Raw genomic sequence first — 139,236 nt, forward strand, 5'->3', positions numbered from 1 at the left:
TCACTTACACCTTAATAGGTAGTAGACAAAACCTATACAAATGGAGACTGTAAGAAAAGAGGAAGGGATGAAGGGAGAGCTGGGGAGGGGGCAAGTCATCACAAACAAGCCTGCCTGAATTCATCCTTCTGCCCCTGACCACCAAGTTGAAGCCAAGGTTCCTCCTACCTTTTCCTGAATGTACAGGTACGCTAGAGAGGCCTAACGCTCCATGCTTTTGGTCATTTTGTAAGCTAAAGAAAGAGATGAGAAGCAAACTTCCTCATCTGGGTGGAGTATCGACGTCATCTGGGACAACTGAAAGATGCCTGAAGCCTGGGAACGGCCTCTGTTTTTGTTTTCAAGGAAAGAAGAGCCCCAGTTAAAAGTGACTGCCCCCACCTGGGCATCCTCCTCTGGCCTTTCTATAAAACTCACTGTATTGAGAAGAATGGCGGATGCAGAGGAAATATTTGTGGAATTGCCTCCAGAAACCACATCCCTCGTCCTAACCCTCAGTGGAGCCACTCCCTTGAGTGGAGGATGGGATCTTCTCCCACTGGTCCGGTATTCTTCATTGCCTGACAGGTGAGTTCGGCATGAGGCTTGAGAACACTCAACTTGTGGCTTGGTCTAGGAGGTCCCAGCCTTAGGCTCTGAGGAGAATTTCCACAAGAGAGGATACAGAGATTCCAGAAGAAACTCAGGTTAGTCAAACACTATCAATTTACTGAGACGTACGGATGACTGGAAAGCCCCAAGGAGAGAGATTTCATTTCAAAGAAACAGATGGGATGATCACTTGGTCCCATGATACAAATAGGTCTAAGAACAGCAGGCTGAATGGCTCTGTGGCCAGACGGACTGGGAGAGGATAGAGTTGAAGAACAGTACATTCTGATTGAGAGAGTGCTGGCTGGGAGTTGGGAGACCGGGTCCAGTTCCTGTGGAGAACACACCACATGGCTGTGTTGGTCACTACCTGCCCTTGTAGTTTTAATGGTTAGTGTCTATCAGTGTATTTCAAAATTTTTCTTTCTACAGTCATGAATATTTTCCTTAAGTAAAATTTGGACACATGCCAAATATTTAAAACAGATGCACAGCTCTGATTAAATGGTGTGGGGTGGAGGTTTGATCTCTTTCTTTTCTTTCCCTTCTAGGCAGTTCCACAATTTGAAAACCATGAGACATGAAGAAACTCGATTGACAAACAGCTGGTCTACCAGAGCCATCCTGCAGACCATGGGGCACTTGCTGTTTTATCTGGTCTGGGTCTTTTATCTCCATCAGGATGTGGGTTGTTTTTCCCCACAGGGATTTGCTGTGGATCGTTTCCTCCTCTGTGACATTTTGGGCACCATGCTTCACATCTATTTGTAGTAGAAAAGGTGAGGTGGGTGCACTCATACTGGCTTTCATTAGTCATCTGGTCTCTCCTTGCTTGGGAATTTGAAGTCTCAGTGATGACTGTCACGCCAGCAAAGGCTTTCACTCTCCAGTGTGAATACCTGGAGGTGAGGTCATTCAGGCCATATCAGGGGCTGGCTACGACTGAAACACATACTAATAGTCAACGTTGTAATTGTACAGTCAAGCACTAACACGGCAGATTTTCTGGATTGTCGAAATGATATAGAACTTTTCTATACACAAAACAGTGAATCATACTGTAGCCAGAGAAAATTATACTTCTGGAAATTCAGTGGAAACTTGAAAACGTAATCATAATAGGGTATCAGTCTAATGGGGTTTTTAGTTGTTCTGGGGGTCATGCCACCTAAAATCTTGAAATGGTTCATAATGTATTTGGAAGATTTCATCCACTTCTGAGAGTTTTTTTGCATTTCTATAAGAAAGACATTTCCTTTGAGCTACTGGAACTGCTCCTGGGCTGCCCTCTCTTCTCCAACCCGAGGTTCAGGTGGCTTTCCCCTGGGGCACCCACCATTTCCCAGACAAACTCAGACCACCATTATCAAGGTTACCAGACCTCACTTCTGTGATGTTGCTATAGTTATGACAAATCACCAGTGGCTAGCTTCTCCTGACTCTGATGCTCTGCCCCAGGACACAGGCACCAGGCCTCTGGGGGACCGGAAGTCTGCCTGAGCTATGGGGTCAGGAGAGAAGTTCCCGGTGGGGTTTCTGTCCATGAGCTTGCCATGGTTTTGTGACTTTCCAGACAAGTCGGTAGGGCTTCCAAGACACAGAGGTGGAAAGTGGAGAAAGAAAGTGGGAGGAGTTGTGTTCTTTTACTCTAGTTTTTGGTGTGCAAAGTGCTTTCTTGCCAAAGCTCTGCTGCTGAGGTTTACTTATCGGGGGAGGGTGCTGAGCTGTGAGAAGTGGTGGAACTGGCTTCTGGGATGATCATGAAGGGAATTGTCCTCTGGAGGTGAGCATGGTGAGGTCTGTAGAAACGTTTCCGGCAGGGCCGCTGGAGGCAGAGAGCTGCCTTGGAAGTGCTGACTGGCAGGGAGAGGCTTAGAGGAGAGATGGGTCTGCCCTGGGAGTTTCCTGGGGACTGAGTCCTGACCTGGGCGGTGCTCTGGGGCTCTAAGTAAATGTCACAGAGAGGAAGGGCTGGATGAGGGCTCTTCCACAGCTCTCTCCTCCCCCCTCCATCGTCAAGTATTCTTTCCACCTGCCAATGCAAACATTTAACAATGAGACTGTTTTCCCCCAGAACATACAAGCAAGAGAGAATTCCTATGGGTAGGTGGTAGCAAATATAGGAAAAATGACTGAGTAATTTCAAAGATGTGTTATTGATTAAAATTTTGTTGATAAGTGACCTACACTGAATGTTAGGCAAATGACTTTCTGGCAAGAAATAGCTATAAAAGAATGATCAAATTTACCAAAGCATTTCTGCATATCAGTTGCTTTGCTATGTGTTCAGTGATTATTCAAGATTATGGAAACTGCAAAAATTCAGGTGGGAAATGTCACACTGCGAGGAGTAATTACCATTTTGATGAACATAGAAGAACTTCCCAGCTGATTCTTTACAGTTACCTTGAGGTGCTAAAAGCACGGTGTTAAACTATGTGACTTCAGAAATCTATTATTTGAATATAATATTGATGTATCAGTCATAAGCTAATCTTTAGTATAAATTCAAGTTATTTTAGCCAACATATCGTATTGTATAATTTTAGAGTAACGAAACCGGAAGGAGACCCTCATCACATTGAAAATGAGAACATTGGTCTATAGTACAGTCAGGGCTGGTATGGGTAAAGGTTTCAGAAACTCTGGCTGTCCAAAGACACTTGGGTTGCTCCCATCTCTTGGCCATTGTGAATAGCGCAGCTTTGATATGGGTGTTTTGTTAGATATTTTTAAGAAAGTAAACCTTTTCTTTTCTTTCTTCTAGTACTTATATTTTTTGATTTTTTTACATTTAGGTCTTTGATTCCATCTGAGTGTTATTTTGGATTATGATGAGAAGTGTGGACCCAACTTTATCTTTCTTCCCCAATGATTCTCTATTTTGTTTCAATGTCGTCTATTAAAAGTTCATTGTTTCCCAGTGATTTGAGAATCGTTTACCATATATTAAATTGGGCCTTGTATGGAATTTCAATTCTCTCTTTGATCTGCCTGTCCTACCCACGCCAATGGCACACAGTTTTGGGGCACACTTTAATACCTAAAGGAGAGTCTCTGGTAGGGTGGAGAATGAGGAGCCTTGCTCTGGGGAGAGAGAGGTCCTTCCATCACTCCCCAGAGCGGGTGGAGGGGAGACGGAGGAATGGATGGCTTGGAGGAGAGAAGAAGCTCACCCTGACTCCCAGGATGGTGGGCATGGGGATTCACTTGTCCTGGGGAAGAGACCCCACTTTCCTGGAGGAGCTCACACTCAGTCCTGGCACACATTTGCTGGGTACTGAATCATGTTTAATGAACAAATGAGAAATCGGTTATTTCCACTCTAGATGTGGATGTTTATTAAGGCTCTGGGAACCTCCCTGGATCTGGGCTCTGCCCCAGAGAAGGGGAGTCAGTGACAGGGCGTGTCACTCCAGCCCCCACTCTTTGAAGCGTCTCATCGTTCTCCGTATCCAGGGCAGGAAGCTGGAAATCCTGGTGAAGACTGCTGGAGGAGTCCCAATCCTCTTTCCGTAGGAGACGATGCCCTGGGCCACGTTGTTACACACAAGGGGGCCCCCGGAGTCCCCCTGTGGGCAACCAGAGGAAGGGACACTAAGCCGGGCCTCCATTCTCCAGGCCTCCCCGCTCCTGCGGCCCTAAGGCCCGCCCTCAGAGAAGACAGGGGTGGGTGGGCTCCTTCCACTGCTGGCTCTGTGTGAGATGGGAGGGGGAGGGGGAGCAGAAGTCGAGCTTCTGGATTTTTCCATCACTGGGCTTCAGCCCTGGCTATGGTTATTCTCCAGAACAACCCAGGTCAAGGTACCTTCACCGGCCCCAGGAAAACACTGCACGTGTATGTCCTGTGTCTGGTGCACCTGCTATTCCCCCAGAGACCGGATTGATGGGGAAAAGTCCCCCACCTCACTCTGGTCTGGGCCCCAGACTGAGGCCATGGGGATGTAGTCTGTCCCCACTGCCCAGCCTGCCCACGTCCCTTTGTCTCGGACAGTGTCGGCAGATGCCCGTGGTCTTACCAGGAAGGCGGATTTCCGCTCTCTTGGGTCGCCCACACAAATCTGTGTTCGGTCAGTGTAGAACGTGAAGAGTCTACTGCACTCCTCACCCCTCTGCACTCTGATCCATACATCCTGGAGAGTGTCTGTTCTCCTGTCCAGGCCGACAAGGCCCCAGCCGGCCACGGTGCACAGGGTCCCAGGACTCAGCCTGTTCTGGGTCTGAGGCAGAGCCACCGGCCTCACAGCTCGATTACGTCTGACTCTGCTCCTCAGCTGGCAGGAAGCACGCAGGCACTCAGGGACTGTCGATGCCGTGCTCACCCCACGCCCACCACCACCCTGGGAGTCTGCTCGGCTTCGCCCTCCCTGGTCCCCCAAGCTGGGAGGGAGCAGCCCGGGTGAAGGACCAGAGGGTCGGTACCTGCAGTAACATGATGTCATTCTGGTGGTTCTGCGGATTGTACCTGGGGTTGGGGATGGCTCTGAGCACCGGTATGCGCTGCTGAGTCCTTTCCAACCTACTGACGTTGTGGGCCCCCAGGATGACACTTATTTGGCTGCAAAGGAAAGGGAGCCCAGAGGTCGGTCTGAGCTGCAGGAACTGCAGTCCCCGATGCAGGTCACGTGACAGCCCAGGGTGGTGAGACCTCAGCCAAGGGAACGTGGGGACAGGAGGGCTCTGGGACTGGGCTCTATGCCCTTGGCCTCCACAGCCTTGAGCTGGGGGTGGTGGGAAACCCAGGGACCTTATATTTGGCCTCCCCTACAATTAAAAAGGAGCTTGAATTCATATTTTGAGCCCTAATGTGTGCCTTCCATCTCCCCATCTTGCTCTTTTTGATCAGGTCCTGCTTTCTACCCCATTTACACTGGCCTGCTCCCTGCCCCCCAAGCCCTACCTGCTCTTTTTTCACCCCTTTATTGCTAGAACCCTGCTTTCAATGGCTCCTCTCAGGAAGTCTTCTGGAACTGCTTTGCTGGTGCCCAGAAGCCCCTTAGTGCCTCACCTTCCCAAACAGTGAGCTGCTGTCATCACAAAGTCTTCTCGCACCAGGAACCCCCCACAAGTTTTCGGACGTGGAGTTCGGATCTGAACATATGCCATGTAAGGGTGGGAATGGGGCCTGGCCTCTTGGCCTCCGATGATCTGCCCTGGAAGGAAGCATTAGGCACTTATCTCTGCACTGACAGGTGTGTGGGCTTCGGCTTGGTGGCTCCAGAAAGGTTAGAAGATGGCGAGGCAGGAGAGGTGCTGCAGGGGCCGGAGAAGCTGGTGGTTCATGAGAATTGGGTCTGCAGGGCACCAGCCTTGGGGGGAGGCTCCAGGATTCTGCAGGAAACGCTGCTGGCTCCCCATCCCGGCCTCAGCTCCCTCCCACCTCCCCACAAGGCAAGGCCAGCTGCAGCCTCCCATAATGAGGAAGGTTCCTCTGCTGCAGGGTCGGCAAATCCGGAGCCCTCTGCGCAGCCTCTCCCTGCAGTTCCGTGGTACTTTCTTCCTCAGGGAGCCTCCCAGATCCCTGTGAGTCCAGCTCACGGTCAGCTCATGAATTTAGGGCTCTAAAGATGAGCTGGCGGGCCTGCTATTGCTGTATCTTTATCTCCGAGGCTCTGCCACAGGAGCTGCAGACTGAGTTCAGAGAGCATGTTTATATAGCAAGTAGTACGTGCCAGGACAACTCCAAGAGTTTTATGTACACTAAGTCATTTAACTCTCACATCAACTCTCTGAGGTAGGCCTGATATAATGCCTGTTTTATAGATGATGAAGCTGAGGAACTTTGAACTCATACTAGCTGCCCAATGATACAGGGTTAGGAAGTGCCTGAGTGGTCTGGCTCCAGAGTCTATGGGCTGGGGTCGGCCTCTGAGGATGGGGACGGTCACTCACCTGCCCTAGCCCTGGGCGGCAGGAGAAGGACCACCAGGAGCAGGAGTGGCTGCATCTTCCTGGGAAGTCTGCCCAGTCAGTTGCTGCTGGTGCTTCCTCCTGCCAGACTTTGAGCCCCTGAAAGAGGAAGGAAGGGTGCGGGTGGGGGCTTGAGAATTCGCATTCCCATTCTCCTGCTGCTGTGATAGGTTTCATCACCCAAGGCTGCCCAAGAGGCTTGCCCACCAACTGCCAGTGATCTGGGGGAAGATAGTAACCCAAGCCTTCAGCACAATATCCCGCACAGCTGCTGAGTCAGTGCTGGCCGTGGAAATGGGAACCCAGGGCAACAGGGATGGGGACTGGGTCACTGTGTCCCAGAACCTCAAACCCACCTAATTCAATAATCCCTACAAGCATCAAAGCTGGGAGCTGTCTATTTCCTCCTTCCTCTCCCTCAGGGACTGGAGCCTGCATGTCTTCACCCTTTGGTCTTAGCCCCCTGTTGAGACCCTTGCTGCTCCCACTTCTTTCTAGAAGTTGTCATGCAGATTGAGTAGCTCTCTCTCCTGAGTGTGTGGAGGAGAGGACACTGTCAGGGAAAGAAAAGGGAAGAATGAGGCTCTGCCACTGACCATTACACTCTCAGGTCACTTGAGCCCCAGCAAACTCTCAGTGAAATCTTGACACTGTGGACGACTTCTGTTTTCCTGCTTCCTACTCAAGGCGAAGGCCTTTATGTTCCAGAAGGTTCTCTGCACGCAGAAAAGGCCTAGTGACTTGATTTTGTTGCCAGCCATCAGACCCTGGTGGAAAAACATCTCAGATCCTATTCATCCATGGTATAAGAGACCCATCAACCTAATCCCGTCTCTGCCCCAGGGGTGATAGCTCCTAAGAAGGAGTTATGTCACTGCTGTGCTCCCTGTAACACATGAAGAAGTAGACCAGGCATTCATCATTGAGAGAAAGGCACGGCAGAGTCCTGCAGAGCAACACAGGGGGCTGTGAGATGCTCTCAACAATACTTAGAAGATTCTCTGTTGGCACAGAAAGCACTACAATATAGTAAAATTTTTGCAAAAGTATCAGAATTGAAAGCTAATACAATTCTCAGTCTTCTATGGATTATTATAAGCCCACATGAAAATCTTATAAAAGTTAAGGATCCTCTCCCTATATATAAATATACACAGGTTATAGCTTATTTTCGGAGCTGCCAAGAACTTAATCCTTCCTCTAATGCACGGTTTATGATTGCAACCTCATGAAATTTCTTCATGCATCTGAAAGGTAATATGCAGAAAACGGGAAAAGAAACGAAAATAGTATAACAGCTTTATTAGTGCCTTAGCATCTGGGTAATTTTAATTTATTGTTAATTAAAGATTTTCAACACTTTATTTTATTTTAAAAACTTTAATGTAACTTTTTTAAAAAGTAAAGGATAAAGAGTAGCATGCGAAGAAATGGAAGTCAAATATATATGCTCCCAATGATCTGAATAGAGATGTGGATAGGGGATTTCATTAACAGTGACTAGGATTTCATGCCGATCTTCCCACCAAAAACAACCGAAAGAAACCTGTTTAAAATGGCTAAAAACCTTAAAAGCCTTGAAGAAATGCCAATGTAGGAGTGAATACCAGGCCAAAACTGAAGGAATAATGGGTGTCCAGTTAGACAGTTACTATTGTTCTGTGGAAATTTGCTGAACCCACAAAATTCGAACTTCTGTTTTAATGAGCATATAAAGTGAGAGGTATAGAAATCAAAGAGGGAGGAGATATGGGGATATATGTATATGTATAGCTGATTCACTTTGTTATAAAGCAGAAACTAACACTCCATTGTAAAGCAATTATACTCCAATAAAGATGTTAAAAAAATAAAAAATAAATAAATTTTTAAAAATAAAATAAATTAAAAAGAAATTAAAAAAAAAAACAAATCAAAGACCAAGACCCACACAAGCAGGTCTAGTCAAACCCTCCTCACAATAAGCTGGGAACTGAAAAGTTTACACACTCAAAGTAACAAAGAAGAGTTAATGGGCAAGTGCTTGCATGTAATTTCATGAAAGATGGGAATAGTACTGGACTTTCATGGACTCTCATACCTTGAACTTCGATTAATGTTGTTATGGACTGTTTGCCAAAGTAGCTGGCAAAATCAAATGCAAATGTAGAGGAAATTCACTTAATTCCAGTGTTTGAATTACACCTGAATATTGTTTTTCAAGTACAATGACAAGCATATAGTCAAATATAAACAGATCAACAAGCAAGCAAAGATATAAGACACCATGACTAATATACAATAGATGATAAGAGAAAAAATACTTTAATTATTGGGATAATACTATTAGTAAAATAAAATATAGATTGCAAAAAAAATTATGCTGAAATAAAAACAAGCTTTAAAAGCACTCCCGTGTTATTTCATAATTCTAGTTATTACTTTAAAACGTATATCTCAGAAATAACTAAATTTCCTTGTCAATTGCATTATTATGAACTTTCATCAAATCTCTAACCGTGGTCATTTTTAAGTGTTTTGTCATTTACAGACAGTTCTGTGTGTACTCTGATGCTTTTGCAAATATGTTCCTATAAAAGGGTTTCATCTTCAAGGAATTCATGGAAAAGACTCTGACAAGTACAGGTTTCTGGTAACTGACTATACTGCTGAACTGAATGAATAAGCATTTTCAGAACTCTAATGGAAAACTGATGAATTCATAAAAGTGCTAATAAAAGATCAAGATGAAAAAAAAAACTAAGTATGTGGGACTGAGTGAACTGATGAGGATGATTATAATTTTTGTGACTTTCTGTTTGAATAAAAAAAAAAATCCCACAAGGACTCAGAGGCAAAAAATATACAAATCAATTTTTACTGCAAAGTAAAGGAGCTGTTACAGTGGAGGATTACTGGACTGAATGTCAATATTATGACATAGTGTGTTTCGTGTTTGGTAATTGCAATCATTGTTGCTTTTGTTGTGGTCATCCATTTACAATGCTTGGTGTCAGTTTATTTATCTCTTGTAAAAATAAAATACAGTGTGTGTGTGTGGAAAAAAAAAAAAAAAAAGCACTCCCGGGAACATTAACCTTAAAAAAATGACATCTGAAAAAGAGCTAAATACAACTTCTAAAAGTGAGAAATATGAAAACACCAAAATTAAAGTCACAGTGAATAAAGTTAATAACAGATTAGACAAAGATGAAAATAGAATTACTAACCTGAAATGGCTCTGAAAAATTGTCAAGAATAGAGCACAGACAGGCATAAAGATAAAAATATAGAAAATAGTAGAATTAGAAGGTTGAAACATATGTTGAATTAAAGTTCTAGAAGAAGAGAGATGGGGGGGAAAAGTAATGTATAATGAGATAGTGCTTCAGATTTTGTTAAAACTGATGACAAAAATGCAGTTAGAGGTTAAAAAAATACAAATAAATCTCAAGCAGAATACAGAAAAGAAATCTATACCTAGAAATCAATATTATATAGAAATAGCAGAAATCTTAAGGACAAGTAGAGTAAGATAGATTACACACTTTCAAATGAATGGCAGAGCAAAGGCAGAATTTTCAACAGCAGCAGTGAGTGGATGCTACTCAGGAAGAAATGTCTTCATAGTCATTTGAGAAGATTTTAAAGCACATCTTATAAATTGATTAGTAATGTTACAGAATTTATGAATAGCTGATGAAAAAAACGAACACATATAGAACATCTTACCCAACAAAGGCAGATTACACACTTTACAAGCACATATAGATGTTGACCATAGATTAGGCCATAGATTAGGTCTCAAAAATGTTTAAAGGATTAAAATGATACATCATTTTTCATAGACCACAATGAGTTTTAAGTTAGAATTTCATAACAAGAATATGAGCAGAAAATCCTTATATTTTTAAAACTAATGAAATAGACTGCTAAATACAGAGGATCCTTGAACAACAGGTATTTGAAATGGACAGGTCCACTTACACATGGCTTTTTCTCAGTAGTAAACACCAGAGTACTACACTACCCATAGTTGGTAGCAAAACCACAGAACAGAGGACCAACTATAAGTTATACTTGGATTTTCCACTAGGTGAAGGGCCGATGCCCCTAAACTCCCACGCTGTTCAAGGGCCAAATGAATCATGAGTAAAAACGTAATGGAAACAAAAAATGCGTTCAAAATGATTAATAATGATGAAAATAATTTATAGTAAAATTTGTTGGGTATATGTGAGTAAAGATGAAACTTGACTAACACTATACCTCAAATTAATTAATTTAAAGGTAAAAACTTAAAACTTTGGATATAGGAGAATTTCTTTATACACTTAACATTGGGAAAACAATTTTATACAAAATATACAAAGCACTAACCATCAATAATAATGCAAAAATTGATCTACATTAAATGTTTGTTTTGTATATATGAATAAAGATGAAATTCTGGTTAAACAGGACACTTTTTGAATTTTTGAATTTTATTTTATTTATTTTTTTATACAGCAGGTTCTTATTAGTTATCCATTTTATACATATTAGGGTATATATGTCAATCCCAATCTCCCCATTCATCACACCACCACCCCCCGCCGCTTTCCCCCCTTGGTGTCCATACATTTGTTCTCTACATCTGTGTCTCAATTTCTGTCCTGCAAACCGGTCATCTGTACCATTTTTCTAGGTTCCACATATATGTGTTAATATATCATATTTGTTTTTCTCTTCTGACTTACTTCACTCTGTATGACAGTATCTAGATTCATCCATGTCTCTGCAAATGACCCAATTTCATTCCTTTTTATGGCTGAGTCATATGCCATTGTATATATGTACCACAACTTCTTTATTCATTCGTCTGTCGATGGGCATTTAGGTTGCTTCTGTGACCTGGCTATTGTAAATAGTGCTGCAATGAACATTGGGGTGCATGTGTCTTTTTGAATTATGGTTTTCTCTGGGTATATGCCCAGTAGTGGGATTGCTGGGTCATATGGTAATTCTATTTTTAGTTTTTTAAGGAACCTCCATACAGTTCTCCATAGTGGCTGTATCAATTTACATTCCCAACAACAGTGCAAGAGGGTTCCCTTTTGGGGCTTCCCTGGTGGCGCAGTGGTTAAGAATCTGCCTGCCAATGCAGGGGACACGGGTTCGAGCCCTGGTCTGGGAAGATCCCACATGCCACGGAGCAACTAAGCCCGTGAGCCACAACTACTGAGCCTGTGCGTCTGGAGCCTGTGCTCCACAACGGGAGAGGCCGCGACAGTGAGAGGCCTGCGCACCGCGATGAAGAGGGGCCCCCGCTCGCTGCAACTGGAGAAAGCCCTTGCACAGAAACGAAGACCCAACACAGCCAAAAATAAATATAAAATTAAATTAAATTTAAAAAAAAAAAAAAAGAGGGTTCCCTTTTCTCCACACCCTCTCCAGCATTTGTTGTTTGTAGATTTTCTGATGATAGCCATTCTGACTGGTATGAGGTGATACCTTATTGTAATTTTGATTTGCATTTCCCCAATAATTAGTGATGTTGAGCAGCTTTTCATGTGCTTCTTGGCCATCTGTATGTCTTCTTTGGAGAAATGTCTATTTAGGTCTTCTGCCCATTTTTGGATTAGGTTGTTTGTTTTTTTTAATATTGAGCTGCATGATCTGTTTATATATTTTGGAGATTGATCCTTTGTCCGTTGATTCGTTTGCAAATATTTTCTCCCATTCTGAGGGTTGTCTTTTCATCTTGTTTGTAGTTTCCTTTGCTTTGCAAAAGCTTTTAAGTTTCATTAGGTCCCTTTTGTTTATTTTTGTTTCTATTTCCATTACTCTAGGAGGTGGATCAAAAAAGATCTTGCTGGGGCTTCCCTGGTGGCGCAGTGGTTGAGAGTCTGCCTGCTAATGCGGGGGACGTGGGTTCGGGCCCTGGTCCGGGAGGATCCCACATGCCACGGAGCGACTGGGCCCGTGAGCCACAGTTGCTGAGCCTGCGCGTCTGGAGCCTGTGCTCCGCGGCGGGAGAGGCCGCAATAGTGAGAGGCCCGCTCACCGTGGTGGGGGGTGGCCCCCGCTTGCCGCAACTGGAGAAAGCCCTTGCGCAGAGATGAGGACCCAACACAGCCAAAAATAAAAAAAAAAAAAAAAAAAAAAAAGATCTTGCTGTGATTTATGTCAGTGTTCTTAACAAAAAAAAGAACCAGTGTTCTTCCTATGTTTTTCTCTAAGAGTTTTATAGTGTCCAGTCTTATGTTTAGGTCTCTAATCCATTTTGAGTTTATTTTTGTATATGGTGTTAGGGAGTGTTCAAATTTCATTCTTTTACATGTAGCTGTCCAGTTTTCCCAGCACCACTTATTGAAGAGACTGGCTTTTCTCCATTGTATATCCTTGCCTCCTTTGTAATAGATTAGTTGACCATAGGTGCATGGGTTTATCTCTGGGCTTTCTATCCTGTTCCATTGATCTATGTTTCTGTTTTTGTGCCAGTACCATATTGTCTTGATTACTGTAGATTTGTAGTATAGTTTGAAGTCAGGGAGTCTGATTCCTCCAGCTCCGTTTTTTTCCCTCAAGACTGCTTTGGCTATTGGGTGTCTTTTATGTCTCCATACAAATTTTAAGATTTTTGTTCTAGTTCTGTAAAAAAATGCCATTGATAATTTGATAGGAATTGCATTAAATCTGTAGATTGCTTTGGGTAGTATAGTCATTTTCACAATATTGATTCTTTCAAACCAAGAACATGGTATATCTCTCCATCTGTTTGTATTATCTTTAATTTCTTTCATCAGTGTCCTATAATTTTCTGCATACAGGTCTTTTGTCTCCTTAGGTAGGTTTATTCCTAGGTATTTTATTCCTTTTGTTGCAGTGGTAAGTGAGAGTGTTTCCATAATATCTCTTTCAGATTTTTCATCATTAGTGTATAGAAATGCAAGAGATTTCTGTGCATTAATTTTGTATCTTGCAACTTACCAAATTCACTGATTAGCTCTAGTAGTTTTCTGGAGGCAACTTTAGGATTCTCTATGTATAGTATCATGTGATCTACAAACAATGACAGTTTTACTTGTTGTTTTCCAATTTGTATTCCTTTTATTTCTTTTTCTTCTCTGATTGCCATGGCTAGGACTTCCAAAACTATGTTGAATAATAGTGGTGAGAGTGGATATCCTTGTCTCATTCCTGATCTTAGAGGAAATGCTTTCAGTTTTTCACCATTGAGAATGATGTTTGCTGTGGGTTTGTTGTATATGGCCTTTATTATGTTGAGGTAGGTTCCCTCTATGCCCACTTTCTGGAGAGTTTTTATCATAAAAGGGTGTTGAATTGTGTCAAAAGCTTTTTCTGCATCTATTGAGATGATCATATGGTTTTTATCCTTCAATTTGTTAACGTGGTGTATCACATTGATTGATTTGCGTATATTGAAGAATCCTTGCATCCCTGGGATAAATCCCACTTGATCATGGTGTATGATCCTTTTAATGTGTTGTTGGATTCAGTTTGCTAGTACTTTGTTGAGGATTTTTACATCTATATTCATCAGTGATATTGGTCTGTAATTTTCTTTTTTTGTAGTATCTCTGTCTGGTTTTGGTATCAGGGTGATGGTGGCCTCATAGAATGAGTTTGGGAGTGTTTCTTCCTCTGCAATTTTTTGGAAGAGTTTGGGAAGGATGGGTATTAGCTCTTCTGTAAATATTTGATAGAATTCACCTGTGAAGCCATCTGGTCCTGGGCTTTTCTTTGTTGGAAGATTTTTAATCACAGTGTCAATTTCATTTACTTGTGATTGGTCTGTTCATATTGTCTATGTTTTCCTGGTTCAGTCCTGGAAGGTTATACCTGTCTAAGGATTTGTCCACTTCTTCCAGGTTGTCACTTTTATTGGCATAACATTACTTGTAATAGTCTCTTAGGATGCTTTGTATTTCTGCGGTGTCTGTTGTAACTTCTCCTTTTTCGTTTCTAATTTTGTTGATTTGAGTCCTCTCCCTCTTTTTCTTGATGAGTCTGGCTAATGCTTTATCAATTTTGTTTATCTTCTCAAAGAACCAGCTTTTAGTTTTATTGATCTTTGCTAGTGTTTTCTTTGTTTCTATTTCATTTATTTCTGCTCTGATTTTTATGATTTCTTTCCTTCTGCTAACTTTGGGTTTTGTTTGTTCTTCTTTCTCTAGTTCCTTTAGGTGTAAGGTTACATTGTTCATTTGAGATTTTTCTTGTTTCTTGAGGTAGGCTTGTATCACTGTAAACTTCCCTCTTAGAACTGCTTTTGCTGCATGCCATAGGTTTGGGATTGTCGTGTTTTCATTGTCATTTGTCTCTAGGTATTTGTTGATTTCCTCTTTGATTTCTTCAGTGATCTCTTGGTTACTTAGTAACGTATTGTTTAGCCTCCATGTGTTTCTGCTTGTTACTTTTTTTTTTCCCTGTAATTGATTTCTAATCTTGAAGCGTTGTGGTCAGAAAAGATGCTTGATATGATTTCAATTTTTTTTAATTTACTGAAACTTGATTTGTGACCCAAGATATGATCTATCCCGGAGAATGTTCTGTGCGCACTTGAGAAGAAAGTGTAATCTGCTGTTTTTGGATGGAATGTCCTATAAATATCAATTAAATTTATCTGGTCTATTGTGTCATTTAAAGCTTGTGTTTCCTTATGAATTTTCTGTTTGGATGATCTGTCCATTGGTGTCAGTGAGGTGTTAAAGTCCCCCACTATTATTGCATTACTGTCGATTTCCTCTTTTATAGCTGTTAGCAGTTGCCTTATGTATTGAGGTGCTCCTATGTTGCATGCATATATATTTATAATTGTTATATCTTCTTCTTCTTGGATTGATCCCTTGAACATTATGTAGTGTCTTTCGTTGTCTCTTGTAACATTCTTTATTTTAAAATCTATTTTATCTGATATGAGTATTGCTACTCTAGCTTTCTTTTTTTTTTATTAATTTATTTATTTATTTATTTTTGGCTGTGTTGGGTCTTTGTTTCTGTGCGAGGGCTTTCTCTAATTGCGGCAAGCGGGGGCCACTCTTCATCGCGGTGCGAGGGCCTCTCACTGTCGCGGTCTCTCTTGTTGCAGAGTACAGGCTCCAGACACGCAGGCTGAGTAGTTGTGGCTCACGGGCCTAGTTGCTCCGCGGCATGTGGGATCTTCCCAGACCAGGGCTCGAACCTGTGTCCCCTGCATTGCCAGGCAGATTCTCAACCACTGCGCCACCAGGGAAGCCTCCCAGCTTTCTTTTGATTTCCATTTGGAGTATCTTTTTCCATCCCCTCCCTTTCAGTCTGTATGCGTCCCTGAGTCTGAAGTGGGTCTCTTGTACACAGCATATATATGGGTCTTGTTTTTGCATCCATTCAATGAGCCTGTGTCTTTTGGTTGGAGCATTTAATCCATTCACGTTTAAGGTAATTATCGATATGTATGTTCCTATTACCATTTTCTTAATTGTTTTGGGTTTGTTTTTGTAGGTCCTTTTCTTCTCTTGTGTTTCCCACTTAGAGGAGTTCCTTTAGCATTTGTTGTAGAGCTGGTTTGGTGGTGCTGAATTCTCTTAGCTTTTGCTTGTCTGTAAAGCTTTTGATTTCTCCATCAAATCTGAATGAGATCCTTGCTGGGTAGAGTAATCTTGGTTGTAGGTTCTTCCCTTTCATCACTTTAAGTATATCATGCCACTCCCTTCTGGCTTGTAGAGTTTCTGCTGAGAAATCCACTGTTAACCTTATGGGAGTTCCCTTGTATGTTATTTGTCGTTTTTCCCTTGCTGCTTTCAATAATTTTTCTTTGTCTTTAATTTTTGCCACTTTGATTACTATGTGTCTTGGCGTGTTTCTCCTTGGTTTTATGCTGTATGGGACTCGCTGCTCTTCCTGGACTTGGGTGGCTATTTCATTTCCCATGTAAGGGAAATTTTCGACTATAATCTCTTCAAATATTTTCTCAGGTCCTTTCTCTCTCTCTTCTCCTTCTGGGACCCCTATAATGTGAATGTTTTTGCGTTTAACGTTGTCCTAGAGATCTCTTAGGCTGTCTTCATTTCTTTTCATTCTTTTTTCTTTATTCTGTTCCACAGCAGTGAATACCACCATTCTGTCTTCCAGGTCACTTATCCGTTCTTCTGCCTCAGTTATTCTGCTATTGATTCCTTCTAGTGTATTTTTCATTTCAGTTATTGTATTGTTCATCTCTGTTTATTTGTTCTTTAATTCTTCTAGGTCTTTGTTAAACATTTCTTTCATCTTCTCGATCTTTGCCTCCATTCTTATTCCGAGGTCCTGGATCATCTTCATTATCATTATTCTGAATTCTTTTTCTGGAAGGTTGCCTATCTCCACTTCATTTAGCTGTTTTTCTGAGGTTTTATCTTGTTTCTTCATCTGGTACATAGCCCTCTGCCTTTTCATCTTGTCTATCTTTCTGTAGATGTGGGTTTTTTTCCACAGACTGCAGGATTGTAGTTCTTCTTGCTTCTGCTGTCTGCCCTCTGGTGGATGAGGCTATCCAAGACACTACTGACATAGTGAAAAGTAAAGCCACAGGGTGGGAGAATTAAGAAAGGGTTTATATCTGGGAGATATATGTTTATATATAAATCATATCTATGTTACCTTACAGTTCACTGGGAAGCCAATAATTTTGAAGTTATACATGGAATTGACAAATCTCTAGGAAATATAACTGAAAGAAACATACTCAGGAAGTTTGAATTGTCCTATAAACATTAAATAAATTGATTCCATTTTCAAAAATATTCCAGCAAGTACAGCCCCAGGCTCACATGGCTTCACTGGAAATATGTAAAAAAAAAAAAAAAAATTCAAAGAATGGTATACAATTTCTTTTGGAGAGTAGATGCTACCCATCTCCCTTATGAGACTAGCAAAACTTCGATGCCAAACCCAGTGAAGACAATATCCACAAATCAATCAGTGTGATACACCACATAAACAAATTGAAGAATAAAAACCATATGATTGTCTCAATAGATGCACAATAAGCTTTTGACAAAATTCAACACCCATTTATGATAAAAACTCTCCAGAAAGTGTGCATAGAAGGAACGTACCTCATCATAATAAGGGCCATATATGACAAACCTACAACTAACATCATACTCAAAGGTGAAAAGCTGAAAGCATTTCCTCTAAGATCAGGAACAAGACAAGTATGTCCACCCTCACTATTTTTGTTCAACATAGTTTTGGAAGTCCTAGTTATGACAATCAGAGAAGAAAAAGAAATAAAAGGAATCCAAATTGGAAAAGAAGAAGTTAAACTGTCACTGCTTGCAGATGACATGATACTATACTTAGAGAATCCTAAGGATGTTACCAGAAAACTACTATAGCTCACCAATGAATTCTGGAAAGTTGCAGGATACAAAATTAATACACAGAAATCTCTTGCATTCATATACACTAACAACAAAAGATCAAAAAGAGAAATTAAGGAAACAATCCCATTTACCATCACATCAAAAAAAAAATAAAACACCTAAGAATAAACCTACCTAGGGAGACAAAAGACCTGTACTCAGAAAACTGTAAGATATTGATGAAAGAAATCAAAGATGACACAAACAGATAGAGAGATATACCATGTTCTTGATTTGGAAGAATCAGTATTGTGGAAATGACTATGTAGACCCAAAGCAATCTACAGATTCAACGCAATCCCTATCAAACTACCAATGGCATTTTTCACAGAATTAGAACAAAAAATTTTACAATTTGTACAGAAACACAAAAGACCCCGAATAGCTTTTTCCTGAAACTCTTGATTCATTCACATGTGTGTAAGTTTATGTTCATGTACACACACATAAATATAGTATATGCATTGGGTCGTTTTGCAAAATGTATTTCCTACTGTGGGTCATGGCCGTAAAAGTGCATGTGCTTTCTGAATGTGCAGTGTAAAGACTTTCCCCCACCCATGTCTCTGATGGGGCTTTAATGAGCTTCCCTACCTGGGAAAGACAGGATCCCTCCATCTCCCACCACAGATGAGGCACCAGGCTTGAGAGCTCATCCCTGAAGCCAAGACTCAGGAGTTCAGGACTCAACCTTGTCTCCAGCAAAACAGAGGGCATCTCTGGGGGAACCTCTGATTAGAAAGATAACCAGCTCAGAATGAGAGAAGAAAAGGTGACCATGCAGTTCCTGTGGTTACCAGCCCTGCCCTGCCTTCACTTGCTGGGAGTTATAAACCCAAGACTGGAAAATAGAAGAGGCACCTGTCCTGGACGGCCTCTCTGAGAAGATGCATCATCTTCTTCTCTCCCTGCTGCTCTTCCTCCTCTGCTCCAGAGGTGAAGCTGGTGAGTGTTGGGGTCATTCCATCTGGAAGCTGCAGCATCAAGGCTAAATAAGATTTTAGTCTGAAAGTAGCTGACTCTTAAACAGAACCCCAGATCTCTCCCCAAGAGCCCAGAGTGAAGTTTCCACTGGGGTTGTGGCCACCCATTCTCTGCAGCCTGTGGTAGTTCCCAGGAACAAGGAACCCCACTTTGATGGGGGGAAAGCCCAGAGCAGGCAGGATGAAGGGGGTGTCATCTCTTTATATAACGTGTGACACTGTGCTTAAAGTCCTGTGTTGCCTTCACCTTCTGGCCTTGTAATTTGGCCGATCTGTGAGCACTCACCGGCTATGAAGACGGTTGAGACAGGAACCTGGAGAGCTTGTCCTGCACGGTGACAGAGGAGAGTCGAGCAGGTGCAGAATGGGAGTGGGGGAAATCCGAGGTGAAACACGATGGCATGGCATCTGAGGCCGAGCTGGCTGCCGTGCCTGGAGGAAGAAGAGCAGGTACCAGAGCCACCAGAGAGGGAGGATGGGCAGATCACAGGAGGAGGATGCATTCGAAAGAAGCCTCTCCCAACTTTAACCCAGCTTGTGCATTCTCTGTGTTCAAGCCCTGGGGTTCTCTGTTCCAGGCGACATCATCGGGGGCACAGAGAGCAAGCCACACTCCCGCCCCTACATGGCCCACCTGGAAATTGTCACTCCCCAGGATACGCTGGTGGCTTGTGGTGGTTTCCTGATAAGAAGGGACTTTGTCCTGACGGCTGCTCACTGTGCAGGAAAGTGAGACAACAGGGTCCTGTTTATCTCCAAATGGGAGGTAAACAGCCAGAGGGGCAACCAGGGACACCCCCTGGAGGGCCTGAGGGGGAGCTCCTGGGTCTGGGTCTCTTCAAGGAGAGGAAAGACTTGGGCTTAAGGAAATCGGTCTCATAATTGAATAGCTCCCCTGACACTCAGTCACTGTGAGCTCAGCTCCCCTCAAAGGAAAGGCGACCCCATCCCAGCACCCCTCTTCTAAAAGTAGCTCCCTCTCCCCGACCCCAGCACATGAGATATGGACTCACTCTTCAGGGTCCCACCCAGTTCTCTGGGCCACTTCCTCTACGTGCTTTTCAGGAACACTGGCCTTCAGTTCCCAGGGGCCTGAACCCATCCTTTCCATGGGAGACAGAGAACAGCACCCACCTGAGACACCAGCACTTCCCCCTTCCCTCTGACACCTCTGGCTCCAAAGGGCTGGCCCTGATTAGGAAATGCCAATCCTGTCCCCTGGGTCCTCCATGGCCCGCTCAGTCCCCAGCAAGTCCCAAGGGTCTTGGAAATTGTCTCTGTTCCCTGGGAAAGCTCTTCCCTGAGTAAAACCTGAGCCCCTCCAATACCACAAGTGGCCCAGATAAGGGGGTCTGGGAAGAAACCATTGACCCTGGGAGAGACTCTGTCCCCTTTTCTCAGAATGGGCATATCTCAGGAGAAAATCACACTGTCACTGTTTTACCTTGTCCTTCTTCTCCCTCACAAAGGTCTATAATGGTCACCCTTGGAGCCCATAACATAAAAAAGAAAGAAGACACATGGCAGAAGCTTGAAGTCGTAAAACAGTTCCCTCACCCAAAATACAATGACTCTATTGTTCACCATGACATCATGTTACTGAAGGTGGAAATTCTTCTTCCCCTTCTCCACTTCCTGTTCTCCAGGGCTTCTCCTTCAGGTCCCATTGCCCTGACATTTCCCCAACCTGCCCCTGGACAGCGCCCCTCAACTCCCCCCTTGGAAGTGGCTGTAATGTGAAGCAACCTGCCCTGTCCCTCCCTGATTGCCTCCAGTTGCCCCCAAGCCCATTTCTAGCTCTGACAGCCCTCGTTTCCTTCACAGCTGAAGGGGAAAGCCAACCTGACCCTGGCCGTGGGGACACTCCCCCTTCCACCCCAATTCAACTTCATCCCACCCGGGAGAATGTGCCGGGTGGCTGGCTGGGGAAGAACAAATGTTCAGGAGCCGGGCTCCAACACTCTGCAAGAGGTGAAGCTGAGACTCATGGAGCCCCAGGCCTGCAGACACTTCACTACTTTTGACCACAATCTCCCACTGTGCGTGGGCAAACCCCAGAAGACAAAATCTGCATTTAAGGTGATCCTCAGACTAGGGTCTTCTCCACAATCACTGTTCAGGGTCCGGACATCTCCTGGAAGGAGATGGAGTCAGAAGAGTGTCAGCCGGTGACAAAGTTTGAGATCACAGGACTGAGGAGCTAGAAACGTCCCTGTGCTGATCATCCTGCCGCGGCCCCATGCAGTCTCTGACTATCCCTCCCAGGCTGCTACACAGGGTCATGGGGCGCCAGGAAGGAAAGCAAGAAGCAGCATCAGACAGAGACATAGAACCTCATGAGGAACCAGGGTTCCCGCCACTGATGCTATTGGGTTGGCCAAAAAGTTCGTTCGGGTTTTTCCATAAGATGCTATGGAAAAATCTGAACGAACTTTTTGGCTAACCCAATAGGTCTGACCAATTCAGAGTTGGGACCATGGGGAGGAGTGGGTGGTTCCCTGGCTCACCTTTCCCCTCTCTCTCCCTTTCCCTCTCTGTCCCACAGGGAGACTCAGGGGGCCCTCTTCTTTGCGCTGGGGTAGCCCAGGGCATTGTCTCCTATGGACAGTCGGATGCAAAGCCCCCTGTCATCTTCACCCGGATCTCCCATTACCGGCCCTGGATCAATAAGGTCCTGAAAGAGAATTAACCTGGAACCTGGGTCAGCCTGAAGGGAAATCTGGAACCGGATCCAAGCAGGTTCTCTGTGCCACTCACTCTGGATCTGCCTCTGGTTCCTGCTCAAGTCCCACCACATCCCTAAGCCTCAGGAAGGCTCCTCCAGATCACAGAATTCCCAATAATTCCCAATAAATGCCCGCTTCCAGACCTGAGCGTGTGTCTCCTCTCTCTGCTGCTCTCTCCTCCCAGCGTCAGGCATTCCATAAGCCTTGAAAGGGGTGGGTGTGTGATGTGTCTGTGAGAGAGACAGAGACGGAGAGGAAACGGTGAAGAAAAATAGGAAAGAAAGAAGAGAAAGGGATTCCCTGGAGAGGCAGGACCCGTATTTCCAACATAAAGAAGAAATTACACCAGATCCTTCCTTGCCTTCATCGTCAACTCAACACCAACTCTGATTTATCTTTAAGGATATTCAGAATCACTAAGAACATTTCGAATTGTAGGATGTTTAGAGCATCCCTGACCTCTCCACTAGATGTCAGTAGCAACAGTCTCGTCTCAACCAACTTATGAATCAAAACCATCTCCAGGCTTTGCTGTATGTCCCCTGGGGCTGTGGTTGGGGAGGGGTGAGGGAGCTGGGCAGGAATTACCCTCAGCTGAGAACCCCCAGTTTAGATGCATTTGGCACCGCGTTGGGCCCTCCTCACAGTCCCCCTCGATAGGAAAAGATCTACCATCTGTGGAGCTTTGATCTGAGAGGCAGAGAAGATCATCTGTCACTCATTTCTGCAAAACAAAAACATGGAACAGATAAGAGGAGGGACAGCATCACGAGTTCTGCACGAAACAGCCACAAACGGCTGCTCCGTAACCAGCAGGAAGATGAAGGCCTAGAGCCTGCTTGGCCTCCAACTCTTGCCAGTTGAGGGACTGGCTGGAGGAGAGAAAAAGGGCGGGACAGGGACAGACACAGCAGGAGCCTGTGGCTGATACCACTCCTCGCTTCTGAGGGCATGGTGATTCCCTTCAATTAAGTGAACTCTTCCCAGAAATTCATCTTTAATAAAGAATCAGAGATATACACAAAAGTTTATGAATAAAAATTTTAATCTCAGCATTTTCAGTAGTAGAAAAACTAGATTCCCAGCCATGGAACAAAGTTTAAATAATAAATTCATATGATTGAATATTTTGAAGTTATTAAAAATTTATTTCAAAACATTGAATCATGTAGGAAAATGCAATGTAATAGAATGCTTTTTAAAAGCAACATAAATATCTCCCTGTAGTAGAATCTCAATTTTTGTAATTATATATTGTATGTATGCATAGAAAGACAACTAGAAGAAATTAACATCAAAATAATTATGGTGGTTATTCTAGAGGCTAGGATTAATAACTATCTTTATTTCCTTTATATGCTGGCTCCAAATCCCTGGTATTCTAACTATTGCTGACTCAGTACCATACATGGACCTACCTGTGCATAAGCACATACACCCATTCATTCTCCCGTTGGTCAAGGTTTGCTCTGTGGGGGGTAAATACCCTTGCACTTCCAGATCGCATCACTCAGCCCATATCCAGGATGTGGCTAAAGAAGCTAAGCCTTCATGGGAGCCCTTGGGTCAGTGCACAGGCATGGTGGTCTCTCCTTGTCAATTAGTGCCTTGCATGGACGTTCTTTTGTCTTTAGCAAAGGTAGTGGTGGCCAGGGATTTATACCCATGGGAATGGTGTGAGCTGGGAAGTATAGCTGATTGAGCTGATCAGAGGTAGTGGATAAAATGGTCCTGACGAAGCCTTCCCTATGCCACCCAAATCCACTTGCACCTTCTTACAGTATCTGGATCTTGCCTGAGAACAAGATGCCCACCCTTCTTTCCTGAGAGGGAAGGTACCAGTTCAAACCTTCAGTTTAATAGCCAATCACAGTCTCCTAAAAAGACCTAAAGATGGTTGGCAAATCAAGCTACAGGGTCCTGTGCTACAGCTGTTCCCGGGTCTTAATTGATATTTCTCATCTCACCCCTCTACCACCCATTCTAGATTTCCCTCCCCTTTGGCCAACACTTGAGTTGGCCTGGGTTATATGTCTGCTGGGGTTACCCAGATCTCTAACCCTGAGGGGGCTGAGTCTTTAGTTGCCTTATATTTGACAGGTTTGACTAGTTGCTGTTGCCCATTTGTAATGATCACTGAGCACTAAAGTACAAGGGATGTCCCCAGCGAATCCCCTGGGTTCAAGTCATGCTCTTCCCTTCGCCCTTTGTACAGCAACAACCCTAGCTTCTCATAGGCATCACGGTCAATTACTCCAGCCAGTATAGTACCTCCTTTCTTTGCCTGCTGGTCCACTGATATGAGGAGCCCAAAATGGCCAGGTGATGGTCACAACTGCCAGTTCATGGAGCCTTTACCACCTCCCTTGGTGAAAGCATTTTCTTCCTAAAAATTCGGACTCACAGCAACGTGGCTTTTAACTTTACTCACTCCATGTAACTCCAGTGAAAGCTGCAGTAACTAAAAGAGCCATGCTTTATGGAAATGAGTGCCCTCTCTCTTTCTCCTTCTCCTTTTCTAACTTTTCGTCCACCTTCTCCTTTCCTTCCATCTCTTCCACCATCCCCACACCTACCCAAACCAGGCCAGGTCACAGATAAGCCAATATCGATTCATCAGAAGTGGCCCTAAAGGTGATCCTCAGTCCCATGGCTTCTGGCAGTCTCTATCCCTTGTACCCTCTTATCTACACCAAAATCATGTTTGTGACAAAAACCCAGAGAGCTCTCCTGAGCCCAGGGCCTTAGGACAAAGTGGGAAGCATCATGGGCCTGCAGGTCTCCGGAATCTCAGGTCTAATTAAGTCATCCACAGTAAATGAAAGGTATCAGGCCAATGAATGAGAGGCCAGTACAGGGTAGGATATCTCCAGCCCAGGAAAGGGATGCTTAGGCTTCAGCCAAACCTGGCCCTAGAGCCAACTCTGAGTGCACCTGAAATCCAGCCTGTCACTAACACCAGAGTGACCCCAAATTTCTAGAGAATTCTAGACAGAATTTTTGAAATTAAGCCAAGCCTCCCAACAAAAGCTTTTCTTAACATTCTTTGCCACATACTTGATGCTTATCACCACCTACCGCTGGAACCAGGACTGGGAAATCAGCCCAGAAGCCCTCCAGTCCCAGGATACCTGACTAGAGCCTACGGTGAATGCCGGGCCACAGTTCTGGGATCATCAAACAGACTTCACTCTAATTTATAGGAGACAGGAGGACAGGCCTTCCTGCCTGGCTCCTCCTTCTGAAGTAACTCTCCTGCCTCCATAGCCTCCCACACCTAGGCTCCCCACATTGAGGGACTGCCAACATCTCCCGCTTGCTCCTGCCTCAGAGCTTGGGAGTCCTAACTCCAAATCTAGTTAGAAATGCAATACAATGCGAATTGAAGAAAGCAGAATATTCAAAAATGTACATTCACTTTGACTGCAACAGTGTGGAATACTGTACGTTTTGGGAGAAAACTGGACAGAATTCTTCAGAAATGGAGATAATTGTGTCAGAATTATAATTAAATAAATGGCTTATCCATTCTCTTTAAAATTATTTCTATATTTTTTACAAATGACCAAAAAAATGAAAAATGCAGAGAAACAAAAGTGCTTTCTGAAACTGCTTAGATGCTCAGCGAATGATCTTATCCCTGTTACTCCCATACACAGCACAGTCCCCAGGGAGCAAGGAAACCACAGGACACAGTGCCATGATGTCCAGGAAAGAAGATGGGGGAGGGTAGACTTCCTCAGGATTGTCCAGAGGCTGTGCTGGGAGGGACCAGCTATGGGAGAACTTTAAGGATGCCCTGAAGGCAGTGTCTGGGTCTGCCCCGGGCCATGAGCCCAGAAAATAAGAAGCTCTTCTTGGACACAGAGTGTGGAAAAAGCTGTTGATGCCACACTGATCTCTTCAACCAGCTCACCCAGAAAAGACAAGATCAACCATCAGTGCCGATTTGATTAGGAGACGCAGAGAAAGTCACGGCTCCAGCTGTCAGATGCTGGGGTCTGATAAGAGGAAGGAAAACTTTACAACATCTGCAGGAGAATTAGCCCAAATATAAGAGGATTTCCCCATGCCGTGGAAAAGAACAGCCTAGGACCTGCCCAGCACAAACACTACACAATTACAGTCCAAAGCAGACAGCTTCCCTGGGTTCTACCAAAAAGGCAGGGACAGAAGTGAGGAGGCTAGGGATTTCCCTGGTGGTCCAGTGGTTAAGACTCCACGCTTCCACTGCAGGGGGCACAGGTTCAACGCCTGATCAGGGAACTAAGATCCACATGCCGCGAGGCGCAGCCAAAAAATTAATTAATTAATTAAATTTTTAAAAAAGAAGTGAGGAGGCTAAACAGTTTACCTCCACCCAGAGCTGAGCCTTCACCTAAGGCAATGGGAGCTGTCTCCCTCCCTCTCTGCCTCCCATCATTCCCCTGGTTACCTTGGCGCCCTCGCCATCCAGCCTGATATAGAGAATTGGTGGATAAACCTAAGGAAATCTCCCAGATATTAGAGCAAAAAAAAGACTGAAAAAAAACTAGAGAAATAAAAAGAAAATTGGAGCACCAGTCTAGGAAATTCAACACCTGAATGACAGAAGTTTGCATCAGCATAAAATTAAAACATTTTCAAATAGTTTACTTCCCAGCCCCCTTTCTCAGCACTGGAGGATGTGCTCCACCAACACAAGAGAATAAACCAAGAAGTGAAGAGAGATCCCAGGATGACAGCCTTTGGTGTGGGGAAAAATCAAAAGTGGGGAATGGGGCTAGTATTTTCATAACGTTCTTGCAGAACGTTAACTATCTGCGTGCAGATTTAACTATCTGCGTGCATATTTGATAATAATAAAGCACAGCAAAAGACAGGTGTCGAGTAGCTGATTTACTGGGGAATAGAGCATTCCAAACGCAGAGGGCTGGGAAGGGGTACATGTCCGCCAGATGGCACCACTGAGCAGCAGGCAAGACAGCGTGGGAGACAACCAAAGAGCTTGTATGTTGGGTGGGTGGTGATAGAAGACAGGCATTCCAGGCACTGCAAGGTTAACTGGTTCTCATTTTAGATCTGGTGGGAAGACATTTCTGTGCATCACCAGCAGAGATGCAGGTAATGATTGCTGTAGGCGGTGCTGTCAGCAGCCAATGGTCTTTGCACAGAGCTGCAAACCAAGAGCGGCTGGAAGGCTACTTTATGCCTTCCAACCTGGGAGGCATAAAGTCAACCTGGGAGGGGCGGGGGGTTGTCCCACCTTCTTCCAGGGAGGCCAGCACCACCTGGCTTGGAGAGCCAGATGTCCAAGCTCAGGGCAGAGGATGGGGAGGTGCAAGCAGGCAGGCTTTGTTTGACCTGGTCTCCTCTCCCTGCCAGGCTTCACCTCCTATGTCGTCCCAGGAGTCCCCGCCTTGCTCAACACTCAACTTACAGTGCCTTTCCTTTCCTCCTGCTTTTTTCCTTCTGCTGCTTGGCCTTTGTCTTCACAGAACCCAATTCAAGGTGAAAAACTATGATTCGGACGCCAAACCAACCCATGAGTCTCAATAAGGGCACTTGGTCATTCACTCACAGAGGAATGTGCGATTGGCCTATCTGCCTATAAGTATTGATATTATAATATCAAATTATAATATATTATTATGATTATCATCATCATATCGAGCATCATCAATGTTGTTAGTCGTCATTATTGTGGTTGTTACTGTTATTATTACTGATTGCTGTTATTGTGGTTGTTATAAAATATTGAATAAAGTTTCTCTATCCATGACAAAAAAAAAAATGTCAGCCCTAAGCCAAGGAAGAGCAGCCTCAGTGCCAGGCAGGGCTGGGCAGGCAGTCCTCAAGGTCTCTAGGTGCATTAGAATCCAGCCCAGGTCCCAAGGGAAGCATTGCACTCTCTCTGCAAGCCCAAGTCTGTGTGACCTCAACAATGCCCAGCACTTGTGGGGAGGCACAGAGGAGAGAGGCAGTAGGGCACTAGTAGGGCAATGTCGCCTACCCTGGCTGAGAGGGGATCAGACCCCTGATTTAGACAGGGCCTCTTCTCAAAAGCAGCCCAACCCTTCACATCCAGCCCAGCCTCCCGCTGGACTCAGAGCCCACTGGAAGTCCCGTCACTAGGCAGCCTCGGCTTCCTTCAGCCTGCCCTGGACTTGGGGCTAGGACTCGCCCAGCTGGCCACCTTTTGAGCAAAAATGTGCCTCTCTGCCATGGCCCTGCCCTCAATCCATAAACAAATCGTGCTGTGCACCTACAGTGTCCCAGGCACAGGGAGACGAGAGTAAATAAGACAGGTTCAGTGCCTGCCCTATCAGAGCTCACAGTCTATGAGGCTTTGCCTGATTTATGTAATAATCTCATTTTGAAAAAAATACAAGATGTGAAGTTGTGTCATTTGTATAGAATAATGCAAAGTTCACAAATATTATTTCATTTAACCCCAAAATCACAGTATGATTAGAGCTGGAACACTAAGACTTATCGCTGAAAAGTTGTATGGTTTAGTGGTTAAGCATGCCAGCTCTGGAACTGACTGCCTAGGTTCAAATCCCAGCTCTACCACTTAGTAGCTATGTGCCGACCATAGGCAAAATACTTAATGTCGGGGGAGAGAAGATGGCGGAAGAGTAAGACGCGGAGATCACCTTCCTTCCCACAGATACAGTAGAAATACATCTACACGTGGAACTGCTCCTACAAAACACCCACTGAACGCTGGCAGAAAACGTCCGACCTCCAAAAAGGCAAGAAACTCCCCCCGTACTTGGGTAGGGCAAAAGAAAAAAGAAATAACAGAGACAAAAGAATAGGGACGGCACCTGCACCAGTGGGAGGGAGCTGTGAAGGAGGAAAGATTTCCACGCACTAGGAAGCCCCTTCGCAGGCAGAGACTGCGGGTGGCAGAGGGGGGAAGCTTCGGAGCCACGGAGGAGAGCGCAGCCACAGGGGTGCGGAGGGCAAAGCGGAGAGGTTCCCGCACGGAGGAGCGGTGCCGACCAGCACTCTCCAGCCCGAGAGGCTTGTCTGCTCACCCGCCGGGGCAGGCGGGGCTGGGAGCTGAGGCTCGGCTTCGGTCGGATCGCAGGGAGAGGACTGAGGCTGGCGGTGTGAACACAGCCTGAAGGGATTAGCGCACAACAGCTGGCTGGGAGGGAGACCGGGAAAAAGTCTGCAGCTGCCGAAGAGGCAAGAGACTTTTTCTTGCCTCTTTGTTTCGCGGCGCGCAAGGAGAGGGGGTTCAGAGCTCCGCCTAAACGAACTCCAGAGAAGGGCGCGAGTCGCGGCGATCAGCGCAGACCCCACAGCAACAGGGGCGCAGAGGAAAAAACGGAGAGACTCCCGCACAGAGGCTCGGCGCCGAGCAGCACTCACCAGCCCGAGAGGCTTGTCTGCTCGCCCGCCGGGGCGGGCGGGGCTGGGAGCTGAGGCTCGGGCTTCGGTCAGATCGCAGGGAGGGGACTGGGGCTGGCGGCGTGAACACAGCCTGAGGGGGTTAGCGCACCACAGCTGGCAGGGAGGGAGACCGGGAAAAAGTCTGCAGCTGCCGAAGAGGCAAGAGACTTTTTCTTGCCTCTTTGTTTCGCTGCGCGCAAGGAGAGGGGATTCAGAGCACCGCCTAAACGAACTCCAGAGAAAGGCGCGAGCTGCGGCGATCAGCACGGACCCCAGAGACGGGCGTGAGACGCTGGGGCTGCTGCTGCCGCCTCCAAAAAGCCTGTGTGTGAGCACAGGTCACTCTCCACACCGCCCCTCCCGGGAGCCTGTGCAGCCCGCCACTGCCAGGGTCCCGTGATCCGGGGACAAGTTCCCCGGGAGAACGCACTGCCCGCCTCAGGCTGGTGCAACGCCACGCCGGCCTCGGCCGCCGCAGGCTCACCCCGCCTCCTCTGTACACCTCCCTCCCCGCGGCCTGAGTGAGCCAGAGCCCCCGAAGCAGCTGCGCCTTTAACCCCGTCCTGTCTCGGCGGGGAATAGACGCCCTCAGGCGACCTACACGCAGAGGCGGGTCCAAATCCAAAGCTGAACCCCAGGAGCTGTGCGAACAGGGAAGATAAGGGGAAATCTCTCCCAGCAGCCTCAGAAGCAGCGGATTAAAACTCCACAAACAACTTGATGTGCCTGCATCTGTTGAATACCTGAATAGACAACGAATCATCCCAAATTCAGGAGGTGGACTTTGGGAGCAGGATATATTAATTTTTCCCCTTTTCCTTTTATTTGTGAGTGTATATGTATATGCTTCTGGGTGAGATTCTGTCTGTATAGCTTTGCTTTACAATAGCTTTATTTTACTTCACTATATTATAGCCTCTTTCTTTCTTTCTTTCTATTTTTTCTCCCTTTTACTCTGAGCCGTGTGGACGAAAGGCTCTTGGTGCTCCAGCCAGGCATCAGGGCCGTGCCTCTGAGGTGGGAGAGCCAACTTCAGGACACTGGTCCACAAGAGACCTCCCAGCTCCACGTAATACCAAACGGCAAAAATCTCTCAGAGATCTCCATCTCAACATCAAGACCCAGCTTCACTCAACGACCAGCAAGCTACAGTGCTGGACACCCTATGCCAAACAACTAGCAAGACAGGAACACAGCCCCATCCATTAGCAGAGAGGCTGCCTAAAATCATAATAAGGCCACAGACACCCCAAAATACACCGCCAGACGTGGACGTGCCCACCAGAAAGACAAGATCCAACCTCATCCACCAGAGCTCAGGCACTAGTTCCCTCCACCAGGAAGCCTACACAACCCACTGAACCAACCTTAGCCACTGGGGACAGATACCAAAAACAACGGGAACTACAAACCTGCAGCCTGTGAAAAGGAGACCCCAAACACAGTAAGATAAGCAAAATGAGACGACAGAAAAACACACAGCAGATGAAGGAGCAGGGTCAGAACACACCAGACTTAACAAATGAAGAGGAAATAGGTAGTCTACCTGAAAAAGAATTCAGAATAATGATAGTAAGGATGATCCAAAATCTTGGAAATAGAATAGACAAAATGCAAGAAACATTTAACAAGGACGTAGAAGAACTAAAGAGGAACCAAGCAATGATGAAAAACACAATAAATGAAATTAAAAATACTCTAGATGGGATCAATAGCAGAATAACTGAGGCAGAAGAAAGGATAAGTGACCTGGAAGATAAAATGGTGGAAATAACTACTACAGAGCAGGATAAAGAAAAAAGAATGAAAAGAACTGAGGACAGTCTCAGAGACCTCTGGGACAACATTAAACGCACCAACATTCGAATTATAGGGGTCCCAGAAGAAGAAGAGAAAAAGAAAGGGACTGAGAAAATATTTGAAGTGATTATAGTTGAAAACTTCCCTAATATGGGAAAGGAAATAGTTAATCAATTCCTGGAGGCACAGAGAGTCCCATACAGGATAAACCCAAGGAGAAACACACCAAGACACATATTAATCAAACTGTCAAAAATTAAATATAAGGAAAACATATTAAAGGCAGCAAGGGAAAAAAAACAAATAACACACAAGGGAATCCCCATAAGGTTAACATCTGATCTTTCAGCAGAAACTCTGCAAGCCAGAAGGGAGTGGCAGGATATACTTAAAGAGATGAAGGAGAAAAACCTACAACCAAGATTACACTACCCAGCAAGGATCTCATTCAGATTCGATGGAGAAATTAAAACCTTTACAGACAAGCAAAAGCTGAGAGAGTTCAGCACCACCAAACCAGCTTTACAACAAATGCTAAAGGAACTTCTCCAGGCAAGAAAAACAAGAGAAGGAAAACACCTACAATAACAAACCCAAAACATTTAAGAAAATGGGAATAGGAACATACATATCGATAATTACCTTGAATGTAAATGGACTAAATGCTCCCACCAAAAGACACAGGCTGGCTGAATGGATACAAAAACAAGACCCATATATATGCTGTCTACAAGAGACCCACTTCAGACCTAGAGACACATATAGACTGAAAGTGAGGGAATGGAAAAAGATATTCCATGCAAATGGAAATCAAAAGAAAGCTGGAGTAGCAATTCTCATATCAGACAAAATAGACTTTAAAATAAAGACTATTACAAGAGACAAAGAAGGACACTATATAATGATCAAGGGATCGATCCAAGAGGAAGGTATAACAATTGTAAATATTTATGCACCCAACATAGGAGCACCTCAATACATAAGGCAAATACTAACAGCCATAAAAGGGGAAATCGACAGCAACACAATCATAGTAGGGGACTTTAACACCCCACTTTCACCAATGGACAGATCATCCAAAATGAAAATAAATAAGGAAACACAAGCTTTAAATGATACATTAAACAAGATGGACTTAATTGATATTTATAGGACATTCCACCCAAAAACAACAGAATACACATTTTTCTCAAGTGCTCATGGAACATTCTCCAGGATAGATCATATCTTGGGTCACAAATCAAGCCTTGGTAAATTTAAGAAAATTGAAATCGTATCAAGTATCTTTTCCGACCACAACGCTATGAGACTAGATATCAATTACAGGAAAAGATCTGTAAAAAATACAAACACATGGAGGCTACACAATACATTACTTAATAACGAAGTGATCACTGAAGAAATCAAAGGAGAAATCAAAAAATACCTAGAAACAAATGACAATGGAGATACGACGACCCAAAACCTATGGGACGCAGCAAAAGCAGTGCTAAGAGGGAAGTTTATAGCAATACAAGCCTACCTCAAGAAACAGGAAACATCTCGAATAAACAACCTAACCTTGCACCTAAAGCAATTAGAGAAAGAAGAACAAAAAAACCCCAAAGCCAGCAAAAGGAAAGAAATTATAAAGATCAGGTCAGAAATAAATGAAAAAGAAATGAAGGAAACAATAGCAAAAATCAATGAAACTAAAAGCTGGTTCTTTGAGAAGATAAACAAAATTGATAAACCATTAGCCAGACTCATCAAGAGAAAAAGGGAAAAGACTCAAATCAATAGAATTAGAAATGAAAAAGGAGAAGTAACCACTGACACTGCAGAAATACAAAAGATCATGAGAGATTACTACAAGCAACTCTATGCCAATAAAATGGACAACCTGCAAGAAATGGACAGATTCTTAGAAATGCACAAACTGCCGAGACTGAACCAGGAAGAAATAGAAAATATGAACAGACCAATCACAAGCACTGAAATTGAAACTGTGATTAAAAACCTTCCAACAAACAAAAGCCCAGGACCAGATGGCTTCACAGGTGAATTCTATCAAACATTTAGAGAAGAGCTAACACCTATCCTTCTCAAACTCTTCCAAAATATTGCAGAGGGAGGAACACTCCCAAACTCATTCTACGAGGCCACCATCACCCTGATACCAAAACCAGACAAAGATGTCACAAAGAAAGAAAACTACAGGCCAATATCACTGATGAACATAGATGCAAAAATCCTCAACAAAATACTAGCAAACAGAATCCAACAGCACATTAAAAGGATCATACACCATGATCAAGTGGGGTTTATCCCAGGAATGCAAGGATTCTTCAATATACGCAAATCAATCAATGTGATACATCATATTAACAAACTGAAGGAGAAAAACCATATGATCATCTCAATAGATGCAGAGAAAGCTTTCGACAAAATTCAACACCCATTTATGATAAAAGCCCTGCAGAAAGTAGGCATAGAGGGAACTTTCCTCAACATAATAAAGGCCATATATGACAAACCCACAGCCAACATTGTCCTCAATGGTGAAAAACTGAAACCATTTCCACTAAGATCAGGAACAAGACAAGGTTGCCCACTCTCACCACTATTATTCAACATAGTTTTGGAAGTGTTAGCCACAGCAATCAGAGAAGACAAAGAAATAAAAGGAATGCAAATCGGAAAAGAAGAAGTAAAGCTGTCACTATTTGCAGATGACATGATACTATACACAGAGAATCCTAAAGATGCTACCAGAAAACTCCTAGAGCTAATCAATGAATTTGGTAAAGTAGCAGGATACAAAATTAATGCACAGAAATCTCTTGCATTTCTATACACTAATGACGAAAAATCTGAAAGTGAAATTAAGAAAACACTCCCATTTACCATTGCAACAAAAAGAATAAAATATCTAGGAATAAACCTACCTAAGGAGACAAAAGACCTGTATGCAGAAAATTATAAGACACTGATGAAAGAAATTAAAGATGATACAAATAGATGGAGAGATATACCATGTTCCTGGATTGGAAGAATCAACATTGTGAAAATGACTCTACTACCCAAAGCAATCTACAGATTCAATGCAATCCCTATCAAACTACCACTGGCATTTTTCACAGAACTAGAACAAAAAATTTCACAATTTGTATGGAAACACAAAAGACCCCGAATAGCCAAAGCAATCTTGAGAACGAAAAATGGAGCTGGGGGAATCAGGCTCCCTGACTTCAGACTATATTACAAAGCTTCAGTAATCAAGACAGTTTGGTACTGGCACAAAAACAGAAATATAGATCAATGGAACAGGATAGAAAGCCCAGAGATAAACCCACACACATATGGTCACCTTATTTTTGATAAAGGAGGCAAGCATATACAGTGGAGAAAAGACAGCCTCTTCAATAAGTGGTGCTGGGAAAATTGGACAGGTACATGTAAAAGTATGAAATTAGAACACTCCCTGACACCATGCACAAAAATAAACTCAAAATGGATTAAAGACCTAAGTGTAAGGACAGACACTATCAAACTCTTAGAGGAAAACATAGGCAGAACACTCTATGACATACATCACAGCAAGATTCTTTTTGACCCAGCTCCCAGAGAAATGGAAATAAGAACACAAATAAACAAATGGGACCTAATGAAACTTCAAAGCTTTTGCACAGCAAAGGAAACCATAAACAAGACCAAAAGACAACCATCAGAATGGGAGAAAATATTTGCAAATGAAGCAACTGACAAAGGATTAATCTCCAAGATTTACAAGCAGCTCATGCAGCTCAATAACAAAAAAACGAACAACCCAATCCAAAAATGGGCAGAAGACCTAAATAGATATTTCTCCAAAGAAGATATACAGATGGCCTACAGACACATGAAAGAATGTTCAACATCATTAATCATTAGAGAAATGCAAATCAAAACTACAATGAGATATCATCTCACACCAGTCAGAATGGCCATCATCAAAAAATCTAGAAACAATAAATGCTGGAGAGTGTGTGGAGGAAAGGGAACACTCTTGCACTGTTGGTGGGAATGTAAATTGATACAGCCACTATGGAGAACAGTATGGAGGTTCCTTAAAAAACTACAAATAGAACTACCATACGACCCAGCAATCCCACTACTGGGCATATACCCTGAGAAAACCATAGGTCAAAAAGAGTCATGTACCAAAATGTTCATTGCAGCTCTATTTACAATAGCCAGGACATGGAAGCAACCTAAATGTCCATCGACAGACGAATGGATAAAGAAGATGTGGCACATATATACAATGGAATATTACTCAGCCATAAAAAGAAATGAAATGGAGGTATTTGTAATGAGGTGGATGGAGTTAGAGTCTGTCATACAGAGTGAAGTAAGTCAGAAAGAGAAAAACAAATACAGTATGCTAACACATATATACGGAATCTAAGGGAAAAAAAAAAAGGCCATGAAGAACCTAGTGGCAAGACGGGAATAAAGACACAGACCTACTAGAGAATGGACTTGAGGATATGGGGAGGGGGTGGGGTGAGATGTGACAGGGTAAGAGAGTGTCATGGACATATATACACTACCAAATATAAAATAGATAACTAGTGGGAAGCAGCCGCATAGCACAGGGAGATCAGCTCAGTGCTTTGTGACCACCTAGAGGGGTGGGACGGGGAGGGTGGGAGGGAGGGAGATGCAAGAGGGAAGAGAAATGGGAACATATTGTATATGTATAACTGATTCACTTTGTTATAAAGCAGAAGCTAACACACCATTGTAAGGCAATTATACTTCAATAAAGATGTTAAAAAAAAAAAATACTTAATGTCTTTATGCCTCGGTTTCTTCATGTCTGAAATACAGGTAATTATAGTTCCCATCTCATACAGCTGTTGTTAGCATTAAATGAACCAATATTCTGCTTAAAACACAGAAGAGCTCAATATAAGTTAGCTATCATTGCTATCACCTAATCCAAAGCCCTAATTGTGTAATCAGAACCCAGAAAGGTAAAAGGACTTCTACAGTCATACAAAGTTTCTGATCCTTAACCAAGGTTCTATTCTCTCTGTCACTGATCTTCTCAGGAACTAGAAAATTCACTCAAAGGAACTTAACTTACCCACCCGCCACTCTAACCAAATGCTTAAACCCTCCTACCTCATCATCATCTGACGATCACCAAGCAAGGTGGCTACTCCACTTTCTGACCATTCAGATTAGAAAGTTCTCAAACTAAAATCTGCTTTTTGCAAACATGGTTCAAAAGGATACATGCACCCCAATGTTCATTGCAGTGGTGTTTACAATAGCCAAGACATGGAAGCAATGTCCATCGACAGAGGAATGGATAAAGAAGATGTGGTGCTTATATACAATGGAATATTACTCAGCCATTAAAAAGAATGAAATAATGCCATTTGCAGCAACATGGATGGATCTAGAGATTATCATACTAAGTGAAGTAAGTCAGACAGAGAAAGACAAATATCATATGATACAGCTTATATGTGGAATCTAAAAAAAAAATGATACAAATGAAGCAAAAGGTGGGTAACAGAGCAGGGAGAAGGGTGGATCTGAAGAGGTGAGCGGAGAATAGGGCCTTTTTCCTGTCTGCACCCAATCCCTGAGAGAACCTTCCATTGAGTCCTTTGGCCTGTTCCGTCTCTCACGTCTTTGGTTGACAGTCCTAAAGCCACACCCCTTCCAGGAATCACATCACAAATAAATTACTTGCACTCAAGTCTTTGTTATCAGGGTCTGTTTCTGGGGAAACCCAAACTAAGATACCCCCCGAAATCAAGATTTATTAAATCTACTATAATTAGTACAATGTGATGTTGATGCAAAGACAATCAATTAGAGCAATGAAACAGAACGGAGTCCAGAAAAAGACACATTCATCCATGGACACTTGGTTTATGGCAAAGGAGGAAGTACAGGGCAGTGGGAAAGGACACTCATTTCAGTGCATATTGCTGGGTCAAGTGAATATCCATGGGGAAAAATGAAATTTGACCCCTATCTCACACACACACAAACATCAGTTCCAGGTGTCCCACACATTAAAAATAAAATAATAAAACTTCTAGACAATATAACAGAAGTATCTTTATCACCTTGGGGTTTAGAACGATTTCTTCAAGGCACACAAAAATCACTAACCTTAAAACAAGTTTCTCAACCTTGCACTACTGATATTTTGAACAGGATAAATTTTTGTTGTGGGGGAATGTCCCATGCATTGTAGGATGTTTAAAAGCATCCCTGGCCTCTACCCACTGATGCCAGTAGCACCACCACCACTGCCCCGGTTATGACGATGAAAAATGTCTCCAGAACATTGCCAAATGTTCCCTGGGGGGAAATGTTGCCATGTTTGGTGAGGGGGGGACAGAACACACAGTTAAAATTGAATCTCAGATTCAACAACAACAACAACAAAAATAGTGTGTGTCCCAAAAATTTCCTGGGAAATAATTAAATGTTTTCATTGTTTATCTGATATTCAGATTTAACTAGGGGTCCTGTATTTTATCTGAAATTCACCCTCAGTTGAGAATTACTGTCTTAAAGGAAAAATGATTTGATAAATTGGATTACAAGAAGGACTTCTCATCAAAAGACATCTTTAAGAGAGTGAAAAGGCAAGCCACCCAGTGGAGGAAGATACTTACAGCACATATGCCAACAAAGGGCTCACATGCAGAATTTATAGATAATGCCTGTCAATCAATAAGAAAAAAAATAAGACACCCCGAAAGAAACACTGACAGACTTGAACAGGAAATTCACAAAATAAGATATCCAGATGGCCAATAAACATATGAAAGGCACCCAACCTTATTAGTAATCAGGAAAATACAAATTAAAACTACAATGCAACTGGGACTTATCTGGTGGCACAGTGGTTAAGAATCCGCCTGCCAATGCAGGGGACACGGGTTCGAGCCCTGGTCCGGGAAGATCCCACAAGCTGTGGAGCAACTAAGCCCGTGCACCACAACTACTGAAGCCCGCCCGCCTAGAGCCCGTGCTCCACCACAAGAGAAGCCACTGCAATGAGAAGCCTGCGCACCGCAATGAAAAGTAGCCCCTGCTCACCGCAACTAGAGAAAGCCCACGCACAGCAATGAAGACCCAATGCAGCCAAAAATAAAATAAATAAAAATTAATTAAAAAAAAAAAAGTCCATGGGTTCAAGTCCCAATCTAGGTTTTGGCCAGGTTCGAGTCCCAGCACGTGGGTTCAAGTCCCAATCTGAGTTGCTTGGTTTCACTTCTATCTCCACAAACTCTGGGGTCTAAAGAGACTATGTTAAAAAAAGGGACCAGGGCTTCCCTGGTAGCGCAGTGGTTAAGAATCCGCCTGCCAAGGCAGGGGACACAGGTTTGAGCCCTGGTCCGGGAAGATCCCACATGCCGCGGAGCAACTAAGCCCGTGCGCCACAACTACTGAGCCTGCGCTCTAGAGCCCGCGCGCCTAGAGCCCGTGCTCCGCAACGAGAAGCCACCGCAATGAGAAGCCCGTGCACCGCAACGAAGACTAACCCCTGCTCACCGCAACCAGAGAAAGGCCGCGCACAGCAACAAAGACCAAATGCAGCCAAAAATAAATAAATAAATTTATAAAACGGGGGAGCAGAGGGGTTCTAGGCTCCTTTATCTGTTGGGTCTCCATGTTAGGATCTTGGTTGATTGGTTGGTTGGTCCTGTCATACTTTAATTAGAAGCTATGTGAAATGACGATGTGAATAGCATTTAGCAAATTACATCCCAGAGCCTGAGAGAAGTTGCAAAAATCTGCCCAAGCAAGATGAAGCAGGGGGCATTCACAAAGAGCTGGCATGGGGGAAGGTGCAGAGTTGCCAGCAAACCCCTCATCCTGCCCTGCCCTAGCCCACGCTGAGAGGAAGATCTCTCCCTGAGTCCTGGCTTCCTGACCCGCCCCACAGTGATGGCCTGACCACCCAGAGAGACTGTGCTCAACTCCTTTTGCTGTTTCAGGAAGCAGCTGTGGGGGAAACTGTCCCATTTCAATGAAAGAAGTCCTTGTGATTGCTACAGACTCAGGAGGGACCCTTGTCTTCCTGAAGGGCACCAGGTGCACTTGCCCCTACACCCAGATGTGCAGACAGAAATTTCTCAGGTCTCGTTGTCTGGCTCGGATTTGAACGTTTTAACTGCCAAAGTGTCAGATGGACTTTGAGATCTGTGAACGGTTTAACTTAACTAGATCAGTTGTCAAAGGAGAGGCTGAGGAGGAGGGAGAAGCTGACCCACCCATCTCCAGAACCCCAGAGTAAAAAGACTCTAAGGCATTACAAACCTGCTCTCCATAAGCCTCCCAGGGGAGGAGGAGTGGTTGCTGGGATCAGAGCGCTGTCCCTATGTATGTCCCCTCTTACAAGGGGCACAAAGCTCTGGAAGGGATTCCCACCTCACTTCCATGAGGATACTGATGGACCTCCACCCTCCTGAATCTGTGGTCGAAAGGCATCTGATTTAGCAGACTCTCCTCCCCCTCTCCCCACAGCTCCCCACCCCCGCACTGTCCCAGGTATTGTCTCCTGTCAACCAGGTCTCCAGGTTACAAAGCCTGACTGACAACGCACAAGATAGCCTCAGTCCCAAAGCACACTTTGTTTTTGGTCTCTGGAGAGTTCTTTTATTTTCTAGCTAACTCGACAACGCATTTAAGTGAAGATGTGTTCAATTCTATCCAGCATATCCATTTGTAACGGGAGTGTTTCAGGATTCATATGCCACAAAGTGTTCCACCCACATATTTTTTATATATATATTTTTTTTAATATTTATTTATTTGGCTGCGCTGGGTCTTAGTTGCGGCATGTGGGATCTTCGTTGCTGTGTGCAGTATCTTTGTTGCGGCATGTGGGATCTTTAGTAGCAGCATGCAGATTCTTTATTTGCGGCATGCTAACTCTTAGTTGCAGCATGCATGTGGGATCTAGTTCCCTAACCAGGGACCAAACCCAGGCCCCCTGCATTGGAAGCACAGAGTCTTAACCACTGGACCACCAGGGAATTCCCCCACATACTTTTAAAAGATCATTCCACTTGCAGTGTGTGGAACAGTTTGGAGAGAAAAAAACATGCAGAAGCAGAAATCTATTAAAGAGACTATTGCATAAAATAGACCAAAGAGGATAATAACTTGAAGAAGAGTCATGGTGGCAGAGATAGAAATAGATGGATCTGGGAGATATTTAGTAAGTAAAATCAAAAGGGTTTTAGATATCCAAGAAGATATATCCAGTGGGAAGTTTTTATAGGATTCAGGAGCTCTGAGGCTCTCCTATAGTTCATAGGCGATTCGGGAAGTCTTCTTTGAAAAAACTGGTAACCGAATTCACCGAGGTAGATTCTTGGGAGAAAGTGCACAATGGGAAGAAAGGAAGATCCGCAGGATCCAGCTTTGAGGAATATCAACATTGTAAGACCTTACAGGAGGTGGAGCAAGCAACACAGACTGAATAAAGCTGGGCGAAAGACCCAGAAGAGAGTGTGGCTTTCCTTGAGGCCGAGAAAAGAGCATTTCCAAAGGGAGGGAGGAGTCAGCAAGTGTCCAGTGATACAGAGGTCAAGAAAAACGACTGAAAACTAGGCATTAGTTTTGGTGACACGTGGGAAATTAGTGATATTGGCGAGAGGGGCAATGAATGATAAAGGCAAAGCCAGACGGATGTGAAGTAGAAGTAGAAAATGGACACCGCTCTTTTAAGAAGTTTGGCTATGAAGTTAAAGAGAAAGATAGGACATTAGCGGAGGAAGAAGAGCGCTGGAGAAGGGTTATTTTAAGTCGAGGGGAACTTGAGAACGTTTAAATGCCGACAGGAAGGAGCCGGAACAGGGAGAAGAAAAGGTGAAATAATAGGCCGGGTAGAAAGAAATCCATTGTACCTCTGGGCGGATTCTCTTGTACTACGTATCCACCACACTGAAGAGACAGCCAGAAGCCGGATGATTGAGCAGCTTCGAACTTTAGGTCACAGGTTTTTTCTACACTAAAACCTTCCCTCCTCCGCCTCCTCCCCTTCTTTCCCCGCCCCCTCAGTCTATTTCTCCACCCCCCGGCCTCCTTGCCAAGATCCCCGCCTCTCCTTGCAGTGAAATATACAGCCTTCACTACGAATTCTTCCGGGTCGCCAGGCAGGGCCACGCCCAGTCCTGCCCACCCCACAAGTGGAGGGCGCTTCCCGAATGACGCATGCGCAGAAAGGCTGCAGTCGTCCTAGAGGAGGTGGACTGTAAATCTTGCGCAGGCGCCTGAGGTCCTGGTCGCTATGAGGGTTCTTGTGGGTGAGGGAGGGCAGGAAGGGGGAGTGGGAGGAGGCCGGTTTATACAAAGAAAACATAGCCAGAAGTTGAGGGCTAGGAGGCCGTTTCTGAGAGAGGGCACCGTCTCGTGCACAGGCAACCTGGCCTTGGCCTCAGAGCCCGAGAAGCCGAATCTCCCTAAGCTCTGTGACCTGTGTCACCTCTGCATCGCGGGGAGGGGGCGAGGAGGAGAGAAGTCTGGCGTCAGATGGGAGGGCACCGGAAGAGGGGGCTACGTGGGGATGCAAGGCGCCCCCGGGAGGGTAAACACCTCTCATTTTCTGATCAGGTGGCGGGACGGGCTTCATTGGGACAGCCCTAACCCAGCTGCTGAAGGCCAGGGGCCACGAAGTGACTTTGGTCTCCCGAAAGCCAGGGCCCGGTCGGATCACGTGGGTATGTCCAAATTCTGGAAGCATGGGGGGTGGGGGGGCCTAGTTCGGTGGCGCAGGGCGAGGGCTCGCGGGCACTGTGTGCTTTCTCCAACAGGATGAGCTCGCTACGTCGGGCCTGCCCCGCTGCGATGCCGCCATCAACCTGGCGGGAGAGAACATCCTCAACCCTCTCCGCAGGTCAGCCGGGCCCTGAAGCTGACATCCTTCAAAGCAGAGGGAGGAGAGGGCCGACTCTGAGGAGAACCTGTGAGCTGTGGAGAATGGGACTTCCAGATTGAGAACTCAACCCATATCCCGGACTGCTCATTCCCCCACCCCCACTCCTCCACACCCACTTGCCCGTCTTCCCGCCCAGCTGGTGGACCTTACTCCCCACTCAGGATGCCCAAAGTAGACATACCTTTTCCTTCTACAGAAGAGATGGACCATTTCTCTAAGCTGCAATGCAGGGTTTTATTAGAAACGGATATGGATGGGCCCCAGGGAAGGAGAGGGAAGGAAGGGTATGTGCATGTATTTAGTGGCATTTTATTTCCCCCGTTTCTCCTGCAGGTGGAATGAAGCCTTCCAAAAAGAGGTTCTCAGCAGCCGCCTGGAGACCACCCAAATGCTGGCTAGAGCCATTGCCAAGGCCCCACAATCCCCCCAGGCCTGGGTCTTAGTCACAGGTGTAGGTATGTCCCACACCACCAACCCTTAGACTAGCCAGGGAAAGGAGGGAGCACAGTGAGGGGCAACTCAGGCCCCAGAGTGCTGGTCTTTTCCAAGCACGGGAACTACCTAGGCCCTCATTCCATGCATATTTCTCCTAACTTTTGTGTACTTTCACTGAGAAATGGGGACCTCAGAGAAAGTGAGGGGAGTGGCACTGCTCCCAGTGCCAGGGAAAGTCCCACCTACTTCCAGGTCCCTTAGTCCTTATAGCACAGTTCTTTAGGAACAGAATTCTTGATTCTTGTATTTTACCTTTGGGACCAAATAACAAATATATATATATACACACACACATTAGCCACTATTCTAAGTGATTTGCACATAATACATTTAATCCTCACGAGAAACCTATGCGGTAGGTACTATTATTCCCATTTTAAAGATGCAAAAATTCTGCACAGAGAGGTTATGTGATTTGCCTGAAGTCACAGAGTTAATAAATGGTGGAGCTGAGATTAAAACTCAAGGCAGTCTGGCACCCGTCTTTGTTCTTAGCTTCTCACTCTAGCACCTCAGCTTAGCCCCATAACGAGAAATAAGAATGACTCCAGGGCCGGAACAGGTCAGCAATGGAGAAGATCAAGGGGAAAATATCCATGGCTCTGAGTTCCCATGGGGAGATCCCAAGGGCCAAGGAGGGTGAGGCCAAGGGGAGCCTTGACTGCAAAGGGCCAGACAGGACCAAGGACACCCAGAGCAAACAAGTGCTGTTCCACCGGCAGCTTACTACCAGCCCAGCCTGACAGCCGAGTACGATGAAGACAGCCCAGGAGGAGATTTTGACTTCCTCTCCAACCTTGTAACCAAATGGGAAGCTGCAGCGAGGCTTCCTGGAGATTCTACACGCCAAGTGGTGGTGCGCTCCGGTGAGAACCAGGGGCCTGGGTATCAGACAGGGTTGGAATGTCTTCTCTGGGCTGAGAGGGTGGGGGGATAAGGGGAGCTGGGCTTACAGAGGATGCCTCCACTTCTAGCTAACATACAGGTGGGAGGGCGGGACATCCCAAAGAGAGCCACACCCCTTGCCTGCCACAAAGCAAAGTCAGCATGGGGAAAAGGTGAGGAAGGGGAAGCAGGGAGGAACAGTGGGACTGCCTGGAGGCTGAGGGGCCTTCCTGTACTGTCCTTCTTGCCTGCTCTAGGGGTTGTGCTGGGCCGTGGAGGCGGTGCCATTGGTCACATGCTGCTGCCCTTCCGCCTGGGCCTGGGGGGCCCCATCGGCTCAGGCCACCAGTTCTTCCCCTGGATTCACATCAGGGACTTGGCGGGAATCCTGGCCCACGCCCTTGAAGCAAGCCACGTGCAAGGGGTCCTGAACGGAGTGGCTCCAGCCTCCTCCACTACCAATGCTGAGTTTGCCCGGGCCTTGGGCACAGCCCTGGGCCGCCCAGCCTTCATCCCTCTCCCCAGCACTGTGGTACAAGCTGTCTTTGGGCGAGAACGTGCCATCATGCTGCTGGAGGGCCAGAAGGTGGTCCCAAGGCGGACACTGGCTGCTGGCTACCAGTATTGTTTCCCAGAGCTGGGGGCCGCCTTGAAGGAAGTCATAGGCTAGGTGGAGGAGGCTCAAGGAAGGGCCTGTTGCCTGTCCCTCAGCGAGGGCTTCCTAATGAGAAACTATGAGCTCAGGTTCTCCTCTACTTGAAACCTGAAACCATCTGGTTCTTAGGGAGTCCTCTTTCTTTCTCATTGTCCTGTTGCCTCATCTTATTTAACTGAGAGACTGTCCGCTGTTTCAAGGTTGCAGTCTCATCAAGTTGGGACCTTAACCTCTTCAACTGCTCCTAAATAAATTCCCAAGTTTGGTTTCCCTGCATGTCCTGTTCCTGGCCCATTTCTCCTTTTTGCTGTGTAGAGAATGTCCCGCGGTTTAGGCAATAAAGATAAATCATCTCACTAGCTTCAGCTCATCTCTTTGGCCTAGGTTCTGAAATTTATTTCAAGAAGTGCCATCCTAGAAGACCCTTTACTTTACACGGGGTTTTGAAAGTTATAATGTGCAACATCTCCCTTCTTGGTCCCTCCATTGCCAAAAGAGCTGGCAACAAATTTGAGGCACGAGGTTATGACAAAAGTAGAGGCAAAAAGAATGGTGATCCATTTCCAGTGGGCTCTGTGGTCACCCTGCATACTTGTTTCACGCAGTGCCATTAGGATGCCAGCAGAGGAAGGGACAAGGCCCAAGTCCAGGACAGCCTTCAGTCTGTCACTGAACAGCAGTGAATTGATAAAGCAACCACACACTGGCCCCAGTTCATCAGGCTGCAGCAGGACAAAGCTGTGCAAAGCTTTAGGACTGTCAAAAGATAAGGACTTGCCTCTCATCTGACTGGGGCCACTTCAGTCAACCAGGATCCCTAGCACAAAGGGACAGAAGATACCTCGAGCCCACTGCATACCCACGAGCATTGAAAGTGAAAGGTACAAGGAACCTATCAAAAGGTACAAACTCAATCCTTTCAGGGAAAAAGAGTCCCAAGTATTCATCAAGGAGCCTCTCCCTTTTTATCGACCCTGGTTTCTGCCACAGTTTGACCAGAAGCAGTTCCCCTAGCCCCCAATTCAGGCCATATTAACCAATCTTCTTTCTTCTGAGGGGACTATGGGTTGTCTTTGAATCACTGTTACCACCCCAACTAGCCTCTCCAACTCGCCTGCCCCCAGCCCAGCTCAGTGCAGTATAGTGGTGGATCTCACCAATGGGGAGGGGCAAAGAAACTGGGACCCTAGGACCCTCTCCATCATCATTCAGCTCCACATGCTAGTTGCTGATACAAGGATCTGGGGTGATTTCAACTCCCTGTGCCACTCAGGGAACAGAAATCAGCCTAAAAAGAGGGCCATGTCCAGGGACTTGCTGCAGGGCCCAGACAGCACAGAATCCAGGGACACCTGTCTTACTTCTTTATCTGGTTTTGGACTCTAGGAAGTTGACTGGCTCTGTACTGTTCCTGACGGAATGACTGGCCTCAAAGGTAGAAGTAACAGAAAAGCATATTTGGGGATGCACTAAAGGAAGGACTGACTAGTACTGTCCACGGATGGATGTGCTGCCTCGGAGGCAGTCAATTCCCTGGTACAGGAGGACTTCAAGCAGATACAGGACAATGACCTGTAGGAATCAAGGAGGAAAGAGAATGTCCTGAGGTGACAGCAGCTGGTCTGGTGGCCAGTCAAGTACCTTGTGACTCTGATTCTTCAATTTTCGTTTTCCAGATTGGTTCCTCTAGATACAAACTCTATAAACCCTCCCATCCGCATACACGCACACACAGAGCAGAAGTGGGTCTCGCTTTATGCAACATATATGTTCTGTAAAGAAGATGCTAGGGTCAGGTCACATGAACATTTTCCTCGCAGAACATGGCTTCATTGGTTTGGTGACTGCTCAACTCTCGAGCAAGTGCATTAACCGGGGACTGCGGACTTTCTGCTTTCTGACACGTTCGTTCAACTGTAAACAAACACCTGAATGCAACAGGAGAGCTGCCATTGATAGGAAGGAACCCTGAGAGTTTTCTGGTAATGCAAACAGTCACCCCTAATTAACCGTTTTGTAAATGTGGATTTGGGGGGGGTTGCCCAAAAGGGACGCAGCCATTATAGGGCACATTATACTGATGCAGTGTAAAAAATCTAGGGCACAGGTCCTGGGGACAGAGGACCCTCAGCTCTCTGAAAGTGAGGTTTTGGTTAGGAAGCCTGTGCAACCACAGACAGACACACCTGAGGCTTGGTCCAAGTACCTTTCCTCCAAGGAGCTTTCCTCCACGTTCTCATCTCTCCTCCCAACAGGCATTTTTACCCCTGACTTGTAGGCGGAAGTAAAGACCAAGATCAATCAAGGTCACAGGCAGGCATAGCTGAGACCAGAAGCCAACTCTCCCTCTGCCTTCTCCACCAGATCCCTGCTGCCCCACTGTGACCCAGAGCCCATAACACTAGCCTTTCCAGGGCCCAGCATTCCCTTTGATGCGCCCAGGAGCCCAGCCAGGCCTGGGACTCGTCCTGTCCTCTGGCCATCAGAGCAGCAGCCAGGAGGAGGAAAGGCTTAGCTTCCTGGCCACCTGTTCTACATTCCCCTCTCACCCACCCTTGCCTCCATCCCGAGCTCAGCGTGGAGGAGGGGCCGACAGTCCCCATCTCCGTGACCCACCCTTCCCAGCAGCCCCCATTCCCTACAGAAACCCTGCATAAGGCAAGGTTAAGAAGTTAAGGCTGAGCAGAACCTCCTGAGAGCTGGTTGAGGCCCTGACTCAAGATGAGATCAGGTCACCTTACAGACCTGTCCCCAAAGTGCCCCAGGCAAGAGCATTCCCCACACACGAATGCGCTTCCTTGGTGCTTCCCTGACACAAAGCACCAACTCAGGGTGAGACTGGGTCAGGGTCTGAGCAGCAGAGGGACCCTCACAGAATGAGCTGAGCTGGATGAGGCTGGAGCTGACGGGGTGGCAGTCACCAAGACAGGTGAGGCTCAAAAGTTGAGACTGAGCAGGGCCTCGGAGAGCTGGTTGATGTCCCGGCAGTACGGCTCCCGCTGCAGGATGAAGTCCACCTTGTGATCCTGGCCCCAAAACACCTCCAGCAGTTGGCGCCGGAGCCGCTCTGTCTCCCGCGTCTTTCGAATGCCACCACTGCCTTTTTCCTCTTCTTTTCTCCCCTGCTGCTGATCACTGTGTTCTGTGAAGCCCTTGGCAGAATGCTGAGCCTTAGAAGACCCCTGTGCCCTGGGAAGCAGCAGAGGGAACAGGAAGAGCTGATAAGCATCCTCGAGGGAGGTTAGAGCCCAGTGGGCCTCCCTGCTCTCCACTCCCAGTTAACTGCCCTGCCCAGTCTGGGCTCTGGGGAGCGACCCTGAAGTTCCAGAAACTGACCACTGAGGGGCAGTATCAACCCACTTCTGAAGGGAAGATGGCCTGTTCCTTTGGAACCTGGAAGGTGAACCTGCCACTATCTAGTTCTAGTCGAATCAATTAATCACTTTATGTCCAACAGAGGGCATGCTCAATGCAGCTGGCTATAAGTAAAAGCAACCACCTTCCAAATAACTCCATCCAACACACTGATTAGGGAAAACAGGAAACAGGAGTTTCCCTCCCAGCCAGGAGGGTCTGAGTCAGGATTCCTTGGGCCAAGCCCAAGGCAACTTGAACTACTACAGAATAAAGCTGTCCCAGATTGAGGTCATTCTTCCCCCAATTCTCCAGGCCTGCAAGGCCCCTGCAGAGCAAAAGCCAGGGCTGCCTAGGAGAGTCTGAGGCATTACCTGACCGGCTTCTTCAGGAACTCATCCAGTGTAGGGCCATTTCGCCCCAATGGGTCATCAGGCACCATGAAGAGGTTTCCCACGAAGGTGAAGGGCAGCAGGCTGGATGGGCACAGAGAACGTGTGGTCACAGAAGGGCCTCTGCCCACCTCCCGGACAGTGAAGACCAACACCATCAGAAGCTGCCCGCCACCATCCTCCGCAAAGCAACGTCAGCCCCTTCCCAGAGTCCTAACCCGGTGGCACAGCAGAGCTGGTTTTAGAGAAAGGTCTGAGTCCGTGCCCTGTGCTCAGGGGAGGGCTCCCTCACCGCTCTCTAATGATTGCCATCCACTTCTCAGACTCCTCTGCCAGGTCCCGGAACTGGTCATTGGAGACGATGATCCCATCCGTCTCTTCAGCCAGCTTCACCATGAACCTGTCACGAAAGCCACGGCAGCCATATTGGGATTCTCCAAGGTCCCAACCCCAAAGAGCGTTATCGACTCCCGGGACCCACTTCTGGTGATGGAGATCTGGCCCCCTCACCTTGATCCAGCCACCAGGTGACTGACTGCATACGGGCGCCATGGGGTAGAAAGGAAACCCATGAAAGATGAATCCATCGTGGTTCCCCAACAGCATCCCCTCAAGTCACCACCATCCTCCACTCAACACTCTGTGCCTCATTAGTGTGAGACAGAAAGATCTGGCTCTGGCTCTGTCTCCTTCCACCGTGCCCCCATGAATCAGTCACAGATCCATCATGCTCCTCCTCTGAAAGCCTTTCCACTCTGCTTCCTTCCTTTCCAGTCCCACCATTACCATCTGAGCTACTTGGACATTGCAAGCGTGGTACTACTGCATAGCCTCCTGATGAGGGGCTCCCCTGCCCCCAGCCACTTACCACCCTCCAGTCTCTCCTGAACCCCCCCAAGAACATGGTCTTCCCTCCACAAAAGTCTTCCAGACATGCCCTTTATCTACCAAATATTTCCACATGCCCAGGCCTGGCAGCCAAGGCCGTCTAGAACCCAGCTCCAAGCCACTCTTACGGCCTTATCTCGCCCCATACTCCCTAATGTACTCAGCTCCTGCCAAAGTCAATGATCAGATTACACCCTGTCCTTCAAACATGCCCCATGCTGTCCGGCTTCCATGTTTCTCAAACTATTCCCTCCATCTGGAAGGTGCTTCCCCAACCTCCCTGATGAACGGAATCACCAGGGGAACTTTAAAAAAAATAGATGCCTGGGCCCCACTCTAGTAATTCTGATTCCACAGGACTGGGGTAGGACTCATGCGGTGAGTCCTTTTTAACAGGTTTAAAACCCAGAGCTCCAACGCATCCCATGTCCTTGTCAACCAATCAACAAAAACTCTCAAAGCCTTCTCTTCCCACAAAACCCCAGCCAGAAGGGGGATCCCTTTCCTCGCCATTCTGTACTGTTTGGTTTACAGTTTCTTTGGGCTCTTTGACGTCAAGAATCAGGTCTTCCCTGATTCCCTGCATTCCTGCTTCCTTTGGCAGGCCTCGCACCTAGTACTAAGCAGGCAGTCAGTATTTGAAAGACAGTGTGGTATAGAGAGAACTAGTAATCAGGATTCGGTGTGACAGGTGTCTGGTTCTGAGTTTCTGTCTGGGAAACAAATTAAGAAGATGACATAAAAATGTATATGGTATCATATAATGTACAAAAGGTATTTTCAAGTTAAGCATATTTCAATACTATTATCACGTTACATCATACGTTGTTCCGCAGTATTCAGTAGGCCTGTGCTACGTGCCACTGTGTTTTTCACTGTAACTAGGCAAAATTCCAAATTCATATTGTGCTGTCTGCCTATCAGGACGTACACAACTGTACAGACATGTGCCTTCAAAATTTATTACAACTGACTCAACCTTCAGTTTTAACTGTGTCAGTGCTGACGTGTAAAGAAGATTCCATAGTGCAGATAACCTGTGAAATCTAGACAAAAAACAGAATAGCATCGGGAGACCGTGAACTTTTTGTAGAATACCATTTTCCTATTAGGGAGTAAGAGCTAAGTATTTGAAAAAACAAAATATATAATCACTTCAGTTTGGAAACTCGTTTTTAATTTAAAACCGAAAATCCTAGAGAATAAAGAACTTGTCACTAGTTTTTTTTAAATTGGTTAGTTAGCTTTTAAAATCCGCCCATCTCCCACGCTGTGTGCACACTGGGGAGGGAATGTGCCCCGTGTTTTTCAGTTAAACCAGCTAGCAGCTCTAAGTTCTCATTTTCCCTTTGCTACTTCATAGCCTTTGCCAAGAAAGTTAACTACTCTGACCCTCCGTCTCCATTTCTGTACAACAGAGGTAAGACCCTCTGCCACACTTGATTGGATCCATGAAAAACTAAGGAGTATCACTGCCCTCCTGCCCAGCACCTTGAGTGAGACAAACACATACCTTAGCTTCTTTTGACATTCACAAGGAGGATGAATGAATGGAAAAGGACCTTGAGACAAAGAGATTAATCCACTAAGAGACTCCACAGTCAATGACTGTGCAACCTGGGACTCAAATCCAGACCTGCAAATTCTAAGACCAGTGATCTTTCACTATCTCTTATAATACCATGTTTTGTACAGTCTTATTATGCATGGAATGCATTTCTTCATTTATCGTTATTTTGAACATTTACTCCGGTTTTTCCAGAAGGTTGAGGAATTTCTCTATGTGTTTGGACACCTAGGTTGTAAGAGGCATTTGTCAGCTATTCATGTCATTGGCTTTCCCATCTTTCCATTAAATCAGTATTTTCTAGACAGTAAGGCACTATATAAATATGAGGCATCCTTTAGTTTGATGAGTGAAAAGTGAAGGATGAGTGGACAAACAGAGCTGTCCACCATCCATCTCATCCTGCCTGCAGGGCAGGTTTACCTCCCCAATCATAGGGGCTCACGAAGGAGAAATGACCCTTGTCCCACGACTCAGGCTTACAGACAGTGTGAAGGGTCAGGAGCTTCTGTCTCTCCCTCAGTCTCCCACTTGGCTCCTTGAATGTCGAGCCTGTGACCAAGAGAGAAGCAAGTACCTGTCGTCATAGGAAGAGATCCTCTTGCCATCCAAGACCCGGGAGGGAGTGAGGGAGAGCAGGCTGAGGGAATACAGCTTGTGCAGGAAGTGACCCTCTAGAGAAACAGAGGAGCACAATGGGGTTATCCTCAAGGTGGAAGCAGGGCCCATCGCCGGACACAAAAGACCAGGCCCAACTCACCTCTGACCTTGGAGTCCCTACTGAAACGCCACTGAGGCACAAAGACAGTTATGTCGCGGTGGCCACGGTCCCAGAAGTACTGCACAGCGATGGCAATGCCCCGGCTGGAGAAGTAGTGCTGGAGGCCATGCCTGCAGTGGAAAGGGGTCAGCGTTCTGGCGCCCCCAGGGGGGCCTGGCAGCCTGGCTGTACTGCCCCCCACTTCGCACATATCCCCAAGGTGAACGCAACTGCCCATCTCGTCATCTCATCCCCCTCCCCAGGACTCTCAGCCCCACCAGGTACTCACACCATGGCCACGTTGCTGCCATCGATGACAATATGGCGCAGGTCTGGCTTGCCTGGCACATTGGCAAGGCACAGGGTGAAAGGGTCCTGGAGGGCCTCCTGGAAACGCTGCGTGCCAGTCACCAAATTACCCCCCCGGGTGCCTCGTTTCCACGGAGACCCCCGACCTCGAGCCACGACCTGCTGCTTGTCTGCCCTGTCTCCTCTGTCCCCTCGATCTCCGCAGTGCCAAGGGGGTTCAGGCGCTGGTGGGGGGCTGGGCACTCTTGGAGGTGAGGCTTCCCCATTATGGAGCCGCTGCAGGAGGGAGGCTCCCCGGGGCTGAGCTGCCTTCTGACAGGGGCCCTGGGTGCCAGGAGGCTCGCCCTGAACCCAGAACCTTCCTCTTTCCTGAGGCACCCCCTCCTTCCCCAGGGCCTTCCCTTTCAGAGGCATTGCCTGCCCTGCCTCTCCTCCTCCTGACTGTGGCCTGAAGGCCACTTGTCTCTCCCAGGCCTCTTCCCCGGGCCACTCCTTCCACCCCAAATCCATCTCCCTGGGACCACCGTGCTTTGTCCCCTCCTTCTCCATAGCACGTGTCTCTCCCCTTGACTCTTGCCACCCTGCAGGTCCTGTGTCCAGAGACTCCCTGCTGTCACTCAGGGGACTCCTGACTCCCTGGTGCTGAGCACCCAGCAGACCTGGGCTCCCCCACTCCCAGGACGGGAATGCTTGGGGCCCCTGCCCCCTGGATGCCTCTTGCACCAGGCTCAGCAGTTCTTCCTGGACAGCAAGGGGCAGCTGCAGCAGGGCCTCTGTGTGGGCATCCCCCCGGGACTGCAGCAGAGAAGAGAATTCTCTCAGCACTCCAGCACACTGAGAGGCTCCAGGGGATGGCCCCAGCCGAAAGTCCCAGCTCAGGCGCTCCACCAGCTCCTCCACTCGGCTCTGGACCATGACAAAGGCCTCGGTCAGGCCGCTGACCATCAGCGAGCCGGGCGCCCCCGGCACCAGGTGGGCTGATGTGCTCCAAGTCAGGCAATCAAGGAAGAAGCCCTGGGCTCCCAGAAAGATGCAGTGCAGTTTGGGTGGGTAGTGAATTTCATTCTGTAGCTCTGGGCTGCAGAGACCCTTCAGGTACTCCTGGGGGAAAAGGTGGGGAGGGGAGGTAGGAAAAAAAAAGAGACTGCTGGAATCCTAAGTGGCCCAATAGCTCCTTCGGGGCCGCTGCTCTCCTCTGAGCTCCAGGATGCCTGAGCAGAGCAATGGAGCCCTACAGATCCTGAAAAACGTGGTGGTTAAGAGGGGATCAAGAAACTCACTTCTTTGCCTTTCCAGTTGACAGCCTGTGGCTGAATTTCCATTTAGAACTTGCCTCAACTTAAGAAACTGTTATAATTAATTGGTTAAAAGGCTGTCTCTTCTAAACATTTATGTGTGTGTATGTGTGTTGTATATTTCCATCATAACGATCATCATTGATAACTTTTACTGAACTCACGCTTTACATCCTTTACCTAATTCACAATGAGTTCAGTGAGGTGGATACTGTTATTATTCACAGTTTATAGATAAGGAAACAAACTAGGACCACAAGGATGGTATTTGGTCGTGCCGTTCTCTAAGTCCTGACTAACTCCAAAGGAATCAGTGTGGCCTCCCACCCCACAGTGAATTCCTTGGTGGGGCCTGCTTGCCCAATCAGATTATCTCTTCTCGCCCAAAGAGTACAAACTGATTTGAACTGAGTCACTTATCTCCAAGCCCTGGCAGAATCTGGGTCATCGCAGCAGAAATGAAACCAAAACTCTTGACAAATAGAGAGTTTGGAAGTTCCTCAAAGCTCAGGGCCAGTGAGACAAGCAAAGAGTGGAGATCCTCCCCAGCCCCTCCTCTCTTCTGCCTCCTCGGGGGAGGGAGTCATTGTTTCCCCGGAAGGGTCAGGGAGAGGCGTTCACCTTGGCTCTGCTGGCGTTCTCCTTGGGGCCCTCCAGCTGCAGCCAGATGTGAGGGTTCTCAGGACAGTCCTTCGGGAGGACGCTCATCCCCACCCTGAAGATGCGCTCCACGTGGGGTTGCTGTTCCCGCACCTTGTCCTCGGCCTCCGCAGACACCGCAAAACGGTCAGGGGACGGGGAGCCAGCCCCCCAAGTAGGCATGGCTCCTTGGCCGCCCAGCCCTGGAAGGAGGGAAAGCAGCTCAGAGCCTCAATGTCCCCTCACCCCAAATTTGGTCTCCTGGCCTACACCAGCTATCAACAGGTCGCACCTAGTTACCAAACTGGTAAACAACCCAAGAGATAACCAGCACTTCAGTCCATCGTGGGGATAGGGAGGGAATGTCAGATTATCTGGACACAAGGGCCTTCTCTCCGGAGACAAGTCATGGATAAACAAGGCTGTCTCTCTGGGATGGGTGTGTGGCCTTTGGAAAATGACCACAGCCCTGAGCAGGAAGCGGGGGCGGGGCGGTGGGGGGGGGGGCAGATCCAGCTGGGTCTGGAGGCCAGAAGGAGGGGACAGGTGACGAAAGAGTCCCTCTCCTCTGGGTCTCTGCAATCTCCGGGTCCAAGACAGCCTCTTAAAGATGAATCCTCACCAGGGCTTGAACTGGGCTGTCCTCTGGGTCCCTTGTCAGCCATTTCCCAGGTTCTAGCCACTCCCACCCCTCCCCCTTCCTCCGCCGTCTGCTGCACCCCTCGGTCGCGCCACGAGCCCCACGCGGGGCCCAGGGGTCGGACCGGGCCCCGCCCATAGCCGCTGGCGGCTGCCGCCCCCCGACTGCGCTCTGCAGTGCGGCCTCTGGCTCCCGCGGCCCGGGCGCGGGGGAGAGCGCGCCTACCCGCCTCGCCGCCCGCTGCGGCCTCAGTCCCGCCGGCGCCGCTCGGTGCCCGCCGGCCCCAGCTTCGCCCGCGCCCCCGGCCCAGGGAAGAAGGGCGGGGGGCCCGAATCTGGGCGGGCCTTCCCGATTCCTCACCCAACGGGGACCTCTCTTCCCCACATCACGAACAGTTTTTTGAGTCACTTCCTGGCCGGGGGCGGAGTCAGCTGGGCCCCTCCCGGGGCTGGGCCTGCACCGAGCCCCGGCGCGCGCCCGCCCCCGCCAGCTGCAGGCGGCTCCCCGCCCGCGGCCGGAGCCTCGGCCCGGGCCCAGGCCCCAGCCGGCTCCCCGCCCCCGGCCCCGCCCACTCGCCCGCTCTTGCTCCAAGCCTGCGGGGTTACGTCTTCGCGCTCTTCTGAGTTTTCAATCGCTCCACGCAGTTGTTTCTCAGGAATGAGGAACCACTTCATGGAGAGATGGAGGTGAAGAGCGCTTTAAAGGGACTAATGCAGTCCCTTCGGATGAAGATACAGAAGACCAAGGAAAGGAAGAGACGGGCCCAGGGTCACAGGATAGTGACACTGTTGGGCCAAGCGCTTTCCACCAAAACAATTGCGGGGGAAACACAAGGACACTCCCTTTTTTCCAACGGTGGAAAAGATGCTGCTAAGAGGGCTGCTGACTTGCGAGGGATTTTGAAGAGGGGAGGAGTGAGGGGAGGAGCTGTAGGAGCTGTCTCACACATACGCACACACACACACACACACATACACATACAGGAACTCGCAGTCTCACACAGACACCCATGTTCTCTGTCGTCCCAGTTCCAGCCTTCAGTGCTCTCGGGAGGGGCTGCCCTGGGGTTCTGGCTGTAGCCCTCCTGTATGGCTGCCTCATTTCTCCTCTCCCTCCCAGAGCCCAGCTGCTGTCATTTTGTGCCCTGCCGAGGAGGCAGGAACTGCAGTGACAGCAGGAGTGAGAGGCAGGACAGAGTCGTGGGGCACAGAGAGGGATGGAGAGGGAGATGCCAAGACCAGGTGACCATGAGTCCCAGAGAGAGGGCTGAGAAGCAGGCTGAGGGGTGGTGAGAGCCTGGAGGAGAGGTGGGCAAAACCAAGGAGCAGACAGAGAAGGCTTGTGGGTCACAGAGCCACTCAGCCATGCTGGGAGCAAAGCGACACTGGCCACCAGGTCCCTCACTCAGCCCCGGGCTGACCTTGGCCCTGACACTTCTGGCCCTGAGGACCGGGTGGGCCCAGGAGGGGACAGAGCCAGTCCTCCTGGAAGGTGAGTGCCTGGTGGTCTGTGAGCCCAGCCGAGCTGCTTCAGGGGGACCAGGGGGAGCAGCCCTGGGAGAGGCGCCCCCTGGAAGAGTGGCATTTGCTGCAGTCCGAAGCCACCACCACGAGCCAGCAGGGGAGATCGGCAATGGCACCAGTGGAGCCATATACTTCGACCAGGTAATCCCTCTACCCTGCAAAAACCTGGAATCACTGTCCAAACCCACTCTGCTGCTAAGGAAACAGACCTGCTGCGGCCAGTTGCCCCCAAGCCCGCTGCCCGTCTCCCTTCCCTTCATTCCCACCACACCCTCCTTGCCCTTTCTCACCATTGCTTTTGAATCCGTGCATTCCTCCTGTTTGGTCTACTTGCCACCCCTTCCTTTCCTTACTCACTGCCCCTTCCCCCCAATCCTGGTTTCCTCGAGCCCCAGGCATCCCCAAGCCCCACTCAGTAGGGTCGCTTCTCACAGGTCCTGGTGAACGAGGGCGGTGGCTTTGACCGGGCCTCAGGCTCCTTCGTGGCCCCTGTCCGGGGCGTCTACAGCTTCCGGTTCCATGTGGTGAAGGTGTACAACCGCCAGACTGTCCAGGTGACCTGAACCCTAGGCCCTGTCCCATCCCTGGCTCAGGAGGGGAAGGGAACGGGGGAATAAGTGGAGCCCAGGGGATCCCCAGGCAGACCTCCATTGGCCTGCATCCTGGGGGGCCAGGAGCGAGGCAGGAACGGGCCCGCCTAGCAGAGACTGTGAAGGAGGCACAGAGTCCAACACCGGCCACCTCTCAGCCCTCCCAGGAGGGTGCTCTGAGCCTCAGGTTCCCAGGTTCCAGAGTGTCCCTCTGGGGCTGCAGAGATGGAAGGAAGCCCTCAGGAAAGTGGGGGTCCTGGGACAAGGACTGGGGTGAGGTGCTGACTGGGCTCCCCTCCCCAGGTGAGCCTGATGCTGAACACATGGCCTGTCATCTCGGCCTTTGCCAACGACCCAGACGTGACCCGGGAGGCAGCCACCAGCTCTGTGCTACTGCCCCTGGACCCCGGGGACCGGGTATCTCTGCGCCTGCGTCGAGGGAACCTGCTGGGTGGCTGGAAATATTCAAGCTTCTCTGGCTTCCTCATTTTCCCACTCTGAGGACTCAAGCCTTTCAAGGATGGAAATCTAGCCCCTGACTCCTGCCCTCTGCCCTCTCCTGCCCCAGAAGTAGCATCTTTAGGGCAGGAGAGAGACTCCCTCTGGCTGCCTTTATTCCACGTCCTTGCATGGGACCCTGTGCCAAACATCCAAGGTGAAGAGTAGAGCTCTGGTGTCTCGGTACCTGCCCCTCTTAACCTACCCCTCACGGTTGCCTCTCACTGCATCTCGTTCTGCCTGCAGCCCTAGGATCAGGGCAGGGTTTGGCAGGTAGGGAGGCCTGTGCTACTTTGCAGACTCTGCTCCTCCTGTCCCCCAACTCCAACCCAGCTTCCTGCTCAGTGCTATTTGGGAACAGGTGGTACAGGTGAGCCTGACAGGCCCCTACAGGGGACCAGATGGACCAGCCTCAGCATACCCAGCAGGATCCTTCCTGTGAGGAATGCCAGCATCACAGAGCTCGGCCAGCACAGTCAGAAGCTGAGCCAGCACCGTGCGGACTAGAGGAGGAGGGAGGCTCAGCCAGTAGCAGAACTGTGGGGTGGGGGGGGGCACAGAGTAGCCCAGAGCCTGTGGCTGGTGCAGCAGGAAGGGGGCATGCACCCAGCCTGAGCACAGTATACATTTTCCATGTACATTGGGGCAGCCAGCAGACGGTGAACCGGGCGTCTATTTGTGGCAGATCCCAGATGGACTCTGGCCCTCATCTCCCCACCCAAGACATGGGTGTGTATGTTTGCTTTAGCCGAGAGTGGGTATACAGAGGTTCCTTTGGCAGCTGGAGGTGGAGGTAGGTCACATGTGGGCAATTGTAGATCTCCAGGCATGGAACACATCAATGACCGTGGCCCCCTCCTAGAACTGCTCTACCTTTGTAGTCTTAAGTTCAATCACTTCACGCTCTGACCACCACCTCCTTCCTCCCAGCTCTCTCAGGGACCTTCACTGTACCTGTCCCACACTATCCCACAACCTCTCTTCTTTCTCCTGATTTGTGCTGTCTTATCCTCCTCCTTAAAATTCCTTGGATTCCATAATGCATCCTTTCAACCACTCTCCTGCCAGTATTATAAACTCTGTCTCATCTCTCTGGCCCATTGGCCCAGCATGGATGAATCTGTCAATAAAGTAATTAGAGAATGATGCTCAGTGAGACCCTACAGGATCACTAAAGAGAGAACACGACATTACAACTGGGTTCAGGGGTTACAGGATACAAGCAGGTATGCTGTAGGGAAAATAAATGTAAAACTGTATGTCAGAGTCAAATAAAAAAGGATTTGGTAGTGCCTGAGTTAAATAGGAAATACCAATGTGAATTTGTGGTTTTCAAAAGAAATAACTTTTTCAAACTTTGTCACTAAAGCGGCATAGAAACAACATCAGGAAAAAATCTGATATGCATTCTTAGCACCTGAATCTTTGCCTCAAATATTATTCACCTTTAAAAGGACTCAAGGTCCCTTGGAGAATAGCTCCATGTCATAAATAACTCTAGGCCTGGAACCTATTGATGAAGACAAAAAGCAAAGATACTTTCTTAAATGTAGGGTAGAGCTGAGAAGGCAAAGGAACCAATTTTAATAGGCTTCCACAAATTGACATTCTGTGACAATTTGATAATCAAAAGGAAAATAATATTGTTAATTGGAACAAGGTGAATTTTTAAAATCCACAACTCTGTTGTGATTTTCAAAAAGGAAAAAGTAACTATACAATGTGCAAAAATGTAGTTAATATACTGAGCGAAGAAGTATGACTATAATAGGATATTTTTAGTTAATTTAGATAAGTAGAAGAGTATAAGTATAGCAGATATTGTATCTATTCATAAGGTGCATTTATTTTTCTTTATCTGCATAAGTAGGGAGGGGTGGATCCAGAGAGCTCTCAGTAATTCCAGAAAAAGTTGGAACTGTATCAAAAATGAAAGAGACTGATTGGCACCATCTGGTCATATATTACAACTAGGAAGAAAGAAGCTCCAACAGTGTGTTACATGAACATGAATTAGGCAAACATCCAAAAGATAACTGCTCACTGCTCAAACATGATCCTTCATTTCTTGGGAAAGGGGGCCTCTATACTACACTACTAATTATAATGAGATTACAGTAACAGTAAAACCCAAAATAATAATGGCTTAAACAAGATGGCAGATTATTTCTGTCTCACATAGAAGAATCTGCAAATAAAGAGTGCAGGGTTGGATGGCAGTTTTATGATCACCACAGCCCAGTTTCCTTTCTTGCTGTTCTACGACCTTTAGCATATCACCTCCTGACCCAAGATAGCTCCTTGAGCTCCAGCCATTACTTCACCCTTACAGTCCCAGGAAGGAGGAAGGAAGGGCAAACCCATTTCCTTTTAAAGAAGCTTTCTGAGAGGTACCTCCAACAGTTCTGTTTGCATCTCATTGGCTAGAATTTAGTCATATCTAGCCACACCAGGCAAGGGAGAGAGGCTAGAAAATAGAGTCTTTATTCCAGGCAGCTATGCCCAGCTAAAAGTCAGGAGTTATATAATAAGGAAGAAGAGGAGATTGGATATTAGGGAAAACAACAATATTGGGGATATTGGGGAAGTTTGTAAAAATGCAAATGAGCTAGATAAATTTGTAAATAATGTCAGTAAAGTTATTGTATTAGTTTCCTATTGCTGTGTAATAATTACCACAAAGTAGTGTCTTAACACAACTTTGAACTATTTATTATCCACAGTTTCTGTAGGTCAGAAGTCCAGCAGAGCATGACTGGATTCTGGTTTCATTAGGTCAAAAGAAAGGTGTAGGCAGGGCTGCCTTCCTTACTGAAGTAGAAGAATCCACTCCCAAGCTCATTCAGAATTCAGTTCCTTATGGTTGTAGGACTGAGGTTCCTTGCCATCAATCTCTGGGCCAAAAACGTCAGGCCAAGTCCTTCTCACAGTTTGAACCTCTCTGACCTACCCTTCTGTCATGTCTCTGACTTTAAAAATTCTCTGATTTTAAGGGTTCTTGTGATTAGATTGGGCCCACACAGATAATCCAGGATAAGCTCTCTATTTTAAGGCACGTAACTTTAATTACATAGAAAATGTCCCTTTACTGTTAAACATAAGAGGTTTGGGCATGGACATCTCTGGGACATCTGCATATCATAGTCATTAAACTTAAAGATGACATCGTTTAAAGAAAAGTCATCCAGTTACAATACACTAATTCATGCAAAAAGTGTGGACTTGAAAAGTTCTAGTGATATATAAGATAAGCACTGGCTCAGATTTTCATCATCTTAGAAGGTAAAGTATTTCCCAGGTCCCAACCAAGAATTCATTGATTAATAATTCAAAACTTCATCTGCACTGAGATAATATTCTTCTTTTGGATATCCAAATTCAAAAATTGGTCTGAACTGAGATAGTGTCCTTCTCTTGGGTCTACAAACCCATTTTTATAATGAGTATAAGAGTAGGTGTAAAAATTTTTATAATCCTTGTAAGATGTGTGTGCTTTACCAAAATGCTTGATGCTTTTAGAGAAGCTGACATATTATACTGATGATTTGATTGAAATGTATAGGAAGATTTAAGTTTGCAATCAATGTTTAAATAATTTGATTTGTAAAATGTGTAGATTTTTACTTGGTTATATAAATAGTGTTTAAATGTTGCGACAAGTTTTGCTTAAGTAGGTTTATGAAGTAAATTAATTAAACAATAAATAAAGTACAGATGGTGGCTAGTGTTCCTCTCCAGGCACAAAAATCTCCTAGGACTCTAAGGATCCTAAGAATAGAATCCAACTGTCTGCCTTCCCTACACCCACGCCCTGGCAGCTGATTGCTACAGAGAAAAGTCCTGCTGAAGGATATGCTGTGGATCTAAGTCCATGGTCTCCAGCCACCCCTGGAGCAATTCTCCAAGCAATTCTTCTGTGGTTTCCTTTGCCAGCTTCTTTCCTCATCTTCCCTGGAATCCAACTGAAGGCTTCTGTTCTCTCCTTAAAACTTTTACTCCTCCAACTGCCCCCATTGCCAGCAGCAGATTCTTCACCTTCTACTTCACTGAGAAAGCAGGAACCCCAGGAGGAACACTTCCCACCAGCGCATCCGAAAACTCACCTTCCTCCTCATCTCTCCTTCCTGTCTGGCTCAGTAGAAGTCGTGTCCTTCTTTCTGTCAAGGCGGCTATCTTCATCCACCAGTCATGGATTCCATTTCCTGGAAACATACTCTTTTCTTTTCCTCTCCTCCCTCCTGTATGTTCAATGTCTCCCTCCCTACTCACTCCTTCTGTTGAGCAGTTAAATAGACGCAAGTCTCTTAAGTCTAAAACAAAAAATGATGGATATGGAAACAGTGGTAGATATATGGTTACCCTCAGCTTTATATGCTAGTTAGCATCACCTCTCCTCCCCTTTAGAGCCAAATATCTATGCTTACCAGTTGCTCACCCCTTAAGTCAACTGTGGCCTCTGCTGCTCCACCTAAACTGCCCTCAGCTAGTCACTCACAATTTCTGCGTCACTAATGTCACTATCATCTAGTCCTCTGTCACTCAGGCTCTCCCTAACATTTGACCCTGTTGGCCACACCCTCCTTCTAGAAGCGCTCCCGCCCGCATTTCCCTGACTGTGCATGCTCTGGGCTCTGCTTCCACCTGTCTGCTGAGGCCACTTTCTTTTTCAGCCTCCTGTACCTCTGCCCATCTCCTAAATGTCAGTTTCCCTCAAGGTTCTGCCCTAGGATTCCTTTCATCCTGACACACTCTCAAAAGCCTGAATCTCCATCCATATGCTGACAACTTCCACATTTTTTATCTCTATCCAGGACCTCCCTCCCAAATGACAGACTGCTACTTTGCCTAGCCCACCTTAAAGTCAGCCTGCTAAAATTAGAGTCTTTCCTCCCGAAATCTGTTTTCTCCCTTATTCTCTGTGTCTAAAAATAGAACGTCCCTGTTGCCCTAACCAAACACCAGCCATGATCCTCGATTCCTCCCTCTCCCATAACCCCCATAAATCAGTTCCATCCATTGTTTTCCATCCATCTGGCTACCGATATCTCAGAGTTCTACGAAAGCTTCCTAATTGGCCCCTTGGCCTCCAGTTTTGCTTCTCTGAGTCCATTCTCCACACGGGGGTTGCCAGAGTGGCAACTTCACTGCCTAAAGCCCTTTAGGGTATTGTGGGGAAGGGAGAGGGTCTAGGATTAAATCCATATTGCTTAACGTGGTTTTTTTTTTTTAGGTCCTTTGCAATCCAGCTGCTGTGACCTCCCCTGATTCATTTTTCACCATCTTACAAAATAGCACTATTTATTAGCTGAGGGAAAATGGCACCCCCTTGTGTGTTGCGGGACCCATAGCTGGTGTATTAAATTAAGGATATGCAGATTATGATCTGCTGAATGCGGAAGCACAGGCCACCACATGGGGTCCGGGGGTAGCTCCCTCGGTTCCCCATCTGGGGAAGTAAAAACTCTGTAGTCGTTTTGATTGAAGGTGTAGTACACTCGCACAAAGGAAGTAAAGTTTAAAGATTTATTACTTACAGATCCCAGAAACCAGGAGGGGGAAAAGGGAAGCAGTGAGCCAGGAGAAGGGCAGTCCTCTGTCCCAGTTCACATGTGAGCAGGATAGCAAGAACCTATTATGTGTAAGGTAGTTGGGGTGCAGGTCACTAACTTTACCCGGGCTCAACTACAAGTGGTCATTTCAAAAGGCGCCCCAGCAAAAGCAAGCGGGAATTTGGGGCAGGAGTCCTAAACTCAGGTCCTTATCTAAATGTCCAGACTCTGGATGTGAGCAGGGTCATTACACTGTAAAATGCCTAAGTGGCAACTCAAAATAGAGATTTTTCTCATTATAGCTCAGAAAACAAGGGCATGGCATTCGCGTCAAAATTTATCAGGGCCAACAGAATTGTTCTTGGACCCAACTGAGGTAAACCAGGCTCTGTTTTAGTTTGTAAATCATCTTAATCTGGACCAAACTGAAATGGAGAAATCTTAATATACAGTATACTAATGTATATTAATATCATACATTAATAAAGGATAGAGAGGTCATAGATGAGTGGGGAGAAAGTAACTCTAGCAACAAAGTGAATATACTTGCATGAGAAGCAGTGAGCATAGTGGTGAAGGTGGTGGGCACTGGAGCCTCTCACTTAGTAGCTGCATATGACCTTCGGCAAATAACTCAAACTCCCCTTGCCTCATTTTCTTCCTCTAGACAATGAAGAGAAACATGGTATATATCCCACAGCATTGGAAAGCACAGAGCAAGTATCCACTATATGTAAGTTACTGTTACCATATGAATTAGGAAACAAGTTAAAACTGGTACATGTCCCAGGGATTCTTGGACAATCTTTAAAAAGTGGGTAGGTCTTTAATCCATTTTGAGTTTATTTTTCTGTATGGTGCTAGGAAGTGTTCTAATTTCATTCTTTTACATGCAGCTGTCCAGTTTTCCCAGCACCACTTACTGAAGAGGCTGTCTTTTCTCCACTGTACACTCTTGCCTCCTTTATCAAAGATAAAGTGACCATATGTGCATGGGTTTATCTCTGGGCTTTCTATCCTGTTCCATTGATCTATATTTCTGTTTCTGTGTCAGCACCATACTGTCTTGATTACTGTAGCTTGGTAGTATAGTCTGAAGTCCGGGAGCCTGATTCCACCAGCTCCGTTTTTCTTTCTCAAGATTGCTTTGGCTATTCGGGGTCTTTTGTGTTTCCATACAAATTGTACAATTTTTTGTTCTAGTTCTGTGAAAAATGCCATTGGTAGTTTGATAGGGATTGCATTGAATCTGTAGATTGCTTTGGGTAGTATAGTCATTTTCACAATGTTGATTCTTCCAACCCAAGAACATGGTATATCTCTCCATCTGTTTGTATCACCTCTAACTTGAGGACACGGGGAGGGGGAAGGGTAAGCTGGGACGAAGTGAGAGAGTAACATGAACATATATACACTACCAAATGTAAAATAGATAGCTAGTGGGAAGCAGCTGCATAGCACAGGGAGATCAGCTCGGTGTTTTGCAATCTCCTAGAGTGGTGGGATAGGGAGGGTGGGAGGGAGACACAAGAGGGAGGGGATATGGGGATATATATATGCATATAGCTGATTCACTTTGTTATACAGCAGTAACTAACATAACACTGCAAAGCAATTGTACTCCAATAAAGATGTTAAAAAGGGCTTCCCTGGTGGCGCAGTGGTTGAGAATCTGCCTGCCAATGCAGGGGACACGGGTTCAAGCCCTGGTCTGGGAAGATCCCACATGCCGTGGAGCAACTGGGCCCGTGAGCCACAACTACTGAGCCTGCGCGTCTGGAGCCTGTGCTCCGCAACAAGAGAGGCCGCGACAGTGAGAGGCCCGTGCACCGCGATGAAGAGTGGCCCCCACTCGCCACAACTAGAGAAAGCCCTCGCACAGAAATGAAGACCCAACACAGCCATAAATAAATAAATAAATTTATTTTTTTTTTTAAAAGTGAGTAGGATTTTTGTTCTATTGTAGCCATTTACCTGTTATAATGCTGCTTTCTTTCAGGTGTGTTCACTTCTACCCAGAAACACAAGGACATCATAAACGGTCCCTAGGAAAACATGGTATAGCAAAGCTTAGGGGGTACCCATCTCACCAGATAGTTAATGTACATTTTTAAAAATTTTTTATTTGAGTACAGTTGATTTACAATATTGTGTTAGTAGTTTTTGTACTTTTTAACATGAGAATGAGATACACTGCAGGACGTTCTTTATATAATATTTTTGCTTATGTCTGGGACTGTCTGCCTACTGGTGACTTTGTAATTTCTCTGTTAGAGACTTGGGAAGCTCACCTGCCAGCGCCCCAAATGAGAAGGGGAAATCGTGATGGTATAAAGGAGAGAAGCAGTGACTAGTAGGCTGCACTGCCCATGGCGCTCAACTGTGGACACATCTTTATTCGCTCCGCTAAAAATATGTCAAATCAGACCTTGTAAATTGTTCAGCCGCGAAGAAGAGAAATCTCACCAACACAGGGCTCAGAAGCCAATGTGGATAAATTCTGAATATTGCTTAAAGTTCTCTTGAGTAGAAAGTAGAGGTTTTGCTAAGCCACCTTCCTGACCAATCTTTCACTTAGGAGTTCCGAACCTTTCACTTGCTGCCCTGTCCTAAGAGCATGTGCATTATTTTCAGTGAAGGGGGTCAGGAAGACAAGACCTCGCTGGATTGCACGCGAGTCGAGGCTTCAGACCCCTGTGCTGTGGGCTCCTATGCCGTGTTCCTTCCCTTACCACCCTGCAGTGTATTTGCTTGTTGAATTGCCTCCCTCACCTAACGGTGGGCCCCAGAGGGGCACCATGCCATTCCCATTACCTGCCATCCACTCCACACCAGACAGGGCCTGGCACACAGTAGGTGCTCTATAAATACTAAGTGACCGCATCCACGTGAGCCAGGGAGTTCTCAGGAAGGACATTTCCTTCCTGCCACTCCATCCCCCTGCCAGTGCTGAACAGACATTCCGGCAGGTGAGAAAACAGCAAGAAGCAGACACCCGAAGTCTGGAAGCTTGGCCAGGGTTAGGAAGGTTTCTGAGCCTAGGCGGCAATAACAGCAAGCACTCCAGGGGCAGGAAGAAAAGAAACGTTAGCTAGTATGTGATTGTCTTTATCGGTTCGGGCTGCTGTAACGAAAACCCCAAAGATTGGGTGGCTTAAACAACAGAAACTTAGTTCCGGAGGCTGGGCATTCAAGATCAAGGTGCCAGCAAATCAAGTGTCTGGTAAGAGCCCACTTCCTCACTTGCAGATGGCCATCTTCTCATTGTACCCTCAAGTGGTGGAGAGAGAGGCAGCCCTGGTTTCTTTCCCTTATAAGGACACTAATCTCATCTTGGGTGCTCCACCCTCATGACCTTATCTAAACCTAATTAACCCCCCAAAGCCCCACCTCCTAATACCATCCCACTAGGGGTTAGGGTTTCAACATATGAATTTGGAAGAACACAAACATGCAGTCCATCACAGTGATGAAGGCTTACTCCATACCCGGCACCACAGTAGCCTCTTTGCACGATTATTTCATAAGATCCTTGCACCATCCATAATTTAGGAATTGTTACCCTGCACCTGATAGGTGGGGAGACCAAGGCCCCAGGAAAAGGCTTCATAGGTAGCAGCCATGGAGTCAGTATTCAAACCTAGTTCTATTGTGTTTCCGATACAGCCAAGCTGGTTCAGCACTGATGCCATTCTTACACCAGCCTTCATTCATCTTCATTCCCACCCTGCCCACTTCTAAGACGTGAACGGGAAAGAGCACTAGCATGGAAGCCCTCAGCCTGGGCTCTCCTCACAGCCCTGCCATGAACCAGTAGGGGGAGAGAGGTTGAGCTCTATCACTACCTGGGCGCTGGTCTCCTCGGTAAAATAAGAGCTCAGGTCAGATGTACTTGGAAAGTTACTATCCAGACTGTCAAATCTGCAAGTCTGCCTGGGAAACATGCAGCACCCATGCCCACAAGTGCCTCCCACCCTCCTCATAATTGAGGCTAAAGCTAAAAGAAAAAAAATTTTTCTTAAATACTGGACATTAGCTCCTTTTTGATCCGTTTATTGACAAATCAAATGGGGGAAAAAAGGTCACCAAAAGGGGTATAAGGTCATACATGGGGTTAACGGGGAATGGATACAGCACTGAGGAGGGAGAATGAGGTTGAACAGACCATCAGAGGGAAGAGGAGGAGAAGGAGAGGGGCAGGTTCAGGGCGACGAGGAGGAGGGGGAAAGAGGTATCTGCTAAAAACCCCACGGCTCGCCTTTCAATTTGTCAGCTGTCACCCAATCATTCTTTCCTGGACAGAATTAACAGCTAGAAATGGTTTGAGGGCAACACCTAAGTCGTTTGTCTTCAAGATCTGGGAGATGAGGAGCTGGAGGGAAGATGGGTATAAGATTTTGAGACCTTCTCTCACTTGAACCCCATCTGTGGCGAACAGAGAATCAGGAAGCTTAATCCTGGTCCCAGCTCAGCCACCAACTATCTCTGTGACTTCGGGCAAGTCACTTCCCCTCTCTGGGCCTCTTTCCTCGGCTGTAAAACAAGCTATTTGGACTCAGTGGCAGGCTCTACTCTGGCTCTAGCAATGTCAAGCGTTTTCGCAACTGGAGCTAGGCCAGGAGACTGGCTCAGTTTTGGAGAAATAAAACCACTTAGAGGCCCAGCCAGAGTGACCCAGTGCTGGCCTCCACCTGGACCCCCCTCTGTCGGCAGCAGCAGCCATCCGGAGGGAGAGTGAAGGCACACACACCTGTGAGAAACGCGCTCTTGCAGTCAGTGATCTTCGCAGAGCGGCTCTGGGGGAGGCCGGGATTTTCTCTACCCAGAAGGCAGGGTCCAGGGCACTAGGGTGGGGGTCTGGGGAATCCAAACAGAGCAGTCGTACACTATGCAGGGTCTGGGGATGCAGGGTACAGTGGCAGCGGGAGGAGCGGGCTGCGGGCTGCGGGGTGGGATTGGGAGGTAGAGCCACGCCAGCACCTCACCGTGTGCCAGACCACTCATTTCAGTCACCCTCCCCCTGAAGCCGAGGCCTGGGCCCCTTGGTCTAGTCGAAGCAGCTCTTCAGGTAGAGATGCCACACTTGGCATCGAGATCCTTGACTCCTGTGGGCTCGATATCATCGAAGCCGGGGTCAGGGAGCGTCTCCATTGGCTGGAGTCAAATGAGGTAGGCTGACTCCGTCTCCCCCTTGCCCTTCCCGTGCTGACGGGCAGGATGCACCTACAGGATGGCTGGCCGGCCATCCTCCCACCCCAGTTCCGAGCCTCGAGGCCCAGGACCGCCAGCCTTCCCTTGACAGCTGGGCAGGCCTAGCCTGGCCTGGGAAAGCGAACCATGAGATAAGGGACGGCCTGCCTCTCCACAGCCCACATGGATTTGGGTCAGCTGTGACAGATTCAAGGGCAAAGGGCCCCCAGTCAGGGACAACAGTCGGGGGAGGAGCCCACAATCGAGGTTTCTGTTTGAGAGGGGAATGTGGTTTTGATTCTGAGGTCCGGAGCCACACTGTTTCATGGTAAAGGCAGCCAGAAATAAGATTCTGGGCTATGCGTGTATATGTACACTTTCACCTGGGGAGAGACACTGAACCTGGCCTGCCCCAGGAAGGGATACCTGCCAGGGTAAAATTATCAGAGGCCCACATCTGACAGCCTTCAACAGATTCTCCCAATACCCCATACTGGGCATGTTTCCATAGGGACGCTGGTCCCCAGTTCAAGGCAGTTCAGCAAAGCTTTATGAAGTAACTTCTCTACAAAAGGCACAACGAAGGGCCCCCAGGGGGCTGTGAGAGCATCGCTGGGGTCAAGGGGAGGCCTAGCAGCAGAAGCCCAGGACCCTGGGGCGGGGGGCTCCCCCACTGCTCCAGCTCACTGCTCCAAGACCTTGAAGGACAGCGGGGTGCCACTCTTGGCAAAGGTCTTCATCAGACTGCTAGGATAGATGCACCCAAGCTTCTCTGGGGTGGGGAAGCCCCAGACCCTGTAGAGGGACAGGCTCAGCCGGTCCCCGATATAGAAGGGACCCACCCACTTGGCACTGCTGCCGTTCCTGGGGAGGGACAGCAAGAGGACCTGGTCACCCACATTCCACTCCTTCTCCTGGCTCTCCCGCTTGAAACGCCTATTCTCAGCCTTTTCACTCGTCTTCTCAGACACCCTCCAGTGGAGCTCCAGCAGCTCCCCCATCAGCTGTAGCAGGAAGACATCCATCTTGAGCCCTTCGATGTTTGCACTGCTCACCTCCCACCACAGGGGCTCGGTCAGCCTCTCCTCGCCCCCCGTCAGGATCTGGAACGGCGTGGCCTGGCTGGAGGAGGCCCTGAAGGCCAGGTGCAGCAAGGGCAGGGACGCCGCCCACTTCTTGCCGTGCAGGAAGATGAACTCCTTGAGGGCCCTCTTGAATTCCCAGTAGGCCCCGGAGCTCGTCAGGCAGGGGAACTGGAGGTCCCTACTCAAGGAGGCCACCTGGGCTCCCAGGGCCAGTCCACAGCTTACCAGGACATGACGGGCAAACTGGGGGCCCTGGGCGGCCTCCAGCCTCACCGGTACACCCCACCTCGCGAACACGTGCTGAAGCAGCACCTGGGCCACGGCCATGTGCGTGTAGGGCTTCAGCGGGAATGCCTCTACCCACCTGGTGTTGGGATCAGCCACAATCAGCACGTGCTTGTGGCCCTCCTCGCTGACAGTGACTGGGCCCACCACCTCGATCTGCAGGTGGGACCAGGGGGCGGTGGACCTGAGGGGCCACAGGGACTCAATAACCTTCAACTCACTGCCTATGAGATTCCGGGGGATGCAGAACAAGCAGCTCCTACAGTAATCTCTCACGTGCTCCTGCATGCCCGGCCACCATCCCAGCAACCGCAGCTTCTTGTAGGTCTCCTCGGGCCTCTGGTGGGCCCCCATGGGGAGGTCGTGCACAGCGAAAATCAGATCCCTCCGGAGCTGCCTCGGGACTACCCAGACCCGGGGCCTCTTGTCTCCCTTGAACATAAGGAGGCCGCTCTCCTTGTCTAGGCTGAGGGAGTTAAAGGCAGAACTGAAGGGTGAGGAGCTGGATAATTTCTGCCCGGCCTGCAGCTTGGCAATGATATCAGCCAGGGTGCTGTCGCTCAGCTGTAATGCCAGCAAGTTGGGCCTCTTGCCCGTGGTACGGGGAGACACTACAGGGACGGGAACATCGTTCGGCAAATTCCACCACTGGCCGCCCCCCTGGGCACCCTGCTTGGCCAGGGTGTCCACCGTCACAGCAAACAGGGAGCCCCGGTAGGAGGTTCGGTAGATAAATGGAAGGGATGAGAGGCCGGAGGTGAGCGCTATGATGTAGGAGAGCAGGCTGGGGTGAGGTAGCGGAGCCCCGTCAGAGGAGAGGAAGCCCCGAGCCCTCCAGAGGGGCAGGAGCTCCCAGAGGAGGCTGAAGATCCAGTTGCAGTGCGTGAGGAAAACCACGGGCAGGTGGCACTGGCCAAAGCGCTCCAGGCCACAGGCCACGGCCGCCAGGTGGGCATAGGTCGGGGTGTAAGGGGAGCAAGAGAAGGAAAGGGAGACAGGGGGGCTGGTGGGAGACAGAACATAGAGACCGAAGCCAGCACACCACTCATCCTCTCGGTAAAAGCAATACCCCGACATGTGGATGCAAACAAAAGTGGACAAGTCAGAAAAAGGAGGCAGAACCTGGAAAAAACGAGGCATGGAAACCGCAGGAGTCAGCAGCCGGTTTTCCCCTAGCAGGCCCTGGAGAAGGGTCAATTCCAGTGCCCTCTTGCCCTTGTCCTGTACCAAGAGGGACCATCTGATCAACCATGCTTTGGCAACCCTGCGGCCGTCCCATGCCCCAGGGTCCACAGTGGTCCGGGAGGCATAGGAAAGGCCCAGGACCACTGGGGTGTCTCCAATGCAGCGGGAAAAGTGCTTGAGGGCCCAGGCCATGGCATAGGGGCTGTCTCCCCCTGACTGCGGGCCCTCGCTCTCCTCGTCGGGGAGGAGGGGTTTCGAGGTATAGGCTACGGGGTGCTTTCTCCCTGAGCGCTCCTGGTACACAACAGCCGTCAGGGCCACTTGGCTCACCGTCACCTCCAGGCGGAAGGGCAGCTGGGGGTTGGGGGCCGTCAGGCAGAGGGCGGACACCAGAGCTCGCTTCAGGGCCAGGAAGGCCTTCTCGTGCTCCCAGTCCCACTGCCAGCCCGGCTTCTGCTTGAGGAGGCTGTGCAGGGGCCCCACGAGGGCCTCATAGTCAGGGATGACGTCCCGGTGGGAGTCCATGAATCCCACGAAGAAGGAGAGCGCGGTGAAGTTGCTGGGGATGGTCAGCTGGGCCAACTGGGCAAGAACCTGCTGGCAGGGAGCCTTCCCATCCCAGGGGATGCCCAGGGAGGGAGAAGGTACCGCCGGCAGGAGATCGATGTCGAGGGCTTCATCCTGGGGGTCCTGCAGGCTGAGGCACCGGAGTATCTCCTCTGAGAGGGAAGAGCACTCAGCCCTGAACACGGACATCAGCGAAGAGTCCAGGTCATCCTCCTTCTCGGCCGCCTTCTGCATCTCCTGCTCCTCATCCGGCCTCTCCTCCTTCTCCTCCCTGACTTCTTCCACGTTCTGCGGACTCTCCGGGGGCCCAGGGTCAGCATCCTCACTCAGCTCAGAGACACTGGCAGAGCTGGGAGGAAGGGTCTTCCACACCTTCAGGAAGTTGCCAATGTCAGTGTCCAACCTACACCGAAACAGCAGGACAGAGGAGTCTGATGGAGGAGGTGGGGGGGGACAGCCCGCCCCGAGAGGCCATCCAAGGCGAAACCACATCTGTGGAAGCCCCACAGAGCCTCACCCCGTTGCTGAGTTTCCCCGAGGCTGGGCCGAGGGCCAGCCTCCAACATGGCACAGCCTCAGAAAGGACCTGCCCGCAGATATTCCCTCCACTCCCAGCATCTGCCGGACGGCAATGTTAGAGATTCATCTGGGCTTTGAAGACTTACCCAATCAAAACCTCATTGACCAAGTGACATTTCCAACCAGTTTTAAGCCAATGGTTTGATAAGAATGAGATGGCTGGTACTTCCAATCAGACTCCAGGACGAGCAAGCCGGGGGAGGTCAGGAGAGGGAAGGAGGCTTGACGCGGGGCTTGGGAGCGCACAGCACGCAAACCTCGGTCACGTCACTTTTCTTCAAATTGGAGAAATGGGACTGGGGGACCTGGCCCGGGAAGCAGTGCCCTGCCCAGAAGGTCCTGACCACAGTCCCCTGCCGGGCCCAGGGAACTGGGAGGTGAGCAGCAAGGCGGCTCAGAGTGGGTGGAAGCCAGAGGAACTGAGTTATTGCAAATCAGTTCTGCCGGCAGCAGCACAACGACCTCGGGAAAGTACTTGAGTCTCAGATTCCTCATCTGTAAAACGAGGACAGCGGTCACGTATGCCTAACTCGAGCTGTGAGGATCAAAGCGGGTAATAAATGTGGAAAAAGTTCTACTTGGTATAGACTCCAGACACAGCTCCCCCTGCACACAATGAAACAAGAACAAGGCGGTTCACTGCAGCACTGGTACCAACAGCATAACACGGAAACTGTCGAATGGCCCTCCACAAAAGACCCCATAAACCTGTTGGGTACTCACATAATGGAATAGAGCATGGACATTAAAGCCAGCCACATGAACTAACATGGCATACATCCGGGAAAAACAATAAAACATGGCGACAAATGCCAGTTGTGGAATGTTACATATAGTATTGAAGCATGTGTGCAAGACTGTGAAACTGTAAAACCATATTGTAAGTGGTTTATGGATGTGCACATGTGGGTGGAAGTACAAAGACCTGAAAAACTCAAATCACTCTGCTCACTATTAAGCCCTAGACAAACGTTGGCTAGCACCAAGGGGAAGCTTCCAGCCAGCCCCAGGAGCGGCTGGGAGGAGGGGTGTGGAGGGGGGTGCCTGGCCCATTACCTGTTTGGCTTCTTCAGAAACTCATCCAGAGTGGGGCCATCACGGCCCAGAGGATCGTCGGGCACCATGAAGAGATTCCCCGCAAAAGTGAAGGGCAGCAGGCTGGACCCGGGATGGAGGAGGAAACGTCACAGAGGAGCCCTTGACCCACCCACACCCTGCTGCCACCTGGTATCTCCACAGGGGCTGAGACCCACATCTCCTCCCAGCAGGTGCTGATGGAGCACTGCTCCAAGGCCCTTCCCCCTGCCCAAACCCCTCCTGCCAGGGACTGCCCAGCACCCGAGGGGAAGAAACATCCCAATCCCCTGGGAGCTGCCTCACCGATCTTTGACCATAAGTTTCTTGGAATTATTCATCAGGACGTGGAGCTGCTCGTTGGTGACGATGATGCCATCTGTCTCTTCCGCCAGCTTTACCATGAACCTGCAGGGAGAGGGGAAGTCGCTAACGACCCAGTACCCAGACCCTCACCTCCCCAGTCCTCTGAGAAAATGAACTTGCAGCCTCCTGTTGAGGTGTGTTGGACAAAACCGCTGCCCTTGATAGTCAGGGAGCCAAGACTCAAGAGCCCATCCTCGTCTATGCAGTCGACTGGGATGTCCACTCGCCCCTGGGAGGGAGAACTGGGATGCACATCCCCCAACTGTATATGCAAACACAGACCCCTATTTTACGCATAGGCATTCACATACACATGCTCAGACCCGCACACAGAAAGACATGCACTTGTCCACATCCATACGTGCATTTTTACTTCTTCGGTTTCCACATCTGTCAAACTAACATAAAATACCTACCTTCTATTGCTGTGAGGATTAAACTGAATGAGACAATACACTAGACACTGAAGTGTCTAGTTCAGTGCCTGCCACACAGCATGTACCAAGTATTCCATGATTACTCTTTGCCAATGCACAACATTCAGGTACATGCCAAGACACACATACATACATATGGATATGTGTATACACGTATAAAAACACATACCTGAATAAACAAATCCATTTTTCCAAGAATCACTTCTCCTCGAAAGAGGGCTGTGACCAGGAAAGAAAGCAAAGGCCACCTACTTCTCGGCATTCCCTGCAGAGTGCCATTCTGGCGGCCACGAGCATGCAATTCCACAAGTGACCAGCAGAGGGGCCTCCTGCAGGAAAGCTACCTTCCCTCAAACCCAGGCCTGAATTTAAAGGCACTTAAAGACCTTACCCAGGGGGGGTCAGCTCTTGAAGGAAGGATGCCTGAGCTGCCCTGCCCAGCCCTTCCCAGGCTTGAAGGCTGAGTGGGCGCCAGGTCTTGGGGAGGAACAGAACTTCTCCCTGCCTGGCATGGGAGGTGCCTAAGTGGAGCCAAGACCTGGCCTGCTGGGCATCGAGTCCAGCCCAGGGTCAGTGACCTGGACAGGGCCTTCTCGGTCCCATCAGAGGCAGCATCACAGGCACCCCTATGCACACGGGTCCTGCAGCCACGCTGGGGAGTGGGTGCTGAGGACTGGCAAGTAGGGAGGCATTCAGGCTTTAGCTAGGAGACAGGGCCAATCTGACTCCATTTTCAGAGCCCAGCCAGGACTCCCGTCACATACCTCCTCCCAGGGCGAGGGCTGGTGGGAGGAAAAGACTGCAGCAATTCCTTGAGAAAACCTGAGCTCCAACCCAAACTGGCACCCAAATCAGCTGCTGGGGGAAGCAGCTCTCTTGAAGAACCAGGAGTCACCTGGGCTAGTCCCATCCAAAGAAAGCAGAGGGTTTCACCCCATACTTCATGGGGGAGAAAGCCTCTTAACTCAGGGAAATTGGGCTGCAGAGTCCCAAATTCAGGAACACCTCTTGGGTTTGAATAGAGCCGACCTTGGAGCCCTCTCCTCTCTGTGTCTCTCCCTCTGCCTACAGAGGGACGGTGCACCACACCACCCTCTCAGACATGACCCTCTGACATATTTGCTTCCATCTCCCCAGAGCAAATGAGGCAAGACTCCACCTGACACACCAGCCCAGCCCAAGCCCCGGGGCCCCACAAGAGAAGGCCTGCAGACCAGCACACCTATAATCGTAGGTAGTGATCTTCTTGCCGTTCTCGAGCTGAGAGGGGGTGATTGAAAGCATCTTGAGGGAGTGTAGCTTCGTCAGAAAGTGGCTCTCTGGAGGTGAAAGGCAAAAGACAGTGATGGTCAGAGGAAGGGCTAAGTGGAAAAGGCCGTGGTGGGGACAGAAAGGCAAGGAAAAGTACGGCATAGAGAGTAAGCCCACTGGAGGGGCTGGGCAGCTGGGGACAGCTCACCTCTCACCCTCCGGTTCTTCTTAAGCTGCCAGGTGGGTACAAACACAGTGACCTCTCGGTGTCCCCGGTTCCAGAAGTACTGCACTGCCATGGCAATGCCCCGGCAAGAGAAGAAGTGCTGGAGGCCGTGCCTGGGGTTGGGGGGTGGGGGGGGGGGGGAGATGGGGGGAATTAGTGAGGTAGCAATTTTCTGCCCTAGGAATGGCCCTGCCTCTCCACCCCTCCCTCAGAGCCAGCCTAGGGCAGCACATCTGGCAATGCCAGGGCATCAGCACCACGGGCACCAACAATGCCCCCTCCCCTCTCTCCATCATCAAACAGTGAGCACCTACTGGGTCCACTCACCTGCTGTGTGTGTGTGTGTGTGTATGTGTGTGTGTGTGTGTGTGTAGGGGCCTCCAGGGCAAAAGGAAGGAGAAGGCAACCTCTACATCCAAAGAGCTCAGTTTAGGGCTGGAGGCAAACAAACATTTGCTGACCAACTGTGTGCTGGGAGTGTGCTCAGCACAGATAACTGTTCTACTGTGTGGGCAAATGAAGACATCCTGCATGTGTTTATGCTAGCACGTATACAGCAGTAAGTGCTGTGCAGAGAGGGTGATCTCTGAGAGTTGGCATGGTTGGGAAAAGCTTCACAGGGGAGATCAGTGCCGGACCTTAAGGGCTGGGCTAAACATTTGAAAACTGGCCTGGGGTTGACAGACCCCATGCTATGTGAGGCAGGCTGAAATGGGAAGAGCATGGGCCTGGGCAGTGGACAGATCTGAACCCAAAGGCCAGCTGGGCCCCTTACTGGCTCTGGGACCTTGGTCAAGATTAATCGCTTCTCTGAGCCTGTTGCTGCTTCTATGAGGGAAGGAGAACAGAAACCTACTTTTGAAGGCTGCTGTGATGATTCCATGAACACCACCCAGCATGCAGTAGCCCCTCAACACGTACCACTTCCCTCCCATCTTTCCCCCATTTGAACCCCATGTCACCCGTATACAGAGGTCAAGAAAGGATGCCCACAGTCTATCACCCCAGGGACGCCCCGCCCGAGCTCCCCAGCAACCCCAGCCCGCCCCAGGTCCGTGGCTACTCACACCATGGCCACGCTGCTGCCGTCAATGACCACTCGCCTCAACCCCTGGTTCCCCGGTTCTTCTGACAGGTTCAGCTCAAAGGGTGTATTCAGGGCCTCGTGGTACCTCTGGAAGCTGGTTACTGTGCTGTTCGCCTGTGGGTGGCGAGGCGGCTGCCTCGGAACCCCCTCCCACGCCCCTAGGAGCCCCTCCGGCTGAGGTTGGCGCTTACTACTGGGAGCCAAAGTGCCACTGGACTGGGGCCCCTGCCTTCCAGCTTCCCCCTGGCCCTTCAGGAAGGAAGCACTGCCCCTTGACGAAGGCTGGCCCTCACTTGGGAATTTGGCTGCATCCAGGGTTGGCCCTGGATCTGTGGGTGCCTTCTGAGCTGCAGGCATTTTCAGAGCTCTGGAAGTTTTGGGAGCTGCAGGTGCTTTGGGGGCTGCAGGGGCTTTAGGAGCTGCAGGTGCTTTGGGAGCTGCAGACCCTGTTTTAGCTGTAGTCCCAGTCTGGGCTCTGGGTGTTTGGGGACCTGCAGGTGATGTTTTCGCTGCATGCCTTTTCTGAGTTGTGGGAGTTTTGGGGGCTGCAGGCACCATTTGAGCTGCTGGTGCCAGTTCACCCACAGCTGCCTTTTGTGCCGTGGGCACCACTTGAGCTGCTGGCTTTGTCGGAGCCAAAGGCACTTTGGGGGCTGCAGGTTCTTCATGGACTGCCGGCATAGTCTGGGTTTCAGGCACTTTGGGGGCTTCAGGCAGCATGGGATTTGTGGGTGGGGTTTGAGCTGTGGGCACTGCTGCAGCCATGGGCACTTTGAGAGTTTCAGGCACTGTTTGAGGTTCAGGTCCTGAAGGAGCTGTCAGCCCCCCTTGAGTGGCAGGCCTCCCCTGAGCAGTAGGCACCCCTTGCCCTGTGGAAGGCCCTGGAAACGGCCTCTCTTCGGGCTCCTTACAATCCCACTGCATATTTCCTCGATCCCCCGGCTCACTTCCAGCTTGGAGTTGGGGTGTAGAGGTCAAAGGTGGCCCTATCTGTGGAAGTCCTGGGCTAGCCTTGTCCTTTACCCCTGAGCCTCCTGAGACCACCAATAAACTCATTACTTTTTTAGGGGTCTCTGGCCTTGGGCAATTCTGAAGGGCTGCCTCTCCTCCTGGCCCCCCATCTGGTCTACAATCTGGGCTTTCCACACCGGGCAAAGGAACCAGCTCCTTCTGTTTCCATCCCAGATTTAAGGGCAAAGGATTCTGCCCTGGCAGCTTGAACTGAATGGGGCCCAGTGGCCTCTGCCAGAAAGGGAAACTGAAGCAAGCCTGGGACAGGAGCCAGGCCAGGTGGAGAGAATGCAGTTCATTGATCCTCCAGAAGGTTGCAGCAATAGTCCCCGGCCACAAAGGCCCAAAGGCTGGCCCCGGGGTCCAGGACTTCCAGGGCGAGCACACACTCAGGGCTGATACTGGAGGCTGGAGAGGGAGCTTGTCTTCCCCCCTCCGGGCCTGCCGCTGCTGGGACGAGGCTTGTGTGCGGTCCGCGGGGTCCTGGCTGCTGCTGGCTTGCACTGACCCTTCCTCACAAGCACTGTCCATACCACCTTGGTTGTTGGAACCAATCCTGGAGGAAACCCAAGTTTGTTGGAAAGGTGGTAAGGCCAGTTAGGTCCCAAACTATTTCCCTGGGGTTGGGGAGCAGGAGCAGGGGCAGAGAAGCCAAACTGATTCTCCAGAACTTACCGTACCAGCTGGTTTGCTGTCTCCAGCTGAGTGTTCTGGCCTGGGATTAGGGCCCCCATGGCTCCTAGGCTGGTTAACCTCTTTGAATTTTCTGGGCTCCCCATCTCCAGAAAAGGCCCAGGACCGTCTCCCATGGACACCACGGCTGGACCTTCCTTCTGCTGGTGGGTTGGGCAGATCAGGAGCTCGGGGTCCAAGCGGGAGTCGGAGGCGCCAATGCAGCCGAGCCACTGGATGATGTCCTCCTTGCCCGCAGCATCCCGCACCAGGCTCAGCAGCAGTTCCTGGACTGCTGCGGGCAGCTGCAGCAGGTCCCCTGCATACTGGTCACCACGGATCCAGACCAGAGCCCCAAAAGCCCGGGTCACCTCGGCTTCCCAGATGCCCCGGGGGGTGAGCAGAGGGGCAGGGCCCCAGCGCAGCCGCCCTACCAGCTCCTCCAGCCAGTTCTGGGTCATGATGAAAGACTCGGTCAGCCCGCCCACCATCAGGGAGCCCGGCGGGCCAGGCACCAGGTAGGCCAGCGTGCTCCAGCACAGGCAGTCCAAGAAGAGGCCCTGGGCCCCAAGGAAGGCGCAGTGCAGGGCCGCCGGGTAGCGGACCTCCTTCCACAGCTCCGGACTGCACAGGCCCTTCAGATACTCCTGAAGCCAGTGGGGAGAGCACAAAGGAAGCCAGCCGTTATGGGCCTGCCACTGGCACTCACTCCCCTCACAAGCACATGCCCTGCCCCTGCCCACCATAAGCCAAATGACACCCCCCCGGCCCAACACTCTCTCCCTGGTCCTGACTCCTCACACACTCATCTCTTTCCAGGGAGCTCTGACAGATGGGGGAGGCCGGAGGGGCGGGGGAGCACCTGGGCTTGGAGTCAAGGGCCCTGGTTCTAGTTCCAACCTGACCTCAGTGGGTTAAGGTTACCGTGGGAAATTTGTCATCTTCTCAGGGCCTCAGTCTCCTCACCTATAAAATGATGGGTTAAATTAGATACTCCTAAGGTCCAGTCCTACCCTGGCGTTCTAGAATTGTGAAATAGCTGGGGGGAGGGGGATGGTACATTACTGAGTACCCTCCATGTGCCAGGAGCTTATGTGACCTGGAGCAAGTTATCTACTACCCTTATGCCTACGTTTCCTCATCTGTAAAATGGGGATAATGGTTCCCACCTCATTAGGCTATTATGAAGCTTCAGTGAGATAATACAAAAGAAGTGCTTAGCTTATGCCTGGCACAGCCTATTCCCATTTTGCAGGCTCAGAAAGGCTCTATCGCTTACCCAAAGACACACAGCTAGTGGGTGACTGGGTAAGGAGCTCAGCCCACATCCATCTGACTCTGAAACCAGAGCTCTTTCCACGTCCTTGGGCTGACTACACAGTGACTACAGGGTAATCCACTGAGATTCTGGTTAATCCCCCTGCAGAAGGTCTCCGGCACAACCTGTACCTGTAACCATGGTAACTCTGTTATCCAGAGGGGACAGAGGAGAAGGTAAGTTGCTGGGCCAGTATCCAGGGGATCCCCACAGATACGCACAATGGCTGAACCAGAAGGGAAACCTCTGGCCATCTGGGCACCAGGTCCTTGTGTTTCCAGGGCTCACACACTCAGTCTTTAGCAGTCACTGGGACAGGAGAGGTTGGGTTCCTCCACTATATGGCTGAGTTCCACCAGCATGACCCCATGAGCTCCAAGGAACCATGAGCACGCCCTCTTAATCAGCCAACCCTTGATGACTGCATTAGCCCTCAAGTCCCTCCTCATGCCTGTGTCAGTGACAGTCATCCCTCTTCCCGCTTTCCCATGACAGTTCCATTATGGAACGAATGCTCCATTTTGGATCTCCAGCAGCCATCCCAAAGACCACTCTGGCCCCTCTGCTCAGTACCCAGACCATCCTTCCCTGCTCAGGCCTAAGCTTATCTCTGCCACATGGCCAGGCTATGGACCTCCAACACCTTCCCCAAAGGGCCTAAGGTACACCCAGGCACTTAGGCCCATGTCTAACGCCTTTTCAGTCAGTCTAAAATCAGCTCAAAATCTGATAGACATCCCAAGCCAACCCCTCCCACCCAGAACCTCAGCTGGTCCGCACTGCCTGGCAAGGGTGAATCTGACCAGGTGGAATAACTCTCATAGACCTGAACAAACTCCCCCACCCCATGCACCCCACGTTCTAACTACATGAAATCAATAATGTAAAAATGAAGAGATGTGCTCGGGAAGAAGATGGTGGGTGGTTTCTTTCTCCTTCTGCAAAGACCTTAAAATATTTATTGTTCCATTAACCGTCAATATTTTTAAACAAAAAGATATATTGGAAATGAGATAATTTTCAAAATAATAAATCTGAACTGATATTTATTGAATACTTACTATGTGCCAGGCTCTTTACATACATCAGCTCATTGATTCCTCTCTCAGCCCTATAAAGAAATTACTATTATCCCCATTTTAGGTGGGCAAGGAAGGGCACATGTCCGAGGTCACACAGGTTGTAGGCTGGGACACTTAGGCACTCTGACTCCAAAGTCTGGGGTCTTAACCATGATGCTGTCTATACCTTGGAGCAAAAACAGATATGGAAACAACAGGCATTTACATCCAGAAAATATCTGGAGCAATTTTCCTGCTTAAAGCCCACCCAGACCTTTTTCTCCAAGAGGAGAAAAAATAGAGAAGAGGCAGGAACAAAATAAGCACAGAAAAATGTGCATTTGTTAAAATATGTTGCCCAATGTCCCGCAAGTCATTTGTCAACTTGTAAGTTAAATAAAAACAATACCACCAGGTAGTTTTCTACTGCTCTATACTTGATCAATCCTGTCTTAGGATTCTCCTTTCTCATAAGTCAGTTGCCATACACTGTCTGCTTTCCAGAACCACCCCAAATTACACCGCAGAATACTCAAAAAGCTCAAAAAAATGGCAGCACCAAGAAACTCTGGAATTAGGAATGAAAGAGAACATTTTTAAAAGGTGGACTAAGGTAAAGTTGTTTGAGGAGCAGTTAGATCTGGGAGTCCACCCACCCCTCTACACAAAGGCTGAGCAAGTACCTCCCTACCCACTGGAGTTCGTTCTGTGGAAAGTAAAAGACAAGGTCTTAGGATCAGAGGTTGATCAGCATACTTGAGGGTGTGGGTACCATAAAAATCATGAAGGAAGAGAGGAAGGCCAGTAGTGAGGTCTACAGTGAGTGCTGAGTGCAGAGAACCTCATTCTTCCCATATAGAGACTCCGCAATAGTAACTGATGATGGATGAAGACAGATACTCACACAGAGGGGTCTCACTGGGGCACCTCAGAACAGTGGGGGAAACTACAGACTTCCAGAGAGGAAAAAAAACTTCACATACAAAGGACCAGGGACCAAGAATAGCTTCAGATATCCCTAAAGTAAGAAGTCAATGGATTAATGCCTTCTCATTTCTGAAGGAAAATAATTTTCCATGTATAATTTGATACCAGCCAAATTGTCAATCAAGTGACCATCAGATATGCAATGTAGATATGCATATACGCAACCCCAAGAGTTTACCTCCTATAAAACCTTTCTCAGGAAGCTACTAGAGAGCATTTTCCAGCAAATCAAGAAAAGAAACCAAGAAAGGAGACCCAACATAAAAAAAAAAAAGGAAAGACCATCTCCAGGAAGATTGTGGAGAGAAATCTCAGAATGTACTCATCCATTCAATAAACGCTACTGAGCACCTACTACGTGTCAGGCACTGTTCTAGGAGGCATAGAGGACGACTAGTTCAGATTGGAGAGTGGGACTGCAGAAACAACATTCTCGTTTCGGCACCATCTTTCTAACTTGGTGACGCTACTGAAGGACATGCTCCACCAACTCAAGACAAAGACACAGCGTCCAGGAAACGAGGTATGTAACAAGGAAAGAAGGCAAGAGGATGCCAAGAATGACAGCAAACGGGAGTCTCAGGATGACAGCTGTGCAGTCCTGACCAGACAGAAAGAAGGATGCCCCCAGGAAAAAATCTGGAACTGACAGACCACCTTGAATCGATAGATTGTCCTTGTAGAAAATTGTAGTGAGAAGCTACTGAAAGTTATAAGAATTAGCAATGGGTACAAAGGAAAACAAGCAAACTAGAAAGGAGTTGAGTTCTTTACCTCAGGGAAATCGAAAAGTAAGAGAGAAAACCTAATCATAGTACACTTCAACACTTAGATGTAAATGATATTTGCAAGGGCATAATGTTGCAAATACTAAATACAGATTTAACAGAAAAATGAAAGATAACTATATTGGGAAGAAAAAAGGGATGGCAATATAAGGGAGCTAAATCCTCACCTATAATAATAGGAAGTAAAAAGATATCTAAAATTGATTAATCAAAAGATATAATAGCTACGTATTTTTTTAGGAATGTGGAGATGTAGAAATGCCAGAGCAGATATTTTCTACGGGGAAGAGCACTGAAGAGGGAGTTGGCAGGGACAAAGCAAGGAATCACTGCATTATACTGTGAGCTTTTTAAAAATCATTGGACTTTTAAATTATGTATTATTTTGATAAAAGAAAAATTAAGTTTAAAATAAAGGGAGAAGGATTAGGTGCCCACAACACAATGAGATGTGCTGGTAAGTGTTTAACAATCATGCAGTTATGGGGGAAATAGTCCCGATTTGTAGCATTTGCCAATTTCTGTGGTGTAAATACTCCCTCCATGGTTGACTTCAAACTACCAACAGGACTCCATTGGCTCAAAAACTTCCTGAATTTTCAACGATGGGTCAGCAGGAGTTGGTTCCAGCACACCCCTGGCCACTACCAGCTTCCGTGGTACTTTTCACAGTCAGTGTGGGCCAGGGACAGATCAACTTCCTCCTGACAGCAAAGCCCAAAGTCAGCAAACCACACCCTGTCCCACAACTCCCCACCCCAACCTCTGGCTCCCCATCACCTCCCTCCCTCCATCGTGTCCAAAAAGGGGAGAATCAAGCTGTCACCGGTCCTCTCTGTGCCCGAAACTTCTTTACATCGTTGCCAAGGAGGACAGAAGAGCCGAGCAGGGCTTGTCTCTGGGCGACTTTGATCATTAGTAAAAACCCTCCTTTCCACGCTGAGGTGAGGCTGATTTCACCTCAGAAAGGCCAGGCCTCCCCTGTGTTTCTTTTTGCTGCCTAGGAATGGGATTTCCAGTAATGTCTTCATTATTTTTTAAATCCCACCACAAGAAAACTACTTAAAGGCACTTCCGAGTTCTACAGAGTTTTTCCTGGAAAAACAGTGCATATAATGTAGAAAACACCCGGGCTCTTCTCCAGAGAAGCCTGTATCCTTCTTGACCCCTCCTCCCCTCACAGACAAGACACCCCCATCCATCACCCCTTCCCCATCCTACAACCTCCAGTCTCACTGAGCCCTCTCTGCCAGCTGGCCTGTGTATATTAGGCCATTATCCAGGTGCGTGATTCTGCGCCCCTACAGTTGGAATTGGGGTCAGCCACAGCACCTCCACATGGAAACCACAAGACATCCTTATACGTGGGAAATTTTCCTGTATCAGATCGCTGGGCCTTAGAAAGCATTTGATCCAAGGTTCTCACTTTGCAAACGAGGAGATCGAGACTCAAGAGAGGGAAAAGAACTCATTCAAAGTTATACAGCTAGTTACAAAAACAGTAACTGATATCTCTACTCTGTAACTATCCACATTTGCAAAAGTCCATAAGAACGCCTTATTTCAATTGACTCTTACAACTCTGCCATGAAGTGGGTATTATTATATTGATTTATAGATGAGGAAATAGGCTTAAGAGAAGGTCAATGATTTGACCGAGGTCAGCCAGTTAGAAGGTAGCAAACCCCAACCTCCAACTCTCTCCACCACACCCCTCTGTCCCAGCAGTAACTTGGTGACAGCAAATTGAACCCAGATCTCCTAACTTCTGGAACAAAACCTTATCCTCCCCACCTTCCCTGCTCTCCTACTCCAAACCTCCAAAAATCTCTTCTTTCTGCTCATTCTGTGCAATAAGGGAGGGAGTTACCCAAAACCCCTCATGTTGTTTCCATCCTAAATCATGCTTTTCTGCGGGGGAAGACAGAGGGGAAAAAGATGATAGGATGGGGGGAATGGAGAAAGCCACTGGTTACACTAGCAGGGCCTGAGGTGTGAGGGAAAGTCGGTGGGCCCAGGAACTCTGAGGCAGCAGTGGGAGCAGGAGTAGCCAAGCCTGGAGAAGCTGATGGAAGATGTAAGCAGGGGACAGGTGAGCTAGACACTTCAGAAAGCACCAGTCCCATAAAAGGGTGAGCAGGTGTATTTCAAATTAACAAAAAGATTAAGAACCCGGGACTTCCCTGGTGGCACAGTGGTTAAGAATCCGCCTGCCAATGCAGGGCACACGGGTTCAATCCCTGGTCCGGGAAGATCCCACATGCCGCGGAGCAACTAAGCCCGTGCGCCACAACTACGGAGTCTGCGCTTTAGAGCCCATGAGTCACAACTACTGAGCCTGCGTGCCACAACTACTGAAGCCCGCGTGCCTAGAGCCCATGCTCCGCAACAAGAGAAGCCACTGCAATGAGAAGTGCGTGCGCCACAATGAAGAGTAGCCCCCGCTCGCCGCAACTAGACAAAGCCTGCGCACAGCAATGAAGACCCGACGCAGACAAAAATAAATAAATAAATAATAAACAAAACCACTCTTACTTAAAAAAAAAAAAAAAGATTAAGAACCCAAAACAATCCAAAGGCTCCTCTTGTTAACCTACCCTATGCCAGCTACTGAAAAGTCTCCATCTCAGGGGTTCCTGCACATCTGCTCTCCACGCAGGAACCCCTCCCCTCCCCCAGTACCTCTGTCAGAACTGGAAAAACTGCTGACGAAGCAGCTCAACAGAGGGGCTGAGGGAGGAACTTTCCAGCCTGCCTGCCCACTGGCCAGTGTGTTCTGGGCCTCCCCCACCCATGGCCTTGACCAATTAGGATATTGATAGAGACCCAGCTAGGGAAGGGGTGTGTGTTGGGGTGGGTGGGTGCATGGGGGAGCAGGTGGTCTGGGGCTGAGGGAGGCTGCAGCATTCCTACCAGGAAATGATAAGATAAGGGAATCTGGGGGAAGAGCGAGGCCTTGGCCACGACTGGGCAGTCAGAAGGAACCTGAGAGGCCCAAGCGGAGGAGAAGCTTATGAGAGAAGCCAGGGCACATGTGAGAGAGGCACACTGTGACCTGGCCTGTCCAGCGTCCAGCCCCACACAGCAAGCCCTTTCATCTGAAAGCCCACAGCCCTCCTCCCAGATTCCCACCCATCCCCTAGGGCTGCTGCCTTACAGGGTTGCTGCAGCCCCACCTCTGAGCCCCTGCAAGAGGCTGCCTAGAGCATCAAGAGTGTGGGGTGCGGAGCCCAGAGCCCTCGGTTCTGGTCCCAGCCCCTTGCCACGCCCCACCTACCCGACCCTGAGTGCTCAGGGAGGCCCCTTACCCTCTCCAGCCCCCAATTCCTCATCTGTAGAGTGCCAGCATTGCTCTAGAAGCATCTTTAATGGCCCTTCCAGTCCCAGCACTCTGAGAGGCTCCAAGGGGCAGCCCAGGATTTAAGGAGACTTAAAAGGCGGCAGAAAGACCTGGGCCTTCCAGGCTCTTGGTGGAGAACAAAGAGGTATGTTGCACAGACTACAGAAATGCAGGACCTTAAGTTGCTCCCCAGATGGAGGAGCAGGCTGTAAGTGCGGGGCCCTGGCCAGGGAAGGCTCACGGGGGGACACACGACGCCGAGCCTCTCTCAGCGCACTTGAGGGACAGAAGTGACACGCAAGAGAGGGGTGGGGCAGAAAAAAAAGAAGGAACCAGAGGGAAGGACCCAAGGCTGCAGATTTGGAAAGGCAGGAGGATGGCCCAGTACCTGCCCGCCATACTGCCGAATCCAGGTCGGGGGACCTCTGGGGACCCCTGGGGGGGCGGGGGGGCGTGGAGCGGGAGAAGGGTCTGGCTGGAAGTGATAGGTGGGGAGAAGCTGTTTACCTTGGCTCTGCCCATGTTCTCCCTGGGCCCCTCGAGCTGCAGCCAGAAGTAGGGGGTGTCCGGGCGGCTCTGGAAAGCGTTCAGCTTGACCCTGAAGATGCGCTGCACTTGCAGCCGCTGCCGCTGCACCCGGGGCTTCGACTTGGTCTGCACCATGAACCATTCCTGCGCCGGAGGGTCGCCCCCGGACAGGAGCATGGCTGGCCCGCCCGCCCCAGGAAGGAGGGAGCCGACAGTGCCACCGGGGTCCCCCGGCCGAAGGCGCCTAAGCCACGCCCCCTCCTCCCGGCGGCGCGCCCCCGCCTTGGCCCGTGTCCTCCCGGCTCGCGGACGCACCCGCCGCGGCTCGGGCGCCCTTCCTCCAGAGCTCCGAGCCTTTCAGCGGCGGCTCCCGCTACAATCTCTTCCTGCCAGAGGTTACAGCCGGGGGTGGGACCAGTCGGGCTCCCTCCCCTCCGCCCCCAGCCTTCCCCCCTTCACTACTGCGCCAGCCCCTCCAGGATGAACTTTAGCTGAGTCGGCTGGGTAGCTTCAAGGGGCGCGGAAGGAGGAGGGAGGCGGCGGGGATGGGGGCGGGGAGGGTCTTGGAAACCTCTGCCTCCCACTCGAGTTTTGGGCCCAGAGCCAGAATCCGGGGGTCAAAGTAAATCTCCTTCCACATTCCCCTTTCCCCAGTGGGAGGGAAAGGGAAGGAGGGGCATCGGGTGGGGGAGAGGGGGTATGGTTTCGGGGACCGGCCTTTCTCTCAGTTCCTCCTGCCCACCCTGCCGCCTCCCAGGCCTCCCTGGAGAACAGAGACCTGTGCCCCTCCTTCCCTCGGAGGAAAGGGTTAAGGGAGAGCAGGGTGGGGAGCCTGGGAGGCTGGGGCCTGTGGAAATTCTGGGCCGGAGACCGAGCAGGAAGGAGAGGGTAACAGCACCGCCTCCCCACTCCCCATCCCCATGTCTGGGGACAGCCCGGGGCTGGCAGGCAGCCCAGACCCTCCTGAAGCCCCCAGGGCTGGAGGGGCGGGGAGAGCGCCCGAGTTTTCAGACTTGCGTTGTTTATGAAAGCCTTTTTGAGCAAGTTTGAGCTAAGCCAAGAGGGAAAGCTTTAGGCTAGGAGTGAGGGTCTGGTTGGTGACAACCTCTAAGGGTTCCCTCAACCCCCGACCCGCAGCCAGTCCGCTGCTTGGCTGGGGGGCCGCCTCCAACACCCTGCCCTGGAGGCATCCCCAGCACAAAGAACACGTTTTGCAGCCCTGTGGCCTGAACAGAAGCTGGCTCTGTGGAGGGCAGAGTCTGCATCCTGGGCCTCGGTGAGCTTTCTTTTCCAAACCCAAACCCAGAGCTGCTGTCTGACAGGCACAAGTGTACCTATGGGGACAAAGGGCAGTGGACTTCAAATTCGTTCCGCCCTGGCACATCTGGGCTGCAGGGGCCGTGGCATGTTTGTGTGCAGGTGCAGGCAGAAAGCCAGGAGCACCCCGCTGCAAGGAAAGGGCGCAACTGGGGGAGGGGAGAGGGGCTCACACTGAGTCCTCGTCTGGCCTGGACTCAGCCGCTCCTGTGCCACCCACCTCCACTCCTGCTGCTTCTCCCTAGATTGGAATCCAGAAAAAGAAAAGGGTATCTGTGTCACCTCTGGCTCCAAGGTCTGCCCGCTCTGGCGTCCCTGTGCCGCCTCTCCATAGCGCCTTGAAGAAGAAGACCCTCTGGAGGAGCTTCCATCTCTCTCCACTCTTCCCACATCTAGCTGTTCTCCCTTTATCAGAAGAAGCTCTTGCCTTATTTAGCCTTACTGTGCCTCAGTTTCTCCTCTGAAGCAAATGAGAGTCTCATACCTGTGCTCCCTACTCCTTCCCCGAATAAACACTTATTTCTTGGTGCCCTCTTCCAACTGACTGTGGACTCCATGCACAGTGACATCTTGAAGGAAAGCTCTCAGGTTTAACCCTATGTTCAAAGAGGCAGTGTGGAGGGTGGGAAGAGGTCAAGCTTAGGCATCAGGTACTTGATAAGTGAACAAAAGAGGGTAATTTATTTGAACTCTTGTGCCTCCATTTCCTTAGCTCATAAAAATGGGGATGATGGTATCTATAACACAGGTTGCAAATTAGACCACACAGGTACCACACCTGGCACATCACCTGGAACAGAGTAGGCACCCAATTCATTTCATTTTCCCTTCCTTGATCTTGTCTCTTCTCCCCCACCTCACCTCTGGCCAGTACATCACAATACCTTCCCAGAGATCCCCTCTTTCCCATCCTTTTACATCTCACTGTCACCAGCCCAGCTCCTAGATCAGCCTCTCCTCAGCCTTCCTGCTAACCCATCCCCCCCACTCCTTCCTCTCCCCTGGATATAGCAGATTTAGTTAGATACCCTGGTTCCAGTCCCAGCTTTGCCCCTGATGAGTTGTGTGCCCTAAGCAGGTAGCTAATTCCCTTGACCTCTCCAGGCTTCCTCATCTAAATTCATTCATAGGGCCAAATTCATTTACTCACTCAACAAATTCAACACATATTTATTGAGTGTCTACTATGAGCCAGGCCCTGGGAGTATAGCACTGACTAAGAAAGATATCTCCCTGCCTTCATGGAATGGGTGAAGAAAGAAGAAAACAGCTCTGATTTCAGGGAATGAGAAATGCTCTGCTGGAAATAAAACAAGGTGTGGTGATGGAGAGTTCCCTGAGGGGGCCTCTCTGGTGAGGTGATATTTCAGCTAGAGGGAGCGCAAGAACATAGGCACTGAGATGGCAACGCACTAAGCTCTTCACAATTTTTTATCTAACTCTTTCCCCAACTCAGATACATTTAGTGAATCCTTGCCTGGAATATTAGGTTAAAACTTGTTGTGTTGGAGGCCTTCCTCTCCCGGGTCCTAATCTGCCTTCTCAACCTTGTACAAAAGGATCCCAGCTCAAATCTAAGTAGAATGAGATCTGTCTAGGCATGTCTGGCAACAGGGTAGCACACCCTGCCAGGAGCCTTTTTGCCTAAGGAATGAGAAGCCTCCAAGGAGAAAGCTCATCTTGGTTAAAGGGGGGGCCTGCCCTGTGAGACTGACAGAGTAATAGATTCTTATCCCTCCAAGGCTCTACTGGTAGGTTTTGTCTCTCAAATACCTCCCCACCTAACCCAGATCCACAACTAGCCCAGTTCCTGGGATAGAGAGTGGGGAGCCCTAGGACCCAGCTGGCCTGCTTGGGACCTTTTGTGAGGGAGTGACCCAGAGGGGAGACAGACTTCTCCTTGACTTTGCCAGAGTGCCTGAGCAGCTTACATTCCTGGAAGGCTCCCATCAGAGCAGAAATGTCTTCCCAAAGGCACATGAAATGGTCAGGACTTAAGGTGGTACAAATGAGCAGGTGGAGACAACAGCCAAGGAAACTGAAGTTAAGTGGGGGGCTCCCCATATTGGTCAGGATCTGGGTAGGAAACACACGATCCTCTCAAAAGGAGTGGCTCAAGGAAGTTTAAAGAATGGATCTTTTATGGGGATGTGGGCAGGATTGAGGAAAACCTATAAGAGACTGGTGTAGTACTCTAGGGCTAGTTTAGGGGAAGCTGTTAACACCTGGAAGCCTAAAAGGGAAAAGGGGGGAAGTGGTTACTGGAGTCAACCAACGGGCCAGAGCTGGAGCTGTCGAAGGCCTTAGGGAAAGATGCACAGCCACTGACAAACTGGGCCAGCGGGAGGGAGCTGCCTTCCAACTTCCTGCCAGTGCCTAGCCCTGGCCAAACCCCATCAGAAGCCAAAGGGCAGTGGGGTCAAGGCCAGCCACTGAGGTCAGCCTCCAGGACACAGGGCAGGGTGGAGAAGAGCGAAGAGGGAGACTGGAAGGGACACAGAATAGTCAGCATACCCCTTCGTCTCTTAGCAACCACAGGCTGATGAGGTGTCAGGAAACTGCAATGACATTAATCACCCCTACTCTTCTCCTTACCAACACTCTCTCCCTCGGGAACAGGGATGAATATCCTTGCACTCCTATTCAGAACACAGGACTTAAGAAGACTAGCGTGCAAACCCCAGGTCTGTCACTGCATCAGTTTCTGGGGGGCTGCTGTTACAAGTTACACCACCTGGAGGCTTAAAACAACAGAAATGTATTCTCTCAAAGTTCTGGAAGCTAGGGACTTCCCTGGTGGTCCAGTGGTTAAGACTCCCTGCTCCCAATGCAAGGGGCCTGGGTTCGATCCCTGGTCAGTTAACTAGATCCCGCGGGCCACGACGAAGATCCCACATGGCACAACTAAGACCCGGCTCAGCCAAATAAATAAATAAATATTAAAAAAACGAAAAAAGGGGCTTCCCTGGTGGCGCAGTGGTTGAGAATCTGCCTGCCAATGCAGGGGACACGGGTTCGAGCCCTGGTCTGGGAGGATCCCACATGCCGTGGAGCGACTAGGCCCGTGAGCCGCAATTGCTGAGCCTGCGCGTCTGGAGCCTGTGCTCCGCAACGGGAGAGGCCGCGATGGTGAGAGGCCCGTGCACCACGATGAAGAGTGGCTCCCACTTGCCACAACTGGAGAAAGCCCTCGCACAGAAACGAAGACCCAACACAGCCATGAATAAATAAAAAAAAAATAATTCTAAAAAAAAAAAAAGAAGAAAAAAGAAAAAAGTACTGTAAGCTAGAAGTCTCGAATCAAAACATACAAAGCTACTGTATGCAACTGACTATATGTAACTGGTGTATGAAAAGACAAGCTGTTCAATGCAACAGACTAAAAATCTAGAAAAGAAGAGCAACTGCATACTGGAATTTGGTATATGACAAAGATAGCCTCTCAGTCAGTGGAGAATACCGTGTATTTTTCAATAAATAATCTTGAGACAATGGGACAGCCTTCTGAGATAAAATAAAATATGCACATTTCGCCCCATATGGCAAAATAAATTCCTGAAGAATCAAATATTTAAATATTAAAAATGACATCATGAAACTACTACAACAAACCGTGGGAGAATTTTTTTATTGTTATATTTGGGAGAGGCAGGCCTTTCTAAGAACGACACCGTAGCAGAAGTCATTAAAAACTTGCTTAATATGTTCAGTTACATAAATATAGAATTTTTTTCCCATGGGAAAATAAACAGCATAAGCAGAGTCAACAGACAAATGAGAAGCTGGAATAATATATTTGCCAATTATATCACAGACCAAGAGCTAATTTCCTTAATATTTAAACAGCTCTCACAAATCAATAAGAAAAAGACTAATTCAACAGAAAAGTGGAAAGGCTATAAACAGTCCACAAAAGAGGAAATATAAATGGTTCTTAAACATATAAAAAGATGCTTCTCTTCACTCTTAACAAGAGAAATGCAAATTAAAACTACAGCAAGACAGCATTTTTCACGTACAGGGTGGCAAGGGTCAGTAGTGTTTGCTAACACACGGTGTTAGCCACTCTCTTATCCTGCTGGCATGTCCTCACAACCCCCAGAGAGAGTAACTGGTAAAATCCATCAGTTGGCAATATTTTAACTGGATATGCTCTGTGGCCAAACAATCGCACTCTAAGATTGTTTTTTACAAATATATGCTCACATGTGCTTAAAAATATATATATGAGCAAAGATACTCTTTGCAGCAGTGTTATGGCGGATCAGAAATAATCTAAATGTGGACTCACACAATGGAATACTATCATTCAGAAAAAACAGGGGGTAGAATTAAGGTCCTCTATTTGTCCTAATATGGAACTATGTCTAAGACATATAAGGGTGAACTTATAAAGCCAAGTGCAAGGGAAGGAGGGCTGAGGGAACCATCAGACGCTGGCTGCCCCAGCCTACCAGCCAGCACCACACCCAGATGTACATTCACCGTGTCCCTAAGGAAGCTGAGCCTTCTGGGCTGCTCCCTCACGTAGGCCCCTGCCAAGGCCCTGGGAGGGGCCCTGGCAATGTGCTCACACAGTCCTGTGTTTTTGTAAAATCTGCAAAAGATATTTTAACCCCAGCTGATAAGACCACTGTGTCTTTCCTTTCACACTTCCCTCTGTCACACTTCCCCTTGAGTCAGGTGGCATTGGTACAGCCAAGGGCATTTGGGGGATCCGGCTAAGGGGAAGGTGGGTTGGAGACACATTAATTGCAGGTTGATGGGACAGATTTATGTGGCTTGCAGTAACTTCCCCACAGAGTCAAGTTTTTGCTTGCTGTCCCTGTGTTGAAATGGCTTCCAGAAGTATTCCTATTGCCCGCTGTGTCACCTCATCTAGGATGGTCACACCAAGGTATAGGTCACACAAACTGCACATCAAGCAATTAGAAAGAATTTTAGAATACCATATTTTTCTGGATATTACAGCGTTTGTGATATTCATGTTTTTTAAATGTGCAATTTAGCTTGACTTTTCTATGTTTTGTACCAAAATTAAAAGCAAAATGCTGAATCCCTTGCTAACCTCTATTTTTAGGGGGAAAAAAAAGTCTACTGTCCTGAGTGTCCTTTCTATTGGCTTAGACCTCAGGAGTCCAGGTAGCCTGATACTACCTGTTTGGACCCCCCAAAAGGAAACTTCTATTAGCAGGAAACATATGTCCTCTATTTGATAACGGCCCTTTGTCTCCCCTACAGATTCCCCAAAGCCAAGTTTCTCATACCTAAAGCATTTGCTCCCTGTCTCTCCTCAATTACATTACAAATTAACAGACTATCTCCCGTGTTTCACTGTTGGCAAACACTCAGGTAATACAACCTTTCAGCGGGTGCTGGTATTTCTGTGGGACAGACTCCTAGAAACAGAATTGCTACACTAAAGGCTGTGCTTGCTTAGATTGTTCTCCAGAATTATGGTGCACTCAAACCATGGAAAATTATGTGGCCAATAAAAATAATGAGGTAGATGATTGACCAATTCCTCAAAGTCGGGGAGCAAGGCACAGGCTGTGAAACAAAACATAGAGCATAATTTTAAAATGAGGGTGGGTGAGGGCAGGTAGGCAGTACTGGAGAAAATTTCCACTTTCTGCTTCAGAGTCCATTACTTCTTTTCAATATTTTAAAATATTTTTTAATGAGCAGGCACTGCCTTTATAATTTTTTAATATTAACTGGATGAAGGCATACCTGTTGTTATACAAATATATCACTACCTAAGGAGGAGAATCTTCCTTCTGTTATTAAGAATGTTCTAACGGACATCTCGCTCTCAAACTCACTTCTGAAACAGAGATCATCCCTAAGATTTTAGGATTACTGTTTATCTTGGCTTGAGCTGGCAAAGAGAGTCTCTGTCTCCGACATCATTCCAGATACGGCGATTTCTGCCTGCCTCGATCCTGGCATGTTTCCAGCCCTTCCTACAACAAGGCCGGGGCGGGGCTCATGGGGATCTGCTCCCTAGCGTCCCGGGGACACCGGTGGACGCTGGTGGCTACCACGTTTTCCCCATGTTTATGGCCATGAGACACTGGTGCACTTCTGGTAATTGTTGCAAAATACCAAGAGCTCTGTGGGTGTGAGGCTATGGCTTTGAGGCTGGGTGGAAGGATTTTTAGGGTGAGTAGCTGTGGAGAGGCTGGAGGTCTGGCGGTGGAAACAGCACAGTGTGTGCTGGGGCAAATGCAGACTTGCCTGGAGGCCACTGATGGCGGGGGGCACAGCTGGTCAAGTGGGACTCCAGCGGTCAGAGGCCATCACAAGTCAAGCAAAGCAGGGTAGGCTGTGGGGAGCTTTGAGACGGGGTCTCTAACAAGGCTATGACTAATTAAAACCACTCTGAAGCTATGACCACCTCCCAGTCCCTGGCCTCTCCCATCCCATCAATCATCAAGTCTTGTAGACTGATTTCTCTTTTCTTCAACCAGTAAGTATTGAGTGCCTACCATGTGCCAAACCGTGTTCTGGGTGCTGGAGGTACATCAGTGATCACGGTCCCTGCTCTCATGGAACCTGTTTCTAGAGATGAACAACAACAACAACAAAAAGACATAATGATTTCATTGTAACTGTATTAAGTGTCATGAAACTAAAGGAGGACTAAAAGTCCTGCAGGTTGTTTTTAATTAACTTTATTTGCCTGTGTTTCCTAAACTGACCTCAGAAATTACCACTCCCCCTTATTTTGTACATATAGACTTTATTTTTAGAGCAGTTTTAGGCTCTTAGCAAAGTTGAGTGGAAAGTACAGCGTTCCCACGTCTCCTCTCTTCACATATGCACCGCCTGCCTCACTATCAACATCCCACATGGTACTTTTGTAACAATAGATGAATCAACATTGACACATCATTGCCAGCCAAAGTCGATAGTTTACATTAGGGCCCTATTTTAAAATATATATATAACAATGTAATAACACTGAGACTCACAGTTGCAGGCAGGAGGGAGCCTAAGCGCTTTCTAAGAAGGAGGTGGCATTCTTAGGTTAGTGTTTTGCACAAACAATTCATTCACTGCTTCTTCTTATCTGACCCATGAATGTGTCCTTATCTTCTGAGATTTATTTGGTTTAGATGCCGCAGACTGCATTTGCCCAGGCTACTGCAATGACCTTTAAAGTAGTCTGCCAGTCACCAGACCATCCCCCCCACCTTCACCCCTGATTTGACTCAGAATCCAGATTCCCCAGGTAACAGAAGAATACCACTTTCTCTGTGGCATGAGTTTGCTCAGACATTTTCAGTAACTCTCTACCAGTGATTTTCCAATATTCTTATCTGTGGAACCCATTTGGTGATGACAGTAGAATATAGTGATTAAAAGCATAGGCTCTGATTTCTGTAGCCCAGAGATGACATTCTAGCTTGAAGAATCCCAATTTCTTCATCTTTAAAGAGAGGATGATAATACTACCTGGTCAAGGAGACGGGAGATTGTGGGGTATTAAATGAGATAAAACACACAAAGTGCTTACTAGAGTATGAAATAAACACTTGATAATCATTAGCTCTTAGTGTTGTTGTTATTACTACTGCTCATAGGAAATCTTAAAGGAAGTCTAAAATATGAGATATAATCAGTGCATATGATTCGAACACCATGGTTCTACTCAGCCTGCAGGACTAATCTCTCAGCCCAGTCTGATACCCCTCTACCCCCAAATTCACTGTTCACCTTTACAACATTCATACCATACTGATCCATTCACTTTGCACAGATATGTCACAGACTCTCTGAACTTTTGTCCATGCTGTTCTTTCACTTCCTCTCTACCCATCAAAACCCTATCTACAATCTGAGGTCTCAATCAAATACTACTTCCCACTTCCTTCTGAAGACTCTCTTGGCCATTCCAACCTCTTCTTTGACCAAGTAGCACTCACTATCTTTACCAGCTGTTTCCAACCTTCCCCTTCTCGTTCTTCTTCCTCCCACCCTGGAGAATTCACATGCCAGATATACTCTCTGTGTATGACCACAGTTGTGCAAAATTCCTAGTTACAATGCTACTGGTCTCTCACGCAATAAGGTATATTAGAATGCAGGTGCGTGTGAGTGGCAATTTTTATAGGCATAAACGTAAAGATGCTCTGTTTCATCAAGAAGAATTATTCACTAGTGTAGTGGGTTGAATAGTGTCCCACCAAAATTCATGCCTACCTGGAACCTCCGAATATGATATTATTTGGAAATGACATCTGAAATTATTTGCAGACGTCATCAATTAAGATGAGGTCATATGAGGTCATACTGGATTAGAGTGGGCTCTGAATCTAATGGCTGGTGTCCTTGTAAGAAGAGGAGAGGACACACAGAGACACAGAGGAGACACATGGAGGAGAAGACCATATGAAGATGGAGACAGAGAGAGATTGGAGTGATGCAAGTGGGGAACAAGCCAAGGATCACCGGGAACCACCAGCAGCTGGGAGAGGCAAGGAAAGATTCTTCCCTAGAGCCTTCAGAAGAGCATGGCCCTGCTGACACCCTGATATTGGACTTCTGGCCTCCAGAACTGTAAAAGAATAAATTTCTGTTGTTTTAAGCCACTCAGTTGGTGGTAATTTTTCAAGGCAGCCACAGGGAACTAACTAATACAACTAGCTTCAACATTTAAACTATTTTTAGTAAAAAAAAAAAAAAAAAAAAATTTGTGCGCCACTTTATAATGCCTCAGGTCTCCCCACCGTGGCAAGTAATCGAATGATCTATAGGATGCATTTGACCTCATCACATACCGTCTTCCAGGGTTATCGCCTAAAATTCTAGAAGACAGCAGTCACAAACAGTGGTCAGCAGGAGACCTACTGGCTGAGCAGAGCCTGGGATAAGCAATAGAGAGTGATGGGGGCTCTGATGAGCTGGAGATGGAATGTCTAGTCTAAATGGGCCAGTAGGTACTCAGCTCTAGCAGCTTGCTGCCAAATCTCCCCTTTTTGCCGTGCGGCCTGTGGGATCTTAGTTCCCTGACCAGGGATCGAACCTGCGCCGCCTGCAGTGGAAGAGCAGAGTCTTAACCACTGGACCACCAGGGAAACCCAAATCTCCCTATTTTTCAAGAAAAAAAATAGTAAACCTGATCTTTATGTGAAATAGAATTTTTTTTATTTTGGCAACTGTGGTAGACTGCAAAACATGGCCACACATTCCTCTCATCCCTATATGCACCCCCTTTGCAATGGGACCTTGATGCTCCTCCCATCAGAGATGGAGTCTATTCCTCCACCCACCCCACTGATTCTGGCCCAGCCTTGTGTCTTGAGGTGACCAATAGGACGCAGTGAGAGTGACATTTGCAATGTGAGCCAAGACCTCAAGGGGCCTTGAGACTCTGGTTTTCACCCCCTGGGAATGCTCTGCCATCACATAAAAGAGCTCAGGATCGCCTGAAGGAGGATGAGACCCCAAGTGTGGTCAGAGAGAAGCAAAGTCACCCCAGCCACTCCAGGCTTCCCAGCTGAGGCCTCAGACATGGGAGTGAGGCCATCTAGGACCAACCAGCTGAACTGCTGACTGATGTAGCTGCCTAACGGTGCCCAGGTGAGACCAGCAGAACTACCAGGGTAAACCACAGGATCGCCAGGAAAAGTAAAGCATCACTGTTTTAAGCCACTAAGTAGGGGTGGTTTGTTATACAGCAATAAACAGGCAGAATTATTAAAGCACCATGCCAACCAAACAAACACCTCAGTCACCAGTTAGTGATCTCATAAATGTGAACCCCTGGAAGACAGGAATCATATCTTATCAAACTTGATGTCCTCAGTGCCTACCATTACCTGATACTATTTAATCATTGCTTTGAGAACAATAAATACAGCTATGTGGCAAACTCCTGCACAGCTGCAGTATCTATGAGGATAGGTCTCTGCTGTACATGCCTTTTCAATCCCAGCAGAGACCAACACTTTTCCCTGCAGTTCTATATTCCTTACAAAAAGAGTGATTGTTAGATAATGAATTAGTAATGCAAATTGCATAATAGAATGGAATTTGGGATGGCTAATGAGCAATGAAGCCAGAGCAAATTTTGGTGACAGTGTTACGTTTGGGAGAACAAGAGGTCACCCTGACCGACTACAACCTTAGAGAAAAAACGAGGAGTCTTGATGGAGACAGGAGGTGCAGCGTAGCCAGAGCCACCCAAAACTGGGAGACCCCAAAACCAGGTGAGACTGTGGTCAGTAGCCAATGGGGTGCTAAGTTAGGAAGTGCTAACATTTTCAGGATGGAGAAAATAATACCAAAACAACCTAAAATGGAATTGGAACTTAATCTCCTCTGCCTTGGAAAAACATTTCATGCTCTATATCTTCACTCATGTCAAGGGTAATAAAATGTTTCAACGCCTGGTTGAATCTAAGTACTATGGCTTCTTCTGCACAGCCAGGGCATGCGGGGCTGGCCAAGTACGAGGGCAGGCCAAGGCCTTGGCCAGCTTTCTTCCTCTGCCTGTTGCCACCATGAGGGACAAGGTACGAAGGAGACTTCTCTGAGACTGAGCAACATCCTTAAAGGGCCTAAGAATGGAGGGGGAGGGGGCACAGTGGGAGCTCAAAACAAGTTCTGCCCCTCATCTGTACAGACAGCCAGCCCGTATAGCCATCTCCACTCCACCCTATCAGGGAGGGACTGGGCGCTTGGACATCCTGTATTTTATCTAGCAACCTTGAGAAGGAAGGTCACCTTCTGCAGTCTCCTCTGCATGCTGCCATTTGTTACATAAACCCCTGGCACATTAGAATTGGAAGCGACCTCAGACACTGTTTGGACCAGCCCAACCCCTGCATTTTACTACTTAAGAAGTGAGCGATATCCAAACGGGAGCATGAATCCCAGGGCCTTCGATTCCAAGTCTGAAGTTCAATCTCTGGACTGTCTCTCTGCCTCATTTGAAGGCAACCCTGCATGTTTATTTTTCGTCTGATTTCACCCATGTGATAAGGAATTGGCTGCAGTACCGTGGAAAAGATTGCTTGACCTGGAGTTAAGAGATAGCCTTAGAATCCCAGCTCTGTCCCTGCGGAGCTGTGCGACTCCTAGCATTACTTAAGCCCTCTGTGCTTCAGTTTCCTCATCTATGAAAAGGGAAAGAGTAATAGGAACAACTCCCCAGGATTGTTGGGAGAGGATTAAATGAGATGGGCTTTGCAAAGGGCTTGATGAGGCGCTTGGAGCAGAGTGAGCTCTACCCAAGTGTTACCTACTTCTGTTGCTGCTGTTCTTAGCACATATTTCTGAGCCTTGGTTTGGGGTTGCAGAAAACTTGGAGTTAAAACACATAAAGCATGCCCCTAATACATATCACAAAAAAATGGCAGCTTTTATTATTCACTGCACAAGGAGAGACAAAGAGTTATAAACACTGACCCTTGTCTTTAGGATCTTACAATCTAGTACAGGAGACAGGGAAAGCTCCCTAAAAATAAATCTATGATTACTAGGGGCCACATGACTGATAATCCTGAGAAGGGGGAACCGATCTTCAAGGGGTGGTGTGTGAAACTGCAGAAGAGGATATGGGATGTGAAGTCCACAGGAGCAGGAACAGGGTCTTGCTTTTCTTAACCTTCCTCCTCCTCCCACCTGCCCACCCCACCCTTCACCTTGTTACTGCTGCCCCCTGGTGTCTGTCACCTTCCTAGCACTCCTGGGGCACTCTGGAGGGAGGGACTACCACCTACCCCAGGACACAGCCAAGCGTGATTGAAACTCAGCTAGGTCCTGCTGGGAAGGAAGGGGTCTCTTTTCTTCAGATTCTCCAGCCTGGACAAGGACACAAACAGCAACTGCCTAGATGGAGGGAAGGGAAGAAACCAGGAATTTATTGTACGGTGGAAAGTGCATCCAAAGTGCCTGTGACACATCCAAATGGATGCAGGGCCTGAGAGCAGTAGATGAAGAGGCTGTGTCTCCAAAAGTTACAAATCACGGAGCTTTAGAACGGATTGCCCCTCCCCCTACTAGAGCTTCAGCTTCACTCCCTCACTGGCATCAGTACATAAATATGCTTGCGTTTTTCCTTATAACAAAAATAAACATCTCAACCCTTTTCAAGATTCGTGGTTATATATTTTGTAGAATGTTTGCCAAGTGTTGTTTATTTGTTGCTTTCTTATGAATAAACTGAGGTTATGGGTTTAGGGGAAGGATATCACAGAGCTTATGTGAGATTCTTAATGCATCATATCAGGGGACACCTGATATCAAATGACTTATTGCTGGTGATGTTAACCTTGATCGCTTGGTTAAGGTGGTGTTTGCCTGTTTCTCTACTGTAAAGTTGCTAATTCTCTCGTTTCCATATTCTATTTGTTAGAAGCAAGTCACTAAGTCCAGACCACATTCAAGACAAAAGGAATTAAGCTCCATCTTCTAGAGCAAGGGGTATCAAAGAATTTGGGACAGTTCATTAAAACCCTCACAGTAATTAGTAGGGCTAATTTTGGAGCAGATACTTTGAGGCTTTGCAAATATCCTGTTCTTCCTTAAAGTTTTACCTACTGATTTTAGCATTCATCAATGGATCCTGCCTGTAGCAATTATTACTATGATGGTCTCATAGGAGACCATCTACCATAGTAGATTTTCTAGTTCCCTCATCCCTTCTACATTTATTAACAGGAATTCTTGTGTAAAGATTTGTCCCTCTCCCCGAGTTAGTTATTTATTCAATCATTTATTGTAGCAGTGTGGACTTACAGAGATTTATTTTATTCTTTGAATTATAATCTAATATTATCATTATTTATTACATTGCTCATATTGTTTCAGCTTTGGCCATTGGAACATCTTTTGAGTTGCCTCTTGTGTCTTTTTGATATGCACCTCCCCCTTTTTTTGCACTTACTTTCTGGTAATGCAAGTTGCTCCAGGATTACCTTGTATTTCCCCTGCCCCAGCTCTAGAATTAGCCATTTTTCCAAGGAACCCTGGTTCCTTTTATTGGAGAATGGTTTTTAGAAGCCAACATCTGGATGCTAGGTGTCTTCATTGATAATGGGGTGCCACTCCTTTTAGGCTCTCTTAGCAGACAAAGCTAACAAATATATGTAATGTATATTAACCCCTATACACACCATATCTATATTTATCTCTGTATCTATTTGTGTATGTGCGTGTATTTTATATATATTTATATAAAATGGATATCTATGGATTATAGATCTATCTATATATTTATATAGCTCTATTATATATTCTATAATATTATATATATATAATATTATGTAGATATAGACATAGATATAGATATATGTAAAACGAGCATGAGTTCATACTGATGTCTTCAACTTGAATCCAGCACCACAGGGTTTCTCCTAGCCTTCCAGCCCACATCGTGATAAACAACCCCTTCTTTCTCTGACAGTGAGAATACCTCACTACAATTTACCTACTTACTGTTCAACACTAGTATATAGGTTAAGTAGCTTCAGAATCATTAACCTGTAACAAATTTACCAACTATAATCTGTACGTATGATTCCTTTTGTCTTTAGCCTTACAGTACCCAGTCAAAACATTGTTTCCCCAAATTACTGATTTTAGCTCCTTCCCACCCACCACCACCTTTTCCATATATATTCATAATACATTTAGATTCATATATTACACTTTGCATTCTATCCTAGGATTGAATGACTCTTTAAAAATTTGTATATAATTAATTTCCATCTGTGTAGAGTTCTATAGATTTTGACAGTGGCACAGAGTCATGTATTCACCACCGTGAGATCACACAAAACAGTTCCATCACCGTGAAAATTCCCATGTGCTATCCCTTTGCAGTCAACTACTCCTTGTTCTCTAAGCATTCCCCCCTGCAACCACTGATCTATTTTGTGTCTCTACCACTGTGCCTCTTCCAGAATGTCATGTAAATAGAATCACACAAAATGTAGCCACTTGAGTCTGGCTTCTTTCACTTAACAAAGTGCATTTAATATTTATTTATATTGTTGCATGAATCAATATTCCATTAATTTTTATTGCCACGTAGTATTCCACTGCTTGGATGTACTACAGTTAATCTGTTCACCTACTGAAGAACATCTTGGTTGTTTCCAGTTTGGGTTGATTATGAATAAAACTGCTATAAACATTTGGGAACAGGTTTTTGTGTGGACATAATTTTTTATTCACCAGGGTCAATATGTAGGGGAGAGATCGCTGGTGGTATCACATGGCAAGTCTATGCTTAATGTTATAAGAAATAGCCAAACTGTTGATATGTCCTTAAGTCTCTTATAGTTTAGAGGTTCCTTCCCCATCTCCTTTTTTTTCCCTTTTCTTTTCTTGGGATGTTTTGTGGAAGCAACCAGATGCTGAGGCCACTAAAACCAGCTCCCAAAAAAGCACCAAACCCCTGCGCACTTCCCACATCTGGAGTTTCCAGGAGGTACATGAGATGCCACTTCTCTGCAGCCTTCTTCCCAACACTTAGAAAGTCTGGCAGGGGGTGCACCAAGGCATCCCAGAACTGCTCCAGGCAGAGCCCAAACCCACCTGGAAGGCTACCCAGTGTGCCCTCCCCAGGTGTCTTAGAGGTCCAGAGATTCAGCCAGAGAAGAAGACTCAAAAGTTCTGGGGCAGCTGCTCCTGCACCGGAGCTCCAGGCTGTCCCGAGACCATCTCAGATTGTCCATGGAGCAAGACAGAGCCGAGGTGAGGGGAGAGGTGAGCTGCAATGTCAGGAATGTGTGTGCCTTTCCCTTCCCTTAAGTATACTTTTCCAGGTGACCTTCCACCCAGAGCAGCCCAGACTACATCTATGAGAAGGGGGCAGGGAGCTGTTTTAGAGTCTGGAGTGGGAAGGAATGACCCTTAATTGACAGACGACTCTGGTTCTCAAAATTTCCTGTGCCGGAGAATCACCTAAGGCAGCGGTTCCCAACCTTTTTGGCACCAGGGACCAGTTTCATGGAAGACAATTTTTCTATGGATGGGCGCGGAGGCGGGTGGTTCAGGCAGTGAGCAAGTGATGGGGAGCGATGGGGAGCGGCAGATGAAGCTTCGCTCGCTCGCCCGCCCGCCCGCTGCTCACCTCCTGCTGTATGGCCCAGTTCCTAATAGGACACGAACTGGTAGCGGTCCATGGCCAGGGGGTTGGGGACCACTGACCTAGGGTGCTGTTTAAAATGCAGAAACCTAGGCCTGCCCCCAGAGAATACAATTGAGCAGGTCAGGGGTTGCCTAGAAATCTGTATTTAAAAACAAAAACAAACAATAAAATAAAACAAAATAAAATAAAACCAAAAAACCTCCCTAATGACTCAAATGCAAGTAATCCTCAGACCACACTTTGAGAAACCGTGGCCAAGAAAGTCTTTTCTGGCACCAACTGAAGATCCAGCTTCCTTCTCTTCCCTCTCCCAACTCCAGCCTCAGGGAGCTGGATGTCTGTAGGAACCTGGGAAGAGACAATGACCATGGGAGTTGACCCACCCACCTCAGGATTCTAATGGGAAGAGGGGTTAGGCATGTGAAGTATGGGCCCAGAGGGCAGAACAATGTGCCGGCAGAGCAGTCACAGGGAAGCAGATGGAAGCTCTGCCCAAGGAAGAACTGTGAGGCAAATCTATTCTATCAATCCCAGCTTAAGCCCTACCATCTAGTGGGAAAGCGCCCATTATCCTTGGAGAACTAAGCTTCCTAGCATGGCTATAAGGCCCCTGAGAACCCAGCCCCTGCTTCCCTCTCTGGTCCCCACTCACAGCCCCCCCACTTCCAGAACTTCACCAGTCCCACGAGCATGCCAAGCCCTCGATCTGCTGGCCCTCCCTGTTTGCCTCTGTCCTCCAAGGCATGGCCCATCTGGTGGCTCTGCCTGGCCTGCCCTTCCCCTACTCTCAGCCCAGTCAGTTCCCAGTCATGCTTCAGATCCCAGTCTAGAAGTCACCCCCTGGAGTTCCCTCTGACCCCCACAGCTGGATAGAGTGCCCCTGTGCTCTGCTCCTTCTGTACCCCATGTTAAACTTGTTTACTCCCCCCGCCCAAGACCTGACATACTATCTGTACAAGAAACATTTACTGAGTTGAATTGTTGAGTTATAATGTGTGTTTACTTACTGTCACCCCATGAGGCTATGAGGTCCTCCAGGACGCACTGGCTGGCACTTAGTAGCTGCTCAATAAATGCCTGGCAATGAATGAGTGGCAGTGCTATGGCAGAGAGTGAAACGGTCTGCCCTGGGAGGCAGCGAGTCCCCATCACTATAGCTTTTCATTCACAGAGGCTGACTCGCCGCCTGTCAGAGATCTTGGAGGGGGAGCTGAAGGGTGCTGGCCAGGACACGTGTGCCCTGGGTCCCTCCTGCTGTGGGTGATGACTCTAGTCCTGCTGGAGGGTACCTTTGAGAAGCAGCCATGGCCCAGTGAGCCAATCACCTGATATCAGTCTGGTTCGCAGTAGTTTGTGTTCAGGAAGATAAAGGAAATTCATTGCAAAGCAGCAGTGACAAGACCAGGGGTCATCCTGGTTCTCCTGTCCTCCATTCCAGAGCCAGCTTCTGTCACACCCACAGCAGAACACATGGGCACTTGCCAGGCCTGCCTAGATGCACTGGACATACCAGCCTTGAGGTGAGGCAAGTCTCCCAAGTACTAACACCCGGAATATCTTTGGGGTATGGCCCCCTGCAGCTGGGCCAGTGGTACTCAGTGCCTGCTGTATGCCAGGCTCTCCCCAACCCACTGGGGACTTGGCCCCCTAGGCTGTCAAGACATGGGGCAAACCAGGTTTCCAGGCCGGGCCTGTCAGTGGTGATATGTGGGTATACCTGTGGGAAAGGCCGGAGCTCAGGCAATGTCAGGGCATCTGGGGAGCTGCTTGGCTTCCTGCAGTCTACCTCTGAAACATAGATCTTTCCGGAATGTCTTCACAGACCCCAAAGGTTGGAGAATCCAGAGTGTGGATGGACCCATGCCAGCCCTCCCTCATCTCCTACCCTGCTCCAGGGAGATAAGCTTCAGGGGCCTGACCTCCACGGGTTAGGATATTTGAGGGTGGGCTGGGGGCAGGAGCCCAGGAGTGCAGCGTTCAACCTGCTATTGATTAGCTGTGTGACATAGGGCAAGCCCTTTTCCCTCTCTGAGACACAGAGTCCTCCTTTGTAAATGAGGGAGAGGGACTAGACTGGTGTTTCCTGACCTTGGCCATGAATCAGAATCATCTCGGTGGTGGCAAGAGAAAGTAACTTGAAAATACACAGATTTTCCCAAAGCTCCTAAAGGAATCTGAATCCCCAGGGAGGAGAGGTCTACAAACCCTGGCTCCCGACCTCACCCCAGTTAGGGAGCCTCTGGGACCCTCCAAACCCTCCCCACCCCCTTGCACTGATACTCTTTGGGATGCAATCTTCCCAGCCACATCCCATCCCTTTCCAGGTTCTAAGCCTCCTCTGGCCAGGGCTAGAGTAAGCTGCCCCATCTCTCTCTCCAAAGAGTTTTGGAGCCTGAAACACTAGTCAGCGAGCAGTTTATTACCCATCACCCTGTCCCAGCCTCCCAGCACCGTGGTCTGTACACAGTCTAGACGCGGCCTTCACTCCGGCAGTCCTCCAGTCCTCACTCCCAGTCCCCACCCAGGGTCCACCCCCATCCCAGTCCTCCACACTTTCCCGCCCCCAGCCCTCCAAGGCAGCACCAGGCCCCGGGGGCCACACCTCAGCCAGGGGAGGGAAGGGAGGGCAGGGGAGGGGAGGCAAGAAACTGGGGAAAGAGGAACCAGATTGGCCCCCAAGCCTCTGGAACCGCCATCCCAGGATGAAGGGAAAGTGGGCAGGGCAGGGGGGAGCGGGGGCCAGGCGATGGTTCAGGCGGGAGGCTCTTCTCCAGGAGGTGCAGGGAAGCCACTCAGGTCTCGGCCAATGATCTCACTCACTGTAAAGGAGGGGCAGTTGAGAGACTGGGCAAGGGGCAGGTCGCCTCCTTTTCCAGAGACCCCCAATCCATTCCAGGCAGGCCTCCGTCTAGGATGCCTCCAGGCTCCTCCTGCACTGGCTTCTCTACCACTGGGCCTCAGTTTCCCCACTGTGTCCTGACACCTGCTCTCAATCAAATCTTGCTGAACTCCATCCACGTGGGTTCTCAGGCCCCCGTGCAGCCCCTTCCTGCTGGCTTGGCCTGCAGCGTCAGGGCAATCGCTGTCAGCAGGGCCGGAGGTGGGTGTAGCCAGTGGGAGGAAAGAGAGGCGAAATAGGAAGGCTCCTCATCACCAATCCAGACCACTGTCACCAGGTTGAGGGGGAAGCTGAGGCAAGGGAAAACGTGCTTGACTGGGGCACCAGCAAGCCTCTGCCCCCCTCTGAAATTCACTGCCTGAATCTGCAAATTGAGGGAGCTAGATTGAATGATCTTGCACGTACTTCTAGCCCTGAGGTTTTGTGATCTGGGGCCAAGGGCCGAGGCAGGAGAAAGCTTAGGCAGGTACTCCGTGCCCCCTTCAGAATTCAACTGGATTCAACTGGCCACACGCACCAAGCCCTGGCCTCCTTAGGCCCTCCAACTGGCCCTGAGGGACCACGGAGGCCCAACCTCTGGGAAGCCAAGCTCCAGCCCTCAGCAAACATGCAGAGCAATCTCTTGCACACACTCACACTCGCAGCGCCTGGTCCCACACCCACCTTCCTCCAGCGTGATACCCTGGATAGGGACACTGTCTCGGAAGCCGCTGCCGTAGCCACCCCTGGATTTCTCCTGCTCCGGAGCCCCCTCCCCAGGGCCATAGCTTGGCCCTACCTCATTGTATCCCTCAGCAGGTGGGGGGTGAACACTGCTCTGGGGAGTGAAGGGGCCTTCAAGTGGTGGGGATGAAGGCAGTGGAGGCCGGAAGGGGGCTGGAGGAGGGAACGGCAGCCCCAGGGGAAAGGGGGAGCCCCGTCCTCCATAGGGGTCACTAGGGAAGGGCCGGGGAAGGAATGAGACTGGAGGTGGGCGGGCACAACCTGTGGTACCCCCAGTCTCAGGGAACATCCGCGGGCCAGGTCTGTAGGATGGTGGGGGCCCCGTCTGGGGGTACAGAGGGGGCGTGCCATAGCTGAAGCCTTCTGACAGGTAAGGAGTTTCATAAGCAGGGTCTTCATGGGGATAGGAGGGGTAGGGGGGCCTGGGTGGTGAGAAGTCCATGTCAGAGCCAAAATGGGGGCCCGATGCTGAAGGGAAGCCCCGGAGAGATGCGTCTGGTAGAGGCTCTTCCTTGAAGATCACTGGGCGGATGGGAAGGAGGAGGACACGCTGGTGAGAGGGCTGGCAGTCTCCCCGCCGCACACTCTCCAACCATCTCTTCATCCCTAGGTCTCATCCCTCCCTTGATCCCTCACCATGGGGCACTGCATCCCTGTGCCCCTGCGTCGGTCCCCACATCCGCATCCCCCCACCATGGGCTGTTCCAGAGCGCACCAGGCAGGAACTTGAAACTCTGGGTAGGACTGCGCTTCCTCCGCCCGTTGGAGACGTAAAAGTAGACCTGGACTGGCCGGGACACCCGCTTGTTGCTGTACTCAGGGATGGTCAGGGTCAGCGTCACCTGGGGGAGAGCAGAGGATGAGGCAGGGAGCCCTCAGGGATCTAAGCTCAGCCCAGCCCTTCCCAGTACCCTAACTCCACCTCCTGGCTTTTTCCATTTACAAAGGAGCAAAGTTCATTCCCTAGAGGTGTCCCTGCTTCCAGAGTGGCCAGGTTGCCTCCTCTAGAAAAGAACAGGTAGCTTCTGGAGTCCACTCTCAAGCGCAAGGGAGCCGGCTGAGAATTTCCTGACTTCTCCCACCCCGCCCCCACCCCCGGGGGGACCCTAGTAACACAGGTACCTCATTGCTCTGCGACCGGTTCACTGTGGCCTCCTCCTCCCATTGCAGCTTTCCATCTGTGCAGGAAGAACAGGGAGCTCCAGCCCAGCCGCACGGCCCCTACCCCTTGCCCCGTGCCCAGGCCTCTGCCATTTCCCCTCCTGCTGGAGCCAAGGCCAGACTCAGAAGATCCTGACAAGGCCTAGCTCACAGAGCAGCCCACTGCATGTTTACTCAACCGAACAGAACAGGCAGGGTTTAAAACTGTCTCCAAGATCTAGAGCCACAAGCTGAGGCCAAGAGAAATGGCAGGGCCAGTCCAGGGACCAGAAACAACTCTTGAGCCCTCTCACCCAACTGTAAACATCCCCTCCCATGACAGAGCTGGAAAGAAGTTCAAGGGTCGGAAAGGGTCTCAGCTTGAAGGGAGGCTATGAGACCCCAAGTCTCATGACCTAGAACCTCTGACTCTGCTCTGATATGGTCCTAGGGCGCTAAACTCGAGGATGGGGCTGGGGCTTTGGGTGGCAGGGTTGGGGAGAGCAGAGGTCTCAGGTTGGTGAGTATACCTGGGCCCCTCAGTCTTCCCTTCTCCACCCCGGCAGCTCTATTCTAGGGCACCTCACAGCCTCCTGTAATCAGAGCTGTGCTGCCAGCCCCATAACTCAGGAGGGGCTCAGGGTCCAGCTGTGAGGGTATAGGTCACCTCTTCCCTTCTCATCTTCCCCAGCCACATGGGGGTAAATTAGCTCAAAGCTGACTCCTCAATAAAAGAATGCGTATTTCTTACATTTATTTGCCATCCTGAGCGTTTCAGATGCCTAGAGTACGCATGGGAAGGAGACAGTATAACAGGACGGGCAGTCTATCTGCCCCATTTTACAGATAAGAAAATTGAGGCTCAACTTGCTAGTTTAGAGACACCCTCTCGTTCCAAGCTCGTCCTGCCTGCCCTCCCCCCCTCCCCACAGATACTTACCAGGGCCCCTCTCGATGAACACCACCTTGGAGTCTGGCAGGAAGTTGGAGCCGGTCAGCACTAGTTCCTCCCCTCCCGTCACGGAGCAGGCACTGGGGCTGTAGGCCTCCACCTGGGGCAGCTCCTGAGCTGAGCGCTGGGCTGCAGAGCAGTGCAGGAAAGGCCTGGCTGGCTGGTATGGAGAGGACAGCCTCCTGTGCCCCAACCCTCCCTAGAATAACTGTCACAGGGCCCTGGAGGAGCCCTCCTCAGAAGCAGACACGCAAGAAAAACAATGGTCTCCCTGGGGTCACACAGACCATGTAAGGAACCACTCCTGGGCAGAAAGAGAGAGATGAACAGGGTAGGCCTTAGAGCTATGCAAACAAATACACGGGGGATACCCAGGGGCAGATGGAGGACAGGGTTGCTCTGGTCCAACCCAGAGGCACAATCTGCAGCAGGGGCAAAGTGGAACACTTCCCCCAGCCCATCCATGATAGAAATAAGGGCTGGGTCCGTTACAGGTGTCCCCAGGACCAGCAGGGCACCGCACATTCTGCAGAGGAGATGGGCAGACAGACACACAGACAAGAAGTTAGCCAGAGACAGAGAGATGCTACAGGGCTTCTTTGCTCACAGCACTCGATGGGCACCGATGCTGTCTGCACCGAGATGACCTTCCCGCTGCCTTGGGGCACGTGTACCCTGAATACCAGCCGCACGCGTGTGTTCTTGCGCCCGATGTCCGTCTCACCCTTCCGCAGCTCAATGTCTGAATTCCGAAGCTTCAGGATTCCGGCGCAGTCAATGCTGAAGCCAAAGAATGGAAGGCAAGCCCTCCCAGCTGATGCCAGAATCACCCTCCATCCAAAGCCCTAAATGACCTTCTCTGGGAGACTACGGGGGGCTATCTGAACCCAGAGGAGGCCTCTCCAGACTGCTCCCCAGCCCCAAAGTCCTCTTTAGATGGTGAGAACACCTGACACCTCCTAGGGATGATGTCTAACTCTTCTGGGGAGAGGAAGAGTGGACCTAGCTTAGACCCCATGGAAAAGCCTAGTCCTCAAGCCCGAAGAATAAAGAGAAGTGGAGTGGGAACCTACTTGGCTGCCATGTTGTTCTCAGGAAGCAGGGTCATCTCCAACACCTTGGTACCACTGACTACAGCTTCGTAGCTGGCCGTGGCCACCATCTTGCCCGTGATACGGTGCACCTGATAGAAGGCGTGAGGTCGCAGGTTCCTCTCATCTGCGGTGCCGATGAACATCTGTAGGGTCAGTGGCTTCTCACTGTAGCCTAGGAGCTGGCAGAGGGAGGCAAAGGCCACCCAATTGAAATCCCCACTGTCCCATCCTTCATCCATCCCTAAGTTTTCAGTCCACCCCTGGAGAGGAGCGAAAGATAAAGGATATCCTGGAAGGGATTTCCAGGGGGGATTGGGCACTAGTTTCTCCACCAGTTGTGTCGAAAACGTGGCCTGGAGTTCACAGTGTTATTCTTGGAATGAGGCCCAAACTGGGCTGGGCAAAGGGGAAAATCTTCCAAGGGAGACTGGCCCAACTCAACAGAGACAACCTAACTCCCAGTGAACTTTGGCCTCAGCCTGACCCCTCCCCCACATCTGGCAGGCCACCATTTTCCAGAGCAGACATAAGGCTGGTGTCCCATGGGATGAGTGGAGCGCGGGTGGAGGGACAGACGAGTAGAAAGTACATCCGGGTCCTTGAAGTGCACCCTTCCTCCCCCAACACCAGTCCCTCCCCCAGGCCGCCTGCAGGGTCATTGCTGAGAGGGAGTGTGGGAAAGGGCAGTGCCATGGGTCTGCACAGCTGGAGCCCATGTGCAGGGATCTGGGACTGGAGAGGAGAGAGGCTACCAGGCCTGGCTTCTGCCCCTTACCTTGACGATGGGGTGACCACCAGGGGCAGCTTTGACAGCTCCCCGGCTGCCCTCTGTCTCATAGTGGGCCCGGTGGTGGGCTCTGGGCTGCACCTCGATCCTCAGCTCCAGCTGCTCATACTGGCTGGGCAGAGGCCAGTCCAGCGGGGGGAGGGCAGAGGTCCTGGACAGAGACAGAGAGAAGAGCACTGATCACCCGCAGCCTCACACCCCAGTCAGGGCAGCCCTGGGTCCCAGCTCCCCAGGATGTGAGGGAGGAAGCGGCGGTGGGTATGGGAGAAAGAAAATTATAGCCGAAGTAAAACAGTCCACAAGTCCAGAAGCAGGGGAGATGGGGGACAGACCCCTCAGAGCCCCTTGAGATGAGGGTATGTAAATGGGCACCAGGACTGAGACTCCCTTCTTCCCAGCTCTGAACACAGGGTCTGGATACAGAGGAACCCCAAGCCCAGTTTAACCCCCAGGCCTGGATAGAAAGAGTCAAGTAAAGAAGCACAACTTCAGGGACTTCCCTGGTGGTCCAGTGGTTAGGACTCTGCCGTTCCACTGCAGGGGTCATGGGTTTGATCCCTGGTCGGGGAACTAAGATCCCACATTTAAAAAAAAAAAAGAAAGAAGAAGCATAACTTCAGACCAGAAAAGGTCTCAGAAATTAACCCCTTTGCTAATTTGTTAAGCCCAAATAAAGAAACTGAGGGTAGAACGTAGAGGGCTAAGCAAGCCAGCAACTGACAGAGCCGGGACTGAGCACATCCGTTCCCAGGCCAGCGCCCTTTCCACTAGCTGGGGCTGGACAGGTGGGTTCCAGAGAGCTGGGGGTTACAGATCTGCAACTTTCCTGTAGTAAGCACCCAGATACCCTAGGCCAGGGAGTCTCAACCGGTAATTGCCCCCAGGTGATGCTTGGCAATGTCTGGAAACAACTAAGGGAAACTTTTCTGGATGGAGCCAGCTTGATCTGACATCCAAGGTTTAGGATTATTGAAATGGACAAGGTTCTTTGAGGGTGAAAGGTGTAGAAAAACAGCAAGAACTGCTTGGTTTAATATGAATTCTTTGACTTGCAAATACATGCTACTTTATTCAAATTTAGCAGGTATACTTTTAAGCCACAAGTCAGGCCCTAGAAATTCAGTTAGAGAAGGGAGACTTCCTGCCGCCCATTGTAGGGCTGAAATCCAGCCCATGTTCCAGCACAGAGCTGGGGGTGGAGGACACCCTAGAGGAATTCCTCCTTTACCCACATGGTCCTTCTGGGGCTGGAGGGGCTTTTTCTAATTGATCCACAGGGAGTGACTGTCCTTTTGCAAGTCATCTGTCCAAAGGGGGTGCGTTTTTAAAATTCTCCCTAAAACTGAGTAGTTTGCCAGCAGCCAAGCTGGTAGCAGATTCTCTTTTGAAATGCCAAGGACACAGAACTAGGACCTTTTTTCAAACCCATCCCTTGACCCTCCTGCTCCCTGGGTGAGATGACTGGAGACAGCAGTGGTGTCAGACACGACCCTCACCTGAAGATGGGGCTGTGTCCCCCAATCCGGGCCTTGGACCAAGCCAGTGGGGAAGGCACCGCCAGGTAGTCCATGCCGGCCACCTCCTTCCGAGGCCCCCCGGGAGGAGCCCCGGCCTCCTCGACTCCTGAAGGCAGCTTCCCATTGCACGGGGCAGGCTCCTCAGACCGAGGCAGGGCCACCGCCTGCTCGCTGGAAGTCCTCCGGGTCTTCTGGGGGATGCTCTCGGCTGGTGGGGCCCCCGCATAGTCAAAGGGGCCAGGGGAGCCAGGGTCCCGGACCAGAGGCAATGGGGGCGGTGGAGGTGGCTCAGGCCCCTCCTCCCCTAGGCTGCCTCGGCGGGACAGAGCTGGGGAGGCCGAAGATGGGGTTCCCGAGCTGGAATAGCGCCGCTTGCCACATGGAGAGGCGGGTCGTGGGGAAGCTGGGGTGGGCCCAGGAGCGCTGAGGAGTAGCCAGCTATCCTCTGGACCCCGGCCTCCAGGGCTCGGACCATACAGGCTCCAGGGGTCATCGGGGGTCCATGGCCTAGGGGAGGCCCGGGGTGAGGGCAGTGGGGAGCCCAGGCCAAAGCGGGAGGCCGCCTCATTTAGCTCAGACTCCACCTCGTCACAGGCTGCATACAAGGCTGCCTCGTCGGAGGCATCTGAGAAGAAGCTCCAGGAAGACAGGCTGCTGCTGCCAGGGCTCGGGCTGAAGAAGGGGCCCCCGCCCTGGCCCCCTGCCTCTCGGTAGCCTCCAAAGCCTTCCGGTGGGGGGTAATCCCTGGGGGAGCCTTCCCCCCAGGCATCTGGGTTGTCCTCCAGCGCAGCTGGCGGGTCAGGAGTGGGAGAGATAGAGGTGATGCGGATGCTGGGACACTCAAGAACACGGCCTCCCCCAGCCCCCCCGGAGCCCCCTCCCGGCCCCCCCAGCCTCACTGACCGGGCTGGCTGGCTCTCCCAAGTGCCAGGTGAGGGGGCCGGGCGGGGTGGTGGGGAGTGCATGCCAGGCCGAGGGGGTGGAGGCCGGGGAATGCCAATAGGGGCAGCGCCATAGGGAGGGGGCTCCCCCAGGCCCAGACGGCAGCATGGTGGGGTGTCCTCTGAGTCCAGTTCTGTCAAAATGGGAAGGGAAGGAGACAGAGAGAGGGATGTCACAGGAAATGGGGAGAGAGAGAAGCAGGTGAGATGTCTAGGTTCCTTGAGCGGGCAGCCTCCAAAGGCTGGTATGCTGCCCCCTCCTCAGCAAAGAGAGGTCTCGGAGATGCCCTTCAGAGCCACAAAGACAAAAGCAAAGTTGGCCTTGGGAAGGTGGAGGAGATGGAGCCAGACGTGTCAGGTCTTTTCCTACTCAGAGAACCTCACACTCTGAGCTCCTGGCCCTGGGACCTGGGGTACCAGACGGGGCGGGTCTCAAGGTAAGGGAGGCGGGTCGAGAGGGGCTGGAGCTGGGCCCGGAGGCGTGTTTAAGGAAGCATTGGGCTGAGCTGGGGGCGACTCACACATGAACCCAATTAGCAGCGGTTCCCAAACCCCCAAACGGCGCTGGCAGGAGCCCCAGTTGCCATCGCAACGGTGGCCAGGGGAAGGGGGGCTCCAGGGCTGTGATGACAAGGGAAGGTGGCTCCTCCCTCACTCCCCCCAATCTGGGGGCGGGGGTGCAGCGGAGGGGTGCCGCGCGCCGGCCGGGCGAGGGAGGGGGTGGCGCGGGCTGCGCGTATTCCGTGCGAGCGGCGGCCGCCGCCCCCGGCTCAATCCCCGCCATCTGCCTCTCATTGCGGCCAGACGGGGGAGGGGGAGGGGCGCCCCGGCTGGGCCTGAGAGCGCCCCCAGCCCCTGGCGTCCCGTCTGCGGGCCCAGGGCTCGGTCCCCGAGGGGCAAGCTCCGGAGCCCAATCTCCCCTTTCCCTGGCAGAGCCCGGGGCTCTCGGGACCGCTGTTCCCTCCCGCCCCGCATCCCAGTGACAGCCCAGCCGAGAGGCGGCGCGCAGCCAACGGCACCCCCCCACCCCCACCCCAGTCACGACCTAAAAAGGAAAAAGTGGTGCCGGGTCCCCAGCCTCACCTCCGCAGACCCCCGAGCCCCGCACCTCCCCTCAACCTCTGAGCCCCTCATTTCACACCCCAGGCTCTCTGCCCGAAAGTCCCCAGACTCAAGATCCCTGCGCCCTTCCCTCACGGACCCCAAGACCCCTTCCCAGCCCCGCACTGACCTTCCCCCGACCCCCCCGCGCCCAGCGGGGGGGCCTCCTTTTCCTCCCCGAACACCAGCTTAAATTCCAGCTCCTCATCCTCGCAGCTTGCTGCCCCCATGGATCCGGCCAGAGCCCCCAGGTCCCGGTCTGGGTGGGAGGGGGGATCTCAGGAGGCTGCAGTATCTTGACCCGTGGCTCCCTCCCTCCCTTCTCTGAGACGCCCCCTCCTCCGCCGCTGCCGCCTCCCTCCGGACGCCCCCTCGTTATTATAGAAACTTTTCCAAACTTTTTTCCCCAAACTTCTTCAAAGTGCCCCCCCAGCCTGTTTCTGATTGGCTGCCCGGGATGCTCCAGCCCCTCCTCCAGGGATGAGATGGGAAAACCACGCGCCCCTTGTCCCCCCCCCTTACTCCCTCCCTCCCTCCCTCCCTCCCTCCCTTCCTCCCTCCCTCTCTCTCTCTCTCCTCTCTCCAGTCCCTCCCCCTCAAAAAAAAATAAAAAAATAAAAAACTGAATTGGAAAACGGTCTCTCAAGCGTGGTAGGACCATAATGATGCCTATTGGCCCGCAGTTGTGACAATCATTTCCCCGCACGGAGCACTACCACCGCAATCCCCAACTTAGTCTAAGTTCAGGGGCTCCGGGTCCGAGCGCCTTAAAGGGGACACATCCTGGGCCCACAGTGTAGAGGGCCCATGGAAGACACTTTCTGAAGAACTGTGCAGCCAGCAACTAGCAAGGAAGGACCATCTCTCCTCCCCTTTTCCTCCAAGCCTAAGGCCAGCCAGGCTCTGGGGTGCAGAATGGCTCCAGGCTGCTCTGAAGAGGAGAAGGCCATTCCTTTGAAGACCCTAGCCTAAGGCCGCTCTGCCTAGGCCTTCTGGAAGCTTTTGACCTGCCGAATCGGGCCCTCCACCGGTCATCTCTCCCCCTCCCCCCAAAATGAAGACCATTTAGTGGTCTTGGGTCACTGTTCAAAGGTCCACGGCTTCTGATGGGCGAGGATCCAGGCCGGACTTTACCGCTGCCCTAGTCTCAGCCGCCCAGAGGGGCCATTAATTAGCCCCTTAGGGAAGTCGGCTCCCTCCTCCCTAGAACCGTAGGCTGGAATGAATCTCGGATCCGATGGCAACCCGCTCCAGCTCTCCTGATAATCCTGACCAGGTTTACCAGAGCCCCGCAGCCCAGCGACCTTGTGGGCCCCAGGGTTGGACACCTGTCACCTGGGCGGGAGGAGGAAGGAAGACTCGGACTGGAGTTTCTAGGAAGGGCAGGCATGGTGGGGCCCTGTCGTGTGAGAGGGATTTAGATCGAGATTAGTTACTTGGACGCCGGACTGGGGTGGGGGGCGGGAGGTGGGAGGTGGGAGGCGGGTACCATTCCCCGTAGCAGACCGTAGGCTACAAACCTGTCTAACAAGCCGCAGCTATCTTTAATCTAAATCCCTCCGGCTCAGGGCCGCGCCCCCAGCGGCGCCCCAGCCCCGCATCTAAAGGGTTAAGCGACGGCCCTCGGGTCAGACGTTTACAAACACTCCGCAGCCGGGGTGGGACCGCGCCCGTTACTCTAATGAGAAACAGGCTCGGCGGGGCCGGGAAAGAGGGGAGGGCTGGCCCGGCCCGGCCGGCCCGAGCTCCGCTGTGGCCGATGCAGCTCCCCTCCCTTCCCTCCCTTCCCTCCCGTCCTTCCTCTGGCCCGCCCTGGGGACCCCCCCAGCCCCGGGGGACACCAGTGACGTGCGGAGCTGCGCCGGCGGCGAGCCCAGGGCCCAGACGCCGGAGGGGCGGGGAGAAGAAGCCAGGCGGGCGGGGAGGGAAGAATGTTCCGAGGCCAAGCGGGGAGGCGGCCTAGTTTGGTTTTTTTTTTTTTTCTTTTCTTTTTTTTCCCCTTCGGTTGGTCTCCTCAGGTTACATTTCCCTTCCAGCTTCATCTCGGAAATAAAGGAAGGAGAGACCCACGGGGAGGGAGAGCGAGGAACATCCTGAAACGTCCGGCCAGCCTCCACCTAAGAGGCGGGCAGAGGAACGTGGGAAGCGGAGGCGAGAAGGGCAGGGGTAGAGACCTCGACCCCGCTCCAGCCCCTGATCCCACACACGCCGCCCCCGCCCTGCCCGCCTCCGCAGCACAAGCAGACGTGCACATTCTTTTCAAATGTCATATTTCCTTTGATCCTGGGCAGCGTTTCTCCATGTGTCTGGCTCAGCTCCTGCCCAGCCTGCCGCTCCCCCCTCTCACCCCACTTTGTGTATTTTCCTGGAGGTCCCTCCCCCTCCTCCCAGCATCTGGAAGGCCCTGAAGGCTGGCGTTGGCGCACATTCCCCTGGCGACTCTGGCCTCGCCTTCCAGTGACTCAATTTCCCCTCTGCCGGTGGGGGCCGGGGGGTGCGGGCGGAGAAAAGAGTTGTTGAGCGTAAATGTGGTATGAACGAGCTTGCAGGCTGCTCAGAGCGCCAAGCTTCCCTCGGTGGGGAGTGGAAGGGGGATCCCCTCGACTCTGAAAACCCTCGGATCTGTCTCGGCTGCAGCAGAGGGACGGAATTTATGACTTCTGCACGTCCTGCCAGAGGAAGAGTGGCTAGTTCTAGGTTTAGGTTGCCCTACACATCTGCCCCCTGGCGACCGCAAAGACTCAGCCGCCCTCCCTCCCGCAGGTCCGATTTCTCGCCCGTCAGGCCTTTGTCCTCGCTCGGCTGCCCCCTAGCGCACACACCTGAACACAGCTCCGCTTTCTCACCTTGGGTTCGTGGAGCGCTTTGACTTGTGCTCTCCACTTTCATAAGCATGATTCAACGCCTTGGAGGTGGACTTTCTTTTTATTTCTTTTTTTTTTTCTTTTCAGTTACACAAAATACAGTCTCCTTGTAAACTATTCAAGCCATACAAAAATATATAGTAAGCTTCGATTGCTACTCCGCCATTTTGTACAAATTTGTTAACCTATATATGTACACATGCCTGCTCTTTCTGTGTACTTCAGACCATGCTGCAAGCATATTTCTTGACTTGCTTTTTGGTTTTTTTCTCAGTTAACAAATGGCTTGGAGAGCTTTTCCTGTCAATACATGTGCATCTGAAACTAGTAATAAAAGCGTCCATCTCTTTGTTTGAGGTTAGTGACAGAGCTAGGTCTGGAACCCAGGTGTCCTGGGTCCTTGTCCAGTGCTAATTCCACTATACCACATTATACGTAGGAATCTGTTTTAGGGTGGGCTTTCCCCAAAAAATCAGAGCCTGAAAAAAGAATGAGATGCAGGTAGTTTATTGCGGAGAGCAATCACAAGGGACAGAAGTGGGGGACTGGGAAGAGTGAAATGGGAAAGAAGGAAAGCCATCCAAGGGTGTGATGTGGAGCTGGTTACCACCCTGAGCAACTGGAACATTGTCCCCCTGGGCACCTTCTGTGGAGCCATACAGAATGTGATTCAAGAGATGGGATATTTATCCACTTGCCCTCACCCCCAATTGTCAAAAGTTGCCCCTTGAGTGTTAATTCCCTCACTCTTCCAGTTTTACACAAGGGTCAGAAAACGGTAGGTGTCCCACAAAGCTGCAGCAAAAAAGCCCCTGGGCAAGAGGCAAAAAAGATAGGAGCTGTGCCTGTGAGTAGGTACTGTCAGGTGACATGGGCAAGCAGTTGGTTGCCACAGTAATAGCTGGAGTAAAAAGATGGATGGACAGTAAGTGAGGCAATTAAGATGTGTCCTATACAACAGGGATCCCCACCCCCCCAGTACCAGTCCTTGGCCTGTTAGGAACCGGGCCGCACAACAGGTGAGCGGCAGGTGAGCGTGCATAGCTTCATCTGTATTTACAGCGGCTTCCACATTGCCGCCTGAGCTCCGCCTCCTGTCAGCATTACAGTGAGTTGTATAATTATTTCATTATATATTACAATGTAATAATCATAGAAATAAAGGGCACAATAAATGTAATGCGCTTGAATCATCCGAAACCATCACCCACCCCCCCACCCACCCACCCATCGCGTCCAAGGAAAAATTGTCTTCCATGAAACCGGTCCCTGGTGCCAAAAAGGTTGGGAACCGCTGCTATACAAGATCACTCAGTCAAACAAAAAATATGTATTGAGGAACCTCTATGTTCAGAGGCATTTCTAGGCATTGGGTACCTATATTTATAAACCACACTCCCAAGAATTGCCAGTTATTATCAGGCTGGAAATCCATTTTGTATTTGACATCTCCCTCTTCCTTGCCCCCTAACTGTACAGAACTGTTTTATTCATAGAGTATCTATTTACCTATGTATCTATCTATCTATCTATCTATATCTATATCTATATCTATCTACCTATCTATCTCCTTCCTTTGCATTCCCTTCATTGCCATACCAGTTTAGACCTTGATTTTTTCTTAGACTCTCAATAACAGTATCTAACACCAATGGCATACTTTACACATTTGACAACTGAAGCATATCATTTTTAAACCCTTCTCTATAACAAAAAAATAATTTCATTATTAATCATGATATGAAAAATAATAGCCAGAAAAAATGGAAAGAGTAATAATTTTCTTTTATTGACTTCCTATGCTCATATGTCTAACAAGGCCAGTAAATAGATAGATAGATAGATAGATAGATAGATAGATAGATAGATAGATAGATAGAAAAAACAGTAAAAGACAGGAAAAGGCAACAGATTAATAATTGCAATTATATTTATATACTTTTATTTTAAATACAAAGGAAAAACATATACTTACATATTGGTCTGTCATAGAAATGAATTATAGCATTACAATTTCTGTTCCAGGTCTTAATTTTTGCAAATTTGTCAGTGACTTTGTCAAAATTGAACTTCACATATAGACAGTATAGCCAGATTTGTTGATCTATCTCATTTATGGTTGATCAAAGGAAACTTTTTAATAATCTTAATTTGTTATTGAGATATAATCTGCATACTATAAAATTCACTCTTTTGAAGTGTACAACTCAGTGTACAGCTCCTATCTTTTTAGTATATTCACAAGGTTGTGCAACTATCACCATATCTAATTCCAGGATTTTTTCATCACCCCAAAAAGAAATGCCATACCTATTAGTAGTCACTCCCCATTCTCCCCTTCCCTTTCTCCCTAGAAACCACTAATTCACTTTCTGTCTCTAGATTTGCCTATTCTGGACATTTCATGTAAACAGAATCACATAATGTTGCCTTTTGTGTCTGGCTTCTTCCACTTAGCATAATGTTTTCAAAGTTCATCCATTGGTAATACACATCAGTACGTCATTCATTTTTATGACTAAATATTGATTTTAATTTAAAAATTTTCTCCACAGAAAGCAATATATATATTTAGAAAAAATCTAAGGAAAAGTTTGGCACAATTCAGTAAAAATCCCATTTCACAATAAATTCCAAAAATTGCAATATGTCTTTGTTTCTCCAGGGTTGAAGCTAACAGCTTTCAGATGTCTCCTTCACTGAAAAATTTTAAACACAAAAACTTCAAGTTTTTACATAATGTAATAGTTTCTATTACTGCATAACAAATCACTTCCAAATCTTTGTGGCTTCAGACCACAATGATCATTTATTATCTCTCATGGTTTCTGTGAGTAAGAAATTCAGCAGTGAGGAAGGCTCCTATCTGCTCCACAATGTCTGGTGAGGGACTTGAAGGCTAGGAGCTAGAATTGTCACATGTCTAGCTGTTGACATTGACTGTTAGCTGAGACTAGCTAGAGCAATTGCCTGTACCACATACATATGACTGTTCCTTGTGGCTTGGGATTCCTTACAAAATGGCAACTTTGAGAGAGAGCTCCAGGTAGAAGCTACATCATTTTCATGACCTAGTCTTGAAAGTCACAAGCTCCTGGCCAGAATCAAGGGGTGAGAACATAGACTACACCTCTGGGTGGAAGAAATATCAGTTACATTGCAAGAAGAGCATGTAGAATGTGATAAACACATACACATGGTCATCTTTAGAAAATAAAATCTGTCACAGTCTGGTCATAACAATCCACACCCTTCCCACACTCATCCCCTCCCCATAAGACCTTCAAGTCTCATCCCATCTTGGCACCAAGCTCAGGCACAAGGGCCCAGATCTCATCACCTAGATCCTGGACCTCAAGCCTGAGGAAACGCTGTGTAACCAACCACCCCAAAACTTAGTGGTTCCTTCCAGCTACATATTATCTAATTGGGGGATAAGATGTAAACGTGAAAAGTTACATACTAATAAAAGAGTTTAACAATAACTGGTAATTCAGGAGATGTAACAAAGCAATTCTATCAATAAGAGATGATTGGTTGGAAGCAACAGAAACTGGCTCCATATAACATAAGCAAAAGAGGAACGTTTTGACAGGAGAGATCACAGAACTAAAAGAAAAGGAGAATCAGGCTTCAGGGAGGATGGGCATGTAAGAGCTAGACAGTAGTAGTTCTGGGGAGCTAGACACGAGGACCTGAGGCACAGTCTCTTCATGGTCCTGGACATCTTCAGTTCCTGGTGTGTACCAAGTCCTTCCCACTTCCAGGATTTTGCAGATACTGTTTCTCCTGCCTGGATCTCTCTTGACACACAACCTTCTTTGCCTAACTTCTACTAATCTCTGGATCTCAGCTATAATCTCATAGCATTCTCATAGCAGTCATAACACATCTCCCAACTGTAATAAGATAACTGTGTAAACACTTGTTTAATGTCTGTGTACCCCACTAGAGTATAAATTCTCTGAAAGGAAACTTGGCTGTCTATTTATCTACCAAAACCTTTTTTTTTTTTTTTTTTACATTTCATATATTTAATAAACACTAGTGGAAATAAATGAAAACCAATCAAATGAGAACAGGCAAAAGCTATTTGTTCAGAGCTTCCTCCAGCAAGGGAGTCAGCCACCCTCACTTGCATTTTGGCAGAGACTCAAAGTCAGGTAAAGGAGTAGGGAAGCTTTATTGTGGAAAAAAAGAAAGGCTTCGGGTATGACCTGATTGGAAGCTATTGGTATGGGGAAGCTGTAGGTGGGTAAACTGAAGGCAGGGCCTCCTATGTGATTGGTTAAAGATGCATTGTTTGGCTTTCTCTGGTTGGTCCTAATTTGGAAGCAGGAACAAAACTTAGGGAAGCTGTCACTTATTAATCAAGATCTAGCTGTTTGGAGAAGATTGTTACAGGACTTATTTTTTGGCTTCCTAGGCTGGTCACTAGAAATAGTGGTCTGACTTCCTGCAAGCCTGACATATAGAGTAGGCTGGCTTCCTAGGCTGCTTACTGTAGGTAATGGACTGGGGAGTTGCTGCAGATTACAAGTCAGAGTTCTATTGTTATATGTGGTCTGGCCACTGTCCATTTGTATATTTAATCTCTCACATTTATTGAACATCTATTATGTGCCGTCACCATGCTAAGCTCTGGGATACAGAGATTGATAGAAGATATTTGTTGACCAATTAAAGAGTTGGTAAGAGATAGTGTTTTAGTAACTAGGTGCATCTGTTAGAATTAGGTTTGGCTGGGTATGACATAAAAACCTGAAATATCAGTGGCTTAAATAAGATAGAAGTTTATTTCTCTCCCATATAAAGGCTCTACAGGTAAAAATTCAAGGTGTAGTATGTCAACGCCACAACTATGAGACTCCCAACTCCTTCCATCTTGCTGTTCCACCATCCTTAGCATCCCACTTCATGGAATATGGCTGCTCAAGGTCCAGCCATCACATTCACTTTTAAACCAACAGGAAAACGAAGAGCAGAAGAATGCACACCACTCCCTCCCCACGCCATTTATATTTACTTCCAATTGGCCAGAATTTAGTCACATGGCCACATATAGGTATAAGGGAGGCTGGGAAATCTATTTATTCCAAGTGGACATATATTTACCTGAAAATAACAGGTTCTGTTACTAAAGAATATGGGAAGAAAGACTATTGGGGTCAATTAGCAGCCTCTGCAAACTAGAGAAATGGGATGTAGGGATTATCCATAAAATTCAGTCACTCATATTTCCTCTAATATAAGATATTCTTGACTTAGCATGTAATTATTCTCATGATATATTACACAGAATGAATCAGGTTCTTTTCATAGTTAAGAAGAAGCAGCTTGGGACTTCCCTGGCGGTCCAGTGGTTAAGATACCATGCTCCCAGCGCAGGGAGCACTGGTTTGATCCCAGTTCAGGGAACTAAGATCCCGCATGCTGCACAGTGCGGCCAAAGATTTTTAAAAATAAATTTAAAAAATATTTTTTAAATATTTTAAATTTTAAAAAATTTTAAAAAATTTTTAAAAATTTTAAATTTTAAAAAAATTTTAAATAAATTTTAAATAATTTAAATTTTAAAATATTTTTTAAAAAGAAGCATCCCTGATGGCGCAGTGGTTAAGAATCTGCCTGCCAATGCAGGGGACACAGGTTCGAGCCCTGGTCCGGGAAGCAACTAAGCCCGTGCACCACAACGACTGATCCTGCGCTCTAGAGCCTGCAAGTCACAACTACTGAGCCCGCGTGCCACAACTACTGAAGCCCGCGCACCTAGAGCCCGTGCTCCACAACAAGAGAAGCCACCTCAATGAGAAGCCCGAGCACCACAACGAAGAGTAGCCCACGCTCACTGCAACTAGAGAAAGCCTGCGCGCAGCAATGAAGACCCAGCATAGCCAAAAATAAATAAATAAATTTATAAAAAAAAAAAAGAAGCAGCTTTATGACAGTCATGGTTATCCTATTTTAGGGATGCTGTCCACGACATCTACAGCAACTATTTGGAGTCCTCACTTTGTACCGAGGGATACTTTTTTCTCAGGTCTCAGCAACAACTATGCTTCTCCTGAATCATCAGGCAAAAGTATAATTACCATATGATCCAGCAATCCCACTCCTGGGCATATATCCAGACAAAACTCTAATTTGAAAAGATACATGCACCCCTATGTTCATAGCAGCACTATTCACAATAGCCAAAACATGGAAACAACCTAAATGTCCATTGACAGAGGAATGGATAAGAAGATGTGGTACATATATACAATAGAATACTACTCAGCTATAAAAAAAGAATGAAATAATGCCATTTGCAGCAACATGGATGCAACTAGAGATTATCATACTAAGTGAAGTAAGTCAGAAAGAGAAAGACAAATACCATATGATATCACTTCTATGTGGAATCTAAAATATGGCACAAACAAACCTATCTACAAAACAGAAATAGACTCACAGACATAGAGATCAGAATTGTGGTTGCCAAGGGGGAGGAGGAGAGGGAGAGGGATAGACTGGGAGTTTGGGGTTGGTAGATGCAAACTATTATATTTAGAATGGATAAGCAACAAGGTCCTCCTATATAGCACAGGGAATTATATCCAATCTCCTGGGATAAACCATAATGGAAAAGAATATTTAAAAAAAGAACGTCTCTGTGTGTATAACTGAGTCACTTTGCCGTAAGCAGAGATTGCCACAACATGGTAAATAATACTTTAATTTAAAAAAAAATAGGTGAAGATATGGAGTAATGTTGAAGAAATGGGAAGGAAAGTAATTTCTGTCTGCTCAGACAAGTAGGAAGGAGAGAGGTAGTATAGTATAGTGGGAAGAACACAGATTTGGAGTCAGATTGATAGACCTGGGCTAATTTAGGCTTCACCATTTCAGAGTTGTCTTTGGGAAAACTCCTTAATCTTTGTGTCAATTTCCTCATGTATAAAATGGGGGAACTAGTATCTACTTAAGGTTAATGGGTGGATAGAAGTGTATGATGCATAATTACAGTGCCTGGCACATAATAGACACTCAAAAGATATTAAGTAAAGCAATTTTCTGAGTTGGAAAAACTAAATGAGACTTGGTCATGGATCAGGTCCTATGAGAGGTGGGAAATATATTCCCTTTCTGATATTTCATTGTTAGTGTAAAGAAATGCAACTGATTTCTGAATGTTAGTCTTGCATCCTGCTACTTTGCTGAATTCATTTATTAGATCTAGTAGTTTTTGTGTGGAGTCCTTAGGGTTTTCTAAATATAGTATCATGTCATCTGTGTATAATGACAATTTTACTTCTTCCCTTCCTATTTGGATGCCTTTTATTTCTTTTGTGTGTGTGTGTGTGTGTGTGTCTGATTGCTGTGGCTAGGACTTCCAATACTATGGGGGTTTGTGGGGGGAGTTTGGGGGTTTTTTGTTTTATTTTTGGTTGCATTGGGTCTTCGTTGCTTACTTGACCCAACGCATGCAGGCTTTCTCCAGTTGCATCAAGAGGGGGCTTCTCCTCATTGCGGACCACGGGCTTCTCATTGCGGTGGCTTCTCTTGTTGCGGGTCATGGGCTCTAGGCGTGTGGACTCCAGTAGTTGTGGCACATGGGCTCAATTGTTGTGGCTCGCGGGCTTAGTTGCTCTGTGGCATGTGGGATCTTCCCAGACCAGAGATTGAACCCGTGTCCCCTGCATTGGCAGGCAGATTCTTAACCACTGTGCCACCAGGGAAGTCCCCAATACTATGTTGAATAGCAGTGGTGAGAGTGGACATCCTTGTCTTGTTCCAGATTTTAGTGGGAAAACTTTCAGCTTTTCACTGTTGACTATTATATTGGCTGTGGGTTTGTCGAAAACGGCTTATACTATGTTGAGATATGTTACCTCTATACCCACTTTGGTAAGAGTTTTTATCATGAATGGATGCTGAATTTTGTCAAATGCTTTTTCTGCATCTATTGAGATGATCATGTGGTTTTTGACTTTTCTTTTGTTTATGTGGTGGATTACATTGATTGATTTGCATATGTTGAACCATCCTTGTGAACTTGGGATGAATCCCACTTGGTCGTGGTGTAAGATCTTTCTTATGCGTTGTTGGGCTCGATTTGCTAATATTTTGTTGACAATTTTTGCATCTATATTCATCAAAGATAGTGACCTGTAATTTTCTTTTTTGGTAGTATCTTTGTCTGGTTTTGGTATCAGTGTGATGGTGGCTTCATAGAATGTCTTTGGGAGTGTTCCCTCTTCAATCTTTTGGAAGAGTTTGAGAAGAATCAGTATAAGTTCTTCTTTGTATGTTTGGTAGAATTCGCCTGTGAAGCATTCTGGTCCTGGACTTTTGTTTATAGGGAATTTTTAAATTACAGATTCTATTTAACTTCTAGTGGCTGGTCCATTCAAATTATCTGTTTCTTCTTGATTCAGTTTTGGTGGGCCGTATGTTTCTAGAAAGTCTTCCATTTCTTCTAGGTTGTCAAATTTGTTGGCATATAATTGTTCATAGTATTCTCTTTTTTTTTTTTTGTATTTCTGTGGTATCAGTTGAGATTTCTCCTTTTTCATTTCTTATTTTGTTTATTTGGGTTCTCTCTCTTTTCTTCTACTTTTTTTAAAAATATTTATTTATTTATTTGTCTGTGCTGGGTCTTAGTTGCAGCACATGGGATCCTCGGTGCACAAATAGTTTCTTTTTTCTTTTTGATCTGTACACTGGCTAATTTAAGTGGTTTACTTTTCAATTATGATTTTCTCCTTCCTATATCTTCTTGCTTCTTTTCTATATAAAGAAGACCTTTCAATATTTCTTTTAGGATAGGTTTAGTATTGCTGTATTCTTTTAGTTTTTGCTTGTCTGAGAAATTCTTTATTTCTCCTCATATTCTAAATGATAATCATGCTGGGTAGAGTATTCTAGGTTGCAGATTTTTCCTTTTCAAGACTTTGAATATATTTTGCCACTCCCTTCTGGCCTGCAGTGCTTCTGTAGAGAAATCAGCTGAAAGCCTTATGGGGGTTCCCTTGTAATTAACTCTTTGTTTTTTTCTTGCTGCCTTTAGAATCCACTCTTTATCTTTAATTTTTGCCATTTTTATTATAATATGTCTTGGTGTAGGTCTGTTTGGGTTCATCTTGTTTAGGACCCTCTGTGGTGGATAGTTCCGTGTGAGCTCAGACTCACCCATTGCTGGTGGGAATGTAAAATGGTACAACCATGCTGGCAAAATGTTTGGCAGTTTCTTCAAAAGTTAAATATATACCTATCATATGATTGAGCATTCCACTCCTAGATATTTTTTCAAGAGAATTGAAAACATAGGTCCATACAAAGACATGTACATGACATGTACATTTGTAATAGCCAAAAATTATTGTCCATGAACAGGTGAACTGATGAAGAAATTGTGGTACAATGGAGTACTGCTTGGCAATAAAAAGGAATAAACTACTTATGCACACAACAATATAGGTGAATTTCAAAATAATCACATTAAGTGAAAGAGGTCAGACAAAAAAGAATACATACTATGTGATTCCATTTATATAAAATAGAAAATGCCAACCAATCACAAAGTGACAGAAAGCAGATTAGTGGTTACCAGGAAAGGAGAAATAGCATAGAAAGGCAGAGTGAAAGATTGAAAAGGGGCACAAGGAAGTTTCTGGTATGATAAATATGTTCATTACCTTAATTGTAGGGATAATTTCACCGACATATACATATGTCAAAACTCATCACATTGTACACCTTAAATATGTGCAGTTTACTGAATGTCAGCTCTACTTCAATAACACTGTTCAAATATTTAGCTTAAAAAAGCTGATAGTCTTACTTGATTGATTCAAAGTCCAGCTTCCAGATTCTTTCAAAGCCCCTCACCCATAAAAGAAAGCAGCTGAAGGAGCCTAGATCTGGGTTTAAAACCCCACTGTGCCACAAAGTTTTTGTATAACCTCAGGCTAGTTACTTAACCTCTCACAGCCTCTCGGTTTCTTCATCCATAAAATGGGACTAATAATTATCTGCCTCACAGGTTTGTTGCTAAAATTTGAAAGAGATAAGAGATGAGAGAGCCATAGGTGCCCAAATACATGATTCCCCATCTCTGAGAGAATTAGATTCATTTCTGTTCCCTTCTTTTCCCCTCCTTTCCTCTTTCTTTCCAGACAGGGAGGGATCCTAGTCACAAAGACATTCAGAGGATAAACAATGAGGAGGAAACAGGGCAGAGGGCTTGGATTGTGTTCCCCTGAAAATAGCGCCTGAGACCAGAACTTGAGACTTCCTGGAGGGTGGTCCCAAGGGTCAGGAGGGACAGAGCATAAAATGTGAGTCAGGGAAGGAGAAAATGCCCCCAAAAGGTACCTATTGAGCTAGCTACTGTTGTGGAGCTCAGTCTAGCCAGAGGCCCTCTGAAGAACTGTAGAACACACCCCAGAATTGACCCTTCGAAAGAAAGGAGGCTGGGGCACTGACCCATGTCCTCCACTGTGAGGGTCACCCCCAAGGCATTAACTCTCCTCTCCTCTCACCACAATTCTGTCAACTGAGGGAGAAAAACAGAGACAGGCCTCTTGGATGGGGCACTGGCAGGGTCGAGGGCCATCCACCGCAGCTGCAGCTCAAATCAAAGGCGGCCTGAAAATGTGTGGCAGGGAGCACCAAAACAGCTGCCTCAGGCCCAAAGCCCATCTTTGGGTCAACCATGTGACCTTCTCAACCTTAGACAACCTTACAGCCAAGAAGCTAGAGCCTCAGGATTAAAGCCCGCACTCCTCTAGACCACAGGCAGGGACACAACTGACTTCCTCAATCGCTCCCTCAGGACACTTGTCTGGGAGAGAGGAGTGAGAATACCTGATGGGTGAGTCATAAAAGGATCCCTGGGAGGAAAGGGTGGGGCTGGGAATTTACCAGAAGGAAAAGCTAGCTATGTCACTGAGCAGCAGTGAAATCATTTTTCTCTGCTCTACCAATAGTGAATTAGAAATGTTCTTCAGATTGGAAATGCAATAATGTTGATTGTATTAATGTCTATCACTTATTAAGCACATAACATGTGCCTGGAAATGCGCTGTACTATTTTATTTCATCCTCACAGCAGCCCAGCCCAGCAGGTACTATAATTAACTGAAGCTCAGAGAAGTTGAGTAACTTGGTAAATGTCAAAGAGCTAGTAACTTGCAGAGGCACAATTGAATCCCAGGTAGCCTGATCTGAGAGCCTGGACCTTTGACCATTAGGCTATAGTCAACTCCCTACGAGAGAGAGAGACAGACAAGGGGAAGAGAGGGAGGAGAACATCCAGTTGGGAAAACTGCCTTACCGGGATGAGAGGGGCTAGGAGAGCACAGAAATTAGATCATCAACATTAACTAGATACAGTAAGTGAAGAGAGAAGGACTCCACACTGATAGTAGAAGGTGCATTATGGTTGTTGTATGTGTGTGGACACTTGTCATTGATGGCTGCTCAAAATCTTTTTAGTCCCTTCATGCTAAGGTAGAATAAAAAGAAGTTACCCTTTCCAGTCTCCCTTGCCTTGAGTGTGCAGAGAGGCAACTTAGGTTCTGCCAGTGGGACACCACTGGGAAACCCGCTGTGTGAAGAAACAGATGATAAACAGGGATTCCATTTGCTGGGGCAGGTGGCCCTAGACAGTATGGTTCTTTGGGAAAGCATCAGTCTCTCACTTTGCTAAGGAAAAACAAGTGAAAAGAGACTTTTGACCTGCTTGGAACACTAAAGGAGAAGAACATGCCCTGGGCACTGGAGAGGGCTCTGCAAAAAAGAATCCAAGAGCAGAGAGAAGCAGGGACCACTTCAGGTGGGCTCCTAAAGGTACTGGACCCAATTCCAATGTGTGTTTTATGGGGGTTGTCCCACACCACCAAGCAATTCTTGGACACCAGCAGGGTGTTCTACAGTTCAGCTCAATCCTGACACTATCTACTTGGAGATCGCATCAGATCCCACAGGTGGTTAAGGGCTCAGTCCTACAAGACTGCCCCCCCACCAACTTCAGACGGTAGTCTCAACTCCAGGTTATTACCTGGGTTTCTAGCCAACAGGCAATAGATTGGAGTTTCCAACAAACCTTGCCTTGGATTCAATTAATTTGCTAGAGCAACTCACAGACCTCAAAGAAACATTTTGCTTACTAGATTACTAGTTATTAGAAAAGGCATTTATATGACGCAGGAACAGCCAGATGGAAGAGATACACAGGGCAAGGTGTATGGGAAGGGGCACAGAGCTTCTACGCCCTCTCCAGGTGCCAATCTCCACACCATGTGTTCACGAACCTGGAAGCTCTCCAAACTCATCCTTTGGGGGATTTATGGAGGCTTCATTATATAGGCATGATTGATTAACTCATTGCCATTGGTGATTGATTCAACCACCAGCCCCTCTCTCCTCCTCAGAGTTTGGGGATGGAGGGGGTACCGAAACTTCCAACCCTCTAATCACAGAGTTGGTTCCTCTGGCCACCAGCCCCCATCCCTACGTTACCTAAGGGCTTTCCAAAAGACACTTCATTAATGCAGCAAAAGACCTCTTTTCCTCTCTCAACACTGGAAATTCCAAGTGTTTTAGGAGCTCTGTGCCAAGAACAGGGTCAAAGACCACCTATCTATTTCTAGTTATAAATCACAGTATCACAGATTCCTTTCCAAGTGGAACATTTTCTCCATAACTCTTCTCTGCTCAAACCCTGGGGTTTGTTTTGTGACTTTTCTAAGTTGAGTGCAGCCCACTCCCCAAAAGTGACAGTTAATTTGCCCATAGTTGTACCCTTTCCCTCTCTGAGGAGGGTTTGCTTTTCAGCAGCTGGAAGAAGAGATAATGGTTCCCCTGATAAGCAGGAGCAACCTTGTACCAGTGGGAAGGACTTGCACTGCCACAGTAATAAATGTTCTTAATTTATGTTTGTTTTTCACATTCAGACCAAAAAAAAAAAAAAAAGTGAGGCCTTTTTATGTCTTCATCTACAAAATTTGACAATAGGTCTGACCTCACAGACTTGTGATGACCTTCTTTTTTTTTTTGAATTTTATTTTATTTATATTTTTATACAGCAGGTTCTTATTAGTTATCCATTATATATATATTAGTGTATATATGTCAATCCCAATCGCCCAATTCAGCACACCACCATCCCCACCCCACCGCAGTTTTCCCCCCTTGGTGTCCATATGTCTGTTCTCTACATCTGTGTCTCAACTTCTGCCCTGCAAACCGGCTCATCTGTACCATTTTTCTAGGTTCCACACACATGCGTTAATATACGATATTTGTTTTTCTCTTTCTGACTTACTTCACTCTGTATGACAGTCTCTAGATCCATCCATGTCTCAACAAATGACTCAATTTCATTCCTTTTTATGGCTGAGTAATATTGCATTGTATATATGTACCACAACTTCTTTATCCATTCGTCTGTTGATGGGCATTTAGGTTGCTTCCATGACCTGGCTATTGTAAATAGTGCTGCAATGAACATTCGGGTGCATGTGTCTTTTTGAATTACGGTTTTCTCTGGGTATATGCCCAGTAGTGGGATTGCTGGGTCATATGGTAATTCTATTTTTAGTTTTTTAAGGAACCTCCATACACTTCTCCATAGTGGCTGTATCAATTTACATTCCCAACAACAGTGCAAGAGGGTTCCCTTTTCTCCACACCCTCTCCAGCATTTGTTGTTTGTAGATTTTCTGATGATGCCCATTCTAACTGGTGTGAGGTGATACCTCATTGTAGTTTTGATTTGCATTTCTCTAATAATTAGTGATGTTGAGCATCTTTTCATGTGCTTCGTGGCCATCTGTATGTCTTCTTTGGAGAAATGTCTATTTAGGTCTTCTGCCCATTTTTGGATTGGGGTGTTTGTTTCTTTAATACTGAGCTGAATGAGCTGTTTATATATTTTGGAGATTAATCCTTTGTCCGTTGATTCATTTACAAATATTTTCTCCCATTCTGAGGGTTGTCTTTTCGTCTTGTTTATGGTTTCCTTTGCTGTGCAAAAGCTTTAAAGTTTCATTAAGTCCCATTTGTTTATTTTTGTTTTTATTTCCATTACTCTAGGAGGTGGATCAAAAAAGATCTTGCTGTGATTTATGTCAAAGAGTGTTCTTCCTATGTTTTCCTCTAAGAGTTTTATAGTGTCCAGTCTTACATTTAGGTCTCTAATCCATTTTGAGTTTATTTTTGTGTATGGTGTTAGGGAGTATTCTAATTTCATTCTTTTACATGTAGCTGTCCAGTTTTCCCAGCACCACTTATTGAAGAGACTGTCTTTTCTCCACTGTATATCTTTGCCTCCTTTGTCATAGATTAGTTGACCATAGGTGCGTGGGTTTATCTCTGGGCTTTCTATCTTGTTCCATTGATCTATGTTTCTGTTTTTGTGCCAGTACCATATTGTCTTGATTACTGTAGCTTTGTAGTATAGTCTGAAGTCAGGGAGTCTGATTCCTCCAGCTCCGTTTTTTTCCCTCAAGACTTCTTTGGCTATTTGGGGTCTTTTGTGTCTCCATACAAATTTTAAGATGATTTGTTCTAGCTCCATAAAAAATGCCATTGGTAATTTGATAGGGATTGCATTGAATCTGTCGATTGCTTTGGGCAGTATAGTCATTTTCACAATGTTGATTCTTCCAATCCAAGAACATGGTGTATATCTCTCCATCTGTTGGTATCATCTTTAATTTCTTTCATCAGTGACTTATAGTTTTCTGCATACAGGTCTTTTGTCTCCTTAGGTAGGTTTATTCCTAGGTATTTTATTCTTTTTGTTGCAATGGTAAATGGGAGTGTTTCCATAATAACTCTTTCAGATTTTTCATCATTAGTGTATAGGAATGCAAGAGATTTCTGTGCATTAATTTTGTATCCTGCAACTTTACCATATTCATTTATTAGCTCTAGCAGTTTTCTGGTGGCAGTTTTGGGATTCTCTATGTATAGTATCATGTCATCTGCAAACAGTGACAGTTTTACTTCTTCTTTTCCAATTTGTATTCCTTTTATTTCTTGTTCTTCTCTGATTGCCGTGGCTAGGACTTCCAGAACTATGTTGAATAATAGTGGTGAGAGTGGACATCCTTGTCTCATTCCTGATCTTAGAGGAAATGCTTTCAGTTTTTCACCATTGAGAATGATGTTTGCTGTGGGTTTGTCATATATGGCCTTTATTATGCTGAGGTAGGTTCCCTCTATGCCCACTTTCTGGAGAGTTTTTATCATAAATGGGTGTTGAATTTTGTCAAAAGCTTTTCCTGCATCTATTGAGATGATCATATGGTTTTTATCCTTCAATTTGTTAACGTGGTGTATCACATTGATTGATTTGCGTATATTGAAGAATCCTTGCATCCCTGGGATAAATTCCACTTGACCGTGGTGTATGATCCTTTTAATGTGTTGTTGGATTCTGTTTGCTAGTATTTTGTTCAGGATTTTTGCATCTATATTCATCAGTGATATTGGTCTGTAATTTTCTTTTTTTGTAGTGTCTTTGTCTGGTTTTGGTATCAGGGTGATGGTGGCCTCATAGAATGAGTTTGGGAGTGTTCCTTCCTCTGCAATTGTTTGGAAGAGTTTGAGAAGGATGGGTGTTAGCTCTTCTCTAAATGTTTGATAGAAATCACCTGTGAAGCCACCTGGTCCTGGACTTTTGTTTGTTGGAAGATTTTTAATCACAGTTTCAATTTCATTACTTGTGATTGGTCTGTTCATATTTTCTGTTTCTTCCTGGTTCAGTCTTGGAAGGTTATACCTTTCTAAGAATTTGTCCATTTCTTCCAGGTTGTCCATTTTATTGGCATAAAGTTGCTTGTAGTGGTCTCTTAGGATGCTTTGTATTTCTGCGGTGTCTGTTGTAACTTCTCCTTTTTCATTTCTGATTTTATTGATTTGAATCCTCTCCCTCTTTTTCTTGATGAGTCTGGCTAATGCTTTATCAATTTTGTTTATCTTCTCAAAGAACCAGCTTTTAGTTTTATTGATCTTTGCTATTGTTTTCTTTGTTTCTATTTCATTTATTTCCGCTCTGATCTTTATGATTTCTTTCCTTCTGCTAACTTTGGGTTTTGTTTGTTCTTCTTTCTCTAGTTTCTTTAGGTGTAAGGTTAGATTGTTTACTTGAGATTTTTCTTGTTTCCTTAGGTAGGCTTGTATAGCTATAAACTTCCCTCTTAGAACTGCTTTTGCTGCATCCCATAGGTTTTGGGTCTTCGTGTTTTCATTGTCATTGGTCTCTAAGTATTTTTTGATTTCCTCTTTGATTTCTTCAGTGATCTCTTGGTTATTTAGTAACATATTGTTTAGTCTCCATGTGTTTGTGTTTTTTACGTTTTTTTCCCTGTAATTCATTTCTAGTCTCATAGCGTTGTGGTCAGAAAAGATGCTTGATATGATTTCAGTTTTCTTAAATTTACTGAGGCTTGATTTGTGACCCAAGATGTGATCTATCCTGGAGAATGTTCCGTGCGCACTTGAGAAGAACGTGTAATCTGCTGTTTTTGGATGGAATGTCCTATAAATAGCAATTAAATCTATCTGGTCTATTGTGTCATTTAAAGCTTGTGTTTCCTTATTTATGTTCATTTTGGATGATCTGTCCATTGGTGTCAGTGAGGTGTTAAAGTCCCCCACTATTATTGTGTTACTGTCAATTTCCTCTTTTATAGCTGTTAGCAGTTGCCTTATGTATTGAGGTGCTCCTATGTTGGGTGCATATATATTTATAATTGTTATATCTTCTTCTTGGATTGATCCTTTGATCATTATGTAGTGTCCTTCCTTGTCTCTTGTAACATTCTTTATTTTAAAGTCTATTTTATCTGATATGAATATAGCTACTCCAGCTTTCTTTTGATTTCCATTTGCATGGAATATCTTTTTCCATCCCCTCACTTTCAGTCTGTATGTGTCCCTAGGTCTAAAGTGGGTCTCTTGTAGACAGCATATATATGGGTCTTGTTTTTGTATCCATTCAGCAAGCCTGTGTCTTTCGGTTGGAGCATTTAATCCATTCACGTTTAAGGTAATTATCGATATGTATGTTCCTATGACCATTTTCTTAATTGTTTTGGGTTTGTTTTTGTAGGTCCTTTTCTTCTCTTGTGTTTCCCACTTAGAGAAGTTTCTTTAGCATTTGTTGTAGAGCTGGTTTGGTGGTGCTGAATTCTCTTAGCTTTTGCTTGTCTGTAAAGCTTTTGATTTCTCCATCGAATCTGAATGAGATCCTTGCTAGGTAGAGTAATCTTGGTTGTAGGTTCTTCCCTTTCATCACTTTCAATATGTCATGCCACTCCCTTCTGGCTTGTAGAGCTTCTGTTGAGAAATCAGCTGTTAACCTTTATGGGAGTTCCCTTGTATGTTATTTGTCATTTTTCCCTTGCTTCTTTCAATAATTTTTCTTTGTCTTTAATTTTTGCCAATTTGATTACTATGTGTCTCGGTGTGTTTCTCCTTGGGTTTATCCTGTATGGGACTTGCTGTGCTTCCTGGACTTGGGTGGCTATTTCCTTTCCTATGTTAGGGAAGTTTTCAACTATAATCTCTTCAAACATTTTCTTGGGTCCTTTCTCTCTCTCTTCTCCTTCTGGGACCCCTATAATGCAAATGTTGTTGTGTTTAATGTTGTCCCAGAGGTCTCTTAGGCTGTTTTCAATTATTTTTCTTGATTCTGTTCCACAGCAGTGAATTCCACCATTCTGTCTTCCAGGTCACTTATTCGTTCTTCTGCCTCAGTTATTCTGCTATTGATTCCTTCTAGTGTATTTTTCATTTCAGTTATTGTATTGTTCATCTCTGTTTGTTTGTTCTTTAATTTTTCTAGGTCTTTGTGAAATATTTCTTGCATCTTCTCGATCTTTGCCTCCATTGTTTTTCCGAGGTCCTGGATCATCTTCACTATCATTATTCTGAATTATTTTTCTGGAAGGTTGCCTATCTCCACTTCACTTAATTGTTTTTCTGAGGTTTTATCTTGTTCCTTCATCTGGTACATAGCCCTCTGCCTTTTCATCTTGTCTATCTTTCTGTGAATGTGGTTTTTGTTCCACAGGCTGCAGGATTGTAGTTCTTCTTGCTTCTGCTCTCTGCCCTCTGGTGGATGAGGCTATCTAAGAGGCTTGCCATGATGACCTTCTATGAAAGCACTTTGTGAAACATCAAGTCTAAAAAAAGACTAGCTTTTTATCCTTGTTGATGATAATGATGATAATAATGACTTATGACGGGAAAAGGTGACTTAGCCAGTCTGGACTCCTTGCTTTTTCCAAAGTTCACACTGTAAAGTTTGCAATTTTGCTTATGACATCCTCTCTGACTGGAGTCACTTCTCCCAGGTTTATGTCTGTCAAAACCCTATTCCTCATTGGGACACCAAGGGCCAACTTCAATCAGGTATTAAATGTGATGCCAGCAGACTTACAGCTGCAAGAAATCAAGAGGGAGCAGCAGAGTAGACTTCCAGGTTAGGGTAGTGACAGGTGGGAGAGGGAAGCTGCTGCATCTCTAGTCGATGTCCTGGGGGAAAAGAGGAGGCTGAGATGTAGAACTACTGTATAACTTTCATAAATTCATTTTAAGAAAGTTAGAAATTTCAGATGAAAATATGAATGTAAAATATAAGAAAATAAGATCACCTGTAAACCCACCATCCATTACTTTAAACGTTTTTCTATTTGCCCACTTATTTATATATATCTAAAATTTAATGTTTTTTCCCAGTAAAATTTAATGTTCAAATCAAATAACTAAATGTCTATTAATATAAATCTTCATATCTCCCTATCTAATATATGGAATCATATTTTTAGCAGATCTTTTTGTGGTAGAACATATCTAACATAAAATCTACCATTTTAATCATTTTTAAGTGTGTAGTTCAGTGGCATTAAGTACATTCACAGTGTTGTGTAACCATCACCAAAACCATTCATCTCCAGAACTTTTCATCTTCCCAAACTAAAACTCTGTATCCCTTAAACAGTAACTTCTCATGCCCTCCTCCTCTTAGCCCCTGGAAACCACCATTCTTCTTTCTGTCTCTATGAATTGATTATTCTAGGTAGCTCATATAAGTAGAATCATACAATATTTGTCTTTTTGTGACTGGCTTATTTCACTTAGCATAATAGCTTCCAGGTTCATCCACATTGTAGCATGTGTCAGAATTTTATTCCTTCCTAAGGCTGAATAGTATTCCATTGTATGGTATATACCACATTTTGTATATCCATTCATTCACTGAAGGACATTTGGGTTGTTTCCACCTTTTGGCTATTGTAAATAATGCGACCATAAACAATGGTGTATAAATATCAGTTTGAGTTGCTGTTTTCAATTCCTTTGAGTATATACCCAGAAGTGGAATTGCTGGTAGCAGATCCTTTTTTTTTTTCTTTCTTTCTTTTCTTTTTGGCCGTGCCATGTGGCATTCAGGATCTTAGTTCCCCAACCAGGGATCGAACCCTTTTGCTCCCTGCAGTGGAATCGTGGTCTTTAACAACTGGACCACCAGGGAAGTCCCAGCAGATCCTTTTTTTTTTTTTTTAATTTAATTTAATTTTATTTTTTTATACAGCAGGTTCTTATTAGTTATCTGTTTTATACATATTAGTGTATATATGTCAATCCCAATCTCCCAATTCATCCCACCACCACCACCACCACCACCACCCTGCTTTCCCCCCTGGGTGTCCATATGTGTGTTCTCTACATCTGTGTCTCTATTCCTGCCTTGCAAACTGGTTCATCTGTACCATTTTTCTAGATTCCACATACATGAGTTAATATACAATATTTGTTTTTCTCTTTCTGACTTACTTCACTCGTATGACAGTCTCTAGGTCCATCCACGTCTCTATTTCGTTCCTTTTTATGGCTGAGTAATATTCCATTGTATATATGTACCACATCTTCTTTATCCATTCATCTGTCGATGGGCATTTAGGTTGCTTCCATGACCTGGCTATTGTAAATTGCAGCAGATCCTTTTTTTAATCAGTGAGCCACACCTTCTCATTTCTATGGGTCTGATATGATGCTAAATGGTTTTGTGGTTGAACTTATGGGAAAACTGGTATTCCTTCTTGCATTTCATATGTTCCATCTGGGGTAAGTTTTCTTCATCTTCTTGGTACACATCCATTAGAAATTTCTTTAGGGAAGAGTCTGTAGGTGTTAAACTCAGTTTTCATTTATTTGAAAATGTCTTTTTTTTTTAAACTTTGTCTCAAAAAATAATTTTACTGGGTATACAATTCAATGTTTATAGATTTCCCCCCTTTATTTTAGCACTTTGAATCATTCCAATGTCTTCTCGTTTCCACTGTGGCTGTCGAGAAGTGTGCTATAGGTTTAGTTGTATTCCTTTGTAGATGATCTATGTTTTCTCTCTAGTCTTTAGATTGTTGGTCTTAATTGTTCTACAGTTTCACTGAGTTGTATCTAGATGTGGATTTCTTTATATTTATCCTTCTTGGCATAAATTGTGCTTCCTATATTCGTGAATTCTTGTCTTTCATCAATTCTTGAAATTTTTCAGCCATTTGCTCCTCATATATTGCCTTGCCCCCATTTTCTTTCTCTTCTCCTCATGCAGAAGCCAGTTTGGTGACTGTAAGACTGTCTCATTCTTTGACTCTTCATGTTTTTATCAGCTTGTCTCTTTTGCTGCATTCTGATGAATTTTTTCAGATCCATCTTTTAGTACACTTTCTTCAGCTATATCTTCTGCATTGCAGTTTTAATTTTAATGCTTACATACAATTTTTTATTTCTTGATATTCTATTTTTTTCCAAAATCTACCTGGGCATTTTTTATAATCTCTTATTCCTTGCTTATGTTTTCTATTCCACCTTTTATTTCTTTAAACATGTCACAATAGCTTCTTTAGATACATCATCTGATTGTTCCAAACTCTGGAGCCCTTAAAGATTTAAACCTGTTGATTATTGTTCCTGCTGATTCTCTTTTGTGGTGACTTGAATCCTTACATATTTAGTAACTTTTTGGTGATTTATATTTGGCTAAATTTAATCCAGAAGCTTGGATTGAGAATGCTTTCCTCTAGGGAGAATTCCGTTTGCTTCTGTTGGATTTCAGGGGGCATTAATAATATGGGGCCACTTAATTTTTTTAATATAAATTTATTTATTTATTTATTTATTTTTTTGGCTGTGTTGGGTCTTCGTTGTTGCGTGCAGGCTTTCTCTAGTTGCAGAGAGCGGGGGCTACTCTTTGCTGCGGTGCGCAGGCTTCTCACTGCGGTGGCTTCTCTTGTTGTGGAGCACGGGCTCTAGGCACATGGGCTTCAGTAGTTGTGGCACATGGGCTCAGTAGTTGTAGCTCGTGGGCTCTAGAACGCAGGCTCAGTAGTTGTGGCGCATGGGCTAGTTGCTCCGCAGCATGTGGGATCTTCCCGGACCAGGGCTCAAACCCGTGTCCCCTTGCATTGGCAGGCAGATTCTTAACCACTGTGCCACCAGGGAAGTCTCTAAGTTACTTCTAAAATATGTTGTGCTTTTTATAGCATTTAGGTATTTATGCCATGGGAGGCTTCTGCGAACTCTGCGATACTACTGGAAGAGAAATTTTAAAACAAACAAAAATGTGATTATATGGTATATATTGTTTTATAACCTGCTTTTTTCTTTTGATATATGATAAACACCTGTTGTACTAATAAATATAGGTCTGGAGCATCATTTTAATGGCTACACAGTCTTCTATTACATAAAGTATTCAATCTTTTTCCTATTATTGGATATTTAGGCTTCTGTTTTTTCACTATTATAAACAACACTTCAGTGAATATCCTTACAGCTAAATCTTTGTATACATCATGATCTTTTTTCCTTCTTTAACTGTTTATAAAAGTAATGCATGTTAATATAAAATATTCAAATACTAAGAAAAATAAAAATTCTCCATAATCTTTTTTACTGTCACCTCAATTAATACCATTTGGACTATAATTGATTAATCTCTTAATCAAACAACAGATGAGAATTAGTTAGGGCTAGAATATGCAAGAAGAGAGACCACACCCTCTGACCCCCACTTGCACCCCAGCAACTAGGAATAGGGAATCAGAGCAGGTACAAAGGCTGGGCTGAAGGTAACCAAAGACAATCAGCAGTAGAGAACTGAAGGGATGAGGGACACCCAAATAGACTCCAAAAGCCTGGGACAACTGGGGTCAGGGGTACCAGGCCTCAAGAAAGGCCAGAGCTACAAAATCCAGGACTCAGCTCTCCGTTGCCAGTCCCCTCCTGCCAGGAGAAGGAAGCAGACCGGTCCTCGCAGGTACTCACTCTAGGCTCCTCTCCCTACCCCTCCTTCTCTTAAAGGGGCTTGGTTTATTTTGAGTCAAAAAGTATTATAGGGCTTCCCTGGTGGCGCAGTGGTTGAGAATCCGCCTGCCAATGCAGGGGACACGGGTTCGAGCCCTGGTCTGGGAGGATCCCGCATGCCGCGGAGCAACTAGGCCCGTGAGCCACAAGTACTGAGCCTGCGCTCTAGAGCCCGTGCTCCGTAACAAGAGAGGCCGCGATAGTGAGAGGCCCGCGCACCGCGATGAAGAGTGGCCCCCACTTGCCGCAACTAGAGAAAGCCCTCGCACAGAAACGAAGACCCAACACAGCCATAAATACATAAATAAATAAATAAATAAAAATTAAAAAGTATTATAGGCTCTGACACCATCCCCAAACCTATGCTTTACAGTAGCTTCCCCTGATTCTCAGGGTCGTATGTCATTCTAAGGAAATCCAGCTGTAAAAGGTTTTTAAACACACTTCTAACTCCTTTCTAACTACCCTCCTCAAGTGGAGCCCAGGTGTTGAGCCCACAAGCTCAAAACGAATCATGAAAGGAATGGCTATTCTCTCTGATGGCTCTTAGCTCCTGAACTAGACTTTTCTGAGGACCTGCCAAACTTGCCTTCATATTCTGTGCGATACCACCATATCGCCATAATAAAGTCTTCAGATGGATTCTGGCAGCTGTGCAGGGGCAGGCAAGAGACCCCAAACCGTAAAGAAGCAGCCCAGCCTCCTTTCTCCTCCCAATGGGTATGGAGTGCCAGCTGGGGTGATCAGCATCTTAAGGAAGACCCAAAAGTTTTGGTTGTTCATTTATTAGTTCAATTCAACAAATATTTATTGGGTACGTACCATGTACCAGCTTTTAAAGAGACTACAGTCTAAGAATTCCCTAAATAGGTTGAAAATAGCATGGACTGACTCCACCAGAATTCATGATGTGGATCCTGGAGTTCCAGGTGCTCGAGAAACCACAGTTAACTGCTGGCCACTTTTGCTCCAACTAGCAGGGCCCATGGACCACTGGACAGAACGGAAAGTTCACACCAAGGTGAGCACCCTCCAGTGAGTCCTGGCCCATGACCCATGACCCACAGGGTTGGGTCTCCCCATAAAGAACTGAGTGCCTGAGGCTGGCTGTATCTAATTCCACAACCTCCAGCCATGGTCAGGCCTTGGGCCGGTAAAATATGGACGCCTTCTGTCTACCCTGAATCCTTAAGGCTCCCCATGCTCCTGAGTTCTCCAAGGCCCTTGTCCAGAGTATATGCTTGTCAGGAACATTTGTTAACCAGAGAAGTTGCATGGAGGATTTGCCGTGGGGGGAGAGGGCAGAGAGGCTCTGAGGTGTTTCCACTGCAGTATACACCACAATATCAGCAACCCTCTGGCTGGCCCAATTCACCTAGCTGACCACAACACCCTGGGAGTAGGTCTTGGTCTTGCCAGCAGACAAATCACTACCAAGGGCAGGAATGCAGACTGTTGGCTGCTTCACACCTACCCCAGGCACCTCCCCCAGCAGCTGAAGCCTATGTGAAAATAGCAAAGCTTGATGGTTCAGAGCCAGGCTTGGAGGTCAGTTCCACACACGCTTGGGCCAGGTACTTACACTATCCGTGCTTCCGTTTCCTCACCTATAAGGAAGTAACAAAAGCAGTACCT

The 139,236-nt window shown here is 47.6% G+C and overlaps 7 protein-coding genes and 1 long non-coding RNA gene across 29 annotated transcripts; 4 read left to right on the forward strand and 4 right to left on the reverse strand.

Moving 5' to 3' along the window:
- Positions 1–3,786: 3,786 nt before the first annotated feature.
- On the reverse strand, positions 3,787–40,849 carry LOC309655134 (cathepsin G-like). 10 transcript variants are annotated; one of them, XM_082450018.1, is made up of 11 exons: positions 21,723–21,812; positions 20,298–20,338; positions 19,140–19,285; positions 18,732–18,844; positions 18,465–18,601; positions 7,098–7,268; positions 6,484–6,600; positions 5,600–5,744; positions 5,014–5,149; positions 4,611–4,865; positions 3,788–4,163 (listed from the first exon to the last, which is right to left on the reverse strand). In XM_082450018.1, the coding sequence occupies exons 7-11, from the start codon at positions 6,536–6,538 to the stop codon at positions 4,002–4,004; spliced, it is 753 nt and encodes a 250-aa protein (XP_082306144.1). In that variant the 5' UTR covers positions 6,539–6,600; positions 7,098–7,268; positions 18,465–18,601; positions 18,732–18,844; positions 19,140–19,285; positions 20,298–20,338; positions 21,723–21,812; the 3' UTR covers positions 3,788–4,001. The 10 variants fall into 10 exon arrangements, with proteins under 10 accessions (XP_082306142.1, XP_082306144.1, XP_082306143.1 ...); XM_082450017.1 differs by lacking the exon at positions 20,298–20,338 and having other exon boundaries at positions 21,723–21,808; XM_082450019.1 differs by lacking the exons at positions 20,298–20,338; positions 21,723–21,812 and adding an exon at positions 19,488–19,577.
- On the forward strand, positions 18,752–21,729 carry CMA1 (chymase 1). Its single transcript, XM_082450052.1, has 5 exons — positions 18,752–18,815; positions 19,432–19,582; positions 20,323–20,458; positions 20,678–20,932; positions 21,399–21,729. Exons 1-5 carry the CDS (start codon positions 18,758–18,760, stop codon positions 21,540–21,542), a joined length of 744 nt encoding a protein of 247 aa, XP_082306178.1. The 5' UTR covers positions 18,752–18,757; the 3' UTR covers positions 21,543–21,729.
- A 121-nt stretch (positions 40,850–40,970) lies between the features above and the next one.
- Positions 40,971–44,107, forward strand: SDR39U1 (short chain dehydrogenase/reductase family 39U member 1). Its single transcript, XM_082450009.1, is given in 8 exon segments — positions 40,971–41,044; positions 41,389–41,495; positions 41,589–41,673; positions 41,676–41,719; positions 41,721–41,740; positions 42,047–42,168; positions 42,931–43,074; positions 43,351–44,107. Coding segments are annotated over 8 exon segments (990 nt in total). The 5' UTR covers positions 40,971–40,989; the 3' UTR covers positions 43,764–44,107.
- A 1,378-nt stretch (positions 44,108–45,485) lies between these two features.
- Positions 45,486–54,099, reverse strand: KHNYN (KH and NYN domain containing). 4 transcript variants are annotated; one of them, XM_082449989.1, is made up of 8 exons: positions 53,818–54,095; positions 52,935–53,155; positions 50,999–52,119; positions 50,710–50,840; positions 50,527–50,623; positions 47,787–47,894; positions 47,477–47,578; positions 45,486–46,937 (listed from the first exon to the last, which is right to left on the reverse strand). In XM_082449989.1, the coding sequence occupies exons 2-8, from the start codon at positions 53,133–53,135 to the stop codon at positions 46,685–46,687; spliced, it is 2,013 nt and encodes a 670-aa protein (XP_082306115.1). In that variant the 5' UTR covers positions 53,136–53,155; positions 53,818–54,095; the 3' UTR covers positions 45,486–46,684. The 4 variants fall into 4 exon arrangements, 3 of the variants coding, with proteins under 3 accessions (XP_082306115.1, XP_082306116.1, XP_082306117.1); XM_082449990.1 differs by having other exon boundaries at positions 53,953–54,094; XR_014260629.1 differs by lacking the exon at positions 45,486–46,937 and having other exon boundaries at positions 47,713–47,894; positions 53,818–54,099.
- Positions 54,100–54,512: 413 nt separating this feature from the next.
- On the forward strand, positions 54,513–63,681 carry CBLN3 (cerebellin 3 precursor). 7 transcript variants are annotated; one of them, XM_082450023.1, is made up of 5 exons: positions 54,514–55,256; positions 55,550–55,669; positions 56,009–56,122; positions 62,420–62,485; positions 63,384–63,681. In XM_082450023.1, the coding sequence occupies exons 1-5, from the start codon at positions 54,957–54,959 to the stop codon at positions 63,516–63,518; spliced, it is 735 nt and encodes a 244-aa protein (XP_082306149.1). In that variant the 5' UTR covers positions 54,514–54,956; the 3' UTR covers positions 63,519–63,681. The 7 variants fall into 7 exon arrangements, with proteins under 7 accessions (XP_082306154.1, XP_082306149.1, XP_082306155.1 ...); XM_082450024.1 differs by having other exon boundaries at positions 54,516–55,256; positions 63,441–63,681; XM_082450027.1 differs by having other exon boundaries at positions 54,517–55,256; positions 63,340–63,681.
- Positions 63,682–65,789: 2,108 nt separating this feature from the next.
- On the reverse strand, positions 65,790–85,184 carry NYNRIN (NYN domain and retroviral integrase containing). 4 transcript variants are annotated; one of them, XM_082449979.1, is made up of 9 exons: positions 84,769–84,847; positions 79,147–81,625; positions 76,771–77,414; positions 75,065–76,651; positions 73,980–74,110; positions 73,743–73,839; positions 72,024–72,125; positions 71,700–71,801; positions 65,790–70,467 (listed from the first exon to the last, which is right to left on the reverse strand). In XM_082449979.1, the coding sequence occupies exons 3-9, from the start codon at positions 77,256–77,258 to the stop codon at positions 67,626–67,628; spliced, it is 5,349 nt and encodes a 1,782-aa protein (XP_082306105.1). In that variant the 5' UTR covers positions 77,259–77,414; positions 79,147–81,625; positions 84,769–84,847; the 3' UTR covers positions 65,790–67,625. The 4 variants fall into 4 exon arrangements, with proteins under 4 accessions (XP_082306105.1, XP_082306106.1, XP_082306103.1 ...); XM_082449980.1 differs by having other exon boundaries at positions 79,147–79,196; positions 84,769–84,828; XM_082449977.1 differs by lacking the exon at positions 79,147–81,625 and having other exon boundaries at positions 84,769–85,184.
- LOC309655144 lies at positions 84,419–86,650 on the forward strand. Its single transcript, XR_014260631.1, has 2 exons — positions 84,419–84,674; positions 86,352–86,650. It is a non-coding gene; the product is annotated as an uncharacterized lncRNA (long non-coding RNA).
- Positions 86,651–103,613: 16,963 nt separating this feature from the next.
- On the reverse strand, positions 103,614–113,181 carry NFATC4 (nuclear factor of activated T cells 4). The gene is made up of 10 exons (XM_082449985.1): positions 112,500–113,181; positions 110,307–111,402; positions 108,799–108,961; positions 108,003–108,202; positions 107,537–107,709; positions 106,918–107,058; positions 105,960–106,015; positions 105,553–105,679; positions 104,778–105,359; positions 103,614–104,034 (listed from the first exon to the last, which is right to left on the reverse strand). The coding sequence occupies exons 1-10, from the start codon at positions 112,597–112,599 to the stop codon at positions 103,967–103,969; spliced, it is 2,706 nt and encodes a 901-aa protein (XP_082306111.1). The 5' UTR covers positions 112,600–113,181; the 3' UTR covers positions 103,614–103,966.
- Between the last annotated feature and the right edge of the window lie 26,055 nt (positions 113,182–139,236).

Source organism: Balaenoptera physalus, assembly GCF_965194825.1.
Source record: "Balaenoptera physalus genome assembly, chromosome: 2".
Taxonomy (NCBI): Eukaryota; Metazoa; Chordata; class Mammalia; order Artiodactyla; family Balaenopteridae; genus Balaenoptera; species Balaenoptera physalus.

Excerpts from the sequence above, each read along its gene's own strand:
- LOC309655134 (XM_082450016.1), bottom strand. The coding sequence starts at position 6,538 with ATGCAGCCACTCCTGCTCCTGGTGGTCCTTCTCCTGCCGCCCAGGGCT. Across the intron at positions 5,745-6,483 it reads GCCGCCCAGGGCTAGGGCAG|GGCAGATCATCGGAGGCCAA; the intron begins GTGAGTGACCGT and ends GCTTCCTTCCAG. Across the intron at positions 4,866-5,013 it reads ATGACATCATGTTACTGCAG|CTGAGGAGCAGAGTCAGACG; the intron begins GTACCGACCCTC and ends GCTTCCTGCCAG.
- CMA1 (XM_082450052.1), top strand. The coding sequence starts at position 18,758 with ATGCATCATCTTCTTCTCTCCCTGCTGCTCTTCCTCCTCTGCTCCAGA. Across the intron at positions 20,459-20,677 it reads ATGACATCATGTTACTGAAG|CTGAAGGGGAAAGCCAACCT; the intron begins GTGGAAATTCTT and ends TTTCCTTCACAG. Across the intron at positions 20,933-21,398 it reads AGACAAAATCTGCATTTAAG|GGAGACTCAGGGGGCCCTCT; the intron begins GTGATCCTCAGA and ends TCTGTCCCACAG.
- KHNYN (XM_082449989.1), bottom strand. The coding sequence starts at position 53,135 with ATGCCTACTTGGGGGGCTGGCTCCCCGTCCCCTGACCGTTTTGCGGTG. Across the intron at positions 47,895-50,526 it reads ATCTCTTCCTATGACGACAG|GTTCATGGTGAAGCTGGCTG; the intron begins GTACTTGCTTCT and ends CTTTCGTGACAG. Across the intron at positions 46,938-47,476 it reads TTCCTGAAGAAGCCGGTCAG|GGCACAGGGGTCTTCTAAGG; the intron begins GTAATGCCTCAG and ends GCTGCTTCCCAG.
- CBLN3 (XM_082450023.1), top strand. The coding sequence starts at position 54,957 with ATGCTGGGAGCAAAGCGACACTGGCCACCAGGTCCCTCACTCAGCCCC. Across the intron at positions 55,670-56,008 it reads ACAACCGCCAGACTGTCCAG|GTGAGCCTGATGCTGAACAC; the intron begins GTGACCTGAACC and ends TCCCCTCCCCAG. Across the intron at positions 62,486-63,383 it reads AGAGCAAGTATCCACTATAT|ATGTTAAAAAGGGCTTCCCT; the intron begins GTAAGTTACTGT and ends ACTCCAATAAAG.
- NYNRIN (XM_082449977.1), bottom strand. The coding sequence starts at position 84,966 with ATGCTCCTGTCCGGGGGCGACCCTCCGGCGCAGGAATGGTTCATGGTG. Across the intron at positions 77,415-84,768 it reads AGAACATGGGCAGAGCCAAG|GAGTATCTGAAGGGCCTGTG; the intron begins GTAAACAGCTTC and ends CACTGGCTTCAG. Across the intron at positions 74,111-75,064 it reads GGCAGCAGCGTGGCCATGGT|GCACGGCCTCCAGCACTTCT; the intron begins GTGAGTAGCCAC and ends CCCCAACCCCAG.
- NFATC4 (XM_082449985.1), bottom strand. The coding sequence starts at position 112,599 with ATGGGGGCAGCAAGCTGCGAGGATGAGGAGCTGGAATTTAAGCTGGTG. Across the intron at positions 108,203-108,798 it reads GTGGTCACCCCATCGTCAAG|CTCCTAGGCTACAGTGAGAA; the intron begins GTAAGGGGCAGA and ends TCCCTCTGCCAG. Across the intron at positions 107,059-107,536 it reads ATCGGTGCCCATCGAGTGCT|CCCAGCGCTCAGCTCAGGAG; the intron begins GTGAGCAAAGAA and ends ACTGCTCTGCAG.